Here is a 105,242-nt window from a genome sequence, read left to right on the forward strand (position 1 = left end):
AGAACGGAAGGAGCAGAATTCAGATTATAGTGGGTTGAAGAGTGAGTCGGAGGTGAGGCACTAAAGACAGCAGGTGTAGACAACTCTTTTAAGAACTCTAACTGCAGTGGGAGGAAAGAGATGGGGCAGTGGCTGGAAAGGGACGTGGGATCCAGGGAATACTTTTTTTTTTTTTGGCCGCACCATACGGCATGAGGGATCTTAGTTCCCCGACCAGGGATCGAACCAGTGCCCCCAGCAATGGAAGCACAGAGTCTTAACCGCCGGACTGCCAGGAAAATCCAGGGATTACTTTTTAACAATGGGAAAAATCCAAGTGCGTCAAGTGATGAAAACAAGCTAATAAAGAAGGGGTTGGAGATACTAAGAAGGGAGATAATAACTTGAAAGGATAACTCTGAGCAGACAGGAGATGAGACTGGCCTTGGACAGGAAGAGAGACACCTCCTTCAGTGTAACATGGAGGAAAGTATCAACAGAAAGAGTACATGTAGAACAGGTCCACCTCTAGTTTAGGGTAGACTGCTTTACCTACAGCTGTTCTAGTCACAGAGACAGATGTGGTCTTGTTAGTAGTTTTGGTGGTGGGAAGCTGATTTGTTCCCATCTGATGGCTAATTTCTCTGTAAAGTTGGAGGTAATTCATCTGTTAAATGTTGATGGGAAGTGAAGAATAAAAGTTTGAAATAACAGCTGCTGAAGAGTAGGAAAAGCAGCATGCTAAAGAAATACAGTGAGAGTGCCATGTGCAGGAAAAGCACCAAGTATATAAAGTACCTGGCACATAACAGGTGCTCCATAACCAATAAACAATATCTATCAACATTATTATTGTTAATATTGGCCAATATTACATAGTCACTGGCCAGAGAGAAGAGTCTACTCTGTAGACAAAGGATTACAAACCACATCAGTGCGAGTCTGTAGCCTTGTAGGACTTGTAGCCTTTATGAATACTAATAGATAATGCTGTAATTTCATATCTTACCATTTATCATGATATGTCTGCTATTAGTTCTTACATTTTTATGTATGTTGGTTTTTTTCTCACCATATAAAGTTTTTTGAGAGGAAGTACTGCATGTTACTAAGTCACTGTATCCCTCAAAGTTTTGTATTATTTGTAAAGTAATTTGTCATGGGTTTCCTCTGGTTACAATGGCAAGCAACTGTTTCCTTGCTTTAAAATGGTCAAATAAACTTGTACCTTCCTGTTTTATTTGTGCAGAGTAAAATTTTGGGGAGCTAAGAACTGTATGAATATGACCGTCCACAATAGGAACTCTCCGGTTTTCACAAACAAAGACCTACTACTTACAGATAAAATGTTAGCTGGCTAGCACCGCACAAGAGGCTAAGTTAGAGAAAATATTGTGATCTTTCTTACCATAGTTTCTTCTAAGACACTAAGGATGTGAGGTGTAAACTGAAATATACAGAGATGATGTTTGTTCACCTTAAAGAGTTCAAAATATTTTGGGCTTTTATTCCTACCCACACTTTTATCATGTAAGTCAATTGTAGCTGGAACGGGAATATGGCAATCCCGGTGAAGAGGAGGGCAATATTTCTGTAATAAAACATGGATGACTGGTGCCAGTTTGTACGATGGGTGGTAGCAGTAGTTATTTACTTGTCAAACTTTATAACAGAAATCAAAACTTCTTTGGGTGGCGGGTCCTCTCCCAACAACTAAAACACAGAAATATATCTTACAGCTGAAACCTAACTGGTATTAAAAGGAAACATTTTATTATATAACAGGAGTTGAAGTGTTTGAACATTTATATAAAAAAACCAAACGCCATTCTGGGCACAATGAGAAAGCTTTACAATCAAAACTACCGTTTACTTTTCAGAAATCTGACTGAAAACAAATGGTTAAATGTGCTGCAAACAAACAAGTCGTTCTGTCTATTGTGGCGGCTGAACAAAGTGTGAGCAATGGAACCACTGCCCTAATGGTGACTGAAGCAGATGAGGGAAGAAGGGAGCTCACGAGCAGGACATTCAAACGCAGGCCAGGAGTCCATCTATGGTCCACTTCCGGTCAGTCTGACAAGTCACTCTGATCCAGCACGATTATCCTGAACAAAAAAGGGAGTTTCGAGTTGGTGTGATGTTTCTTAAAGACACAAACAACAGCCTCTTTTTATTCAACTGAATTCAAAGTAATCAAGCGAGATTATGATAAGCTAGTGCATCGTGGAAATGCAAAGCATTTCAAGAGCAGCATCTTCTGTACTCCCTCCATCTAAAACCATTCTTGTGGGACCTCCCTGGTGGCGCAGTGGTTAAGAATCCGCCTGCCAATGCAGGGAACACGGGTTCGATCCCTGGTCCGGGAAGATCCCACATGCCGCGGAGCAATTAAGTCCATGCGCCACAACTACTGAGCCTGTGTGCCACAACTACTGAGCACACACGCCACAACTACTGAGCCCGCGTGCTGCAGCTACTGAAGCCCGCGTGCCTAGAGCCCGTGCTCCGCAACAAGAGAAGCCACTGCAATGAGAAGCCCGCTCACCGCAATGAAGAGTAGGCCCCGCTCGCTGCAACTAGAGAAAGCCCGCGTGCAGCAACAAAGACCCAAGGCAGCCAAAAAAAAAAAAAAAACCATTCTTGTGCTGTCTACCAATTATGTAATCAAAGTTGGCATTAATTTCCTCTCGTATTTTAATTAACTATAAACATTAGCATTTTTAAAACTGAGCAACTCTGAATTCAAGTCTTTGTCATTAATGTTTATTTAGATACTGGTACATGTTTAAAGTCTATTCATGTTGTCCATAAACAGTGGATTTTGACTTACAAACATCTGACATCTCATTACCTGGATGGTTTGGACCAACCCAGTCGCTTCCAAAAACAGGGTTTTAGTTCCTCTTGATAGGAGGAAGAAAAAACAACTTGATTACTTTCTGGGTCAAAGGGTGAGAGCATTCAGAAGTCACATTAGTACTCTCTCTAGTTTAGGGTGGACTGTTTTCTCTCCATCAATTGTTTTCTTCTACAGAGATAGAATCTTTCTAAAAACACAGATACTGGGCTTCCACTCCTAACATCCTGCAGCTCCCTGTCATAGCAATGGACACGAATGATGCTAATTTCACAAAGTCCCTGCATTATGTTCTCAGTGAATTCAATACTATCTGAATGCTCACACACTCTGGGCCTTGTGCCAGTCAGGGTCCTGGAGGAAACAGAATGCACCCCCAGGCCCTTTAATGAAGTGACTACTTACAGAGGTGTTGTCAGAATTAAGGGAGCAAACAAGGTATGGCAAAGCATCCAGCGACTAGCAGCAGTGGGAAGCCATTATCACCCCTAAGCCTGAAGGGACTGGGGTGGGGGTGGAGGACAGGTGGGGCAGAACAGTTACTGGAACCCAGTGAGAGCTAGAACTGGGAAGGATGGGCTGCGCTATAGAAGCTGTGCTTGTTGAGGGACATCACTTCCACACAGAGATGAAGTGCTGAGGTAGGCAGTCAGGCAAGTAATAGCCCAATTATCTGATCTTCTGCTGGGGTCTCCCATTGGCCAACAGGAAGCCGGCTGGCCAGGAAGCCCAGCAGATTCAGTTCACAAGGGTCAGCATCCTGGGGCACAAAGCAGGGCAGAAAAAGGAGAAGAATGAGAATGGACTGGGGAAGGGATAAAAGGGATACCAGATGATCTGAAAGAGTTAATGACGCTAACTTCCTGAGTAGGAGGAACTTAAATATAGGAGGGCATCATTTGTGAATGGCGCCTTAAAGCTCTATCAAAACAGTTTTGAAATTAAGGTTTGTACTTTTCACATTACTTGTAGACTCCACTTAAATTCCACAATTTATGATTTCTTATCTTTTGAAGACACATTAGAAGGAAAACACCTTTCCAGACAATATGAGCCTGGCTGAAGGCTTGCTTTAGAAATAGAATTGGCTGTAGTTACTGTTTTGTGATAAAGACATAATTGGGAATTAACAGAAAACCTGGGCTGAACTACAGGGGGAAAGTGTAGGAGGATTATGTATAGCATCTGGGAAACAGTTCTAAATAACTTTGATGCTCATGGAAGCCCAAGGACTCCAGGCTAGGCTACATTGTAAATGAACATCCATTCATACCTTCTTCAGAAGTCCCTAAAAAGCTCTCTGACTTCCTTCTCTCTGGCGTGATGCTTTCTTCCCCTTTTCTCTTCTTTTCACCAACTTCTTGATCTTTAGTATTTGTCTCCCTTCAATGACAATGATTTTGGTCATTAAACCATGTGCACAATGGCCAGGGGAACAGGACTGCGCTCCCAAGGAAATATAATAATAACTAGAGCTAACTGTGCCTTCCCTATGGAACAGTTCAAGTGCTGTAATGTATACTAACTCATTTAATTCTCATCACAACGATATAAGGTAGTTAAGTGATGAGAAAACTGAGGCACAGAGAAGTTAAATTACATGCCCAGTAAGTCCTAGAGCTGGGATGAACCCAGGAAGCCTGACTCGGACACTGCTCTCAACCACTAGGCTGTATTGTCCCAAAGGAAAAAAGCATTTCACTTATGTTGTAATTGGTGTCCTTTTTACAACCACATGTATTTTTATTACCTTATCTTCATTTCCTAAAACTCTCAATATCTAACTGCAGTATCTAATAACTGAAGACCACATTTGTCAAACCAGTAAGCAGAAACCAACTCCCGCACTCAACGATAAGCTCCCTAAGGGCAGAGACATGCTATCCCTCTGCATCCCTAGCCCCTAGCACAGTGCTCAGCTCACTGACAGTGCTCAACAGATGATGGATGACTCAGACTGACATGGTTTAGGGATTTTTTCTTCTGTTTTCATCTGGTGGATATTCAAAGTAAAATATGCAAAGTGAGAGAGAAAATAAAGCCAGCTAGGGTGAAAAGGATTTTTTTTCCTCCTAACCTCTCATCACTAATAGAATCACAGGCTCTAAAGTTGGAGGAGGTTATCTATTACCTCCGTCCAAATGCCCTGGACCAGAGAGTCGTGCCGCCTACGCTTGGGTGGGAGGAGCTGCTGTTAAAGTTAGTGTAGAGGCAGCTGCTTCTCTATCAGATTGCTGTGGCCATTAGAAAGCTTGTGCTTTACTGAATAAAAATCTCTTACTCTGCAGTTTCTAGTCAGTGGCTCTGTCCTTTGGGGCGGAAGAGAGTAAGCCGACTCTCTTCACTTTACAATATTTCAGGTATTTGGGGGCAGCTATCAAATTCTCTACTCCATTTGCTCTTCTCAGACTGAGCCTCCCCAGCTCCGTCAGCTGTTCTCACATGACAAGGTTTCCAGACTTCTAGCTGTTCTGTGGCCACCCTCTTCTATTTGTTGACGGTCCCCTTTTAAAATGTGACACCCCAAAAGGAGCCCCACATGAGTTCTAGAAGTCCTCTAGCTAGCCTGAGACATCACCTTGGCCTGGACTGCACATTTCTGTCTGTTCAGCGTCAGTGCTGCATTGACCTTTTCAGCAACTGCATCAAACTGAGGTCTCATGGAGTCGCTGTCCACGTCTTCTTCAAGGGGAATTTCTTGAATTCTTACCACATCTCAAAATGCATGCTAAATGCTGGGCATATAAAAAGAAGATGTACTTCCCGTCTTCAATGAAATTACAGTAGAGTAGGAGCTTCCGATCAAAAAATGCTCCATTAGGTCAGATCTCTCACATTCTATACTTTTGGATCTAAATGCTCACCTTTATCTTTCAGAGAAATCTAACACTTCCACCTGTCAAGACCATTTTGAAGCCACAGTCTATCTACCCATCACATTAGCATTTATCCTTAGATTTGTGTTATCTAAAAATTTGATAAGCATGCCTCTTCTGATTTAATTTGAATGACTGACGAAAATGTTGAAGGTGACAGGGCCTAGACACAGCAATCTTAGAGGCCTCTCTCTATACTGATATCAGTCTGCTAGTCAGTATCTTTTGAGCACTGTGGGTGGCTGGAGGAAGAGGGGGAGACAGAAGTCGGGGCTGGCTTATCTAGAGCAATGTAATGCTATCACCAAACATTCTTTCTCCAAGGAGTCCATGTACTTTCTAAAAAACTAAAATCTATTTATTTCAAAAAACTGAACTAAAGTCTAGTCCCCCTTCCCGAAAAAGAAAAAAATGATCCCCTGATGGAGAACAATAACCTTGCCGAGCACTTGGGGAGACCCTGTAGCTCCGTGCTGTCCTCAGGTGGCTGCAGCCATCTTTCCAGGTCCTCATCAAGCGTAGAGTGAGCTCTGTCCAAGGGCAAGTGAAGAGAATTGAGACAGCAATCATCCCCCTTCTCCCTTGACAAGGAGGCATAGCACTCTAGAGCGGGAAAGGACCTTCAAACTCCCGCTTTCACTGTACGCGTGAGAAAGTGAGAGCTCCGTGAGACTGTACCTGGAGTTGTAGTGGTCACTTAGATCCGATTTAAATGTGCACCAGAACCCTCCTTTAGCCTCTTGACAAAAAAGCCCAAAGTGTGATATGAGACTCTGTCTCAATTCTAGGTCATTACATCAACTTCCACCTGAGGCTAGAAATGCACACTCATTCCCACAAGTTTTTCAGATTAAGAACTGCCTCTGAGGCTACTGGATGCAGAGAATGTGTTTTCAGAAGGCCTGAAAAGTCCCAACCATCTGAAAAAATATCTCCCACTCTGGCTTGGTGCCAAGGACTGAGATGACTGAGCATCTGTGGGCATCTACCTGTGTCTAGCATAGCCAGCCCTTTTGAAAAAGGAAGAGACAATGATAATAGTAGCTAACTTTTGATAATGTGCAAAGCACTTTATATTTGTATAACCAAATGTAATTTGGCCTTCTTGAGCTACTCTTCTTTTGCCTTAAATAATGGCTAGATATTTACCGAAGGTGTTTTGGGGAGATGGAATGAATGGAGTTACATCATACATTATAGACAAAAGGTTTATAAAACTTTAAGAAGTTTACCTTCCTCCCCCTTTGCCTCTTTTTCTTTGTCTCGCCGCCCCCCCCCCCAAAAAAAAAACCTCTCCCCACTTCCTCTCAGGTCCCAGGGCTCTAGTCTCCTCACTTCCTGTCCAGGTCTCTCTCTTTTCCTTCCTTGTGGAGAATAGTTTAGTCCTTGAAGAGTGTGACAGAAACGGGATTCACTACCCAAAAGTTATTCATCACACTGTCCTCCCTTACCTTCCTCTCCTATAGCAGCTGAAAGCTAAAAACGCAATTTCCAGTCTCCCTGGCAACCAAGGGTGGCCATGCGTCACATTTGGCCAAGGAGATATAAGCTGGCATCTGCTGAGAAGGGCTTCTAGGAAAGCTTCTGCTTTCCAGATAAAAAGGCATAAGGTTGGCTCGACTATTCCTTTGCCCCACCCTCTTATTTCTGCCTGGAGTATGGAGAGCAGGCAGAAAACAAAGGCCAACATGCTATGTCTGGCAGAGCAGACAGATCAAAAGAGCCGAAGTCCCTGGTAGCATCACTGAGCTGCTACACCAGCTGTGGCCTGCCAACCTCCGGGCTTCATGTCGTGTGAGACAAACTCATTTAAACACGATGGTGGGGTTTTCTAACGTTTGCAGCTGAAAGTATTCGGCAGGGCTTCCCTAAGGATTTGCTGGTCCAGGATAAGGATGAGGCAAGTGGTGTAAGTGTAGATTCATAGCCTCTCTTTCTTTAAAACGTAAATGTTTTGTTCATCATGGATTTTTTTTGCATTAGTATTGATTTTTTAAAATATGGCATCAAAATAGTACTTTTCTTGACTTCTGAGTTTTTTGGTGCCCCCTTCAATTTTGTGCCCAAGGAGTGTGCTGCGCTCACCTCCCTCCAGTCCTGGCCCTGAATGACAGTTCAGACAAAGCAAGAAATGTTAGGAGGCAAAGGAGGTGATCTGAAGTGGTTTACCTTACAACACAGGTCAAAGGAGAGTTCCAAGTCAAGAACGGAATCGGGTTTCTTGAGGCAAACTTGTGTTTTCAGACTGAATTGTCTGGATGATTGCCTCCATCTTCTCTTATTTGGCTAGAAAGATCTAAAAATTCTCTTTAACTAAAATGTTTTGAAAGAAACTGAAACCGATGTTTGCCTCAAAAAATGAAGTAAAAACAAAAACAAAAAACAACAACTTTACGAGAAAAATACAAATAATCCTATTAAAAAATGGGCAAAGGACTAAGATATTTCTCCAAAGAAGATATACAAATGGCCTTCTGCATATGAAAAGATGCCCAACATCGCTAATCATTAGGGAAATGCAAATCAAAACCACAAGGAGATATCACCTCGCACCTATTAGGATGGCTACTATCAAAAAAACAGAGACACCCCCACCCTGGTGGTCCAGTGGTTAAAACTCTGAGCTTCCACTGCAGGGGGCGCGGGTTCGATCCCTGGTCGGGGAACTAAGATCCCGCATGCCGCTTGGCACAGCCAAAAAAAAAAAAAAAAAACCAGAAAATAACAAATATTGGCAAGGATCTGGAGAAAGTGGAACCCTTGTGTACTGTTCGTGGGAATGTAAAATGGTGCAGCTGCTGTGGAAAACAGGATGGCATTTCCTCAAAAAAATAAAAATAGATTTACCATATGATCCAGCAATACCACTTCTGGGTATACATCCAAAAGAAATGAAAGCAGGGTGTGTTGAAGAGCTATTTGCGCACTCACACTCAGAGCAGCATTACAGTAGTCAAAAGGTGGAAGCAACCTAGTGACCACTAACAGATGAATGGATAAACAAAATGTGATACACACACACACACACACACACACACACAATGGAATTCAGCCTTAAGAAGGAAGGAAATTCTGATGCATGCTACATGGATGAACCCTGAAGACATTATGCTGAGTGAAATAAGCCAGTGACAAAACAACAAACTCCGGAGGGAGACGCAAGAGGGAGAGGATATGGGGATATATGTATACGTATAGCTGATACACTTTGTTATACAGCAGAAACTAACACACCATTGTAAAGCAATTATACTCCAATAAAGATGTTAAAAAAAAAAAAAAGAATAGTGAAACTCAGAGAAACAGAGAATAGAACTGTGGTTGCTGGGGACTGAGGGGAGGGGGAAATGGGGAGTTGTTGTTTAATGGGTATAGAGTTTCAGTTTTGCAAGATGAAAAAGTTCTGGAGATCAGTTGCACAACAATGTGAATATACGTAGCACTACTGAACTGTACACTTAAAAATTTTGTGTTATGTGTATTTTATCACAATTAAGGACTTTTTAAGAAAAAAACAAAAAAAAACCTTTTAGGAATAGGGGCTATAAGGATAGTATGACAAAAGACCATTATTTCCTTATTTGTCAATAGCAGAAGAAAAACTAATATAAACTAACACTATAGTTTTTTCAAACACTTTAAAAAAAAAATCCAGCTTTTTCTGTTACCTCTCTGTATCCTCTTCTAGATGCTGAGTTTCTTTGGTCCAAAGCATACTGCTGTCTTCTTTATTACTGTTAGTTTCTTGTTCTTCTAAATGCCTTTGATCTAAAAACAGTTGAAAGACTTAACTTTAGAACAAAAAAAATTTTGAGAAAACCTGCCTTAAAATGGAGTGCACAACTTCCCTGGTGGTGCAGTGGTTAGGAATCTGCCTGTCAATGCAGGGGACACGGGTTCAGTCCCTGGTCCGGGAAGATCCCACATGCCGCAGAGCAACTAGGCCTGTGTGCCACAACTACTGAGCCTGTGGTCTAAAGCCCGCGGGCCACAACTACTGAGCCTACGCGCTGCAACTACCAAAGCCCGTGCGCCTAGAGCCTGTGCTCTGCAACAAGAGAAGCCACCGCAGTGAGAAGCCCGCACATCACAATGAAGAGTAGCCCCTCGCTCGCCGCTACTAGAGAAAGCCCGTGTGCAGCAACGGAGACCCAACGCAGCCAAAAAAAAAAAATGGAGTGCAAAAAATTAAGGCTAATCAGTGGACCCTGAAGTCTGCAGTGCACAAGTTCCCCTCTTCCCAGAAGAGCAGGGGGCCAGGTGGCAATCTGCAGGGCGCCTGTATCCACAGAAGCTGCTTCTGAGGTCTGGGGAGCTCTTTGCCAGGTGAAACGGCAGGAAGCCGTGCCTGTGCCAAGGCTCGAGAGAGACAGAGGAAAGAAATGGCACATAAAAGAGGAGGCAAGAGTCCCTGAAAACAAATTGTACAGATTTATTCTGGGGGGCCACCCTCTTCCCACTTGTTAGATGTTTCCAGATTGGAGCCAGGGAAGGAATGAATTTGGGTGGGGAAGGGTAGTGCCCTTTAATGTATGCCAGGCATTTTACATATGCTATCTCATTTCATCCTGCCAGCAGTCCTATGAAGGGAAGGAGACTAACATTTGTTAAGTATCTCACAACGTACCAGGCACTATGCATGAACATCATTAGGTAGGAGTTAACATTCTCATTTTACAGATGAGGATAACTGAAGCTGAGAGACATTAAACAGTTTGTCATACCAAAGTAAGCAGTGGAGTCAGAATTGAGGTGGAGTGTGCCTGACCTCAAGGTCTACACTCACCCAAATGTACCACTGTGCTTGCAAGGACAGTTAGAGCAAAATCTGATGAAAAAGAACTAGGGATTTGGCTTACCACTTGCAGCGATGCCCAGGTGACTTGCTGTGTTCTCATCCAACACTGTGGATGAGGCCTGCTGCCGCTTCAGGTGCTCTGTCACAACATAGAGCAGAAAGCAACTTATTTCTTCTTTTGCGTGTCACATTATCCTCTAGGGCAGTGGTTCTCAAAGAGTACTCCTCAGACCAGCAGCCTCAGTATAACCTGAGAACTTGTTAGGTATGCAAATTCTCAGGCCACATCTCAGACTTACTGAATCAGAAACTCTGGGGGTGGGGATGGTGTAGCAAGCCCTCCAGGTGGTTCTGATGCCTGATGAAGTTTGAGAACCACTGCCTTAGGCATCCAATCCCATATAACACTAAAAATAAAAGTAAAAATAATGATGATGATAGGTGACACTTGCAGAGCTCTAAGTGGCAGGTACTATTTCTAATTTGCATACATTAATTCAAGATTAATATTCACAATTAATCTTCACAATACCCTATGAGATTGATCACATTATTGTCATTCCTGTTTAACAGATGAGGAAATTAAGGTAAAGAAAGGTTAAGGAGGGACTTCCCTGGTGGTCCAGTGGGTAAGACTCCACGCTCCCAATGCAGGGGGGCCTGGGTTCAATCCTTGGTCAGTAGAACTAGATCCTGCACGCGTGCCGCAACAAAGATCCCGCGTGCCACAATGAAGACCCAGGGCAGCCAAGATAAATAAATATTTTTTTAAAAAAAGAAAGGCTAAGGAACTTGCCTAGAATCACACAGATACTAAGAGGTGTAACTGGAATTTGAATTCAGGCAGTCTAGCTCTAAGGCTTATGCGCTTAATCTCTATTTTATATACTCTCTCAAAAAGTTGGTAAATTCAGAGTAGTCCAAACCTCTCCCTATCTCTACTGACCTAAATTACACATTTTTTATTTGGTCTGTGGAGAGACAAAAGGCAAAGAATAAAATTTCCAGTTCCTAACAAATTGATCATTAGATTAAGACAAGCATCTACTAAACTCAGTACACTGCTTCACGTGTGTTAGGTGCTCAGTTTCCTCAAAGCGCTCCCCAGAGCCCATCAGAGAGCCAGCTGGGAGGCAGCACAGACGGGACCCCTGGGCTCACCGGCACGGGCCTGTTGCGTGCAGGCACAGGTCTTTCCCTTATAGCAGGTCAGGAAGCAAGCCCTCCCTGGCAGCCCCTGGGCATCAAGGGGCCCCATAAGGTCATTCAATATAATCTGAAATTTTAAAATCCACTTTTATCTTTGTTAGAGGTAGTCCCTTGTTGATCTTACAAGATTCTAAAGGACCCTCCCCTTTAGGCCCTGGACAGAAGCCTGGAGTTGTGGATGTGTGCCCTTCAAAAGAGTAGGTGTCAGCTCCAGGTCACTCCCCAAAGCTCTCCTGAGAGGAAACAACGAGAGTGATGATAAACAATAATCAGGTAGGCACACCCATTATTAGGAGAAACTACTCAGGTGCCCTCTGCCCTTTATCTTTCTGGAAAATTACTGACCCATCTCAAAGTACAAGACATCGCCTAGAAACCTGGCCCAGATAATTCCCGTAAGCGAAATGAGGAAGAGTTTCTGCAGAGCACACTGGGGTACAGCAGTGCCAAGAGGCCAGCTGCAGAAGTCTGGTGACAGCTGCTGAGACTGGGGGGGGGTCCACATTGTGACTGCAGAGAGAGGAGAGCAGGATCCAGAGGAAAAGTATCGCTAAGGTCAAACTGCCAAGGAGCCTACAAGTACTGTCCTAAGCCGTGACCAAAAAACAGACGGCACTGAGAATCTACCTGAGCGGGACACAAGGAGCTGACCTCTACTCTCACAAGCAGTAGTTCCATGAGTATGTGAAGGAGAGCAACTGGAGAGGAGGAATTTGCAGGGACTCCCTAGGGGGTTCCAGGGGAGGCAAGCTGGTGCGGGGGTGGGAGCCCTAAGAGCCAACAACCCTGTGACCTGCACAACCCTGTGGCACTGGGCGAGGGGTGTGGTGAGGCAAGAAGGGCCTATGACTACAGAAAAGAAAGAAACCAAGGGAGGCTTTGGCAGCTCTGACCGGCTCCACCCAAGTTCGTAAGGCCAACAGCCAGGGGCTAGGGGTTGGGTAGCCTAGACCATATCTGTCCATTGAGTCATTCAACTCCTTCTTCCTGATGAGACACAAAACCTCGGAGACCCTGAAAATCAAGAGATGCCCCTCAGGAAAGACCCCAGTGTTCCCATACCAAGAACTGTACCATCAGAGCTCTGATGAGATGTGCCCTCTCAGAGTGAGGGGCTGGTCAGCCAGGCTGTCAAGAAGAGAGCAGTCAGTCCTCCCTGGAGAAGCAAACCACCTGCCCCAAATGTTTCTATCACCATGCTCCATTTACTTTCAGCATCAGCTCAGCTGGGCAGGCCAGCTGATCAGCTGCAACTAAAATTGAGCAGGTATCCCTCAGTCTCTGCCTGAAATGGAAAATGCTGGTCTCATTAGGTCTTGTGCCACTGACTTCCCTGCCCTCAGGAAAGGGATTCATCCACAATGCCACTACCTTTAATATCTCCTGCTAATGGCAACACAGAAAGCATGGGGTGTTTTGGCCCAAGTTGCCAGACTTCAGTATGGCTGAAGTATGGCTAGTTTGGTTCAAAAAGGAGATAAGAATTCTTCTAATAAAACAAGTTCATCATAATAAACCACCTGAATGTTGTTATTTCCTCTTAGAATCATTACCGTAGACCCTTTAAGTAACAAAATGACAACAGACACAGACCAATTATCCTGGCCAGGCTTCAGTAGTAGTCTGAGGCCCATTTTATTGGAAAACTGGCTCTTCCAGAATTCTGTACTTTCCATCAAACCTTTATAGGGCCTTCGGTACTAGTGCGCTCACCTGAGACAAAGAACCGTATGTGGTCAGTGACCGTAAGAAGCAGGGCCATGGAGTATATTCTGTATCGAGCATGCCTTACCAATTTCGTCAAGCAGCTCCTGAGATGGTGGTGGTAGTTCATCAGTGTGATGTTGCGAGATGGCTTCTACTAGTTCTTCAAAAAGATAAAGGAGAAAGTGACTTACTGCCTTCCTAGACCTGAACTAGGTTTTCGAGGCTTCGACGTGGATTTGACTTAGGATTTCTCAATAATGAAACAAGCTAAGACGGGGAGAAAGCCTCTTATATTAACGGTCCTAATTGAGACTTCATATGTGAAAGGTTTTACTCTCCCTTTTATTCTAAACCCTTTCCTACATCACACCTCACCTCAGCACCACTTGATCTGTGCCCCTCCCCAAGGATATGTGAGGTAGGTGAGGTATAAATTCTTACTAAGAGGCTGGGGGTCCAATTTGGACCAAGACTGCTGGAGGGATATAGAAGCTCTAGACCCGTCAAAATGAAAAAAAGTGGGAGGCCTTTCTCTATAGATTATCAGGCCAGGGGATATGGGAGACCATACTTTGGGCCTTCACCTAAGGGCTCAATTATAACATTAACCAAAACCCCTCAGCATAGTTCACAATATCTCTATCCCCCTGAGGGAAATTCTAAGAGTTGTACCAAAGACACAAGACAATAAGATTAATGGAGCAAAGGCAATTACACCTCAAGAGCTGTTAAGGCTCTCATACCCTTTGAGCTGGAAATTGCCTTCTAAGACGCTATCCTAAGGAAAAGATCAGAGGTTCAGATAAAGATTTCTGTACAAAGAGCAAAAGTTGGAAGACAACATAAATCTTCAACATTGGGGCACATGGTTAAGCAACATATGTAGACTGGACTACTATGCAGCCATCACATGTATCTATGAATAATTTTTACTGACAAGTGGAAATCCTAAAATATACCATTAAAGAAAAAGAAGCAGGCCAGAGCTGATACACTATATGATCTCAACTATGCCAAAAAAAAGAATATATATATATATCTATAGATATATATATAGATATTTGGGGGTATATTTCTAAAAATATAAAAAAGATATGCATCAAAATACTACAAGAGGTTAAAAAATGATGGTAGAGGGACTTCCCTGGCAGTCCAGTGGTTAAGACTTCGCCTTCTAATGCAGGGGGTGCAGGTTCAATCCCTGGTTGGGGAGCTAAGATCCCACATGCCTCGTGGCCAAAAAACCAAAACATAAAACAGAAGCCATATTGTAACAAATTCAATAAAGACTTTAAAAATGGTCCACATCAAAAAAAACTTTAAAAAAAAATGATGGTAGAATGGTCGTGGTTTTCTCTTTTAAGCTCTTCTGTATTCTCTAAGTTTTCTATAATGAGTATGTTTTACTTCAGGGGAAGTCAGGGGAAATTAGCATTTTTGTTTGAATCTACTATAGCATCAAAGAAGAGATGAAGTCTCCCTTAAATTGGTTTACTGTTATGAACTTGTATTTTAATATTAAACACAGGGTACCTTTCTGCAGGCTCCTCCTCTGAGTGGCACGGGATGATGTGTCAGGTGCCTTAGCAATGCTGGAGGAACCAGCCCCAGTAAATGTAGGCAATCTTTTCTACAAGTTAAGACATAAACATGGTAACTGACACATGTATTAAGCTAAAAAGGCCCGTTAAGCTCAATCACTTCCAAGATTAATCTTGTGTATCACTGATGGAAGAAGTTACTTGTTTTGTTGACTGAGTCAAACATTCAAATGTTATCTCCTCTTGGAAGCCTTCCCACCCCTCTCTGCCTCCACAGCACTCAGTTTTTACCTCTGTGTTACATCCTGACAGTCTTTCTCAATAGGCAGTGAGCTCCTTCAGGGCGTGGACTTTCCTATTCACTTCTGGATGCCTAGAAAAGGGCCTGGCATAGCGCCTGGCACTTAGAACCTGCCCCATTAACAGTTTGTTGAACAAGAGCATAAAATTCTTTATTTCCCTACTTCAGAGTGAGACCTTTTGTGAGTCAAATGCCCAGAGAAGATGACAGTCGATTTTTCATTGAGGCCCAAACAAGTAATCAATCTGCCTACAGAAAGGTCAGTCAACAGGTTTTTAATGAGCAGAACCAAGTAAGGAACTTTTAGTGTTCTTGAAGAGACTACACATATGAAGTATGAGGGAGAGAGAGAAAGGAAACCAACAAACAAACAGCACGGGGAGGCGAAGGAAGCAAGGAGAAGGTACCATTAAGTGTTTTTGCTGCAGATTATTGGTTTAGGAATTCAGAGAAGGTAGAGATCAATCGAAACTCTCAGAGAACTAACCAGAGGCGGCGTCAAGAAGGAAGCAGAACTCGAGCCTCCTCTTAGTACGTAAGATATGGTTAGGTAGAAAGAACAATGCAGATGAACAATGCATCATAAGCTATCGCAGAGGATGGATCTTTCGAGAAATCGACAAACATTACCTCTGGGGGAAAAAAAAGGGCACAAAAACCCAGGATCCATTCTACAATACAGACTCAGAGAGGAGCCCCAGGGAAGCCTGGAGAGGATCCAGCTTATTTCTTGCTTTCTTTGTAAAACAGATATGGAGAAATCTTGGCCTTTTGGATCACTGACGCCTTTGGACTCACTCCAAGAGTGTGCAACGCAGAGTCGGTATACTTACGAGATTAGTCAGTCTTGAAGGAAGAGTTCCAGAGGAAGTAAGATGGGAATCTAGGCTCTTTGCTTTCTCTCGGACAGTTGTAAATTTATCAGACAAAGTTTGAATAGATTCTTGACTGTTCCAGAATGAGGTAGACCCTGTTTGAACCTGAAATGTGATACTTTCAAGACAGTCCTTATACTGACTAGCAGCTGAAGAAATTGACCCTGTTGTAGAAAAGAGGGCAGTTAGTGTCTGAATCCTTTACATTATTTAAAAACAACAAAAAGAAGCCCCCACAAAACTCTATACCTGGAACAAGGATTTTCCAAATTGTCAATAACTGAAATAATCACTGATCACTGATGATAGTCTCTAAACTTGGGAGAGACTAAAGGGAGATTATCTGAACCACAAATATACTGGAAAAAAGGGCACTAGAGAGAGGATATTTGATGCTGGCTGTAGGCAGTTGCAGGACCCAGAACTATGTATGTTTAAGCACAAGGTACTATTTTAAGTTACAAACTCTAGAGAATCCAATGTATCTGCACTAAATTCAACAGTGCTTCAAGTACAAAGTAGACTCTGCATTTGCATGTCTCTATTGCTAGAGTTTAAAAATCTCCTTATAGCTGGTTAATCACCACCACCACAGCTACCTGGCCTCCCATGGGATTATCCCCTTCAGCCCTGGCCCTAAAGAAACTCCTCTGTACTGTGAGAAAACACTGCGGGTCTGCCCCTGCAGCCTGGCTTCCCATAGCCAGCGAGGCAGGGGCTGTTAGTCCCTTTCCCAGAACATCGCCTGCTAGTGATTACCCGGGCTGAGCGGAGTGCTGACGCTAGTAGGCGCGTGGTTTATTTTGGGTGTTTTGCATGAGACTTCCTTAAAAGAACCATCTTGTTCATAGGAGATACTAGACAGGTCTTGAATGTCTGTCAATGATCTAAAGAATTAAAAGCACAGAGTAATTGGGAGATGTTTACAAAAATCAAACACTATATTCCTAAGAGGTACTTTTTAAAGATGCTCTTCACAAAAGTCTTTATTTGGCAAGTGGCCAAAATCAGAGACTATCTTAGAATATCCATAAGTTATCTATAAGATATTTAAGATATCTTAGAGAGAATATTAGAGAATATCTTAAAAAGAGATACTAACTTTAAACATATCTCAGTAGTCAAAAATAAATTACATACGTGAAAGTCTATTTATGTGGCAAACAGATTTAATCTACAAGTATAAACTTCTATTCTTCTTATCACTGTGTTTCCTTGATTAAGATGCTATTAATTTAGATCACTCATCACAACAGTTTTTAGGTGAAAGAAGAAACAGGCTCACATTAAATGTATACATAAAAATGGGAAGAACACAGACTCTTACAAACAAGGAAATACTATTCCCCTAAAACCAAGACTTTGCACAGAATACTTAGGCAACTTTTGGTGGCCATACATGTCTTTCTCTTTCATTTCCTTTGGTGACTCCTTTAATGTCTCCTCTTGTTCATCTTCAGTACTGTAAGAGAGAAAGTGAGAAAATTATATAAATCCCCTGTCAGCAGAGTGCAATAACGTGGTACAAGGCACCAGTTACTGGCCCAGTGCGAGAGGCAGCTGGAAGGGCACTAAGCTCAAGGTGGAAAGTGAGGGTTCTGATCCCGGCTCTGCTACTGACTAGCCACATGTTCTCAGGGATGTCTGGGCCTCTGTTTCCTCTTCAGAGGCTGAATAAATACTCTCTAAGGGTCAGCCCATCTGAAACCAGCCAACGATGCTACTGGCTGAGCAAGCTCCTGAGGAAATCAACGGAGCACGGGAACTTTGCTGTGGATGGATGATGGAGCAAAGGGCACAGCCATGGGGCCTTACCAACTGTGAAACAGCTTCTTGGCATGGAGTATCAGGGGAGGCCAAGGGAGGCTTGTGCCAAAAAATGGCCAGAAAAGAATTCTGAAGACAAACTTGACCTGCTTCTACTTTAACCAATATTTAAGATTCATTTTCAATATTCAAACACAAACTATAAGCCAGATCCCATGCTAAATCCTTCCAAATGTTTCCACGTTTTTAATCTTTGCACAATCCTGTGAGACCAATGGTATAAAGGAAAGAGCATGGATTTTGGATTGAGTTGTGACTATTAATTCTGTTCACTAAATATTTGTTTCTCCTGCTGAGCACAATGTAGGACAGTACTTTTTGGCCCTCCTAATTTACATAAATGGCCATATGACTTGTTTTAACCAGTGAAATGCAAGTGAAAGTGATGTGATTCACTTTGGGGCAGAAACTTTAAAAGCCCAGTGCACAATTCACCATGTTCCCTTTTCTCCTGCCTCAGTAAGAGAAGAAGCACAAAGATGGAGTCTCCCTCCGTGTGGATTTCTGACGGAAGGTAATACAGCACAGATCACTCCTGGTGATGGACGTGGAGCATGAGCACAAAACAAGTTTCTGTTGTTTTAAAGCCCCTAAAATCCGGGGGTCGTGTGTTACATAACATAATCTAGCCTATCCTAATGATACAGCTGCTTACTAACTGTACAACCTAAGGAAAAAACCCTCTGCTTCCTGTATTGGTGAAATCAGAGGGTTGTTATATGAATTAAATTTGACAAAACAGAGTACCTGGCATATTGTCACTGCTTAGGAAATACTAGCTATCATTATTATAGATAAGGAAATTGAGGTCCAGAAAAGAGAAAGTAAATTGAATGCTACTGTACCAGGCACTTCGCCTCTATTATTAGTTTTTTAATTAATCTTTTTATTTTGAAATAACTGTATATATATTCACATGCAGTTCTTTTTTTTTTTTTTTTTTTTTAATTTATGGCTGCGTTGGGTCTTTGTTGCTGCGCGCTGGCTTTCTCTAGTTGCAGCGAGCGGGGGCTACTCTTCCTTACGGTGCACGGACTTCTCATTGCAGTGGCTTCTCTTGCTGCGGAGCACGGGCTCTAGAGCGCAGGCTCAGTAGTTGTAGCGCACGGGCTTAGTTGCTGCGTGGCATGTGGGATCTTCCCAGACCAGGGCTCGAACCCATGTCGCCTGCACTGGCAGGCGGATTCTTAACCACCACACCACCAGGAAAGTCCACATGCAGTTTTAAGAAATACACTTTACCCAGTTTCCCTCAATGGTGACATCTTGCAAATCTATTCAGCAATATCATAACCAAGATATCGACATTGATACAGTCAAGATACAGGACATTTCCACCACAGGGACCCCTCACGTTGCCCTTTTATAGCCATGTCTATTTCCCCCCCACTCCCATCTCTTTCCTAACCCCTAGAAACCACTCATTTATTCTTTATTTCTACAATTTTATCATTTCAAGAATGTTATAAATGTGGAATCATATAGTAAATAACTTTGCAGGGGTTGCTTTTTCCACTCAGCACAATTCTCTGGAGACTTATCCCGGTTGTTGCATGTATCAATAGTTCATTCTTTTTTTACTGCTGAGGAGCATTCCATGGTATGGATGTACCACACTCTGTTAAACCATTCACTTGTTAGACAACATCTGGGTTTCCAGATTTTGGCTATTATGAATAAAGTTGCTATAAACGTTCGTGTATGTGTTGGGTTTTTTTAATATTTATTTATTATTAAATAAATAAATTTTTTTGGCTGCATCGGGTCTTAGTTGCGGCATGCAGGATCTTTCATTGCAGTGCAGGCTCTTCATTGCAGTGTGCGGGCTTCTCTCTAGTTGTGGCATGCGGTTTTTCTCTCTCTAGTTGTGGTGCGCGGGCTCCAGAGCGTATGGGCTCTGTAGTTTGCAGCACGCTGGCTCTCTCGTTGAGGTGCACAAGCTCAGTAGTTGTGGCACATGGGCTTAGTTGCCCCGCCGCATGTGGGATCTTAGTTCCCTGACCAGGGATGGAACCCGTGTTCCCTGCGTTGGAAGGCGGATTCTTTACCAATGGACCACCAGGGAAGTCCCATGTATGTGTTTTCGGGTAAACATAATTCTTCATTTCTCTGGGTAAATGCCCAGAAGTCATATTATTACTTTTAATCTCTATGTCAACATTCCCAGTAAGAATTCTTTTTTTTTTGAATTTAGAATCTTCCATTTATTCAATAGAATTGAAAATATATTATTTAAGAGAGGTGAAAAAATAAAACTCAATGTTGTCTACAGAAACTTTCCTCAACCAGACGGAATTTCTCTTTTTCATTTGTAAAAGTAAAAAAAAAACAAAGTAGCTTTTTCTTTCAAAAATAGTATGCGCCTATGGTAGAACATTCCAACAGCAAAGAAGGTTATAAGATAAAAAGCAAAACCTCTGGACTCTCTCTCCAGAGTTAACCACTGTATAGACTTCCAGAAATGTCGACACGCTACAAGGATTAGAGGTATCTCCCTTCCCTCTCATTTTTACACAGATGTTATTAAATTACATACATTGTTATGCATTTTTTTCAATTAACAATATGTCCAGTGATGATTCTTATCGCTATTTTACAAATGGGGAGCTAGAAGAGAGGGGTTGAGAAATCTGACCAAGTTAGAAAAGCAGAGTCAGGATCTGAATACAGATAACAACTCCTTTTCACGACCCCTCACAATTCTGCTGAACAAGTCCTAACAAAGCTAAGCTGCCCAAAGCTTACTGTTATAACGTGGTGGCTATTATATTTGAAGAAGAGCAACATATAAATATGGGGCATTACCATCAATTAACATTACTTCTATGAGTCTGAAACTGTGAATAAAATAATAGCATATACCTTCGTATAGGTTGGAATTGAGACCTGGTCAAAATTTCAGCATTCTTTCCAAGGTTTTTTCTCATTGGGAACTTTTCTTCACCTGAAAGAATAAAGTACATGCATTTTTTAGTGAATTTTTGCCAACCCAGATTATTATTTTCATTCTCTAGAATTTTCCTTGGTCTGGTCCAGAATAAGAAATAATCTGTATAAACAAAGTGCTTCCTAACTGGGTTTGGAGTGAGCACTGTAGAAGAGGTTTTTGCTCTGAAAGCTTATTTTCCTTGCTCAGAGGGGAGAACTATATTCTGACTCTCAGAATACAATCAAGCCATTTACTGGCCTTTCAGTTATAACTGCACAGTTATTTCTGGAGACAAATGTTGTTTTGTCTTTTCAGGAAGGCAAACTGACCTGGTTCCTGTCAACAGACACCAGGGGGCGTTGAAACCAAGAACTGTTTGTTCACTAAAGATTCCAAATAGAAAAGACCACGAGGGCTTCCCTGGTGGCGCAGTGGTTAAGAATCCACCTGCCAATGCAGGGGACACGGGTTCGAGCCCTGGTCCAGGAAGATCCCACATGCTGCAGAGCAACTAAGCCCATGCGCCACAACTACTGAGCCTGCGCTCTAGAGCCCGTGAGCCACAACTACTGAGCTCCCGTGCCACAACTACGGAAGCCTGCATGCCTAGAGCCCGTGCTCTGCAACAAGAGAAGCCACTGCAATGAGAAGCCCGTGCACCTCAAGGAAGAGTAGCCCCCGCTCGCCACAACTAGAGAAAAGCCTGCGTGCAGCAACAAAGACCCAATGCAGCCAAAAATAAATAAAATTAAATAAATAAATAAAAATTTTAAAAAAAAAAAGAAAAGAAAAGACCATTAGCTGGGCATTCCCAGAACATTAACTGTGTCTCTTGGCCACCAAACACCACTTAAAGAGTGGGGATGGGGTCTTGAGTACTAAGGAGCTAATTCAACTGTCTTCTGTTCTCGTTGGCCTCAAGCATCTGAAGTCACTCCTCCCCAACTCTCAGTAAGGTCTCTGGACACACGGGGCCAGTATCCATTTTCCTTCCCACCATTACATAGCTCTGGTTTATAGAGAAGAGGACAGACAGACCAGCCTGCCCCGTTGGCAAATGCTCATGATCCCCCTGCCATTCTTCAGGTCCAGGAGGTAGTCTGGTAGGCAATGGGAGGCCCACTATAAAAGTGCCACCTTCAGCAGAAGCCAAGCTACTCTGAAACCCCACCAGTGGAGAAGCATAGGGGTTCTTCTTCTTTCCACCCCTTTTCAAATGCCTAGAAAGCGTAAACACCTGGAAAGCATAAATGAATTCCTAATAAGCACAATTTAGACCTGGAGGGGAACTCAGAGATTTTAGAGTCTAACTTTCTCCTTTACTTTACATGGAGGGAAAGTGGGGCTCTCAGGTGGAGTGACATGCCCAAGGTAATGCAGAAAAAAAATCAGTGGCAGAACTGGGCTTGGAACCCAGCATGTATGCAACTTTTACCCCTGTTGTATTGCCTGGTATGGAGAGGATATATTGATATATCAGAGCCCTAGCGAAAAAGGGGGAGGAGAAGGGCTAAAAGGAGGAAACAGAGTAGAAATCAGAGGCTTCTACATGTACTTTAGATGTTTGTATCCAACTAGCCCTGGTTTTCTGACCTGCCTGCCCCATAACTTCTCTATCCTACTCAACTCTCTTCCAAACACTAGTGAAGTGGCCATGTACAGGTCAGGCTCACACAGAGAGTGATCATGGGCAGAGGCGCCACAGAAAGAGCTGGGTGGCCAGAGACCCAGGTTTGGGAACTTTAAATACATATTGTCCTGAGAATTTAACTGTTCATCTAAAAGCTTACAGCTTCTTAAAATGCTTGTGCCTGTGATGGGGACCTGAATCAGTTTAGAGATGGAAGCTGGAGTATGCAGCAGGAGGAAGGGAGTATGGTCAGAACCTAAACCCACCCAGCCCGGGTTCAGACTGTTGAGACACGACCCTGGACCGAGCTACATGGCTTGGTAGGTGGATAACCCTGGTTTTAAAAATGGATGTTGCATACCTTAAAAGAGCTAAAGTGCACAATTTTTAAAATGCCTGTATCAGAACCTGTAGTTCACTTGTATCTTGTCTTGTGTCACACCCCAGCTGCTGATCCAAGTTTAACTTTCCATGTAACGGGAAGCAGTTGCTAAGTTATATAGAACCCAAGGCCTCCCAAGGGAAGGATGTTACGTTGACTGTACTATTAGCTATTATTAACCCTTTGCTAAGATGCCAAGCAACCAGAGGAAAATGATGGTGAAACTCTGCCTTTTGGGGTAGAGAAGGACACAGAAACCTAGTTCTGGCTGTCACTGTGTCAATAACTAGCTGTGTGGCCTAGGTCAATCCCTTAGGTCAGCTCAGCAAAGATAACTGAACACCTGCTGTGTGCCACAAAAGAGCCTGAAATCTAGGGAAAGAGACTACAGGGGGAAAATAGAAGAAGAAGCAACTGCTATAACGTATGCTATAAGAATGCAAGGGGAGGTATAAATAACATGATGTATGGATGTCATGAGACTAGTGAGGGGCAGGGGAAATCACTGAGCCTAAGTTTTCTCATTTGTAAAATGGAAGGCCTGGAAGGTTATTTCTAAGGACCTTTCCAGCTCTAAACATGTGTGATCTGACAGAAAGTAAAGATGAGGGACTCTCAAAGGAATCTGCCCTGAGGGCTTATTACCAGAGGCTTGAGGTCGAGCACAAGCATGTTGTATTCCTTCAAAGTCTTCTTCAATGGGACTTGAGGTCTACAAAAGAATGAAAGGGCAAAGAAAGGAGGGTCACTGGAGGCAGACATATCATCAGAAGGTGGAGAGAGAATTTCTTGATGTTCTTAAACCTTGAAAATCTTCATAAGGTTCCTACATCTTCTATAGAAAAAGAACAAACCTTCATCACAGACATTAAGAACTTATTTGTACTATGTGTTCTTCCTCAACAACAAGCCTTCCCCCACCTCCCATTTTGAGGTGGAATCGGGTGACTTTTCCCTTCATCATCCCCTCCTCACCACAACCTTCCAACAAAGATGTTCTGATTCCTGGGAGCTTTATCAGAAAAGCCAAAGAGGGTAGGAAAAAAGGCCCAGACTGGAAAGCTACTCTATGGGGTGAGAAGTCAGAACACTGGTTCCTTTGAGGGGAGGCAGGGAGTGGGAGGAAACACAAGGCGGTCTTTTGGGGGATCAAGAATGGTCTATTTCTTGATTTGGGTGCTGGCTACATGAGTGTGTTCAGCATGTAAAAATTCATGAGCTGTACACTAAAGATGTGTGTAGTTTTCTCGGTTATACTTTTTATATACATCTACATGTTACATGTATATACATATGTATGTATATATACTTTATATATTTTTATTAAAGATTTTCTTAATATCCCAGTCCACCGTAAAACCAAGAATGTTTAAAGGATTGATAATGGAAAATTGCTCTAATTGAGTTTTCAGAAGTGCCAACAAGTGGAAACTACGCTTTTTGATGCATCACTGAATTCTTCTTGTCAGTCAAATGTTGTGATTGACATGTACAATCCTCTCTTTCCTCTACCGTACCTTCCATATTAGTAAAAGAACCTCAAAAAGTGGCAGGTTAGGGGACAGGTGAGGTGAAAATAACATAAGTAAATAAGAGAATCCAATAAGTTTCATTTTATAAATGAAAATACTCTGTACAAACAGGTTCTTGCAAAAGCTAGGCAGATCCCAGACAAAGCCCTGTGTACTGGACAGCCTCACATTCACTGCTGACACTGTGCCTCTATTCCTGGCTCTGTCTCACCACTAAAGCTGGCCAGGCCAGGGCTAATTGCCTACATCTGCGTTCACCAGTTCTTCTTCACACAGAGGAATAACAGCAGGCTGCCTTCTCTTCCCTTCAGGAAGGATGTGTGAATTGGGTAACATGAAGGAAAGTATTTTGAAAAAAGAAGTACAAAGTGCTGTACAAATGCAGGAACCACAATTTTGGGAGAAATTGCTTATGACCTTCATTATCAAAAATCTTATTTTTCACATGTTTTTTCAAAACACACAAAAACACTGATAAATTGACATTATATACTTTTACGTGTAAGCTATTTTTCTTAATAAAAATAATTTTAAAGGAATAAGGCAACGGAGAAAGCTGAAGATGTACTTTATCCTGAACTGTGAATTTTTACCTCTAGGGGCTTCCCTGGTGGTGCAGTGGTTGAGAATCTGCCTGCCAATGCAAGGGACACAGGTTCGAGCCCTGGTCCGGGAAGATCCCACGTGCCGTGGAGCAGCTAAGCCCGTGCACCACAACTAGTGAGCCTGCACTCAAGAGCCCACAAGCCACAACTACTGAGCCCACGTGCCACAACTACTGAAGCCTGTGCACCTAGAGCCCATGCTCCGCAACAAGAGAAGCCACCGCAATGAGAAGCCTGCGCATCGCAATGAAGGGTAGCCCCCGCTCACCTCAACTAGAGAAAGCCCAAGCACAGCAACGAAGACCCAATGCAGCCAAAAATAAAAAACAAAGAAATAAATAAATTTATTAAAAAAAATTTTTTTTACCTCTAGAGCCAAGTTTTCTTGAGCAGTTGAGGAGTAAAAATATTCATGGTCTGGAGTTAAAAATTCATCTGTTACGTCTTCAGAAAACTCTGGTGAACAAGTTGATTGCACGGACTGATCCTATTAATAAGGTAAGAAATCACTTTTAAGTTGGTGTTTATTGTAAACAAATCCCTTTATAGTTGGATGCAGTGTTAATGATGGGGTATCAAAAATTACTCTGTGGTCGGGGTGACACTCTCTGAGACCTTCCTGCCTACTTGCACCTCTGGCCCTCTTTCCCCACAGTGAGCTGTGAACCCCCTGGAGCAAATGTGACAAATGACAGTCCTGAATCTCAACATCCTTACCTGCACAGTGGAAGTGGGGGGAGGCTGGGTGACCTTTTTGCTCTAAAATTCACAGGAAGAAAAAAAGTCCCTAGACAACTCAAGCTGGGGACTGAATTTAAACACCCTGATCCTCAAGAGCCTAGATACAGTCCATGTGTTGGTGTTGTCCTCCAGGCTGAGGCTGCTCAGAACTGGGACTCCCTCAGGTATTCCCGTTTAAAGGCAAGCGAAGAAGCATGATTTTGGGGCTTCCCTGGTGGCGCAGTGGTTAAGAATCCGCCTGCCAATGCAGGGGACACAGGTTCGAGCCCTGGTCCAGGAAGATCCCACATGCCGCGGAGCAACTAAGCCCGTGCACCACAACTACTGAGCCTGCGCTCTAGAGCCCGTGAGCCACAACTACTGAGCTTGCGTGCCTGGAGCCCGTGCTCCGCAACAAGAGAAGCCACCGCAATGAGAAGCCCGCGCACCACAACGAAGAGTAGCCCCTGCTCTCTGCAACTAGAGAAAGCCCGTGTACAGCAACAAAGACCCAACACAGCCAAAAATAAATAAATAAAATAAATAAATTTATAAATAAAAAAAAGAAGCATAATTTTTAAAATAGCAATGCAATCTCAAAAATAAAAATAAAATAAAATAAAGTAAGTTATTTCTTCAGCATCTCCACTCTACCCCTTCCTTTTTTGCTCTTTCTCTACGTTCAGGCCCTGATCACCACATGGCCAGACAACTGGCTCCTTCCCTCACCTTCAGTCATCCCTTTGCAGAGGTTTTGTGGTTTATTTCCTTGGACATTGCTTTTGCCATACTTCCTCCTCTGTGCACTTAGCAGCTGCTTTCCTTAACCTCTCATGTCAAACTGAAATTTCTCAGACAAGCCTGGCCTCCCATACCTTCCCCACTTCCCTGACAGAGCTGCTTCTCCAGCCAAGCCAGTATGCTGAATGTGGCACATCCTTCCAGCCCTCACATGAGAGAAAGAATAAATTGTCCTGTGAGCGGTTTGTGTGCTATGATTAATACAATAGTATGTTCTTCGAGAAAGACCTCAAATGTTATCACACTTGGCTTTTTACATTGTTTCATTCTCAGCTGCTGTTTATATTCTTTAAATGATCCTGATCCCACGTCAATGGTGATTACAAAAATTTTGGTTCCTTGCTCTGGCTGGACTATAGCCCAACTGCATGCTTGAAAAATGCATTAAATCCCTGAAGCAAGGCTGTAACCCCAATGCAAATGCTAGGAAATGACTGTATCCCAGGGATCTTGCTGAGGCAGAGGTTTCAGGCATGAACACATTCCTTCCACTGAGTTGAAAGCTGAATTTGGGTCTTGGGTGACATTCCAGGTGAAGGTACTCTCATCGCAACCCTGGCCTTGCTTTTCCTACTTCAATCTGACCTGAGTCACGAGCTTTGGTAACTGACCGTGCTTTAAGAGTTGGTCTTGGGACTTCCCTAGTGGCGCAGTGGTTAAGGATCCGCCTGCCAATGCAGGGGACACAGGTTCGATCCCTGGTCCAGGAAGATCCCACATGCCGTGGAGCAACTAAGCCCGTGCGCCACAACTACTGAGACTGTGCTCTAGAGCCCGCAAGCCACAACTACTGAAGCCCACACGCCTAGAGCCCGTGCTCTGCAACAAGAGAAGCCACCGCACTGAGAAGCCCTCACACCGCAACGAAGAGTAGCCCCCGCTCTCGCCACAACTAGAGGAAGCCCACGCGCAGCAACAAAGACCCAGCGCAGCCAAAAATAAATAAATTAATAAATTAATTGATTAGAAAAAAAAAGAGTTGGTCTTGTCTAGCCAACTCGACAGAAAGCTCAAGGGTCAGAGCTGAATCTAACACTTGTCTGTGTTTTCCCCAAGCTCCAATATACACAATGCTTTGAGTTGAACTAACTCAAAAAGTATCAGGCAGGGAGGAAAGACTTCTTCGTTCATGTCAGAGACATGAGGGCACATGCTCCAACAAAAAAGAACTACTATAGATATTATTTCAATGTCATAATACATAACAACTCAGTTCTAGTAGGTCTTTGGGTTCAAGTTGGCTCTCCAGGCAGTATGACTTACGCTGTAAGACTTCTCAACAACCACAGGTGCATCAGACTTTGCTTGAAAGACTTCACTATGCTCTGGCTGCTCATATTTTCTGGGGGGCAGGTGCCTGATACCTAATAATTATAACACAATCATTGTCATTCGGTGATATTCAAATGGCATGGAAGGGGCAAAGGGTGGCATAAGAGAAGAGATGTATGCATATTCTGCCAAGAGTGGCCATGTTTCATATATCAAATCAAAGTGGAGACTGTTAGGCTAGCCTGGTCCCAGCACGTGGCCCTGGATCAGCCACCCTTTTGCCTACCCATTCAAGAGCGATGCTTGACAAGGAACAGATTTTAAATACCAAAAAAATCCAAACCAATAGATTTTCTACCTAAGGTAAATAATAATTTTAGATGTACCTTCCTTTGATTTGCAAACAACTGTGAAACGATATCCCATGCCCTGATTGCAAGCAAATTACCAGGTGGAAATACACAGTCTTCAGTTTTCACCTACAAATCTCTAAAAGTGATGACAGTAAATGTCATTTGTCTCTAAGTTCCTCAGGCATAGACTCTCTGAGAGCCAGTGGAATTTTTCTGGCTTAAAATGCAACGCAAAGAAGTGGGCAATAGGGAGTGGCCTTCCATCAACGCCCTCAGGTAAAAGGTTCAATTCTTTGTGAGGTTAGACCCAGATCCAGGGTCAGTGCATGGAGATTATTTTACTTCCTTTGGACAAAGGAATCTGCTCCAGTAATAGAAAAACTCACGAATCTCTGGACTTCTTTACCTGTCTGAAGGACAGTGGGATTAGAAGGGTATGCTGCTTTCCCCTGGAATTCAGGATTCCCAGACAGGTAGGAAAGGAGAGAAGACCAAAGGAAATATTCTAGGAGGTTTACTTATTTTTGAGAGCTGACAGCTTGATAGAGCTCACCTACCCTGACTCGTCCAACTGAACCTACCGGTGAAACTTCGAGGCCCTGGCTGTCTGCCATGCTGGTCACTGTTGTGGTCACTGCTGTCTGTTTTGTCACACTTGCCATTTCCTCCTGGCTCATCATTTTTCTTGGGATGCTCTACAGCTTGCCGCCAATCCACGTGCTCAGGGACCCTAATGGGGGGCTGCAGCAGGGGATCAGGCCTGTTTTCAGCCTCATTTTCTAAAGTCACACTACTCTGAGGATGCCAAGGAGGTACTGCCAGCTGCCCAGTAGCTGCTTTCTCTGCCATTTCTTTCACCTCCGCTGGATGTAAGAGAAAGCAGTATTTAAAAGATCACTGTGAATGCTGGAAACAAAAGCTTTAGATTCTTAAAGAGTTATGTCATATTTTATAGCTCATATTGTCACAATGATTGCTTTTTTGGAATTGCATCATCCTTAGCTTGCCCTGCTTGGCCTGAAGCAGAGGAGAGGAGAGAATTGATGATAGAGTAAGGGAAAGGCAGAATTTCAGTTAGTTACAGCCCTTTTTGCTGAATTAGAGTACAAAGTAACAGGAAACTTGTAGATGGACCTTCTTGTTGTGAAGGTTTTATAAGAAAATGACGACCCACCACCAGAGCCTCCCATCAAGCCTCTTAGATAGCCTCAACCACCAGAGGACAGACAGCGGAAGCAAGAAAAACTACAATCCTGCAGCCTGTGGACCAAAAACCACAGTTACAGGAAGATAGACAAGATGAAAAGGCAGAGGGCTATATACCAGATGAAGGAACAAGAAAAAAACCCAGAAAAACAACTAAATGAAGTGGAGATAGGCAACCTTCCAGAAAAAGAATTCAGAATAATGATAGTGAAGATGATCCAGGACCTCGGAATAAGAATGGAGGCAAAGATTGAGAAGATGCAAGAAATGATTAACAAAGACCTAGAAGAATTAAAGAACAAACAAACAGAGATGACCAATACAATAACTGAAATGAAAACTACACTAGAAGGAATCAATAGCAGAATAACTGAGGCAGAAGAACGGATAAGTGACCTGGAAGACAGAATGGTGGAATTCACTGCTGCGGAACAGACTAAAGAAAAAAGAATGAAAAGAAATGAAGACAGCCTAAGAGACCTCTGGGACAATATTAAACGCAACAACATTCGCATAATAGGGGTCCCAGAAGGAGAAGAGAGAGAGAAAGGACCAGAGAAAATATTTGAAGAGATTATAGTCGAAAATTTCCCTAACATGGGAAAGGAAATAGCCACCCAAGCCCAGGAAGCGCAGAGAGTCCCATACAGGATAAACCCAAGGAGAAACACGCCAAGACACATAGTAATCAAAGTGGCAAAAATTAAAGACAAAGAAAAATTATTGAAAGCAGCAAGGGAAAAACGACAAATAACATACAAGGGAACTCCCATAAGGTTAACAGCTGATTTCTCAGCAGAAACTCTACAAGCCAGAAGGGAGTGGCATGATATACTTAAAGTGATGAAAGGAAAGAACGTACAACCAAGATTACTCTACCCGGCAAGGATCTCATTTAGATTTGATGGAGAAATCAAAAGCTTTACAGACAAGCAAAAGCTAAGAGAATTCAGCACCACCAAACCCGCTCTACAACAAATGTTAAAGGAACTTCTCTAAGTGGGAAACACAAGAGAAGAAAAGGACCTACAAAAACAAACCCAAAACAATGAAGAAAATGGTCATAGGAACATACATAGCGATAATTACCTTAAACGTGAATGGATTAAATGCTCCAACCAAAAGACACAGGCTTGCTGAATGGATACAAAAACAAGACTCATATATATGCTGTCTACAAGAGACCCACTTTAGACCTAGGGACACATACAGACTGAAAGTGAGGGGATGGAAAAAGATATTCCATGCAAATGGAAATCAAAAGAAAGCTGGAGTAGCTATACTCGTATCAGATAAAATAGACTTTAAAATAAAGAATGTCACAAGAGACAAGGAAGGACACTACATAATGATCAAGGGATCAATCCAAGAAGAAGATATAACAATTATAAATATATATACACCCAACATAGGAGCACCTCAATACATAAGGCAACTGCTAACAGCCATAAAAGAGGAAATTGACAGTAACACAATAATAGTGGGGGACTTTAACACCTCACTTACACCAATGGACAGATCATCCAAAATGAAAATAAATAAGGAAACAGAAGCTTTAAATGACACAATAGACCAGATAGATTTAATTGATATTTATAGGACATTCCATCCAAAAACAGCAGATTACACGGTCTTCTCAAGTGCGCACGGAACATTCTCCAGGATAGATCACATCTTGGGTCACAAATCAAGCCTCAGTAAATTTAAGAAAATTGAAATCATATCAAGCATCTTTTCTGACCACAACACTATGAGATTAGAAATCAATTACAGGGAAAAAAACGTAAAAAAGACAAACACATGGAGGCTAAACAATACGTTACTAAATAAACAAGAGATCACTGAAGAAATCAAAGAGGAAATCAAAAATTACCTAGAGACAAATGACAATGAAAACACGACGACCCAAAACCTATGGGATGCAGCAAAAGCAGTTCTAAGAGGGAAGTTTATAGCTATACAAGCCTACCTAAAGAAACAAGAAAAATCTCAAGTAAACAATCTAAACTTACACCTAAAGAAACTAGAGAAAGAAGAACAAACAAAACCCAAAGTTAGCAGAAGGAAAGAAATCATAAAGATCAGAACAGAAATAAATGAAATAGAAACAAAGAAAACAATAGCAAAGATCAATAAAACTAAAAGCTGGTTCTTTGAGAAGATAAACAAAATTGATAAGCCATTAGCCAGACTCATCAAGAAAAAGAGGGAGAGGACTCAAATCAATAAAATCAGAAATGAAAAAGGAGAAGTTACAACAACAAAAAAAAAAAAAAAAAGAAAAGAAAATGACATCTGAAGCCCCTAGTCTGTAGAGACTAACAGAAGGAATTCTATTTGAGTTTGTCTAGCCTTTCTAGACCACACTGAGCTCATTCATTATTTTGGGAGTACATATGTATGTGTTCATGTGTGTTTTCACTACAATTTTCTATACTTTTGCAATGTCACTTAGCATTAGTATCAAAAAACATAGACGCTGTATCCTTTTAAGCTTACAAGATTAAACTGATACAAAAGGATAATGCCCATAGAATACGTGAAAGTGACACTGCAAGCTCTCTACCTTAATAATGTTATATATTAAACATCTATATCATGTATTTTTACTACATGTGTTACATAACATACATACATATATATATGTATACACATGTAGAATAGAAGTTATTTCCTATACAGTATAGAAATGAAAAAAGCACTTCTCTTCTGCGGTTTGTAATCAGAAAGGTCTTGCTTTTAAAATGGAATGATCTAAAAAGAAAAGAATATGGGAGAACAATGCAATACAGGCTGTGTACTTACAGATAACAACCAGGTTAGAAAGATACTTTAAATTTCATTTTGTTCAACAGAATCCATGACTTTATACTCACTTTTCCATTTTAAGTGTCTCTCTCCAGCATCTTCATTATTTCTTGACTTTGTGTTATAGATTTTAGAAGACACAGATTCCATACTGATCCTGAATTGCATAGATTTGGGGGAAGGGGGCGAGTGGACACAAACACATCAGTTTGCTCAAGTTCTTGGCACAACCCCAAGCCCATCAGCCCACCCAGAGGACTGTCCCCTATTCTCTGAGCCGTTCCTGAGATTTCACCGACTCCTACCCACCACCAGGGAGCACTAGACTTCCCAACGTTCAGCCCACAAGGCTTTACCTGGAAGAGCCCCAGCCAGGGCTGGATGACGTGAGTGGTCCCTGTGGGTGCCTTGGCACAGTGAGGAGTGCACTACTGAGCTGTGTCGTTCTGGTTCGGGCACTGGACTCTCTAGGCCTTCCCTGGCTAAGAAATAAAAGGAGTGGGTTAGAAGATCTCGAGGTAGAAGACCCACAACTAAAACACAGCTGCACCAGACAGAATCCTGGTCCTTGGGCTGTAGCAGAGCCCTGCCACAATGCCACAGAACATAGGTGAAGGTTCAGTAGCTGTTCCTGCCCTTTGATCAGAATCCTCTGGTAATATGCACACCTGCATATCAGTGATAGCACAATAGCTAGCATTTGTAAAGATGGTCTTGAGGCACCAGGGGCTCTGAAGAACATTCAGAGATCTTCAGCCTAGTTTCACTGAGTTCGAGACCATGTCCTGCCAATGGCTAGCTGTCTGACTCTGGCAAACTTCAATCTCTCTGGGCCAAGGTTTCCTCATCTGCAAAACAAGGGAGTTTCTTTTTCCTTTAAATATTCCATGAGTATATATATGTTATCACCTATTAAACTAACTCTTTGAAAATGTGTGATCTATGGCATATATGTGAATTCCCTTTTATCCAGAATACCCCACTCTCCCACTGGATCAGAGAGAAGAGAGGCTGTTGAATTGGAAAGGTCACATCTAATCAGTTTCTTTGAAGAGCAATTTGGCAATAGCTATCAAGAATCTTTAAAATGTTCAAACCCTCTGACCTAGTAACTCTGCTTCTGGGAATCTATCAAGGACATAACCCAAAATGCAAAAAAAAAAGATTTACTGACAAGTCACTGTAGCCCTATTCTTAACAGGAAAACAACAACAAAAAAAGAATAAAACAATCTAAAATTCAACAATGGGGTAAATTCAACAATTTCAAAGTAAGTTTACAGGATGTTTTTAATAACAAGGGATAACCATGTTCTAATATAAAGCAAAAACTGAGGATACAAAATTGCCTACACGTATACAATTACAATTTTTTTAAGCATACAAAAAGACTAGGTGGATTGGTAGCAAAGTGTTAAACTTTTCTTTGGTCAGTTTTTTGTTCTCCTGGGGGAAGAGGGTGGAGCTGGGCAGGGGAAGCCACAACTACAGCTGTTGCTTTGTCATCCAGTGGCTATACTGTCACTCCATCTGCCTCTGTCAGTGATGTGACTGCTAAACTCTCTGATGCCAGTTAGGTGGTTCTTCAGTTAATTTCCTTTGTAAAGGTAAAATACACTCGTCTAAAATGTCTGGGCATTTTCCTTGATTCTCTCTTAATGTACATATTTAACCAAAATGAATGGAACAGCAAATTTGTCATTAGTTTTAGTCACCACTGGGGGTAGGAACAAAATTTTTTTTCCAGGAGGACTAACTTCAGGCTGTGGATTAATGTTGCCATTTAACCACAGAAAAGGAAAACTAAATTGATATAATACTCTACCTTGAAAAACATTTATTGCTCCATTAATAATTCCTCCTATGCAGGGACTTCCCTGGTGGTCCAGTGGGTAAGACTCCGTGCTTCCAGTGCAGGGGGCCTGGGTTCGATCCCTGATCGGGAAATAGATCCTGCATGCATGCCACAACTAAGAGTCCACACGCCACAACCAAGAGTTCTCATGCCACAACTAAGAAGCCGGCATGCCACAACTAAGTGTCCACATGATGCAACTAAGAGTCCACATGCCGCAACTAAGACCCAGTGCAGCCAAAATAAATAAATAAATAAATAGGGCTTCCCTGGTGGCGCAGTGGTTGAGAATCTGCCTCCCAATGCAGGGGACACGGGTTCGAGCCTTGGTCTGGGAGGATCCCACATGCCGCGGAGCAAATGGGCCTGTGAGCCACGATTGCTGAGCCTGCGCGTCTGGAGCCTGTGCTCCGCAACAAGAGAGGCCGCGATAGCGAGAGGCCCGTGCACCGCGATGAAGAGTGGCCCCCGCTTGCCGCAATTAGAGAAAGCCCTCGCACAGAAACGAGGACCCAACACAGCCATAAATAAACAAATAAAATAAAAAATTTAAAAAATAAATAAATAAATAAATAAATTTAAAAATAACAATAATTCCTCTTATGCAAAATAAAATTTGTTTTACCTAAGTTCTTAAAAACCCAGCGTATGCATACGCTCTCCTTCTAGTGATTTGTGCTGAAACCAATTCATTTCGTTGATCTGGCTAAAAATCAGAGGCCGCAAGGTAACAATGATACCGTTCAACCCCCTCCTTCTGTCCCCCAGAGTCAGTGATGCTTATTTTGAACAACACTGGTTTTCACATAGTTTGATCTCTGTAGCACTGGTGCATGGAATAACTTGGCAATTCTTTTTATAAGAAAAACAATCTGGGGACTTCCCTGGCGGTCCAGTGGTTAAGAATCTGTGCTTCCAATGCAGGGGGTGCAGGTTCAGTACCTGGTTGGGGAACTAAGATACCACATGCTGCGCAGTATGACCAAAAAAAAAAAAACACCCCACAATCTGGGCAGTTTCAGAAAGGCAGGATGCTTTGCTTTTGACAACAGATGAGTTCTGTCTGGCTAACCTGCCAGCCACTTGATGTCCCCTGCAAGTCTCCATTATACCACTCTTCTCACTTACGCAACGGAGAGAACTTGCCAAGATCTGTTTCTGTGTTACTATGCCTCATCTCTCACAATCTCTTTGTCACTAGACATATGAAGATCATTAAGTGGCCTCAGGGTCACATGGGAGTCTAAAGACATGGTGACACAAAGAACAATACAATGTTAACCCACCTGCTGGTATTTTGGTTCCTGTTTCTTTCCAAACTGTCCTTGGCTCCGTGAGTAGGCTGAAACTGTTCACCTCTGCTCTGTTTTCCAGGACCACAAAGAGATGGCAGCTTAAAAATCAGTAGACATGTTTCAGTGCTTTGATGAAGGAATTCCTCTTCCCTTCACTCTCACATTCTATTTTTTTTTTTTTTTTGTCTGCATTGGGTCTTCGTTGCCATGTGTGGGGTTTCTCTAGTTGTGGCGAGCAGGGGCTACTCTTCGTTGCGGTGCACGGGCTTCTCATTACAGTGGCTTCTCTTGTTGTGAAGCATGGGCTCTAGGCACACGGGCTTCAGTAGTTGTGGCGCGCATGGGCTTAGTTGCTCCGCAGCATGTGGGATCTTCCCGGACCAGGGCTCGAACCCGTGTCCCCTGCATTGGCAGGCAGATTCTTAACCACTGCGCCACCAGGGAAGTCCCTTCACATTCTATTTTTAAAGCCATTCTCGCTAAGTGTGTAGAACTAACCAGACCCCTCAAGACAATTTCATTTTGCATGTTTCACATCTAGTAACACATCTCTTAGCTGGAGGCCTCTGCATAGAAATGTTGGTCCCCAGGACTCCAGGCTGAACAGGGCACAAGTGGAGAAGGAGCAGACAAAATAGACATCAAAAATCCCCAAACTTGGACTTCCCTGGTGGCTCAGTGGTTAAGAATCCGCCTGCCAATGCGAGGGACACGGGTTCGAGCCCTGGTCCAGGAGGATCCCACATGCTGCGGAGCAGCTAAGCCTGTGCACCACAACTGCCGAGCCCGCGCTCTGGAGCCCATGTGCCACAACCACTGAGCCCGAGTGCCACAACTACTGAAGCCCGCGCGCCTAGAGCCTGTGCTCCACAACAAGAGAAGACACTGCAATTAGAAGCCCGTGCACCGCAACGAAGGGTAGCCCCTGCTCGCCGCAACTAGAGAAAGCCCATGCACAGCAACAAAGACCCAACGCAGCCAAAAATAAAAATAAATACATACATACATAAATAAATATATTTATAAAAAAAAAAAATCCCAAAACTTTCCCCTATATTAAGGCAGCAGGTTTTGTGGCAGGAGCCCCAGGCCCTGGGCTCTAGTCTGATCTTTGCTCAGACTAACCTAAGAGAGCCTTATGTTTCAGTTTCCTCATCCATAAAACAGGGACAATAATATCTACCTAAATCCACCAGGGGGATGCTATGAAAATAAAACACAACAACAAAAAAAGGCCACAATACTTCGGAAATAGTAGAAGTAAAATAAATTAAAGCCTATGCCCTTTATCCAAAAGAAAGACTTTGGGATCTGCTTACTCCAATTTTAACAAACTTAGTTAATTATATTTCCTAACCTATTAAGGCAACAAATGTGAGATTTGGGGATGGCAGTAGGATGCCTAAAGGTGAGAAGATACGTAAAAATGATCATAATCTCTCTGGAATACAACCTCCACAGGCTTTTGTGTGGCGGCAGCATTGTATCATGGAACATCACAATAATAGATGTTCAGAAAAATGTCACGGTCACCAAGGAAAGGCCAGAATATATTTAGAATATATCCAAAATAGGTATTTAGAATAATGGGAAGTTTGTAATGTTTTCATTCAGTATGATTAAAAATTTGAGAATGGAGAAATTAAAAGAATGAATTTCAATTGTCTGAAAAATTCATTTAGGTGAAAATGCCTTATTCCTTGATCATGCTAGAAAACCAGGGTACACTTTTTAAAGAACAATTGAAATATGGTATAATTGTTTTCCACATGGTCTTATGTACTAGTAGATGGCTTCCAACAATGGCTGTCATCAATTCCTTCCCTCCCTGCCATTTGGGAGCTGGAATCTACTTCCCTCCCCTTGAATCTGTGCTGGCTTCATGACTTTGACCAACAGAAAAACAGCAGAAGTGACATTGTCCTAGTTTTTAAGAGGCCGGGCAGCTTCAGCTTTCACTTGGGAAGCCAGCTGCCATGCTGCAGAGCAGCTTGGGTTAATGAAAAGCCAAGTGCGGAGAGAGGCCATCTGGGGGAGCCTAAGGCACCAGACAGGTAAGTGAAGCCTTCTTGGACCTTCTTGCCCAGCCCAGCCTCCAGCTGAATGCAGTCGAGGGGGTGATCCCAGCCGGTGCCACATGGAATGGAAGAATCACTCAGTTAAGCCCTGTCATATTCCTGACCCACAGAATTATGAGAAATAATAAAACATTGTTATTTTAACTCACTAAGTTTGGGCTTTTGTTGTTGTTGTCGGACAGCAATAGGTAATCAAAACACAGTATACAATAAAAGTATTTCTAATGGTTTTCTAGCAAACTCTAACTTCCAATAGAAACAGAAAAATTAAGAATCTAAGTAAATTCTTTGTGTCTCCTCTTTACATAAAAACAAATGCCAAGGCTTTTCCAAATGTTCTAAGTGAGGACTGAAGCCTCACTGAAATTCAGCAAGGAACAGTGAAACAGCACTAGACTGGGAGTCAGAAACCTGCCCCTGACCAGCTGTGGGCCTTGGCAGTAGCGCAGCAAGGCATGGGGGTTAAGTAGGAGTCATCTGCCCTGTGCAGGCCTAAGCGGGTGCACTGCAGGTGGAGGATTTTAAAACAATAATAAAACTCACCAAAAGCCTGCTTTTTATTACCATGAGCCAGCAACTCTAAATAATTTTAGTAATAAGATCTTCCTTCCAGTGGTGCTGACCTCTCCTACTCCACCCCGCTCTCAGTCACACCAGTGGATCTTGGAAAGTTTAAGTCTCTGAGCTTGAGCTTCACACTCTGTAAAAGGATGGGCTCGATCCACCTCTAAAATTCTGATTCAAGAGGCAGCCAGCTCTGTATGTGTGAACTTGTTCAAATTCACTCGTTTAGTCCTTCCCTCAATGACCGTTTATCAAGTACCTTCTACGTGCTAGGCTCCCTTCTAGGTGTGGGGACACAGCATGAGTAAGAGCTGTCCTTAAGAAGCTCATGGAGGAACCACTCTTCAGCCCATGGTTTCTCACATCCTCTGAGGCATCTTCTTTGACTATCGAGTCCTTCTGTCCCTCACTGGTGTCTGAGATACTCATAGTAGAGCTTGTGGTTCATTCATCATAATATCCCAGGGTCTAATAAATAGCCTCTGGCTCTATAAATGTTTGTTGAATGAGTGAATGAATGAATTAATAAGCAATTTAGAATGGGGATTAATACCTGCCCAAGATACCATATTTGGTGAGCTGAACTCTATAAAAGTGTCAATACTTGATTATTTTAACCTATAAAACAACAATTTCATATGGTTCAAACTTCTCTGAATTTACGGAGAAGGACACGGGCCGTGTGCTGGGTTTGGAACAGGAGGTGAAGAGTTATCTATCTTGGAATTCCAACCTAGAGGCCTTACTTCCCAAAGCCAAGAGGACCCTGCTGTGAGTTGGCTGCGCTGACGTCAGTCCTTGCTGGCAGGTGAGGGGCGATGCTGACCCCGGCTCCAGGTCCTGCTTATGCTGCCCTGCCCCCCTTCTCGGCCTTACCTGTTGGCCCTTCTCCAACTGATCCCTAGTGCTTTCTTCAGTGACTCGGGGGAAAGGGGTGAAAGGTGTCCAGCCACAGCTGCTTCTTTTCTTGGACCTTTTGCCAAAATGTCCTCCTTGAAAGTCCCTCATTGTTCTTGGAGACTCTGCTAGGGTCGGGCAGTTGCCTTCAGTGTCCGGCTGCAGGTCCCCTGGCAGCTGCATGGCAGGAGGAACATAGCTTGAAGCTGGGGGGCCCAGGGCTGAAGGTAAGTCACAGACGTCTGCAAACTCTCTTGAAGAAGCCCACAGAGACCAGCGCTCCTCCTGCTCCTTCTGTGTCATCTCAAGCTTATCTAGCTTCTGCTGAATATTCCTCAGGAAACTGGCATTCTGGTGCATTAAGGTCTGTGAGATCTTCAGATTCAGCACACACTTACTGATGTACTCCTCGGTCATGGACCTGTTGCTCACGTCGCCCTTGGCTCCTCTGGCTGGCTCAGGCAGGCTGGGTGAGCTAAGTGACCCATCCTGCCGGTCCCAGTCCTCAAAGGAGAGCTCCGTGTCAGCTTCCGAAGAGCTGCTGTCCTCATGGCAAAAACAGCACGCCTCTCTCTCCATCTTTTCCAACTCTTCTTCCATGGACTTCAGTTCATCTACCTGGTTTTGTCTGGCCCCCTCAAGAGATGAACCAGTTCCTGGGGGCTCTTCCTCTTTGTCATCTCCCATGTCCAGGCAGCCTGAGTAGATTTCGTTGATTTCGAAGCTGCAGAGGCTTGCCTGACCTGGGCTGGGGCTCCTGGCCTCTTCCCCCACAGAGCAAGCAGGAGAAGCAGCGCCTTGGTTCTGTGTCTCCTGGGCCTCCAGACTTGGGTCTGGGACCAGAGGCTCTGGTGTTGCTTTCTCGGTGGGAGCAGAGTGACCCCTTGGTGAATGAAGCTGACCACCTGCTGAAAAGAGTAGCAACATGCAGCTGATTAAAGTGATTGCAGCAGCTCAGCAGCCTTGGCTTGTTGCTCAAGTGGCATGAGAACACAGAAAAAAGTTTTTTTCTTCCCACTCCCTTTCCAGTTAGGAAGACTACCAGATACACACACAGAGGGTGAGAGGGTATTTCGAACTATTCTGACGTGGGTTGAGATAGAAAATTTGGGGGACTTCCCTGGTGGCGAAGTGGTTAAGACTGGGTGCTCCCAATGCAGGGGGCCCAGGTTCAATCCCTGGTCAGGGAACTAAATCCCACATGCGTGCCGCAACTAAGGAGTCCACCTGCCACAACTAAGGAGCCCACCTGCTGCATCTAAGACCCAGTGCAACCAACTAAATAAATAAATAAATATATATATATATATATATATATATGTAAAAGAAAAAAAAAGAAAATTTGGGAAAGATCAAACCCGGGAGGAAATGTTCTAAGCTTAAGTTATAGTATGTTCAAAACATGCATAACTTCAGGACAAGCAAATTACAGGCCCCTGAGTCTTAGGACTAAATTCATACTTTACACAAAAGGTGTTTGAATATTCATGTCAGTTCAAGTTGTGCTCTTTGTGAACATCTGATAAAAGAAGCTGAGACACTGCCCAAGAAGCCACTGCACTGAGAGAGATAATACCTCAAAAAATAACTCCAGGACTGACTACCCGCCACCCCTGGTTGATGGTGTACAGCTCGCAGAGAATGGGTCAGAGGAGCCAAAGTAATAAGAGCTTGGACTGCCATTCTGGAGGCTTCCAGGCCTGTCCAAAGAGTCAGAGAATAGTCACTTGGCTAGAATCCAAAGGCCTATGTTCCAGCTGTGTAATAAACCTGGAATTGTGAGCAAGCCACAACCTCTCTGAACCTTAGTTTTCGCATCTGGAATATGAGGGCATCAAGCCAGATGATTGCAAGGTCCTTTCCAGCTCAGAGTTCTAAGGTTTCCAAGTATACTAAAAAGCAGTAAGGCTTTAGAGAAAAGGTTGGAAGGAAACATCAGAATGTTAACAAATTAAAATGTTAAGTAATCTTTTTTGTATTGTTTAGGATTTTCTATAATGAGCAGATAATAGTTTTAAATTTTAAAAATCACCATTTTTATTTGTGAAACAATTAAATACATTCCTAAATCATACTAGAAAGAAACAGATTGTTACTGCACAGTTCTGGATCCAATCAATGTGTATATGGAGCTCAAAAAGTTTAACTTAATAATTTTAAGGATCTTGATTTTTCCCTAAGGCATCCATCTTTCCCAGTATAAGTTATGGGTATAGTTTGGAGGAGTTGATTAGTTGCAGCTCTCAGAACACATTCATGTCAAAACCTGTGGGTTAAGGCCATACCTGTTTTCTTCAGCTCTTTTATTTGCAAGTCAGGGGTCTCTTTTGGATGTTCTGAAGTCACTCCTAAACAGACATTAACATCAGGATGGAGTTCATATCTCTGCACCCTGGAGCTCTCGGTTGGCTGAGTTCTCTGGGCTCCAATAAAATCCTGTAACAAGGGAAGTACTGGCAAGGACATATCTGCAATCATCTGAATGTCACTGGTGTTTTAGAAACATATCTAGGTGTCAAATAAACTCCCTGTTACTCCTGTTGGGTAGACTGACTGTAGTCCTAATAAACGAATTAACTGTTAATTACCAATATTTAAAAGTAATAACAGGGACTTCCCTGGTGGCACAGTGATTAAGAATCTGCCTGGGGCTTCCCTGGTGGCGCAGTGGTTGGGAGTCTGCCTGCCAATGCAGAGAATACGGGTTCGAGCCCTGGTCTGGGAGGATCCCACATGCCGTGGAGCGGCTAGGCCCGTGAGCCACAATTGCTGAGCCTGCGCGTCTGGAGCCTGTGCTCCGCAACAGGAGAGGCCGCGATAGTGAGAGGCCCGCGCACCGCGATGAAGAGTGGCCCCCACTTGCCGCAACTGGAGAGAGCCCTCGCACAGAAACAAAGACCCAACTCAGCCATAAAAATAAATAAATAAATAAACCCAAAGTTAAAATAAAAAAAAATTTAAAAAGAATCTGCCTGCCAATGCAGGGGACACGGGTTCAATCCCTGGTCTGGCAAGATCCCACATGCCACGGAGCAACTAAGCCCGTGCACCACAACTACTGAGCAGGCACTCTAGAGCCAGCGAGCCACAACTACGGAGCCTGTGTGCCACAACTACTGAAGCCCGTGCCCCTAGAGCCCGTGCTCCCCAACAAGAGAAGCCACCGCAATGAGAAGCCCGTGCACCGCAACAAAGAGTAGCCCCCACTCGCCACAACTAGAGAAAGCCCGCGTGCAGCAACAAAGACCCAATGCAGCCAAAAATACAAAAAAAATAATAAAATAAAAATTTTTTAAAAGTCAGTAGCTGTCATTCACTGAATCGCACTGTGTGCCAACAGGGCGTCCCTTTTACGTACTGACACTCCGCAGCCTCCCTCCGCAATTCCCTGCTGCCCTCACCAAGTTAGGCAGTTAGAATCTTCTTGGGAACACAGAAAGGGTGTAATGAAATGAGGATTTCCAAAATATCCTACAACTTGGTCTCTAGCTTCTTCTTGGTCTCTAACTCCCTATCCCCTGAGATAGGTAAGCAGAAATAAACTCCCAACAACTTCACAGCTTACCTTTAAGTCATTTTTCAGAATATACTGGATATCTTGAAGGTTCATAGTTCGGTCTTTCTGCTTGACCTGGATGCCTGACTTAACAATGTCATAGTAAGGTTTCGGAAGCCTGACATCAGCTTCTAAATAATTTCCCAAGACTATGGTTTCTTTAATAACTGAGCCATCTAAGTCATCCCAGGGTATGCTGTCTGTTAAGGAAAAAGCCATAGGAAGGAGAGACATTAAGAAATCAGATGAAATTGTCTAACCTTTGTCAAGTCACTCAACCTCTTTAAAATTAATTTCTCTCTGTAGAAAAACTACCAGAAGCCCAATAACAAAGGAGAAACCACTTGACCCAAATAACAGGGAAATCCCTGCCACAGAGACAGGAAAAAATAGTGTCAGACTCATGTAGGTATGGACTCTCTGCCGGCAGACCTGGGAACCACAAGGGAATGTTTCCTGGTGTCAAGTAGGCTTGCCCAATACATTCATGTCATGGAAGGTGTGGTTTTTGCCTCTGAGACTGTAAACACTGCTAAATGGGGGCTGATTCTCACTCCCTTAGTGAATGTGGTATGTATGCCTTCACCTTAGAGTCCTATATGTTTGGAAGGGTTTCTATGTCTTTTAAGTGACACTGCTTATACATACGCTGGATCCTGGGTGTGTTTGATTTCACAGTTTACTTCTCAGAGGCCAGTCCTTTCCCCTCGTTTATAAGTTCTTAACATAGAGAACAGACTTGCGGTTGCCAAGGGGGATGGGGGAAGGGAGTTTGGAGATGGTAGATGCAAACTATTACATTTAGAATGGATAGACAACAAGGTCCTAATGTATAGCACAGGGAACTATATTCAATATTGAACTATAGTCAATATGGTTTTTCAATATGAAAAACCATAATGGAAAAGAATACAAAAAAATAATGTATAGATGTGTATAACTGAGTCACTTTGCTGTACAGCAGAGATTGATACAACATTGTAAATCAACTAAACTTCAATTAAAAAAAAAGTTCTTAAGGGGCACCTCACAGAGACCCCTAAGCATTGACAGCAATATTCAGTTTAAAAACGCTCCTTGGATTAAATGCATTACCACTGACAGGCTGATAGGTGGGCTTTGCTGAGTCTCAAAGAACAGGTTAAAAGAGAAAGATTTCTGGGAGATCATCTTATACCTTCCATAAACACAAAGAGGTTTCCTTAAAGAAGTTTTTTTGGCCTGTGTCCTGCATTTTCATAAAACTAAGTAACTCTTGGGGGAAAAAAAAATCCAACCTAAGAATAGGGACTTTGGTCACCGTCAATGAGCTCTTTGATATACCTGTTAAAATCTCCTGTATGATCACAGAAAAGCTGTAGATGTCTGACTTCACTGTGGCTGCCTTCTGTATGATCACCTCCGGGGCGGCCCAATTGTACAGCTGGGTGGGGAGGGATACTCGAGTCAGGTCCTTGTGTACACCTCCATCCCGGCTATGGAAGGAAACATAAGGTAGGGCTCATGTCTTAAAGGATCACTGTGATCACCATGCCACACACGTATGAAACATTTGCCTCTGAAGACTGACGACCTCCTTGAGCTTCCAGAAACCAGCTAGACCCTGAGCTAACTCACACTGCCTGCTATTCCAACGCCTGCAGCTCCTTACCGTTCCTACCCGAGCAGGCCCTGCCCTGCCTCCCACCTTATCTGGCCGCTCTCTCCTGCTCACTCCTCTCAAGTCACAGGGGCCCTCCTTCAGTTTCTCCAGCATGCCAAACACATCACCACTTCAGGCTTTGCACCGGTGGCTTCTTCTGCATGGCATGCTCTGCCCACAGATCCTAGCATGACTGGCTGCTTCTTGTAATTAAAGTATTAGCTCATAACACATATATATGGAATCTCAAAAAAAAAAAAAAAAAGGTTCTGAAGAACCTAGGAGCAGGGCAGGAATAAAGACGCAGACGTAGAGAATGGACTTGACGACACGGGGAGGGGGAAGGGTAAGCTGGGACGAAGTGAGAGAGTGGCACTGACATATATACACTCCCAAATGTAAAACAGATAGCTAGTGGGAAGCAGCCGCATAGCACAGGGAGATCAGCTCGGTGCTTTGTGACCACCTAGAGGGGTGGGATAGGGAGGGTGGGAGGGAGACACAAGAGGGAGGGGATATGGGGATATATGTATACATATAACTGATTCACTTTGTTATACAGCAGAAACTAACACAACAATGTAAAGCAATTATACTCCAATAAAGATGTAAAAAAAAAAAAAAAGTATTAGCTCAAAAATCACCTCCTTGGAGAGGACTTACCTGACCACCTAATGTAAAGTAGTCCCAATTTATTCGCTTCAGAGCACTTATTATCTGAATTTCTTGTTCATTGATTTATTGTTTATAATCTGTCTCCCCTCCACCAAAGTCAGCTCCACGAGGGTAGGCCGCTTATTTGTCTCTTGTATCACCGTATCTCTAAACTTATACCAGGGCCTCAAAGCTTACTTTTGATTAAATGAACCTAAGACTCTTTCAAGAACCCCCTCAAGCCCCACCTGCTTTATCAAAGCCTTCTGGGACTCTTCCAACTCTTTGTGTGCTTCTTTTCTGAGCTCTGCCCTCTTGGGAATGAGCCCTCTCAGTTTAGCATTCAAAGGTTCACTGACTGGCTTGAATAACTCAACTTCGCAACCAGGCTCTTTGAGAACTAAGTCAGAGTATCCTAAATGTCTTCTGGGCCAACGAGAGTCCTCAGGGTGATCAGCGCTGACTTCTGCCCACAGCTGTCATAAGCATCAAATGAGATCACGCGTGTGGGAATACTCCATGAACCATAAAGCACTAAGCAAGTAAGGCATTAATATGAACATTATGGTAGGCATTTGGTAAAGACTTGGTGACTGCTGGTTGATAATTAAGAATTAAGTTTTTGGGAATTCCCTGGAGGTCCAGTGGTTAGGACTCGGCACTGTTACTGCTGGGGTCCGGGTTCAGTCTCCCGCGGGGAACTAAGATCCTGCAAGCCGTGCAGCGTGGCCAAAAAAAAAAAAAGAATTAAGTTCCTAAAAAGCAAGTAACCAGAAGTTCTTTTTGCTGGCACAGGAAAGCTTTTAGAGGATGGGATGGACTTCTCAGACTTTGAACAAACTTCCCTAAGTAATATTTCTTCCGGTAGAACTTTTGATAGATGGCAATGAGTTCAGGAAGCCATGAAGCTATAAAAGACTATATTTTTGTTTTGTTTTCTCTCTTTTTGTTTTTAAAAGATGGTACATTTAGACTCTTTAGTTGTATTGCTCAATAGGCAAGTGTGGCCTAGGTGTCATGTGAACAGCGTGGATACACATGCAAATATTATATTAGTATCACAGGAAAAGCAATGGCGTGTTTTATTGTCAGAGATATATTCTGAGGACCTAGCATACTTGGCTCTTCACCTTGTAGGCTGACTGTCCAAAGGAGACACTTACTGACCTTCTTGGGCCTCTCAGGCTGCCTAAGGCAAGGGACAAGTTATTTACAATCAGGATTTATATCCTTTCTCTTTTACTTCCATTCACCTTCCACTCTTCTGATCCCTCTTCCTTCTCTGTTAACGCTAGTGGGGTGTAGGAAGGGAGCTTCTTTTCTGGCTGTCATTCCATGGTAGTTATTTTTCTGGGCTTCAGCTTTGACATCATTAAAATTACATTTGGCTATGGCTCTGTGATACCACTTGCAAGGTCAATTCCAGCTCTAAAGATTCCATTAAGAAGGAGTTGAAGAATAGGAGAAACTGCTGTATCATTTTTACACCAAGAGATGGAGTGCTACCCTTAACAATGACATTCAACAACTGGACCGGCCTGAATAGAGTGCTACCAAAAATAAATGTAGAACTGAAAGCTGTTTTGTATTCTTGGGTAATCAACTCACATTATGAGCTGTCAAATGTTGCTGATGGACATTTCTGCCCAAAGTTCCATTCTGAGGTCAACAAGCCCAAAAGAATTCACACTTTCCTACCCATTTACTTCACAGCCCCTCACTTGACCAGTCTGTGGACCCCAGCTTCTCAGTGCATCTCACATCTTTCCCTTCTATTTTGGTTCCTTGGTCACCACCAGGCCCTGCCCTGTGGCCTCCTGGCTGGTCTTTCTACCTTCAACCTCCAATCCATCCTGCCCCTAGAGCCAGGAAACGTCCTCTACCACCTGATTCTAGCCACAACTGGGTAACCTCAGACCACCTCTTCACCTCTCTGGGCCCCAGTTTCCTCTTCTATAAGAGGACAGCGTTGGGCCTGGCCATCTGCAAAGCTCCATTTCACTCTAGGATTCACATTTCTACTGGAGAACTCAAGTCACAGAAACTGTTATACCTCCATTTCAACAACAGATGGCGCCGCATCACTGGCAAACAGCTTGGGTTCTGTCAGCCTTCTTGAAAAGCCTGTTATCAACAGCAAAAATGTCCAAATCCCTTAGCTTCCACTGCCCTTGAACACAAAGCCAAAGTGGTGAACCTTGTTCTGAATCATTTCAAGGTTTCCCTTCAGCTAGACTCATCCATTCACTTCAAATGCTTCCTGAGCACTTACTGTGTGGCAGGCCTGAGGTGGGTGCTAAAGATGAACAACTCACGGTCCCTGCCCTCTCGGAGCTCGCCCTCTGGGGGGCCAGACACACTCGGCTGCAGGGGAGTGAAATATGCTCAGTGAGGTGGGAACAGGGCTTCAGTATAGGCTTCACGGGGTGTGGTGGGAGAGTATGTCAGAAGTGAGTTTAAAAGGACAAAAGGGAGTGCCAGGTACTCCGGAGGCGAGGAGCAGAGCCGGGAAACGGCCTGGACTGAAAGTGTCTTCAGATGGCCAGGCAGAGTGGGAAGTGATGAGCATGGCACTGCAGGCAGAGCCCGACCCTGGAAGGCTTCTCACCCTGCAAAGTGCCAGGACTTAATCTTCTAGGCCATGGGAGCCACTGGGATTGAGAATGGACCAGATCTGAGACTGAGCCGCTCAACTGGCGATAGCTGTTTGGCCTCCACCGGTTCCCACATGGAAAACTGCTCCAGTCACACCCTAACCGCTCCCCTGCTTCTCTCTCGTCCCGTCACAGCCCCTTCTCCACATGGCAGGAGTGAGGGGGTCTGCTTAACCTGTAAATTTCAGCCATGACACCATTCTGCTCAAAAAAAACGTTCACAGCATCCCCATGTTCTTAGGGTTAAATTCAAACTCTTTGCCAAGGCCCATGAGGTCAAGCACAATCTGGTCCCTGCTCCCCTCTCCAGGCAGAGAGACCAAGGGCTCATGCGGTCAAGGAAGTGAGAGTCTTTCCACTTCATTCATTTAAAAAACATGCTGAGCTCCCACTGTGTGGAGGCTTATTCTAGGCATCTGAGATATGGCAGCGGATAAAACAGAAATCCCTGCCCTGGTAGAGGTTTTCGTGTAGTGAGAGAAGTATATTATGAGCATGTGAGCAGCAAAGACCTGCTGAGAGACTCAGAAACAAAGCCTCAATGATGGTGGTAGGTGAGGACCAGGGTAAGTGGAGGTAAGCAGATCTAAGCCATGGGTCTGCCCGTGGCTGAGGCCTCACAGCAGCACAGGAACAACCCTGGGCCTAGGGCTCAGAGCTGTGGGCGACAGCAAGGAAGCACAGGGGAGATCCTCTGCTCCCCAGAACCTAGGGGCAGGAGATGGGGGCCAGCCCTCAACTCTCAGGAGGACTCTGACTTCTGCCAAATGGGAAGTGAAGCCCATCCACCAACCCTTGAATAAGGGCGTTGTTTTTTGTCACTGCTTCCCTCACAGCACTGATCCCCACCCATCTGGACCAGGACCGTAACGCTCACCAGCACCCATCGCCTTCTCTCTCCTTCCAGGATGCACAGCTGTGGTGCATTTCCCAGCCTCCCTGCAAAGAGGTGACTGGGCTCTGGCCAATGTAAAGTGGGAAGCAATGATACACACACTTCAGGTAGTCCCTAAACCCCGCTGTGTGTCCCTCCAGGCTTGCTCTTGCTCGTTGACCAGCAATGCAGAGGATACAGTGGGGGGACTGAGGCCTGAGGGATGGTGGAGCCACAGTGGGGAGGAACGTGGAACATAGTGAATGCCACCACCACCCCCCCAACACACACACACACACACACACACACACACACACCAGAGTGCAATGTGAGTGAGAAATACTTCGGTTGTGTGAAGCCACAGAAAATTTTGAAAACTTATACATGCTGGCTAATGTGTGCTCATGCTTGTTAAACGTTTATTAAAATGAGAATGTCCTGAGCAGAAATAACTTCCCCAAAGTCCCTCTAACCTTGGCTGACAGGGCAAGGCATTGGGAAACCTCTTCCTCCATGGATAGCCAGTTCAGCCCACCAATGAGGAGTCAAGCCCAGATCAGATTCTCTCTCTACAGCAAAGCACCCCCAGGGAGATCCTGTTTGGACGTCATGATCGAGGTGCACACCCACCTTTCCATCATGTACTCCAGGTTGGTCAGCCTCGCTTCCCCTGTGGAGACGATGTGGATGGCGTAGGAGCTGAGGGAACGGTGGATAAAGCCCCGAGAATGCAGGTATCTCAGGGCGTCGGAGGTCTGGAGTAGCAGGTGCACGATCACCTCCATGCGCAGCACGGGGAACTGGGCCCGCTGCAAGCAAGAGATCAACCGCCAGAACAAAGGTGACTGCGGCCCCCGACACTGTAGAATGCTTTGTAGTTTCCAAAGTCTTTTCAGTTGATCTTCACGACAGCCACCTAGTGTGCCCATTTTACAGCTGGGGAACCTAAAGCTCAGTGAAGTTAAGTGACCGGCCTAAGGTCCCACTGACCCAGGGCCCCTGGCTCCAAACCTGGGTTCCTTTCCCTCAGTCAAGCTGCTTGATAACGCAAAAAATGAGGAGAAAAGTCCTCAAAGCCTGGTACACACAGAGTGGGCCTGCCACCACCAGCAATGCACCTGCCCTGCTCCCCATCCCCAGCCAAGCCTGTGCTGCGGTAGAACCTAGACACGTAAAGAACAATCCATCCCCTACCACAGTCAGATGACCTAGAAAGTTCATCCTAGGAGGACAGAAATTCACTCACACCAAAGTACCCAATCATAACAGGTCTCTCCCCAGAGAAGTGGCATTTTAAGTTAACGCCCTCACCCAAGGAGAGGAAAGGGAACTAGGACACTAACAGGAGGTGCTCAGGCAGGAGGAATGGCGAGCCATTTCAGGGAAGAGCCCTTCCTGGAGGGTCTCTTCTCACTCCAGCCCAGGATCTTTAGAACAAAGTCATGGAGAAAGAAAAACAAATCTTTCAGGACCTCTCTGAAGCCACATCTCAGCCCAAAGCATGTTTCCCAGGGAGTCTGTGGGTCAGGGAATATGTACCCCCCTCCACCAGGAAGTCTGAAAAGGGAGAGGGGACCGATAAAGACTTGCATATAAAGGTCCTGCAGGGCACCAGTGAAAATACCGGGAAATAAGACCAGAGGCTGTTTGATTATGGTTAGCTAAAAGTGTGGCTATGTGTTTTCTGGGTCTACTGAGCTCTTAGATGTCTGATAAAAAAGCAAGACAAACAATAATAAAATCACACTAGTTCCAACATGCTGATCAGCCTTAAATGCTGTGTTATATAGATCCCACAGAGTAAAGAATTAAGAGGTTTCTCAACTCTACTGCTGGGGGAGAAGGAAGAGGGAGGAAGGGAAGGGAGGGCTGGGGCGGGGGGTTGGGGGGAGCAAGGGAAGAACCCAGGGAAGCGGCCATTTACCCGTTCATGGAGGACAGCGAACAGCGTGCCGACGGCGACGCGCTCGTACACGAGGCGGGTCTTCTGCAGGCCCTGGGACAGGCACACAGCCATCAGCTGTAGCAGGTGAGGGTGCCGCAGCTTGCTGCAGAGGGAAGGAGGCTTCCGATGAGGCAGAGGGAAGAGGGCATGATGGAAGATGGGCGCTTTCGTTTCTTCTTGGCACCCTGAACGCACTCCAAACAAATACTATTTGCACAGAATGTTCTTCCAAGAAAGTGGGATGGGGTGGGAGTGGGGTCTCTGTTGGTGGAACCCTTGACCTTTCACTGATCAGAACCTGAGGGCTTTGGGTCATCAACGACAATGTCACTAAGAGCTACTAAGCAAGGCACTTTACATACATCAACTTGATCCTAACAACCAGTTGCAAGAAAGGTATCATTACAGTTACACTCATTTTAGAGATGAGGAAACCAAGGTCAGGGAGATCTCAGGCCCAAGGTCATAGACCCTCACATCAAAATCCACGCTGTGGGGACTTCCCTGGTGGTCTAGTGCTTAAGAATCCACCTTCTAATGCAGGGGATGTGGGTTTGATCCCTGGTCAGGGGACTAAGATCCCACGTGCCACAGAGCAACTGAGCCCACGTGCTGCAACTACTGAGCAAAGGAAGATCCTGCATGCCACAACAAGACCTGACACAGCAATAAATAAATAAATATTTTTTTTAAAAAAAATCCATGCTGCGTCCATGAGCCCTTCCAGCCTCCTTGAGTCCCTTTAGGATGACTTCCCCAAAAGGAAGGATCTGGCTTTACAGGAGTTGAGTGATTTCCTCAGGAGAGAACTCGATGAGCCAGGGCCTATTCCAAGGCCTCAGCAGCCCTGGTATGAAACCGAGGATGGATTTCCTGCCCCTTTGAAAGATTAACCCCTGAGCCACAGGAAACCTAAGGTACTGAGACCCATCAGCGTGTCCTCAAAGGAGAGACATGGTTCCTTAGACACGTGGGTCTCCAGCAGAGCCATGCTCTATGAAGACAGGCTTGCGCGTGCTGACCTGATGGGCACAGGGCCCAAAATAAGGTGGGCCTCGGGGACTGCAGAAGAGCCAGCCAGGCCTGAAGGCTGCATTCAGAGACCTGTGTTACGGGGAGTTGATCAGCTGACAGAATTGAGCCCCTACCACCACCATTCCCACACTCAGGCTATTCATGAGTTCTTCTTTTTCTTTCTTGGCAGCCCTGGGAAGTCAAATCAACCTACAACGAGGAAATGCTGAGGCTGAGGGGGCTGGTCTCCACCCTCAGGCACAGCCCTGCACAGCCCTGAACTTGGGTCTGAAATGCTCTTGGGTTTTCGTCTCACCTGCTGTGCTCTTGCTCAGCAATTAACAAGTCAGCCAGCCGCAGCCTGCGGCAGTGCAAGTGGGTGGGAAGATGCAGCTCCTTCACTGTGACCCTGTTCCCGTTCCACAGCAGGCTACAAGGGCAGGAGAGAGTGGGAGCAGAAGGGAATGAGCAGCCACTGCTTCAGTGAGGAGCTCTGTAGCCAGAGATCAGAGAAGTAGTGTTTATACAGACTCTGTAAAGCCCCCACCCCAGCACTGCTGGGTCCTCCCTCCTACCACCCCCGGGGCCTAAAGCACTTCAGGGACTTAGTGCAGGTGGCAGGAAGTCACTGAAGGATTTAAGGGAGGGAGTGACTTGATCAGGTTTGTATTTTAGAAAGACAAGGGTACCAGCAGCATGGGGAATGGGAGGGCAGGGGTGGTCTGGAGAATGAGAGACCAGTTAGGAGGCTAGTCTGGGGGAGGGACAGTGATGACGTGGGCAAAGGCCACAGCAGTGGACAGAAGAAGAGGGGATATGACAACAAATATGTGGCACGGGCAGGAAAACAAGAAGCATACCTGCAGGGGATACAGAGCCTTGCAGGGCTGTAGAGGCCTTTTTAGAAGGGTGTGACTTCTAAGCAGGGAAGAGGCAGCCAGGTTCAAGGAGGACAAGAGACCTTGGCCAGGACTACTCCTGTGACCCTGCAGTAGGCAGGTCTCTGGGGACTGAGAACATCCCAGGGACTTCCATCACAGCCAAATCCTATTACTGCTGCCTCTGCTGCATTTGGCTGGTGAGAGCCATGCAGGGCTTCAGTACCCTTTGACCTGAGGCCAGACAGCCACCCCTATGCTGCCTCTAATTCTCTAGAGAGTAGAAAGGTTGAAACACTGTCATGAGTAATCTTTCAGAGCGGTTGTTCTCAACAAGGGGCCATTTGGCCTTGTCTGTAGATGTTTTGGTTGTCACAATCACAAATGTAGGGGGTTGCGGGGAGGCAAACAGAGCTGCTACTGGCATCTAGTGAGTAGAAAACAGGGACACTCCTAAACATCCTACAGTGCACAGGACAGCCCCCAACAGTAAAGGATAACGAAAATGTCAATCGTGTCCTGGCTGAGAAATCCTGATCTAGACATCTGCTTTTCAGTGTGTCCTTGTGTTTGGGCAGAAACTCTCCACACACAAGGAAGTCACACAAAGTCCATTCTTCCTGTGGGACTAAATCTTAACCTCCACTGGCCAGCTTCCACTTACTTGGTCATGACCATGTAGGGGCCACTGAAGAAAGAGAAGGTGGGCTCATCGTCAGCTTGAATCACTTCCTTTTCTCCAATTACTGGAAGCGATCCTAGATAAGCCAGCTGCATGCCCCCTGTGAGATAAAACTGAAAGCAAAGCACAGCTTCAAATGGTGGGGAAAAAGAGAAAGAAGTAAAATACCTCCAGAATTTTACCAGCCAGCTAAAAATAAAGATAGCTGCTATTTATCAATTTGCTGAATACCCCTATGCACTGGACATAATTCTTTTTATTATCTTTAATCTTCCAAGAAGCACTGCAATGTTGTAATACTCTTTCCCTTTTGCTATCGAGGAACTGGAGGCTCATGGGAAGAGGTCAGATACCTGCCTGAAGCACCAGGCCTCAGGTGCCTCCTGAGGCACCCACAGAACATGCCTGGGGCCTTCGCTGGGAATTAAAGGATCATTGTCTAAAACTCCCCAAATCTAGCCCAAAGGCATTCAAGAGAACTCTCCAAGGTTTCCATCATTTTTTAGTAAGGACAGGACTAAGAGGTACTTGTCCTGCAAGAGCAGTAAAGAATTAAAAAAACACTTTGGAGAGGGAGTATTTTAACTTTCCATAGGAAGGAAGAGTTGGACAAAGTTGTGGGCCCTGGGACCAGAGCCAGGGCCGGGTGATTCCCCAGTTAGTCCTGCAAACATTGGGTGTTGGTAGCAACGTCTTACCTTTCCAAAGCCAAAGCTGTAGATATTTTGGGCAGAAATGACTCCAGCTTTAAGCAGTCGGTTAGGAGAGCCATTAGGGCTTCTAGAAATATTTAAAAGAGGAGAAGAAAAGTAAGGATTAACTACCCATATCTAGAGGAACAACGCTGAACCAAGCTGTCAGAATGTGTAGCTGGTTTTGTCTTTAGTACTTGACAGTGGAACTGCAGATGATGTAATAGTCAGCCTCTGAGAGGGCCGCTGTGATTCCCATTTCCTGGTATTCGTGCCCTTGTGTAGCCACACACAGGTCAGAGAGGGCTGACCTGTTAACCTAACGGGATACTGCAGAAATGACGGAGTGGTGTGAGTTCCAAGGCTAGACCCCCCAGGACTTCTGCCCTGATCTCTCGCAGCATTTGCTCTACAGGAGGCCAGTTGCCATGTTGTGAGGACACTCCAGCAGCCTAATGGGGAGGCCCAACACCCAGCAACGGTTTGCTAGCCATGCAAGTGAACCACCTTGGAACTGGATCCTCCAGTCCCAGATGACTGCAGCCCAAGCTGCATCTTGACCACATCTTCATGAGAAAGCCAGAGCCACCCAACTAAGCCATTCCCATTGGAATGGCTGAGTTGGGTGTAGCCATTCCTGACCTACAGAAATGATGTGAGATACAAATATTTATTGTTGTTTGAAGCCACTAAGTTTGGGATTAGTACAACAGATAACAAATAGAGATGGTCAAAGTTGGAAAGAATCATAAAGCATACCTTGTCCAACTTTCTCATTTTACAGATGGGAAAAATGGAGCCAGAAAGGGGAAACCTGCTGGCCTGAGGTCACAAAACAGCAGCAGGGACTAGGCTTTGGCCCTGTTAGAAGGAACTTGGTCTGCCAAGATCCTAACGCTGGCAGAAGAGGAGGTGTGAGAGATGGAAGACCTGAACCAAGCAGGGGCTCCAAGGCCAGATGAGGGATTTGGGAGTTTAACCAGATAGCCATGAGGAAGACCCTAAAAGGGTTTTTAGCAGTGAGTGGCACAATTCGATTTTCATTTTTAAAAGGTCATTCTGGATGCTGAGTAAAGAACCAAGATGGACAAGAGTGGCAGCAAGAAGAGCAGTTAGGAGTAACTGGTCCTCGAGGGAATCGTTAACTCATCTTGCATGAGAAGCATCCAGGTCATGAGAGGAAAACCAGGACTCAGTGTGCACAGAATGGGATGGGGGAGCCTGTGAAGAGTGTGACAAGTCTATTCACCCTGATCACAGAAAAAGATGCTGTCAGAGAAAATCAAAATGGAAAGAATTTTCCACATACAAATCCTAAGTCAATAAAGCCCAGGGAACTTAAAATAACTCTCCTGAGCATGAAGAGAAGCCTGGATGGAGCTCACCTCCTGCAGCTGTGATGGGGACAAGGGGAGGCTGCCCACCCAGGTGGCAGCAAGTCTTACACCAGCTTAAAACAGCCCAAGGAACCTTAAATTAAGCATTTGTGTCTTTTGCAACCTTAGGATATAAAGGATGCATGTTCCAATAAAGGAACATGTTTTCCACGGTTCAGAGATGACAAAAAAAAAAGCTAGCCAGCCGCTCTGCTGAGAAAGCGTCTGCTGGGCAGCCCAGGCCTGAAAAGTTCCTTCCTTCCCTGCTAACCATGGGGTGGTTCCCACTGGAGCCCAGAACTCATTTCCCCCAGACGTTCCTGGAAGCAGGGGGACAACTGATGGTTTTCAGTGGCAATATCCTCTCCCTCCAAGCTCACCCCTTTGGGTGGGCCAATTGCTGGAAGGGACCAATGTGGAGGGGACCGAGGTGGTCCATGCTGCAGGGCTCCCACAAGGAAGGCGGGGATGATGCAGAACATCCCAGTCTGCTTGAGGCAGCACTCACCCCTGCATGAGGCCCCCAAACCGGGGCAGGCCACAGATGAGCCGCTGAGGGGAGTCAATCTTCTTCAGGAGGTCATAGGAGAAGCCCTGGATGATGGCCTGCATGTGCGCGGCACAGCGCTGCATGAACTCCACCATCTGCAATACACGGCAGAGACAGTCAATGCCCACACGGCTAATGGCCACCCTGGCCTTCAGTGGGATTGGAATGGTCTGAGGGGAGTGGTCTGAGGAGACAGGAGCCCCCCACAGGGAAATCTCTGGAAAGGGAAGGGCCCAAGTGATTTCCTAAAGATATGGAATGAGATGATTCCATTTTCAGGGAGCTCATTTGGCAATAATTACCTCCAAATCCTTCATTCAACAGATGCGGAAACTGAGGCAGGAGGAGTATTTTAACTTTTGTCCAAGGCCCAATAGCTAATGAGCAGGAGAACCAGAGAGAAGGGACTCTGCCCATCTCCCCCTTCCCTCCATGTGCCCTTTACATTTGTTAGATTATTTAGCCCTCGTTAAAACACATTATGCCTGCCAGCGTGTGGCTACAGACAAGTTACTTAATGTCAATGCACTTCAGTTTCCCCATCTGTAAAATGGGGACAATAATAGTACCTACCTGAGAGGGTTGTTGTAAAGATTAAATGAGCATTTAATTTAACTCAGAACGTCTGATGCACGGTAAGTGCCAGCTAAGGGTCAGACGAACCTACAGTTGTTCTCCCTCTCCACTGAACGGATGACCAGAAAAGTTCATTAGACTTGCCCAAGGTTTACAGTTGGTTAACTGGCTTCATCCCAGACCTGTGTGTCCAATGTCAATGGCAAGGCCACTACAAGTCCTGTGCTGTCCCCAGGACCAGCCTCTGCCCCTGGGCGCCTGACTCCCAGCCCTGTGCTCTGCCTTGGGTGTGCCTGCAGGGCAGGCCCACACTTACTGCGGTGCCGCGTTCCTTCCCTGCTGCCAGAGCCCAGGTCTCAGGGTTCCGACCCTTCTCATCGTGGAGTCGAAGATCACCCCCTGCATCCAGCAGTTTGCTGAGGATCCACTGATTGCCTGAAAATGCTGCTGCATGGATAGGAGTGCTCCCATCAAAGCAGCGGCTGGAGGTAGGGGAGGGGTACAGTGAGTGTCCATGGCAACACTCTTCCCCTTCCATGGGTAACACAGGGCTCCTTTTCTACAAAGGCAACCTTTGGTGATGAGAACTGTAACAACACCATTTGTGAGGCCTAACAACACCTATCTGGGGCCTCAAAGAGGCTTTATATACATTCCCCTTTTCCATGTTTACCTCCACCCTTCAAGGCAGTATTATTTCTCAATTTATAGATGAGGAAACGAAAGGGCAAAGCCAAGATTCACACCCAGGTATGGGTCTGGTTCGAAATCCAGTGTTCTTTCCCCACACTCCCCTGATACTGGCTGCCCTGAAACAATTTCTTCACGTCTGTAGTGCCCGGTGGTCAGGCTGGTGAAGCACAGCCTAACCAGAGACCATCTCATGTGACAATGTCTCTACTTCCCAAGTCCTACGGTAGAGGCCCACAAACCTTGGCATCAGCAATCTGGTCAAGGATCTACAACTCAGAAAAATTTAACCAAAACCAATAAACTATCTGAGACATGAAGGGACAGCCTTCGTGAGATGTAAAGATGTGATACGTACCTGTGGTTTCCTAACCTGGTTGCATGTCAGAATCACCTGCAGAGCTTGCTTGCTCTTTTTGGTTTTTTTTTTTTTGGCCGCACCCAGCAGCATGCGGGATCTTAGTTCCTTGACCAGGGATCAAAGCCCCGCACCCCCTGCAGTTGGGAGTGCGGAGTCTTAACCACTGGACTACCAGGGAAGTCCCAGAGCTTGCTCTCTTTAATTTAAAAAGAAACACAAATGGGAGGAGGAAGCAGAAAGGTAAGGAGAAGAAGAAATAACATGAAAAAGGAGGAGGAGGAGGAAAAGGAGGAGATAATAAAGATAAGAAGAAAGTCTCCCAACTCCAGACCCACAGTTCTCTTGCTGAGAGGCAACTACTGTTACAAGTTTTTGTATCCTTCCAGAAATTTTCTATGCATATACAAGTAGGAATAGGAATATGCTACATTAGGAACTCCCTGGCAGTCCAGTGGTTAGGACTCAGCACTTTCACTGCTGAGGGCCTGAGTTCAATCCCTGGTCGGGGAACTAAGATCACACAAGCCGCATGGTGTGGCCAAAAGAAAAAGAACGTGCTATATTAACTGTTATGCATTTACATTTTTTCATTTTAACAGTATATCTTGGAGGGAATTCCCTGGTGGCGCAGTGGTTAAGAATCTGCCTCCCAATGCAGGGGACATGGGTTCAAGCCCTGGTCCAGAAGATCCCACATGCTATGGAGCAACTAGGCCCATGCGCCACAACTACTGAGCCTGCGCTCTAGAGCCCGCGAGCCACAACTACTGAGCCCACGTGCCACAACTACTTAAGTCCGCGCACCTACAGCCCATGCTCCGCAACAAAGAGAAGCCAATGCAATGAGAAGCCTGCACACTGCAACAAAGAACAGCCCCTGCTCGCCGCAACTAGAGAAAGCCCACGTGCAGCAATGAAGACCCAATGCGGACATAAATAAATAAATATTTTTTAAAAAAGTATATCTTGGAGAAATTTCCATATGAGAACCCACCTCAATTCTTTTTTAACAGCTGCATGGTATTCCAATGTACAGATGTACCATAATTTACTTAATAAGTCATTGGGATATTTGTCAAAAATACAGATTCTCAGACTACACAACAGACTGAATCATAACCTGCAAGCGTGGAGCCCAGGAATGTGTACTTTTTACAAGTTCCCCAGCTGATGCCAATGAGGCTGGCCTGTACCCAGGCATCTGGGAACCACTAGGATATCTCATTGTGAGCTCTCCCTTATTGCTGGGTCTGATAAGTAGTCCAGCACACTGCACTATGGGAAATGTAATATCCTCCTTGCTTTAAAAATAAATTTGTATAATGTTTTACAGCCTTCTAATCATTCTTCCCATAAATAGTAAGAGAGCTGGGTAGGGAGAGAGAAGATATTATCTGTCATTTCTTGTGAATGCTAAGGAAGAAAGAAATAATGTTTTTTATACCCAATTAACCCTTACAAGGGAATCCAGGTCCAAGTAATATCAAAATGTGTATTGTTTTATTAATTTATCCTAGAGGTTGAAAACTGGAGGCCCACAGATTGATTTGGCAACCCAGAGGCATGTTTTATTTGGTCCACATAGTGTTTTAAAAAATAACTTAAAGTAATGGACAATATTTAACACTTTGGGGATTTCACAATAAAAACTGGGATTTCCAGCCTCTTGGAAATTTGGAAGATTTGGCCTCCATGGCTTCCTTTTCTGCCCAGCTGCAACAGATGCTCCTTAGACAGAGCCTGTACCCACTGACCCCACTTAGTCCTTCAGGCATCTGACTCTGTGACCTCAATAAGCCCAAGCCATCACAGCAGTTCCATTAAGCACTTAGGAATACAACTTGCCCCCAGAAATTTCCCTTCCCTTGATGGAAAATATTTTTAAAGCACATGAAAGCATTCCTACCACAAAATAAGAAGCTACAGGGTCTGCCTTCTTCCTCTTGATATTGTCCTTTCCCACCTCCCCCTGGCATCATGGGGATTTCTTAAAAGGGAACTTCTGAGTTCTTCAGATGCTGGGCTCCTGGTCTCAAACCCTATCATTACCACAATGCACCATTATGGACCAGCCATTTAAACTTTCTGTGTATCAGCCCCCTAATCTGGAATATTAAGGGTTTGAATGATTTGTTCTTTAAAGAACCTAGCTCTAAACTTCCACAAAACAGATGCAAATGCAGATGACTAGAAAATGCTGCATTTTTGCTGAGGAACTGCAGCACCAATATGGCCTCTCTACAAAGCTGTTATCTGCAAACATCAAGTGAGATAGCCCTTTATTTCTGAGTTTTGACATTAAACACTGATACAGTAGAGAAATATGCAAATATCTGCAAATATGCGAGTCCAGAAAAATTCTGGAAGGAAACAAAGCAAAATGTTCACTGTGTTATGTCTGGGTTTCGGAATTCTCACTCTGAATGGTTTTTTTCTTTATACTTCTCCAAGCTTCCAAGGTTTTTCCCACTAAGCAAACAATTTTATAACAACAACAACAAGCTTTCAACATCAATACTTAAAAAAAAAAAATTAAGCGGCCTCCTTATGTAAGATGGGAAAGCTATTTTATGACTTATGATTGTGCATATTCTGGCATTCCTGTGACAATCAGCTGGAATCACAGAAACGCTCGAAATCTGTTTCTGGTTCTGTCCAATGGGAACTGTAAAAATACCTGCTGTTCCCTGTTGAGGAGGTGGTTGTAAAGCTCTAGTGAGCTAGTGCCTGGGAAGGCCCTGGAAAAAGCAAAAATCCTACACAAAGAGAAGAAATGTTCACTTGCTGTTGATTCGTTACACTGTGTTGCTGTTCCATATTAAAATTTGGACTCAGATTCTTTTAAACCACAACTACAAAAGTCATCCTGACAAAGTGGTGCCAAATATATTAATTGGTGAAGAACTTGGTTGTGGGATACGTTAAAGTACTTAAGCAAATCATACAAACTATAATGCGCGGTGGGAATACATAAACAGTACTTGTTAATGACTAAATGAGTAGAAAGGTTCACTTATTTCATAGGGCCTAATAAAACTGCTCAGAAAACTCTCTATTTACAGTTAAAAGCATGTTTCTGGGAATCTCCTGGTGGTCCAATGGTTAGGCCTCTGTGCTTCCACTGCTGGGGTCCCAAGTTCTATCCCCTGGTTGGGGAACTAAGACACTGCAAGTCACGCAACCAAAACGGTGAAATAAACAAAAGCATGCTTCAACGTTAGGTATACAAATGTATTTCATTGATATAAATTAGTGCAGGTTCTTTTAATATCTTATCAAATTAGTTTCCAAATACCTCAACTTATTTTAAGAGCATATTTTCTAGATAGTGATGTTATTATTACTTACTGGTTTGGATCCGATCCATAATCCACCAGGACATTAACTAATTTCGTAAGGCCTAACAATGCCGCAATGAAAAGCGCTGTCTGGCCCAGAGAGTTAACTGCATCGACATACACTCCTGCAAAACAAACACCAAGGTCAACACAAATACAAAAAAAAATTAAAATTTGTTTTTACAGTACTTTCAGTGTATTAATAATGCAACTTTTTTTTTTTTTAAGAAAAGGAATGAAAACCTTCAGAAGTCAAAATAACAGAAAAGGTCACAAATCAAAAATAAACCACAGGGCTTCCCTGGTGGCGCAGTGGTTGAGAGTCTGCCTGCCAATGCAGGGGGACACGGGTTCGCGCCCTGGTCTGGGAGGATCCCACATGCCGCGGAGCGGGCCCGTGAGCCACAATTACTGAGCCTGCGCGTCTGGAGCCTGTGCTCCGCCACGGGAGAGGCCGCGATAGTGAGAGGCCCGCGCACCGCGATGAAGAATGGCCCCCACTTGCCGCGACTGGAGGGAGCCCTCGCACAGAGACGAAGACCCAACACAGCCATAAATAAATAAATAAAATATTAAAAAAAAAAAAAAAAAAGAGCAACAGAAGAAACCATAGGGTAAATATTGGTAAACTGGAATATATAAAAGTGAAAATTACTTGAGGTTCAAAAATATAAAAAACAAAAAAACCCCACAATCTTTACCTTCAAGTGCTGTATACAGAAAAATGTTGCTAAAAAACATTTCACCTCACGCTGCTACGCGAAAAGGAAAAGCGAATTAAAACTGTTCTGCGTTTCATAATTTCCCAGCAGATAATAACTTAACTACATCATACGCTGAATGAAACGCAACATGAAAGACTCAACATCACTACACCACCCAACTGCTAAAAAAAAAAAAAATTCAAAACTAAGCACAACAGTAAACCTCACTACATGCACTACACAATTAGAAAAAAAAAAAAGCACAAAGAACAAAAGGACCTAACCCTCAATTACACCCATCTCAAAAACCCCAAAATCAAAAAAAAAAAAAAAAAACCTACTCCTCCTCTATGTGACAAGTAATATTTGCACATACCTTCACACCTCCCAGAAATTCAACCAAAAAAAAAAAAAAAAAAAAAAAAAAAGCACAAGTTTACTCCTCATAATTGTTCAAACCGAAACCACTCAGACTGCATTCATCTCCCTCTCACTCTCCAAAATGAAGAGAAGAACGATCATCAACGGCTAAAGGAAACTGCAAAAGCAACACCAAAAGCCAACTTCACGCTCAGGAGAGAACACTGCATCTCCTCCTCGTGGGTTCGGGTGCTCTACACGTTCAGAGAAACTTCTCTAGTAACAAACTATAGAAATGATCCCTGAAAGTATAGTCTTAACACAATCGTTTCTGTTTTTCCGAGGTGTAGGAAATGCACACATAATTTACTGATGGTTACTTTTTCTTACAGCACTATTCTTCTTGAAACGTACACTGGAATATGTTGTCTGAAGAATCTTTCCAATACCGAAGCCCAACAAAGCGTTTTGAACCCTTCTGCGTTTCAGAAGACATTTCAAGTTGTCAATTTAATTAACATACAGTTTTTAAACAGCCAATCACACGCCAGTTATTTCCAACCCCGCCCCGTTTCGCGCGGCAGTTCCGCAGCATCAGGATTACGTAAAACGCTGACGACTACAACGTGCGCCGCAGCTTGAGGACTCGCCTCCTTTTAGACTGGCGTAGGAAGAGAGGAGATGTCTCACGAGAAAAACTTACAAGACAAAGTGGATGCTGAAAGCAAAGACCGAAGCCAAAAACTATGACGTTTGCAAAGCACACCATTTATGCTGTGATCAAAATAACAAACATATAAATATTGTTTGGGATTTTTTTCCAAACCAAGGAATAGTTATGTAGATAAAAATTGTCTTTAAATAAGCAGGATAATACATCATTACCCTGCTTAAAGCTTTAGTAGCTTCCCAACTCTTGGGCTAAAGACAGAACTTCTCTAAATAGTTTACAGGGACTTCCCTGGGGTCCAGTGGTTAAGACTCCGCTTCCACCGCAGGGGGAGCCAGTTTCATCCCTGGTCAGGGAACTAGGATCCCGCATGACACAAGGCCAAGGCCAGAAAAGAAATAGTTTACAAGGTCCAGCACAGCCTGGCTCACACGCACCTCTCCAGCCTTATTTTGCACCAAATTCCCTCCCCCTCACTTCAGCCATAATGAACCACGTACTGTCTTCCACATACTCATCGTGTTCCTTTGCACAAGCTGTTCTCTCTGCCAGGAACGTTCGAAACGGTGGATATTTCACCTAACTCTGGAATATTCAATAAACCAATACAACATGGTGCCTGGCTTGAAATAGTGGGAAGAAAGTTAAACTTCCCATAAAGCTTGAAAAAAACTGAAAAATGAGAAAACATTCAGTGGAGAAGAGGTGGGAAAACGGACACTCCTAAAGGCAGTTGGCAGTGTGAACTGTTAACAATGCTTTTGGAAAGCAATGCAGCAGTATCTATTAAAAATCTGAACCAGAAATCCTGCTTTGAATATTAAAAACCCATTATGTAAAGATTCATTACAAAGTATTTTATCAAAGCATTGTTTCTGGTGATACAAAACTGCAAAAAAAGAAAGAAATCTTAATATCCACCATTAGGGGCACAGCTGAATAAATTATGGTACATACAGATAATAAAATATTAAGCAATTAATTTAAATGAATTAGATCTGTATCAATTAGAATAGAGATAGACAAGATGCACTATTGAAAGCAAAAAACTAATAAGCAGGCAGGCAACTTTAGGGAGTTCAATCAATGAGTGGTATTAGCTAAAATGATGGATTTAAAGTATCTAACAGAGTTTAGCAAGTAACAACTACTCTATAAATATTAAAAATTAAAATCCCAACATTCTTGTAACCACTAATAGGATTTAAGCTTAAAAAATAATCTATTTTGTGCAAGTAATACAGGTGCTTTCAGGAATGCAAAATTCAGTGGCACCCCATGTCCTGCTATGTATAGTACTGTAATCACAAGTGGGGTCCGGCTGCTCGCCGCTCAAAAGCCAATAAAGATGCAAGCTTGGTGGACAGGAAACTTTGCTTTATTTTGATGCAGGCAACGGGGTGGGGGTTGGGGGGGTGGACTCCTGTCCAAAGGCCGATTCCCCCCACCCCAACCAGTGGACAAGAGCTTTTATAGAGCGAGGGAGAGGACTACATGCAGAACCAGCACGGTCAGCTCTGAGAGTCATCTTGAAATTGGTCATGCAGTGGTCTAACCAGCGCCATTGTGATTGTTTTGGGTACAGTTAATCTTCAGTTCCAGGGTTGGTTTGTTTCCATTTCTTTGCGGCAAATTCTCAGAATTGTGGCAGCTTATGTCATGACTACAGCCTGGTCATCATGTAGTTAACTTCTTCCACCTGGTTGGGGTTTCAGTATCTATATAAGACAGTGCACGGGATGTGGCTCAGAATATTATCTATAACCCTCGAGAAGGAACTAAAGGTCCTTCACTTTGATTACTGACTAAACTATTATTGTTTTGTCCTGTTTGACTGCTTTTCTTTGCTTCTGTATTTTATCACTTATCTCATTAAACTTATTCTTTGGGGCTTCCCTGGTGGTGCAGTGGTTGAGAATCTGCCTGCCAGTGCAGAGGACACTGGTTCGAGCCCTGGTCTGGGAGGATCCCACATGCCGCGGAGCAACTAGGCCCATGAGCCACAATTACTGAGCCTGCGTGTCTGGAGCCTGTGCTCTGCAACAAGAGAGGCCACGATAATAAGAAGCCTGCACACCGCGATGAAGAGCGGCCCCCACTTGCCGCAACTAGAGAAAGCCCTTGCACAGAAACGAAGACCCAACACAGCCATAAATAAATAAAAACCCAAAGTTTAAAAAAAAAACTTATTCTTTGGCTAAAGTTTTTCCACAGACAAAAGGCAGGCTGAGGACATCGGGGGCAAGGTCTATAGCGTCCTGCTCCGTTTCAGTAGAAGCTCTTTAACCTGGGATTTATGGCATCCTATAGTCTGGTTCCAAGCTGCCTTTGTCTTTACTTCCTAAAACATCTCGTACATACCCTATCCTTCAGACACAACACACACACACACACACACACTAAACTACTTGCCATTTGTAGGCTCCTTTGTTCTTTTGCTCCTGTATAAATTCCCTCTGCTCCATATTTGTTGAATAAACAACCAAATAAATAATTATACAGATAAACTTACAGTATCAAATTATCATCTATTTTCTTTAAGCATTAAAACCAAAACAAAACAACAACAACAACAAACAGCACAGAGGCCTCTGAATATCTGCCGATATTGCACAGGTTGATTTCTCATGATTTTGTTGTCTTTTCATGTTTCTTGAAATAAATATGTGAATTTCAAAAAAAAATGAGAAAAGCAAGTTGCAGAATGTGTTTAGTATGATACCACTTTCATAAAGGCAGGTTAGCAACTTTAGAATATATGTATATCTTTGATTCCACTGGTTAAAATAACCTCTTTTATTTCTTCATTTACTTTTTAGTTTTGGCTGCGTTGGGTCTTCGTTGCTGCTCGCGGGCTTTCTCTAGTTGCGGTGAGCGGGGGCTACTCTTCGTTGCGGTGCGTGGGCTTCTCATTGCAGTGGCTTCTCTTGTTGCAGAGCACGGGCTCTAGGTGTGTGGGCTTCAGTAGGTGTGGTACATGGGTTCAGCAGTTGTGGTTCGCGGGCTCTAGAGCACAGGCTCAGTAGTTGTGGCGCACGGGCTTAGTTGCTCTGCGGCATGTGGGATCTTTCTGGACCAGGGCTCAAACCCGTGTCCCCTGCATTGGCAGGTGGATTCTTAACCACTGTGTCACCAGGGAAGCCCCTGTTTATCTTTCCTTCTTTTTTTGGCCGCGCTGCACGGCTTGCAGGATGTTAGTTTCCCCACCAGGGATCAAAACCAGGCCCTCGGCAGTGAAAGCATGGAGTCCTAACCACTGGACAACCAGGGAATTCCCTGAATATATGCTGTTTAATAAGGTCAGTTTTCAAAGGCATTACCACCTCCAACAGGAAATTAAGCCTGCTTTTACTTAAAGGGAACTATATCACATAATATTCAGTAGAATTAAGAGATTTTGTTGATTTTTCTAGCCCACGGTTCAATGACAAGCGTTATATATTAAGAGACCCAGCATAAAACCAGAGTAGATTCCTAAAGTAGATGTCAGGAAAAATATCTGACTTATTAGCCTGGAAAAATTTAAAAGGGAATCTCAAAAATCAAAAGAAAAATGTTTAGATGAAGAAAATGAAAAACAAATCAGCGTACTAGACTGACAAGGCGAATTTTATTTTATTTATTTATTTATTTTTTAAATGTAATACTGTTTATTTAACTTCAAAAACATTTCAGCATTCTAAACATACAAAAAAAAATAACAGAACATTGCAGATCGTGTTTAGTACAGAAGGTTCTTGAACTTTCATCAATGCAGTGGCTCTTGGCTTTGCTGACAATGAAGAGTTCTATGGTTTGTTTAAAAAACAAACAGTTTAAAACTACCGCACTTCAACTAAAAAGGATCCAAAACACTTCTCATGCCAGCTGACCCCCCCCCCTTTTCCACAGCTAAGAATGGCAGCGGGATGCTATGTCTCTATATACAGAAACAAGACAACCTGAAGCTAAATGGATGCCCACTGCAGTGTCCACAGTTCCAGCCCCACAGTGCACGCCCTGAGCTACGGCCCCTCCGGAAGGCATCGCTCCTACAGCCTCCACGCCAAGCAAAGGGCGTCAAGAGTGTGTCTCGGTTGCTTTGTTCTTTTTACAAACTATAGATATGTACAGTTGAGAACTCAGGATTCCTAGTCAACGACCATAGAGTTAACACACCACCTCACAAATTAAAAAAAAAAAAGAAAATGCGAGAAACATCTTTAAATGCCTTGTCACACCAACAGCAAAGTGCACAGAGTGAGGAGAACACGAGAGCCTTTTCATTTTAAAAATGTTTGGAAATATGTACAACTTTGATACAGTTTCCGGGTGCTCCAGATACCCATGGCCGCTTCATGTAAACCACTGACAATTGCTAGAGCACTCTGAGACTACGATATGATCATGATCCAACTGGGTAATTCAACCTAATGAGGGCAACAGACACGTCTCGGGCGAGAGGTGTGTCAATCACGGCGCTCCCTACTCTAAGGTATTCACAAGGAGACAGATCAACAGTTTTTTTTATTCATCCTCCTCCTCCTCCTCCTCCTCTTCTTCGTTCTCGTCTTCTTCATCTTCCTCTTCCACCTTTTTCCAGGCAACTTTAGCAGGACCCTTGGCGCCATCAAACTTCCCTTTAGACTTATAGTCTGCGACATCCTTCTCGTATTTCTCCTTCAGCTTTGCTGCCTTGTTGATGTATGGCTGCTTCTCGCTGTCACTTAGGTTATTCCACATCTCGCCCAGCTTCTTCGCCACGTCTCCAATAGAGATGCCAGGGTTTGTAGATTTGATCTTTGGGCGGAATTCAGAACAGAACAGGAAAAATCCAGACGGTGGCCTCTTGGGGGCATTCGGGTCCTTCTTCTTCTTGCCTCCCTTAGCTGGTCCGTAATCCTTCATTTCCCGATCATAGCGCACTTTATCTGCCTTTGCCATTTCATCAAATTTAGACTTCTCTTTCCCAGACATTGTCTTCCACCTCTCAGAGCATTTCTTGGAAAATTCTGCAAAATTGACAGGGACCTCAGGGTTTTTCTTCTTATGTTCCTCTCTGCACGTCTGCACAAAGAAGGCATAAGCAGACATCTTGCGCTTTGGTTTCTTGGGATCACCTTTAGTCATCTTGACTGTATTGTTCGCTAGTCTCAGGCGAATTTTAAATTGCATTTAGCTAAACAAGCATCATAAAAGAAAAAATCATAGCACTGAGGGGGAAAAGAACAAACCATCTTAAAACAATTAAGGATATATCACAATTACGTTTAAAGCTACTTTAAATCCATTTCCCTTGTAAACCTTCCTCTCCTACTGCTCACTACAAGATCTGTTTGTCAACCAACTCAGTATCAAGGACCAGACATGTATCTATTTCCCTGCAGTATATTCCAGGCCTAATTTACCCAGTAAAACTGTCAACAGCACAAAAACCCTTCATTCAAAAAGGCAGATGGAGGATACTAACTACATTAACACCCATTGAAGGGGGGGGGGAAAGACTCAATTGCCATAGACTGACAAAATCACCTTCAAGAATAACATGAAGAAGGCTTCCTGCTGGTGCAGTGGTTAAGAATGGGCCTGCCAATGCATGGGACACAGGTTCGAGCCCTGGCCTGGGATGATCCCACATGCCAGAGAGCAGCTAAGCCTGTGCGTCACAACTACTGAGCCTGCGCTCTAGAGCCCCTGAGCCAAAACTACTGAGCCCACGTGCTGCAACTACTGAAACCCGCGCACCCAGAGCCCATGCTCCACAACAAGAGAAGCCACTGCAATGAGAAGCCCGCGCACCTCAATGAAGAGTAGGCCCCGCCTGCCACAACCAGAGAAAACCTGCACAGAGCAAATAAGACCCAACGCAGCCAAAGATAAATTCAGAAAAAAAAAAAAAAATTATGAAAAAGTATGAAAAACTGTAGTTTTGTGGTGTTCTGGTGCTTTGGGGGAGCCGGAGGGATTCCCAAAATGTGGTAATTCTGTACATTTTTACTGAAATTTTTTTAAACTTTAGACTGTTATCACCTTTATTTTTAAACATCAGCAGGTCTGTTTACAGTATATTTTCATCTTTTGTCTTTTTTGGCCCCGCTGCGCAGCTTTCGGAATCTTAGTTCCCTGACCAGGAACCAACCGGAGCCCTGGCGGTGAAAACACTGAGTCCTAACCACCAGGGAATTCCCGTAGACTATATTTGTGAAAAAATAACTTGCCACCTGCATACGAAAGGTTATACACCCTAACCCCTACCAACAAAGACCATCACTTCAAGATAGGCTATCCTTTTCTTTGAAAAAAAAAAAAAAAAAAGCTACCATTTCTATAGTACTTTAATATGTTCCAGGCCATGTACTAACCCCCTAACTTGGATCACGCCATTTTAATCTTGGAAATAACCCTAAGAGATGGAGGAAACGGAAACTTATAATGTGTACCCTTGAACTCTAGAATATTCATCATCAAAAACTTTTAAAAAGCAAATACACTCAAAAAAATACCCTTGATCAACAAATGATTGGAGAAAAGAAATAGGAGATAAACACAATGGACTTCACTGACAGGGAACAAAACCACCTCCGAAGATTACAATTAAGGGATGAGGGTAATCCCGTTGGAAAGGAACTCCCTCCTACAAGTCAAAAATACAACGAAGATCCTTTCGGATTCTGAAGAACAAAAAACAGTAACCAAAGAACCGAAAAACAGCAAAGACAGCAGGAAAACTTGAACACTGGCTGAAACCACACAGCAAACCACCACAAGCTCGAACTACCTACAGACTATTGCAAGACACAAAACTGAAACAAACTAGAAAAAGAAAACTGAAAAATACCACCCCCACTGCTCTTTCACGAGACACAAGGACAAACGAAACCACTCAGACGGCGTTCTCTCCCTCTTTCTCTCCCTAAGGGAGAGAAGAACGATCATCAACGGCTAGAGACAGCTGCAAAGGCAACGCCAAGAGCCAGCTTCACGCTCAGGAGAGAACACTGCGTCTCCTCCTCGTGGTTTCGGGTGCTCTACACGTCCAGAGAAACTTCTCTAGTAACAAACTATAGAAATGATCCCTGAAAGTATAGTCTTGACCTTCACTCGCAAGTCACTGCTGGGTCTGTGATAGCCGCACACTTTACACTGAGGGCGAGATCGTTTCCCCGTTTCTACTTCTACTGGAAAAAAGAGAAAGAGCCCTTCCAATACAATCTTTCAAATGCTACCACTTACCAACTCATTTTAACATTTTTAACTGGAAATGTAATTTAACAATTTTTAAAACAGCCACACTTAATTAACATAATACTGAATGACAGCCAATGACAACCTGCGTCTTTAAAGCCCAGGAGGCGTTCCCTCCACAGATCTGGTAAAACCACCTCTCCCCTGAAAAGCTAAAGAGGAAAGGGTGGGTCGTTGCCTTTGCTAGTGAGAACCTAGCTGATCCGATTGAGCAATATATATCTTAGCAGTTTCATTCAAGGCTGTCCTACAAGTTTGACTTTCAAACTCTGGTAAGAGGTCACCGTGACTGAGGCAGGGACAGGGAGACTGGGTGGCTGAGAACCAGCGCTGGAAGGCAGAACCTTTTGGTTTTTCACCCCATGACTGTACTACCTGTTCACGCTTTCTGAATTTTTAAAAGACAGCTGGTTGCTGCATCTGACATCATTTCTTCCCTCCACAGATACCCGAGTGCCAGCTACGACAATACTAGCTACCATTGATCGTGAGCTTGACAGGCACCGGTCATCGTTCTAAGTGCTTTAACTATGAGATCAATACAAGTATATGCCAGTTTTATGGACAGGGGAACTGAGGCACAGAAAGGCTAGGTAACTTGCCTGAGGCCTGTTAAACAGCGGAGCCGGTAGGTGTCACCTTAACCATCAGCCCAGTTTTCCATGTTGTAAAATAAAGACACTCTGGGCACTGGGCCAACAGAGGCCGCTACTCACAAAAAGCTTACATTCTAGTGAGGGAGAGAGCTGACAACAAACACCCAAGAGGATCAGAGAATGAGGCATGCAGAGGATTTTAAGTGTCGAAACAGAGAGGGACTTGGGGGCTACTTTAGATTTGGGTGCTCAGGGAAGGCCTCTCTTTGGAGGCTGCATTTAAGCAGAGAAAACAACGAATGGAATGCAAAGACCCAAGGAAAGCAACGAGGTTGTGTGTTTTAGCAATTGAAGACAGCTGGAGAACACAGGGTAGGAGGGAGGGGGGAGGTGCAGGCAGGCAGGCAGGTATCTGCGGATTTTCTAGGCAAGGCCAAGGCCTGGGGAGCCTGGATTTTAAGTGTGAAGGGAAGCCGCTGGGAGGTCTGAAGCTGTGGAGACCACTTCCGAGGCCACTGCCACGGTGTCTGTAGGAGACGGCACGGTGGCTCGCATCTGGGCTCAGCAAGGAAGAAGGAGAAACGTGGGCTGTTCCGGAAGTTGAGTTGACAGGACGGGACTCACTGGGGGACTTGCTGCAGGAGGTGGGGTGGGGTGTCAGGGAAAGAGGTTTCAAAGTTTGACATGCTGGTCTGTGCCTGGAACAACTCAATGGATGGTGCTGCTACAAGGAAGACTGGGAAGAGACAGAGATTTCTCTTCTAAAGGAGGGGCTGCCTCACAATGGCGGAAGGGAGTGCTCAACTACCGTACTTGCTTTAACTGATTTAACCTTTACAGCCACCCCACGTGTTGATGCTATTAGTACTACACCTACCTCCTTTACAGAGGGACAGACTGGGGTCAAGGAACTTCCCATGAACCCACAGCTAATAAATAACAGACCAAGGAGTCAATTCCAGAGCATATACCGCTTCTCTCACAGCTCCCGACCTTTAAAGAGGACCAAGGACTAATTTAGGCTCACACTGAAAGCTTGGCCACTGCGCATCCAGAAGGAGAAAATCATGGAGGAACTACATGGTGCATGGCTACAGTGGAAGAAAGAGAAATGAACTGCGATCTGGGGATGTGCTTCCAAGACCAGGAGCTGCAACAGCAGGGAAGTGGAGCAGGCACACTCTCAGGAGGTGCCTTTTCCTTACCTGCTGCCTAGGGTGATCAGTTAACTCCTTCTTTATTCTCAACTCTCCTACTCCTCCTCACCAGCCTCCCTCAGCAATGATCTTCCCTCATACTTGGCAAACAATTGGAAGCCCATCAGTTGAAAAGCCCCCAGTGTGGTCACATTCCATGGAGGAACCCACCTACCTCTGAACTCCCCATCTTCTCTGGCTGACTCAAAGGCTTCCTGCCTGGGGGAAGCTGCTCCCTCCCATACCTCACTTTCTCCTGTTCCACTCAGTCTTTCCAACTGCATTCAGACTTGCTCTCCCATCCTAATTAAACCCTAAATGCATCCCCCATCTTCCCCGCTTCCCCCAGCTGAATGCACACCCACCCCTATGCTCTCCATCACAGCCTGAGTTCTCCTGGGAGCTCTTTCCACCAACTGGCAAGCCTTCACATCCCTCCAGTGGTCAGTCCACCCCTACCTAGCCAGTTTCTGTTTCTGTTTCCCACACAGGACCAGTGGATACTTTTCCATCTGCACCTTAATTTCTCATCTGCTCTCCACACACTTCACTGTGTCCCGCTGGGCTTCCATCAAGCACCCTCACGCGGTTTGCCGCCTACCTCTCTGGCTGCTCCTTCTTGGTCTGCTGTGCGAGTTCTAACTCCTTTGCCATGCATCCGCTAAAGGTCAGAAATCTCGCCTAAACGTGCCCTAAACTGAACTCTACCATCACTGCCCACCCCGTTGCACTACCTGATTCAGTTCCTCCTCCATTTCCCCCGTTAACACACGGAACCACCGGCCACCCATTTGTTCAGGTCCCAAGACCCGGCAATTTTCCTTGGCAGCTCCTCTCGCCTATACCATCAGTGAACCTGATGAAATCAAATTTTATATTTCAAGGCAGGACTAGAAAAATTTAAACATAAAATTCTCTTTGTGTGTGTGTGTGTGTTTGGGCCTCCTCCCTCCTTCCCCAAGTGCAGTGTGCATCTGCATTATACATTAATCAGAGCACCTCAAAGAGGGGAGTGCCCGCTCAACCCTAAAGATCCACTTTTTTTCTTTCTTCTCACACTAGCAATGGGACTTCTTAAAAGAATAGAGTTCTTTCTCGACTCCATAGGGGGTCATGGCGCCTTGCTGCTTACTCCGTACAAGCTCACCTGGACTACCTGTTCCTTGGTGAACTTTATGTAAAATATCAGTATGTCATTTTGAGGTACTACAATTCTTTGTCTGGAAAATGTATATGACTGTGTCTTCGACTTCTAACAGCTTTCTGAAAATCTGCTTCTCGTGTTATAATCCTCAGATTGGCTCAAATAAAACTCCCTTTTTTTCCCCTTCTTGATAGTTAATTGAATTTTCGTCAACAAATCAACCCCCCCAAGTCCTGTCAACTTTACCACTTAAATATCTTTCAGATCTGGTGTTTCTCTATCAGCGCTACCATCTTCTCCCAGGTAGATGAATGCAGTAGGTGCCCAACTGGTCCTCACACTTGCCACCTCACCCCTCCCCATAAGTATCATCGCCACACAGCTTGCAGAGTGACCTTAAAGTGCACAGCTGATGTAGGCACTCTCCTTCAATAGCTGCCCACTACCCTTAGCTCTCTGTCCACCGTGCTTTGGCCAAACTCCGCCTTCTTTCATTCCTCCTCTGTGCTAAAGTCCTATAAACCCTAGTCCTCACATGTCGTATTTCCTTAGCTTGGACTGAGATACAGAGAAAGAAATCACCATAGAGGCCAAGAAGGGATGTCTGCCTAGCTGTGTTGGGAGAGAGTGACTCGACTGACAGAAAGGAGAGTAGAGAAAGGGGAGGTAATTTTGTTTCAGTACCCTGGGGCTGCACCTGATGTGTGAAAAAAGCTCATGACCTGTAAATCCAATCAGAAAACAACAACGCCAAACTGCATCTGACAGATTCTTCCTCATTTCATTGAAAACAATCACAGCTTACACAATAGTTAGGTCAGGATAAAGACCACATCTACTACACAGGTTAAAAAGCGTTGTGCACCTGGAACACGTGAAAAAAAAATACAGAAAACGGCCCCCTAGCGGAAAACAGTCACCTACATTCTGCGACAGTAACATAAGAAGAAACCACTCGGATGGCGTCCTCTCCCTGTACTTACTTCTCCAGAGGAAAAGAACAGTCATCAAAGGCAAAAGGCAGTTACAGAAGCCAAGAGCTGGCTTCACACTCAGAGGAGAACCTGCCTCCTCGTGGACTTCGAGGACTCTACACGGAACCTCGTCCAGTAACAACCTATAGAAATAACTCCTAAAACATAATAATGGCTTTAACCCCACAACTCTGCTGGGTCCGTGGCAGCCACATACTTTTTACGGATGGCGACATTTTTCCACTTTCCTCTCGTTTCAGAAATATATTAAATGATTTTCTTTTCTTTCTTGCTTGCTTTCTTTTCTTCCTTTCTTCCTCTCTCTCTCTCCTTCCTCCCTCCCTCCCTTCCTTTCTTTTATTTTTGGTCGCACTGTGCGGCTTACGGAATCTTAGTTCTCTGACCAGGTACTGAACCCGGGCCCTTAGCAGTGAAAGTGCCGAGTCCTAACCACTGGACCGCCAGGGAACTCCCAGGAATATCATATAAATGATTTTCAAACTGTTGTTACTGAGCCAAACTTGGGTCTACTTGCCCACACACAGTAAACCCAATTTACTGACACTTGGCTGTGGTGAAAGACAGTGCAGCAGTTTACTGCAGGGCGCCAAGCAAGGAGTTCGGGCCTTTTAAGCACTGGCTACCTCGACTCCTTTCTTGGTTCCCCACAATAAACGCTGCACTTTCCTTCACCACAAGCCGGTGACAGTAGACTGCCTTTACTGCAGGCGGGCAAGAGGACCCAAGTTTGGTTCGGTAACAATTTTGGACTCGAGACCTTGGCGTTGCCGGCAAGAAGGCCCCATAGGGTCCTGCTCAGTTACACTGTCGTTTCGTATACAATTTTTTAAAATTCTGAACACTCTGAAGAGGTTTTGTTTGTTTGTTTGTTTTGTTTTTTCCTTTAAGGAACTAAGACTTAGGGATTTCCCTGGAGGTCCAGTGGTTAAGACTCCACGCTTCCATTGCAAGGGGAGTGGGTTTGATCCTTGGTCCAGGAACTAAGATCCCGCATGCTGCACAGCTTGGCCAAAAAAAAAAAAAAAAAGGGAAAAGAGATACTAAGACTTACAGTTCTTAATTGACCTATTACAGACAGACAGACAGACAATCAGAACCTATTGCCTTTCTGTTTCTAAAAACACTAACAACACTGCCGGGACGAATTTAAGACAAAGGTGTGCTCAGGTGCCTCAGATTAGTTTTCTAATCTTAAATACTACAGGCAGCGTCTGTGGGTGAGATTATTTTATTTAAAACTTTTAACCTTCTAGGATCCTAAATTTCAATTTGACCCTTTCGAGACCTTCTGCTGATTACTGACGTGAGTGTGGACGTGAGGGGTGCATATTGGACTCACCTGGGTAAGTATTTCTTTCAAAATAATGTACCCGGCCCAATCTTAAGTGTGGAACGAAGAGGTGTATTTTGAAGCACTTCTCTTCATTAAAAAAAAAAAAAATTACGGGGCTTCCCTGGTGGCACAGTGGTTAAGAATCCGCCTGCCAATGCAGGCGGACCCGGGTTCAAGTCCCGGACCGGGACGATCCCACATGCCGGAGAGCAACTAAGCCCGTGCGCCACAACTACTGAGACTGCGCTCTAGGGCCCGCGAGCCACAACTACTGAAGCCTGTGCGCCTAGAGCCTGTGCTCCGCAACAAGAGAAGCCACCGCAGTGAGAAGCCTGCGCACCGCAACGAAGAGTAGCCCCCGCTCGCCACAACCAGAGGAAGCCCTTGCTCAGCAAGAAGACCCAACGCAGCCAAAGATAAATTTAAAAAGAAAAAAGTTTTTTTTTCAATAAAGTTACAAAAACTGTAGTTTTGTGGTATTCTGGTGTTTTGGGGGAGCCAGAGGGATTCCCCAAATGTGGTAATGTTGTACACTTTACTGAAATTTTTTTAAACTTTAGATTGTTATCACCTTTATTTTTAAACATCAGCAGGTCTGTTTAGAGTATATTTTCATCTTTTGTCTTTTTTGGCCCCAGTGCGCAGCTTTCGGGATCTTAGTTCCCTGACCAGGGACTGAACCAGAGCCCTGGCGGTGAAAATACTGAGTCCTAACCACCAGGGAATTCACGTAGACTATATTTGTGAAAAAAATCACTTGCCACCTGCATACGAAAGGTTATGCACCCTAACCCCTACTAACAAAGACCATCACTTCAAGGTGGGCTATCCTTTTCTTTGAAAAAAAAAAAAAAAGCTATCATTTCTACAGTACTTTAATATGTTTCAGGCCATGTACTAACCCCCTAACTTGGATCACGCCATTTTAATCTTGGAAATAACCCTAAGAGATGGAGGAAACGGAAACTTATAATGTGTACCCTTGAACTCTAGAATATTCATCATCAAAAACTTTTAAAAAGCAAATACACTCAAAAAAATACCCTTGATCAACAAATGATTGGAGAAAAGAAATAGGAGATAAACACAACGGACTTCACTGACAGGGAACAAAACCACCTCTGAAGATTACAATTAAGGGATAAGGGTATCCTATCCCGTTGGAAAGGAACTCCCCCTCCTACAAGTCAAAAATACAACAAAGATCCTTTCGGATTCTGAAGAACAAAAAACAGTAACCAAAGAACCAAAAAACAGCAAAGACAGCAGGAAAACTTGAACACTGGCTGAAACCACACAGCAAACCACCACAAGCTCGAACTACCTACAGACTATTGCAAGACACAAAACTGAAACAAACTAGAAAAAGAAAACTGAAAAATACCACCCCCACTGCTCTTTCACGAGACACAAGGACAAACGAAACCACTCAGACGGCGTTCTCTCCCTCTTTCTCTCCCTAAGGGAGAGAAGAACGATCATCAACGGCTAGAGACAGCTGCAAAGGCAACGCCAAGAGCCAGCTTCACGCTCAGGAGAGAACACTGCGTCTCCTCCTCGTGGTTTCGGGTGCTCTACACGTCCAGAGAAACTTCTCTAGTAACAAACTATAGAAATGATCCCTGAAAGTATAGTCTTGACCTTCACTCGCAAGTCACTGCTGGGTCTGTGATAGCCGCACACTTTACACTGAGGGCGAGATCGTTTCCCCGTTTCTACTTCTACTGGAAAAAAGAGAAAGAGCCCTTCCAATACAATCTTTCAAATGCTACCACTTACCAACTCATTTTAACATTTTTAACTGGAAATGTAATTTAACAATTTTTAAAACAGCCACACTTAATTAACATAATACTGAATGACAGCCAATGACAACCTGCGTCTTTAAAGCCCAGGAGGCGTTCCCTCCACAGATCTGGTAAAACCACCTCTCCCCTGAAAAGCTAAAGAGGAAAGGGTGGGTCGTTGCCTTTGCTAGTGAGAACCTAGCTGATCCGATTGAGCAATATATATCTTAGCAGTTTCATTCAAGGCTGTCCTACAAGTTTGACTTTCAAACTCTGGTAAGAGGTCACCGTGACTGAGGCAGGGACAGGGAGACTGGGTGGCTGAGAACCAGCGCTGGAAGGCAGAACCTTTTGGTTTTTCACCCCATGACTGTACTACCTGTTCACGCTTTCTGAATTTTTAAAAGACAGCTGGTTGCTGCATCTGACATCATTTCTTCCCTCCACAGATACCCGAGTGCCAGCTACGACAATACTAGCTACCATTGATCGTGAGCTTGACAGGCACCGGTCATCGTTCTAAGTGCTTTAACTATGAGATCAATACAAGTATATGCCAGTTTTATGGACAGGGGAACTGAGGCACAGAAAGGCTAGGTAACTTGCCTGAGGCCTGTTAAACAGCGGAGCCGGTAGGTGTCACCTTAACCATCAGCCCAGTTTTCCATGTTGTAAAATAAAGACACTCTGGGCACTGGGCCAACAGAGGCCGCTACTCACAAAAAGCTTACATTCTAGTGAGGGAGAGAGCTGACAACAAACACCCAAGAGGATCAGAGGATGAGGCATGCAGAGGATTTTAAGTGTCGAAACAGAGAGGGACTTGGGGGCTACTTTAGATTTGGGTGCTCAGGGAAGGCCTCTCTTTGGAGGCTGCATTTAAGCAGAGAAAACAACGAATGGAATGCAAAGACCCAAGGAAAGCAACGAGGTTGTGTGTTTTAGCAATTGAAGACAGCTGGAGAACACAGGGTAGGAGGGAGGGGGGAGGTGCAGGCAGGCAGGCAGGTATCTGCGGATTTTCTAGGCAAGGCCAAGGCCTGGGGAGCCTGGATTTTAAGTGTGAAGGGAAGCCGCTGGGAGGTCTGAAGCTGTGGAGACCACTTCCGAGGCCACTGCCACGGTGTCTGTAGGAGACGGCACGGTGGCTCGCATCTGGGCTCAGCAAGGAAGAAGGAGAAACGTGGGCTGTTCCGGAAGTTGAGTTGACAGGACGGGACTCACTGGGGGACTTGCTGCAGGAGGTGGGGTGGGGTGTCAGGGAAAGAGGTTTCAAAGTTTGACATGCTGGTCTGTGCCTGGAACAACTCAATGGATGGTGCTGCTACAAGGAAGACTGGGAAGAGACAGAGATTTCTCTTCTAAAGGAGGCGTTGCCTCACAATGGCGGAAGGGAGTGCTCAACTACCGTACTTGATTTAATGATATTACTAAAGCTTGAACTTTGAAACCACGCAGTGAGTAAGAAAAAAGAAAACCACAAGAGCTAACTTCGTAAGAAACGACCGACAGACCTAAACAGCTATAAGCATACCATGGAAGACAGAAACTGAAGAAAAAAAAAGCACCCTGATTGTTCTTTAGGGAAACACAATTACAAACAAAACCACTCAATGAGCGTTCTCTTCTTAAGAACAAGAAAAACGATCATCAACATGTAGTAGTAGCTGTAAAAACAACACCAAGGGCAGCCTTCACACTCAGAAAAAAACGCTACATCTCCACAGTTTCGGGTGTTCTAACACGCCCTCCAAATTTTGTCTAACAACAAACCACAAAAATTACTGTTGTACCTACAGCCTTATTCTTGTCTTCGACGTCACTGCTGGGTACGTGGCAGCCGCCCACCTTTTACCGATGGCGACAGTTTTGTCAAGTCCCTCGCCCCCTGGGAAACATTTTTTACCTTATATCCCATAACTACTCTGTGAAAGGGCAAAGTTCAAAACACCATTTTCACCCGTAAATCTTCCAGAAACACTTCAAAGCAGCAACAGGCCTCATTAACATACGGCTTCCTGGCAGGCAATCACATGCTGCGCGCATCTGACTCCTACCCCAGGCTGCTATTACCCCGCCCCCTGCCCCCTGCGCCCCCAGGGTCCAGGACGGGTCGCGTCGCCCCTCTGTAGGCTAAGCAAACACGCTCCCCGCCACCGGTCCCTCTGGACTGCCTCTTGCCTGCTGGAGAAATCCGCTGACTTGGAAAGACCAGGTTTCCTTTGCCTTGAAAAAGAGGTGGGGGAAGAAGGACAAAAGAGAGGGACACAGAACTAGTGTAATCCTGCATAATAACGAAGGTACCCATGGTGGTTTATGAGTGCCTTCTCCATGATAGGCATTTTAACCCATTGTCTCACTTCATCCTCTAAACAAGTGAAGGAAAAGGGTGTGATTATTTCCCCATTCTCATACATGCTGGCTAGAGCATCCGTCACACAGCTCCTCAAGGGAACCACAGGTAGGTACTAGGTACATCTGGCACTGGATCAAGTCTGGGTTCTTTCTGGAAAGCCAAGGTGTCTCCATCAGGAGTTCTAGTCTCCAATTGAATTCATTTCTCTAAGAAAGCACTAAAGGGAATTGCCTGGTGGTCCAGTGGTTAGGACTCCCCGCTTTCACGGCAGCAGGCTGGGGTTCGATCCCTGATGGGGAACTAAGATCCCACATACCCACGCAGTGGCAAAAAAAAAAAAAAAAAAAAGCACTAAATACACCATCCCTCAAAGTTCAGTCTTGAATGACTGATCTTCCTGGCTTCCAAATCTCAGAGGAAGCCGACCCATTTACTTGTGGCAAAAGTTGGTTCCAGCTTCTCCTCAAAGAACACACCTGATATATGATGGTGGGTAACTGTTTTCATCATTTAACTTCCTGTTGTAAAGATGCTTCTGCCCCCACGTCTTCCAGCATACCAGAAAGCACAGTACTGCATGGACATACACGTGATTTCCTGAATCAACCACATTTTTATTGCATCATAGTGACATGACTAACGTGACTATCAGGTCCATCTCATCTAACCACTTCTAATAGAATCTCCTTAGAGACAGCCAAATGCTCTGAATTAAATCCCTTCAGAGAAACTGACAGTGTTGGGGCAATCCGGCCAGGTCTGGGACACATCTCCTTGGGGTCAGAGCAGGTTCCTTATGTCTTAAAAGAGTTATAAGGTGCCTTCTAGTCACTTTCACCCAAGGGCCCCTTGTCTTTGGTCTGGGCCCTTCTGTAACTAAGACTTTTCCACTCTCTGTTTCTCCAACCTTTCTGTGGATCCCTCACCATCCATGCCATCCCTTGGCCTCCTATGAGCAGATTCTCAGCTCTCGTCACCTCCTCCAGATGCCTTCCCTCACCTTCCCAGCTAACAGTGACCACTATGTGCTTTGTGTCCCTAATTATCTTTGTAAGTGCCCCTACATAGCTCACTGTGTTATAAATGCATTTATTTTCCCCTACTCAACTGTGAGGTCTTTAAAAGCAGGAACCAGGTCATATTTATCTTTGCATCTGCAGCCCCTTGCCAGCCATAGTAGATGCCCAACAAATACAGACTAACTGAATGCATGATGAATCATTGTATGTATTTTTCTTTCCCTCAACCTGGTTACTGACATAACTGCTGGGAACCACCTGGTTTTCCCCTCCTTTTTTCTCTACTCCTGCCCCAACAAGGGCTGCCTGTCTGTAAGAGAGTGAGATTCCTGCCAGCAGCGTTTTCAGTCCTCTTCACTTGATCATCCTTGGTTTCAAAACATGGATATGCAGACAGATCTCTTCTGGGCTGCAGGCTCATATACCCAGCTTCTATTTGATATTCCACTTAGCTGAATCACAGGTGTCTAACTCAGCTGGTCCAGACTGACTTCCAATAGCTTCTTTCCCAAACCTATTCCTCTTTCTGGCAATGACACCACATTCAACCCAGTTGCTCAAACCAAAAACAAGTCATCCTACTCTTTTCTCCCTCTTCTCACATACCTCATAACCTTCCACAGCCAGAGCAACCATTTAGAAATAGAACTCTACTCTCAGGTACCTGGCACAAGAGCTCCTAAAACCCTTGGAATTTCCTTAGTGTTAGGAGTGATAAGTGTCTTTGGTATGCTGATGAGATGACTCTTGGCTGAGGGGTTCTGAGATAGTTTCAGGATGGGCTGGTCACCAGAAAGACCAAGACCAATTCATGATTAGAGGGTTGGGACTTTCAGCTCTGCCACAACCCTCCACTTCAAACCTTGTCCCACCTCCAGCAGGAGAGAGGGGCTGAAGATTGAGATCAGTCACCAATGGCCAAATCAATCATGCCTAAATAATGAAACCTCCATAAAAACCCTAACTGATTAGGTTTGGAGAACTTCCAGGTTGGTAAACCGACTGAAGTGCTGGAAGGGTGGTGTACCCAAAGAGGGCATGGAAGCTTGTGGTGGCCCCCAAGCTGTAAGCTTATTCAGCTTTCTGCTTTGCGGAGAACTGCTTGTCTCTTTCTTGGTATGCACTCCTGACGCTGTGGTATTGAGCGTAAAAAAGGAAAATGGCTTGCGGCCAGTTTCGTTCCAGGTGCCTGCTCTGGATCTAAGAGCCCCTGGTTGTTCCCCAGAAGAAGGACGTGCTGCCCTGAGGGGGAAGTCTGTATCTCCAAAGAATGGCCCATAAGGCATGCTGACGCATAGATAATGGCGCATAGATAATGGCGCATAGATAGTGGCGACAGAATTATGTGGAAATACAAGGTTTGCTGATTTGTTGTCTGGTATTCGTTCCATACTAAACCTATATATACATTCATGCTCTTTGAATAAACTAGCCTTGCAACCATCAGTTGTCTTGGCCCTTCTGACCCCATACTGGTGCTTTTCAGTTCCTTACCCCTCACCGCCAGGAACTTCTAGCTTTCTGCAGCCGGTCTGCGGCAGAAGCTCCAAGCACTCACACACACACACCATGCCTTGCCCTAAATCTCTTTCATCTGGCTGTTCCTGAACTGTGTTCTTTGTAATAAACCATATCAATAATTACCTAAAATGTTAATGGACTAAACTCTCTAGTTAAAAGGCAGAGAGTATCAGAATGGATTTTAAAGCACAAATCCCAACTCTGTGCTCTCTACAGAAGACATATTTAACTCTTAAGATATTCCATAAGTAGTAAGCATAAGGAGTCTGAAGTGGCTGTATATCAGAAAAAGTAGACTTCAAGACAACGAGTATTACCAGAGATAAGAAGGGACATCTCATAATGATAACAGGGTCAATTCACCAGGATGCTGTAACAATCCTAAATACGGAGGCACCTATTACCAAAATCCTTCCAACAGCCCACGAGGCCTGGTGTGGCTTCAGATTACCTTGCCAGTTTCACCCCCCTACCACTCTCTCCCACCACTTTGCCTTTTCCTCCAACTCAAGTGATCCACACACTTTTCTTTTCTATCCTCAGGGCCTTTGCATCCCTTTAAATCCTCCCTTGCCTCCAACTTTTACCTTTTACTTCTTTCACGTCAACTTTTCTTCTTTAGGGCCCAAGCCTAAATATCACTTTCTCTAAGAATTTTCCCTTGATTACCTCCCAGATGAGGCTGAGATGTACCTTGTGTGCTTCCTTCGCCTCCTGCCCTTCTCAGGACTTCAATTACCGACTCATGTCTGTTTCTTCTGCTGGATTATACTCTGGAAGGCAGGGCTGTACATCTTTCCTTGGCTGCTCTAACCCCGAGGCTCAATTAATATACGTGTAATAAAAAAATGAATAAAGTCTGGTCTGAGGTTCTGGAACTCATCCTTTGGGTTTTAGAGCTCATATAATCTGTAGTATCTGGTCTTCTGAATGGGATGAACTAAGCAGGATACAATCAGGAAACAACTTTTCTTCTACTACCCTCAAGTACACTCTGTCAGTTAGTTCTTGCTGCCCCTCTCCTGAAAGGCACCTCAGGCAGATCCCGTACTCTTTCAGTCACTCTGAGGCAGTCAAAGCACAGCCTCATTTCAGGTAATAAATTGCCCAGTCCTTTTTTTTTTTTTTAATTAATTTTTTTTTTTTAAGTTTTATTTATTTTATTTATTTATTTATTTTTGACTGCGTTGGGTCTTTGTTGCTGCGTGCAGGCTTTCTCTAGTTGCAGCGAGCGGGGGCTACTCTTTGTTGCAGTGCACAGGCTTCTCACTGAGGTGGCTTCTCTTGTTGCGGAGCACAGGCTCTAGGCATGCAGGCTTCAGTAGCTGTGGCACGCAGGCTCAGTAGTTGTGGCTCACGGGCTCTAGAGCACAGGCTCAGTAGTTGTGGCACATGGGCTCAGTTGCTCCGTGGCATGTGGGATCTTCCCGGACCAGGGCTCGAACCCATGTCCCCTGCTTTGGCAGGCGGATTCTTTTTTTTTTTTTTTTTTTTTAAATTTTATTTATTTATTTATTTACTTTTGGCTCTGTTGGGTCTTTGTTTCTGTGCGAGGGCTTTCTCTAGTTGCGGCAAGTGGGGGCCACTCTTCATCGCGGTGCGCGGGCCTCTCACTATCGTGGCCTCTCTTGTTGCGGAGCACAGGCTCCAGACGCGCAGGCTCAGTACTTGTGGCGCACGGGTCTAGTTGCTCCGCGGCATGTGGGATCTTCCCAAACCAGGGCTTGAACCTATGTCCCCTGCATTGGCAGGCAGATTCTCAACCACTGCGCCACCAGGGAAGCCCGGCAGGCAGATTCTTAACCACTGCACCACTAGGGAATTCCCTGCCCAGTCCTTTTGAAATCAAAACCTCTTCCTTGCTCTTCCACTCCTCTGATCTCAGGGCTGTTTCTGACAACTCCAGAGCTGAAGGAGGGAGAGAACCAATGAGATGACAAGGGGCAAAGGCCTTTGTACTTAGCTGATGCTCTTCGTTGCCTGTGGCTTTGTCCTAATGCCTGCTCTTTTGTGGGAGGGGTTAGTGGGTCCTTCAGGTATCTCCACTCCACTGCACACCACCCTAATGCAGGCCATTGCCCTCTCCTGCTGACTTCTTCTTCTTTTTTTTTTTAATTTTTATTGGAGTATAGTTGATTTACAATGTTGTGTTAGTTTCTGCTGTACAGCAAAGTGAATCAGTTATACATATACATATATCCACTCTTTTTTAGAGTCTTTTCCCATATAGGTCATTATAGAGTACTGAGTAGAGTTCCCTACGCTACACAGTAGATCCTTATTAGTTATCTATTTTATATATAGTAGTGTGTATATGTCAATCCCAATCTCCAAATTTATTCCTCCCATCCCCTTTACCCACTGATAACCAAAAGTTTGTTTTCTACGTCTGTGACTCTCTTTATTTTGTAAGTTCATTTGTTATCATTTTTTTAGATTCCACATATAAGCGATATATGGTATTTGTCTTTCTCTGTCTGACTTACTTCACTTAGTATGATAATCTCTGGGTCCATCCATGTTGATGCAAATGGCATTAATTCATTCTTTGTTACGGCTGAGTAATATTCCACCAGTTATAAGTACTACGTCTTCTTTATCCATTCATCTGTTGATGGACATTTAGGTTGCTTCCATGTCTTGGCTATTGTAAATAGTGCTGCTATGAACACTGGGGTGCATGTATCTTTTTGAATTAGAGTTTTCTCCAGATATATGCCTAAGAGTGGTATATGGTAGTTCTATTTTTAGTTTTTTAAGAAACCTCCATACTGTTCTCCATAATGGTTGTACCAATTTACATTCTCACCAACAGTGTAGAAGGGTTCCCTCCCTTTTCTCCACAGCCTCTCCAGCATTTATTGTTTGTAGACTTTTTGATGACAGCCATTCTGACCAATGTGAGATGATACCTCAATGTAGTTCTGGTTTGCATTTCTGCTGACTTCTTGCTACATCTCCAGCCTCTCTGTGGGGATTCTTCCTTCCTTCATAGGTGAGGTCCATTTAGATGGCTCAGCTACTCTGCATAGAGTCTACCTACCCCACAACTGATGAAAGTATGGCTACTCCAAAAGCTGATCTCTTATGCTCATCCAGCCATCAAGAACTGCTCCAGGTAGGAGGCAGATGGCAGTCCTCCTGACCCCTAAATTCCAGGTAACATGCCAGGTTCTATTCATGCTAACTTGGTGGCAACTGGGGTGGGCTGGCATGTTTCTGTTGTTCAGCAGGCTGGGCCATAGGCTCCCAACTCTCCTGCTTGAAGGCATCACAATTATCTCCATGAGGTTCACCTGAATGGCCTCTTACTAGGCTTGAGGCTGGGAAAGAGGGAAAAGCCACAGCATTCTATTCCTGTGAATGCCTTTGAAACAATCTTTCCACTGACAATCCCGCCGCTGCCCCATCACCTTCTCTTAGATAGGCCTGACGTGGGTGATGGAGTTGAAGGTCCAAGATCATTTTGGCCATCTCCTAAGAAGCCTTGCTTTAGACTGTGGGGGCATTTATCACCCCTTGTTCTTCACTCTGAGGATTTAGACGAAATTTCCAGGCACAGATGAAGTCCTGCTTCATACCCAGTTATACCTGTCAACCTCATCCCCTGCTCTAGTTCAATGTCAAAAATTTGAAGATGCGTTAAGTCAGAGAAAGACAAGTATTGTATGATATCACTTATATGTGGAAGCTAAAAATAAAACAAACTAGTGAATCTGACAGACTCACAGATAGAGAGAACAAACTAGTGCTTACCAGTGGGGAGAAGGAAGTGGGAAGGGGCAGAATAGGGGTAGGGGATTAAGAGGTACAAACTACAACATATAAAATAAGTAAGCTACAAGGGTATATCGTACAACACAGGGAATATAGCCAATAGCTTACAATAACTATAAGTGGAGTATAACTTTTAAAATTTGTGAATCACTATGTTGTACGCCTGAAACTTATATAATATTGTACATTAACCGTACCTCAAAAAAAAAAGAGTTTAAAAAAAAAGAATTTGAAGATGCAGAACGTTCAGGAGATGTCTAGGAGATAAAAAAATGTCCTAGAACTCTGCTTCTGATACTGGAGGATGTGGATAGACAGACACTAGAAGTCATAGCATACCTATCTTGAACATCAATTTTTATATTAAGACATGGATGTGTTATGAAGTAAAGTGCAAAATCTTTGAGGGGGTAGAAAACAGAAACTTTCAAATAAATTGAGTTCACCATCAGCCACTTCATCTATAGATTCTAGGGGTGGTACATGGAAACCCTTGAGACCTTTTTTTTTTTTGGCCCACACTGCGCAGGATGTGGGATCTTATTTCCCTGACCAGGGATAGAACCTGTGCCCCTGCATTGGAAGCGCCGAGTCTTAACCACTGGACTGCCAGGGAAGACCCCAGAAGCACTTGAAAAGTTTTTGAGAGAAGTATTTTTGGGGTAGTTGGGTCCTACAAAAACTGGTGTTACGGGACTTCCCTGGTGGTCCAGTGGGTAAGACTCCACGCTCCCAATGCAGGGGGCCCGGGTTCAATCCCTGGTCAGGGAACTAGATCCTGCATGCATGCCACAACTAAGAGCCCGCATGCTGCAACTAAGACCCAGTGCAGGCAAAATAAATAAATAAATAATTATTAAAAACAAAACAAAACTGGTGTTACCTTTCTGGAAGTCCTCAGGAATACTGTTGAGGCAAATAGAGAAACACTGTAGAAAAATTAGGTCACCCTGACTGTTCCACAAACCAGCTGAGAGAAGCCTTATAAGCCTTCCCTTTAATACTAAGAAGGAAGACGGGGAATCTAACAGGTCTTCTGGTTATTCTAGAAAAAGCAGGTCTGGATCTCTAGATCAGGGGCAAATACCAGCAGAGGTTTTGTTTGTGTATGTTTTTTTGTGTTTGTTTGTTTGTGCTTTTGAAGACTGCCTGAGCTATGTTTCTTATTTCTGTCTGCTCTACAGGCTGAGGTGCCTATAGCCTACAGCAAAAAACAAAAACAAAAACAAAACACCCTGAAAACAAAAGTACCAAGTGCCTCTAAGGAGCAAGGAAGAAGAGAGCTGTGAAAACTGGCCTTCTCTCCACCACAGGCCTCAGAAGACTCAGTGGGCAGAGTAGATTTGAAGGAGAAAAGGGAATCAGGCAGAATCTAAGGTGGGTGGCTGGGGCCTGAGGAGAAACCCTTAGGAGCCTAACGGTTGGAAGACTTTATAGTTCCTTAGCACATAACAAAACAAAACAGCCTCCAGCAATTTAAGACCTCTACTGAACAATCTGACTGCACTGATACAGAACATCTCATTTCTAAATTTAACTTCCAATTTCCCCAAGAACTCACAGTTTTATGATGTACCTGGTTTTCCTTCTGATGTTATTCAGTAATGTGAATCAAGTCACATCTGCCATTTCAATACGGTGCCTACCTTTCTTAAGAATCTTCTTCACTTTCACATAGTTCCCCTGTTTGACATACTCATGAAGCTGTGCTTCCAAGGAGTCATTTCTTAACGAACCAAGTTGAACAGGACAGGGGACTGGAAGATGAACGGCCCGAGACATCCTGTTTCAAAAGAAAGCAACATGCTCTAACTGAATCAGAAATGCAAGGAAAGAACGTTGATTCTTTCACATTTCTTTCACTTCTTGTCCATTTTCATTGATAATGAACAGCATTAGGGGACAATTACTGAAATGCTACAAGATTAGGGACTTCCCTGGCGGGCCAGTGGTTAAGACTCTGCGCTTCCACTGCCGGGGGCCCGGGTTTGATCCCTGGTTACGGAACTACGATCCCACATGCCGCGTGGCATGCCCAAAAAATGTAAAAATAAATTCTACAAAATTAAAGTTTATTCTCAATGTTACTGTTGAAATTGAACTCAACATACTTACCATCAATTCCTTGAAGTGAAAAAGTGAGGACTACCAAAAAGTAAAATTAGGAATACATGTGGGGCTTCCCTGGTGGCGCAGTGGTTGAGAATCTGCCTGCCTTGCCGTGGACACGGTTTCGAGCCCTGGTCTGGGAGGATCCCACATGCCGCGGAGCAACTAGGCCCGTGAGCCACAACTACTGAGCCTGCGCGTCTGGAGCCTGTGCTCCGCAACAAGAGAGGCCGCGACAGTGAGAGGCCCGCGCACCGCAATGAAGAGTGGCCCCCACTTGCCACAACTAGAGAAAGCCCTCGCACAGAAACGAAGACCCAACACAGCCAAAAATAAATAAATTAATTAATTAATTAAAAAAAAAAAAAAGAAATACATGTATTTGTTGAGTAATTAAGAAAATTTGGAGAGTATTAACTTTGTGGAATTTTTTTGTTTTGTTTTTTGTGGCTTGCAGGATCTTAGTTCCCCGACCAGGGATTGAACCCACACCCTCGGCAGTGAAAGCACGGAGTCCTAACCACTGGACCGCTAGGGAATTCCCAGGAGGGTATTAACTTTGAAAGGCTAGTATACAAAAATGCAGTCATTTATGTAGGAAAGTAGATAGTATGTGTGTTGGGTTCCCAGTTCAGACTCTGAAGTTCTCGTCCTGGCTCTGTCACCTCCCTAACTGTGTGACCTTGGAGAAATTATATAACTGATGGGCCTCAATTTCCTCATCTATAAATGGGGGTAATAATAACCAGAGAGCTGCTGAGACGTTAAATAAAATTTTAGAACTCTGTAAAGTGCTTAGAACTCTGCCTGGCACCAAGGAGCTCTCAGTAGTTGTTAGCTGCTACTGTGCACACAAGAACCATGCAAAGAAATTTAAACTTCCCACGTGTAGTATCCACACCTGACCAGTGATTGTGGTATACCTACCATGTGTCTCACAGGTGACAGGTTCTGTGTAAGTCACCTAAAATAGGATCACTGTCATCACAATGCTTGGTCTAGCAGGGCAGACAAGTGGCACCAGGCTGGTATTCCACGGACAGTGGATAAGAGAAGGAAGCCCCATTTGCATGAATCAACAAGCATGCATATCAGGGGCATAATTGAGCGATCCATGGAGAGACATAGAGGGCGGGATATGAGGTGAAGTGAAACAAACACCAGAAAGATTGACACATTCTGTGGGTCTTCCCCAGCCAAGAGGCTTTTAGGTTACTGAGAAGTAACCCCCTCTTAATTTATCTGCTGATAAAATGTGGAAATGCTAATACCTTGAGTGTTTTAACATTATTTTCTTTGTACTTGTTACTAGCCATGTCAGTGCCTTATAGCATCCTAGTAATCACAACATTGTTAAGCAAAGAACAGTGACTCAGAAAATATTGTTTGGTTTAAATATGAGCTGAAGCTTTTATAACTTTCCTTCCCCACCTCCATTCCCCACCCCACCCCCCTTTCTGCCTCCCTACTATATCCAGGCATTAAAAACGAGTAGCATATTTCTATTTGATTTACATAGATAAAGTCTTTAAAGAGGTGATTAAGTTAAAATGAGGCTGTTAGAATGAGGCCATAATCAAATACAACTGGTGTCCTTATAAGAAGAAGAAGGAGACACCAGGGGCACTTGCACAGAGGAACAACCATGTGAATAGGCAGCAAGAGAGTGGCCATCTGCAAACCAAGAAGAGAAGCTTCAGAAGAACCCGACCCTATCGGCACCTTGATCTTGGACTTCTAGCCTCCAGAACCTTCAGAAAATAAATTTCTGTAATAGCTAGATATGGCATATGAATATGCATATAGTTTTATTTTAGTTTAGTAAAGGCATGGGATGTTTTAATAATTATAAAGAAAAAAGTTTAATATTTTAAATAAATATTAAAAAAAATAAAAAGTGCTTATCACCCATTGAAATAATCTATTAAAAAAAAGTGGAAAATATTCTTGAAAGAGGAGTCTACAGTTACTATCTCCAATTCATTCATCCATTCAGCTGGAATGGTCTGCTAGTGTGTTATTCTCCCCCATACCCCTGACAGTGGGCTCCTGGCCAAAGCCCCCAATATCTTCTTCTTTTTTAAAAAAAATTTATTTATTTATTTGGCTGCGTCGGGTCTTAGCTGTGGTGTGAGGGTTCTTCGTTGTACCGTGCGGGCTTAGTTGCCCCACGGCATGTGGGCTCTTAGTTCCCCGACCAGGGATCAAACCCACGTCCCCTGCATTGGAAGGAGGACTCTTAACCACTGGACGACCAGGGAAGTCCCCCACTATCTTCTTACACCTGGACAAATCCAATGTGCATTTTCAGGCTCTGTCACACTGGAATGTTCGCCTGTATGTAACACTGCCTTTATTCCTTCTTTATTTTATTGTGGTAAAAATATACATAGCATTTACCACTTTAAACAAATTTTAAGTGTTCAGTAGCATGAGTATATTCACACTGTCGTACTACAATCACTACCATCCATCTCCAGAATTTTTTTCATCTTTCCAAACTGGAACTCCATACCCCATTAGATACTAACTCTGCATTTTCTCCTCCTCCCAGGCCCTGGCAACCACCATTTTACTTTCTGTGTCTATGAATTTGACTACACTTGGTGCTTCACGTAAGTGGAAACACTTATTTGTCCTTTTGTGACTCATGTATTTCACTATGTCCTCAAGATTCATCCATGTTGTAGCATATTTCAGAATATCCTTCCTTTTTTAAGGCTGAATAATTTCCCACTATGTATATACACCCCATTTTGTTTATCCATTAACCTACTGATGGACACAGGCTGATTCCACCTTTGGCTACTGTGAATAATGCTGCTATGAATATGAGTGTTCCAATATCTCTTTAAACCCCTGTTTTCAATTATTTAGAGTATATACCCAGAAGTAGGATTGTTGGATTAATTTTTTGAGAAATGGCCATACTGTTGAGAAATGGAATACTGCCTGCCATATCAGTAAACAAAGGATGTCACAGACGTCAGTGATTGCAGCCACCGCGGACGGTGAGCTAGTGAGCCCTGAGGGAACTCAGGAAGGAAGAGAATACCTGCCATCTAGTAGCCATCAGACTGCAGTCACTCCATAGGGTGAGCCCTGACTCAGGATATGAAAACACAGGATACTGGCCCCAGATAGCTGAGGTGCATATCAAAGGAAGGATTTCGGTGAGCCCATCCTCCCATTCATAGAAGAGCACTAAATTCCTTACCTTGCGATATCTGCTTTTCTTTAATTAACAACAATCTCTTACGTTCAGACTATCTACTCTCTGTTGCAAAACTCCTATATATCCTGGCTGGCCCCCTCACTTCCTCGGAGCAGTTCTCTCAGGGTTACTTGAGATGCTGCCTCCCAGGCTTGAAGTCCTAAAAATTCCCGCCGAATAAAACATAAACTCAACTTTCGGGTAGGTTGTGAATAAATTTTTAGTCGATACTGTTTGCTAGAGTGGCTGGACCATTTACATTATCACCAGCAATGAAAAAAGTGTCCCAATTTTTCCAGATCTTCACCAATACTTCTGGTTTTATTTTTTAGTACTGGTCATTTTAATGTTTTTCAACCTTTTTAAATTTTTTATTTAATTGCATTTACACCAATACATGATGACTACATTTTGACATAAAATGTTCAAAATAATACAAGTAAATTTAAAACCCCAAGCCCATACGTTTTCTTCTTTTTTTTCCCTAAAGCTGCAGAAAATGCACATTCCTCAGAATTAGGGCTTCCACTGTGTTAATCATTTACATGCTAACAACCACTCAGAATTAGGGCTTCCACTGTGTTAATCATTTACATGCTAACAACCACTCCCTGAGTACTTTTTACTCTTACTGCCTTTCTTTTCCAGTCATCCTACTGCATAAAAATGCCATCTGCGGAGTATTAGGGTTTAGAACACGTCTGAACATTACTAAAACACTTTTTTTTTTTTAAAACAAGACAGCTCTTGCAATTACTTAGTCGGGTAACTCACACTGAACTCCACCTACAAACACATTTCACTACTGTAAACTTGGTTGTTTTCTCCTCCATGTAACGCCAGCATTCTACAAGAACGATAAATACTAAACTAACAAATATTATCGTGTATTGTCTCAAAAATGAAATAATCTCTCGTTCCACGACATACAACTCCTCAGCTCTCACATTTTGCGAGCTAAATTTCCCCATATTCTAAACTAATGATCCAAAAAGTTCCATGCATTACTTACAAATCTTCTAACAACAACAAAACCACAAAAACTAGTCCCAAATTGCACCCTAGCACAACAGAAACATTAAACGCAGTACTCTGTATTATAAAGAATAACTAACCGGAAACCCTGAAAATTCTATTTTTGAACTAAACTCACCAGGGGAAAGCGCGAACGCAGTCCCCCACTACCACAAATTATGCAGTCGAGTTTCCCACATTTGGGGAAATCGCAGGGGTCAGCACATCCGGAGTGCAATGGATAAGCCTCGCCCTGGGAAAACCACCTTCGTGATCATGGTATCTCCCCTGCCAGGTAAGTATGAATTACTTAACCCGCCTGGCACCTCACCCTGAGATACGAAACACTTCACAATTACGGTCACTCTCTTCACGCACGCTCTAGCCCCTCACTTATGAATAAAAACTACTGCAAACTATAAAAACCTAACAAAAACATTTCGTATACCGGAACATTTGCAAAATAATAACAAATGTATGTACAATGTGAACAAAACCAGCAGACACTGCGCTCATTTACATACTCCAGGCACTTCTAGTGACATCATCCTTCTGCGCCGGACAAACCTATCCCCGGGTTTTGTTGATGTGGTAGGCTAAACAGTGCAAGACCCTCCGCGATGGCCGCATGCTAGTCGCCGCAACGTGTGAATGTTACTTTTTTCTGGGTCATAACAGATTTTACGGATGTGATTAAAGCTTCGAAATTATGTGGGGCAACGGCATACCGAATTACCCAAACACCGCCTAGGTAAAACAGAAACTCATATTTAGAAACATGCCAACAAACAAAAAGTTCTAATCGGTGGACTTCCAAAAACAGAGCAAAAGAAAACCACAGATTTCCCCCCGGAAAACAAGAGAGCACCGCATAAAATTCCAACACCTAGAGTAATAAAAGAACTTCGGCTTTTTTAAGTCCCTAAAAGTAAGAGTAACTCACTGGATATGCAGTGACGGACGCTGTCAACCAAGTGAAAAAGACGTACACAATGAAAAATACCTTCGAACAAAAAAAATTAAAACCGGCAAAACTGACACACAACCACGATCAAAAAACGAAGAACATTTGAGTCCCCGTAATAACAAACCTAATATAAATAACAACTACAAAAAAAGTGGAGAAAAGAACTCACTAACCACACAACAAAAAACAAAACCACACCTTTCTTTAAACTTTTCATGTCAGGGGAGAGCGCGAACGCAGTCCCCCACTACCACAAATTATGCAGTCGAGTTTCCCACATTTGGGGAAATCGCAGGGGTCAGCACATCCGGAGTGCAATGGATAAGCCTCGCCCTGGGAAAACCACCTTCGTGATCATGGTATCTCCCCTGCCAGGTAAGTATGGATTGCAGGTCATCCCTGGCACCTCACCCTCGAACTCAGCACACAATATACTTATGGTCAGTTATATTCCAAGTTCTTTAGGCCTTTGGTTGGAAACTACAGGATTATTCATATGACACTGACCAGGATTCATCCTTTGAACGTTCAGCGTAAATTCTGCCCCGTGAAGAATGAAATAGAACCAGCAGGCGACGCGCCCTTCATCTACATATCCCCGCCTCTTGTCACTCGACGTCACTGCTTTTGGAGAAGAGGTCAGTTCGCTCTAGCTATGCCTCGTGCCGACCCCAAAGACGATCATCGACAAGTGTAGCTGAAAAGATTGTTCAACTCCTTGTCTTGGCAGGCATACGCAAAAATTACGGCGTAGATTTGTTACGCGTCCTAGTACTGCGCCGCAGGGGCGGGCAGGGCAGTTGCGGGCGGCGGTGGCGCGCGACCCTCAGAGGAAGAGGGCCGCACTGTCGGTTCTGCGAGCCTGACTCGCTGCTCCACTATGGGACTGGGTCATACCCTCAAGTCTCTCTCAACCTCCATTTCCCAAAAGTGTAAAGTGGGAATACTACTGCCTGCCTACTTCACAAGATTTCTGTGGGAGCTGAACAGGAGAACGCGGGTCAAACGCAGCCTCGAGCCCCTCACCCGACCCAGGCCATTCCACTCCTGGACAGGTGTCCGTGCGGTTGGGGGCGCAAATCCGACCTCAGCAAGATTCAAGCCTCTGCATGCTCGGCGCAAAGGAAAGCAGCACCTGGCCTGGATTTGGTAACAAACCGAGCGCTCCTCTGTTCTTTTTGGACAGCGAAAATACATGACACACTGTTTTCCTTTCTGCCCTTGCTGGCTAGGCTCTCTGGGCAAAATAACTCTGCAGCAACTAGGGAGTCAAGGACTTGGTGGTGTGCGGAAGCCAAACTTTTACCTCTCCTCCGTTAGGGCCTCCCCTCTGTTAGGGTCTCCGGCCCAGCCTGAAAATTACACTGGCATAGATGGTCTACCAGGATAAAAGCATACACATTTATTTAACAGAAGTGTACAGGCGCCCTCATAAGGAAATGAAGGCCCAAAGAAGTGGAAACCTAAATGTTTTTCTATTAAGTTGAACAAAGAGCGACAATTGTGGAAAAGAAACTAACATATATGAGGAGGCTAAAGGAAGATAATTTAAAAAAAAATTTTTTTAATCAGTCATCAATTTTTATACACATCACGTTATACATGTCAATCCCAATCGCCCAATTCAGCACACCACCATCCCCACCCCACCGCAGTTTTCCCCCCTTGGTGTCCATACATTTGTTCTCTACATCTGAGTCTCAACTTCTGCCCTGCAATCCGGTTCATCTGTACCATTTTTCTAGGTTCCACATACATGCGTTAATATACGATATTTGTTTTTCTCTTTCTGACTTACTTCACTCTGTATGACATTCTCTAGATCCATCCACGTCTCAACAAATGACTCAATTTCGTTCCTTTTCATGGCTGAGTAATATTCCATTGTATATATGTACCACATCTTCTTTATCCATTCGTCTGTTGATGGGCATTTAGGTTGCTTCCATGACCTGACTATTGTAAATAGTGCTGCAATGAACATTTGGGTGCATGTGTCTTTTTGAATTACGGTTTTCTCTGGGTATATGCCCAGTAGTGGGATTGCTGGGTCATATGGTAATTCTATTTTCAGTTTTTTAAGGAACCTCCATATTGTTCTCCATAGTGGCTGTATCAATTTACATTCTCACCAACAGTGCAAGAGGGTTCCCTTTTCTCCACACCCTCTCCAGCATTTGTTGTTTGTCGATTTTCTGATGATGCCCATTCTAACTGGTGTGAGGTGATACCTCATTGTTGTTTTGATTTGCATTTCTCTAATAATTAGTGATGTTGAGCATCTTTTCATGTGCTTTGTGGCCGTCTGCATGTCTTCTTTGGAGAAATGTCTATTTAGGTCTTCCGCCTATTTTTGGATTGGGGTGTTTGTTTCTTTAATATTGAGCTGAATGAGCTGTTTATATATTTTGGAGATTAATCCTTTGTCCGATGATTCGTTTGCAAATATTTTCTCCCATTCTGAGGGTTGTCTTTTCGTCTTGTTTATGGTTTCCTTTGCTGTGCAAAAGCTTTGAAGTTTCATTAGGTCCCATTTGTTTATTTTTGTTTTTATTTCCATTACTCTAGGAGGTGGATCAAAAAAGATCTTGCTGTGATTTATGTCAAAGAGTGTTCTTCCTATGTTTTCCTCTAAGAGTTTTATAGTGTCCAGTCTTACATTTAGGTCTCGAATCCATTTTGAGTTTATTTTTGTGTATGGTGTTAGGGAGTATTCTAATTTCATTCTTTTACATGTAGCTGTCCAGTTTTCCCAGCACCACTTATTGAAGAGGCTATCTTTTCTCCATTGTATATCTTTGCCTCCTCTGTCATAGATTAGTTGACCATAGGTGCGTGGGTTTATCTCTGGGCTTTCTATCTTGTTCCATTGATCTATGTTTCTGTTTTTGTGCTAGTACCATATTGTCTTGATTACTGTAGCTTTGTAGTATAGTCTGAAGTCAGGGAGTCTGATTCCTCCAGCTCTGTTTTTTTCCCTCAAGACTGCTTTGGCTATTTGGGGTCTTTTGTGTCTCCATACAAATTTTAAGATGATTTGTTCTAGTTCCATAAAAAATGCCATTGGTAATTTGATAGGGATTGCATTGAATCTGTAGATTGCTTTGGGTAGTATACTCATTTTCACAATGTTGATTCTTCCAATCCAAGAACATGGTATATCGCTCCATCTGTTGGTATCATCTTTAATTTCTTTCATCAGCGTATTATAGTTTCCTGCATACAGGTCTTTTGTCTCCCTAAGTAGGTTTATTCCTAGGTATTTTATTCTTTTTGTTGCAATGGTAAATGGGAGTGTTTCCATAATTTCTCTTTCAGATTTTTCATCATTAGTGTATAGGAATGCAAGAGATTTCTGTGCATTAATTTTGTATCCTGCAACTTTACCAAATTCATTAATTAGCTCTAGCGGTTTTCTGGTGGCAGTTTTAGGATTCTCTATGTATAGTATCATGTCATCTGCAAACAGTGACAGTTTTACTTCTTCTTTTCCAATTTGTATTCCTTTTATTTCTTTTTCTTCTCTGATTGCCGTGGCTAGGACTTCCAGAACTATGTTGAATAACAGTGGTGAGAGTGGACATCCTTGTCTCGTTCCTGATCTTAGAGGAAATGCTTTCAGTTTTTCACCATTGAGAATGATGTTTGCTGTGGGTTTGTCATATATGGACTTTATTATGTTGAGGTAGGTTCCCTCTATGCCCACTTTCTGGAGAGTTTTTATCATAAATGGGTGTTCAATTTTGTCAAAAGCTTTTTCTGCATCTATTGAGATGATCACATGGTTTTTATCCTTCAGTTTGTTAATATGGTGTATCACATTGATTGACTTGCGTATATTGAAGAATCCTTGCATCCCTGGGATAAATCCCACTTGATCGTGGTACATGATCCTTTTAATGTGTTGTTGGATTCTGTTTGCTAGTATTTTGTTGAGGATTTTTGCATCTATACTCATCAGTGATATTGGTCTGTAATTTTCTTTTTTTGTAGTGTCTTTGTCTGGTTTTGGTATCAGGGTGATGGTGGCCTCATAGAATGAGTTTGGGAGTGTTCCTTCCTCTGCAATTTTTTGGAAGAGTTTGAGAAGGATAGGTGTTAGCTCCTCTCTAAATGTTTGATAGAATTCACCTGTGAAGCCATCTGGTCCTGGACTTTTGTTTGTTGGAAGATTTTTAATCACAGTTTCAATTTCATTACTTGTGATTGGTCTGTTCATATTTTCTGTTTCTTCCTGGTTCAGTCTTGGAAGGTTATACCTTTCTAAGAATTTGTTCATTTCTTCCAGGTTGTCCATTTTATTGGCATAGAGTTGCTTGTAGTAGTCTCTTAGGATGCTTTGTATTTCTGCAGTGTCTGTTGTAACATCTCCTTTTTCATTTCTGATTTTATTGATTTGAGTCCTCTCCCTCTTTTTCTTGATGAGTCTGGCTAATGGCTTATCGATTTTGTTTATCTTCTCAAAGAACCAGCTTTTAGTTTATTGACCTTTGCTATTGTTTTGTTTCTATTTCATTTATTTCCGCTCTGATCTTTATGATTTCTTTCCTTCTGCTAACTTTGGGTTTTGTTTGTTCTTCTTTCTCTGGTTTCTTTAGGCGTAAGGTTAGATTGTTTACTTGAGATTTTTCTGGTTTCTTTAGGTAGGCTTGTATAGCTATAAACTTCCCTCTTAGAACTGCTTTTGCTGCATCCCATAGGTTTTGGATCATCGTGTTTTCATTGTCATTTGTCTCTGGGTATTTTTTGAGTTCCTCTTTGATTTCTTCAGTGATCTCTTGGTTGCTTAGTAACGTATTGTTTAGCCTCCACGTGTTTGTGTTTTTTACGTTTTTTTCCCTGTAATTGATTTCTAATCTCATAGTGTTGTGGTCAGAAAAGATGCTTGATATGATTTCAATTTTCTTAAATTTACTGAGGCTTGATTTGTGACCCAAGATGTGATCTATCCTGGAGAATGTTCCGTGCGCACTTGAGAAGAAAGTGTAATCTGCTGTTTTTGGATGGAATGTCCTATAAATATCAATTAAATCTATCTGGTCTATTGTGTCATTTAAAGTTTCTGTTTCCTTATTTATTTTCATTTTGGATGATCTGTCCATTGGTGTAAGTGAGGTGTTAAAGTCCCCCACTATTATTGTGTTACCGTCAATTTCCTCTTTTATGGCTGTTAGCAGTTGCCTTATGTATTGAGGTGCTCCTATGTTGGGTGCATATATATTTATAATTGTTATATCTTCTTCTTGAACTGATCCCTTGATCATTATGTAGTGTCCTTCCTTGTCTCTTGTAATGTTCTTTATTTTAAAGTCTATTTTATCTGATATGAGTATAGCTACTCCAGCTTTCTTTTGATTTCCATTTGCATGGAATATCTTTTTCCATCCCCTCATTTTCAGTCTGTATGTGTCCCTAGGTCTGAAGTGGGTCTCTTGTAGACAGCATATATATGGGTCTTGTTTTTGTATCCATTTCAGCAAGCCTGTGTCTTTTGGTTGGAGCATTTAATCCATTCACATTTAAGGTAATTATCGATCTGTATGTTCCTATGACCGTTTTCTTAATTGTTTTGGGTTTGTTTTTGTAGGTCCTTTTCTTCTCTTGTGTTTCCCACTTAGAGAAGTTCCTTTAGCATTTGTTGTAGAGCTGGTTTGGTGGTGCTGAATTCTCTTAGCTTTTGCTTGTCTGTAAAGCTTTTGATTTCTCCATCAAATCTAAATGAGATCCTTGCCAGGTAGAGTAATCTTGGTTGTAGGTCTTCCCTTTCATCACTTTAAGCATATCATGCCACTCCCTTCTGGCTTGTAGAGTTTCTGCTGAGAAATCAGCTGTTAACCTTATGGGAGTTCCCTTGTATGTTATTTGTCGTTTTTCCCTTGCTGCTTTCATTAATTTTTCTTTGTCTTTAATTTTTGCCGGTTTTTGATTACTATGTGTCTCGGCGTGTTTCTCCCAGGGTTTATCCTGTATGGGACTCTCTGCGCTTCCTGGACTTGGGTGGCTATTTCCTTTCCCATGTTAGGGAAGTTTTCGACTATAATCTCTTCAAATATTTTCTCTGGTCCTTTCTCTCTCTCTTCTCCTTCTGGGATCCCTATAATGCAAATGTTGTTGCGTTTAATATTGTCCCAGAGGTCTCTTAGGCTGTCTTCATTTCTTTTCATTCTTTTTTCTTTAGTCTGTTCCGCAGCAGTGAATTCCACCACTCTGTCTTCCAGGTCACTTATCCGTTCTTCTGCCTCAGTTATTCTGCTACTGATTCCTTCTAGTGTAGTTTTCATTTCAGTTATTGTATTGGTCATCTCTGTTTGTTTGTTCTTTAATTCTTCTAGGTCTTTGTTAATCATTTCTTGCATCTTCTCAATCTTTGCCTCCATTCTTATTCCGAGGTCCTAGATCATCTTCACTATCATTATTCTGAATTCTTTTTCTGGAAGGTTGCCTATCTCCACGTCATTTAGTTGTTTTTCTGGGGTTTTTTTCTTGTTCCTTCATCTGGTATATAGCCCTCTGCCTTTTCATCTTGTCTATCTTTCTGTAAATGTGGTTTTTGTTCCACAGGCTGCAGGATTGTAGTTTTTCTTGCTTCTGCTGTCTGCCCTCTGGTGGTTGAGGCTATCTAAGAGGCTTGATGGGAGGCTCTGGTGGTGGGTAGAGCTGACTGTTGCTGTGGCGGTCAGAGCTCCGTAAAACTTTAATCCACTTGACTGTTGATGGGTGGGGCTGGTTTCCCTCCTTGTTGGTTGTTTTGCCTGAGGCAACCCAACACTGGAGCCTACCTGGGCTCTTTGGCGGGGCTAATGGCAGACTCTGGGAGGGCTCACGCCAAGGAGTACTTCCCAGAACTTCTGCTGCCAGTGTCCTTGTCCCCACGGTGAAACGGAGCCAGCCCCCACCTCTGCAGGAGACCCTCCAACACTAGCAGGTAGGTCTGGTTCTGTCTCCCCCGGGGTCACTGCTCCTTCCCCCGGGTCCCGATGCGCACACTATTCCGTGTGCGCCCTCCAAGAGTGGGGTCTCTGTTTCCCCCAGTCCTGTCGAAGTCCTGCAATCAATTCCCACTAGGCTTCAAAGTCTGATTCTCTAGGAATTCCTCCTCCCGTTGCCGGACCTCCAGGTTGGGAAGCCTGACGTGGGGCTCAGAACCTTCACTCCAGTGGGTGGACTTCCGTGGTATAAGTGTTCGCCAGTCTGTGAGTCACCCACCCAGCAGTTATGGGATTTGATTTTACTCTGATTGTGCCCCTCCTACCGTCTCACTGTGGCTTCTCCTCTGTCCTTGGACGTGGGGTATCCTCCTTGGTGAGGTCCAGTGTCTTCCTGTCAATGACTGTCCAGCAGCCAGTTGTGATTCTGGTGTTCTCGCAAGAGAGAGTGAGAGCACGTCCTTCTACTCCGCCATCTTGGTTAATCTCTCCTCAGGACTTGAAGATAATTATTTTAACAAGACCTGTTTGTACAGAAATCTCAGCTTTGTCCCCCTTCTCTGGCAATGTTTCTTTCCCCTGGGTTAGGGAAAACATCTTTCAGTTGGGAGTTTTACCTCCTGCTTTTAGGAAGACAAAGGGAGGTCAGACCACTCTTCTTACATACTTGCTGTTTTTCAGTGCTTTCAGCTCAAAATAATCCTTATGCCAAAGTGACACATTTTGGGATGGCATATTTTTGCAACCCTTTGGTAGTTATTTTCCTCTTAGTCCATATGATTTTTTAAGTGCTTTGTTTTGCATTTTTGGATGGTATTTTAAATTGTTACAATAGCGATAAAATTTTCCTTGCAGGTAATTAGGAAAAAACAGAAAAGTGTTTTTTAAATATTAAAATTAACCACATTCCCACTACGAAATTACCACTGTTAACACTTCGATATTATATATGGTAACTCCAATTCTCTATGCATATATATTTTTAACACAATTATGCTTCACACGATGTTTTGTAACATTTTACATTCATTTTGTTATATGTTGTCATAGATAATTTATATCAATGTTCTATCGCTTCTAGTTTATTGCCATTATATAAATATAAAACAATGAACAGCCTTGTAGATATATCTTTGTGAATAATTAATGATGATTTCTTAGGGTAATTTCTAGTAGTTTTCTGTTATTTTAATATTTTAGTCATCTTAAGAAATGCCTTAAATTATTTGAGGGAGGAGAGGTGACATATGATATTTTTAAACTCTAAAAACTACTTTTCCCTGCTTCCTTTCATCTTTCAAAGTCCAGATCTCTTTCTAATTTCAGGGTTCATAGTTAATTATAAAAAGAACTTCAAGTTTGTTAAGAAGGAGAGGAAAGCCTAAATTGCAGTAACACTGCGTGCAAAAAAGGCAGCATATGAAATAGAACATATACTACGATTAAAACTGGTTCTAAAATGGCAAAATTTAAGGCACTTAAAGGAAATACATCAAAATGCAAAGTAACATAATCATATCAGTGTCAATATAGAAGAATGGACTAATGTATTTTCCCCTACATATTCTGTAACATGACTATAATATTACTTACAATGAAAAAAATATTTAACCCTAATTATATACATCTACTGCCCAAAATATGTTCATACATTTTGACCCAGAAATGTCATTTAACTATAGAAAGTAATTCTAGAGAAAGACTATGCCCTATGCATAGGGTGTTCATTAGAGAATTACAAAAAAATCAAAATCACCCAAAAACCCTAGAATCAAAGCAATAGGGAAATGGAGTATTAAGCAAACAATAGTAATATAATAACGATTAACAATGTGAAAGACATTTTTATTATTTAAGGTTAAGAGGGAAAAAGGATATGAAATGGTATGTATACCATGACTGCAATTTTGTAAAAATGTATATCCTTAAGGAAAATTACTGGAAGGAAATGCACTGAAATGATATCAGTATTACTGGTTGTGAGATACAGGTTACAGACTTTCAATGATATTGTTAGACTGTTTTGTTTTTTTTTTTCATAAAGAGAAGACCAAGTCCTGGTGGAACCATTACAAGAAATATCTGGCACAGTACTTAGTTTTGAACACAGGCTTTAGCACCAGATAGACTTAGATTCAAACTGTGATTTTACCATATTTTAGGTATCTGTGCTTGATTTTGCCCTCTAGGAACAAGGATAATTATTAGTAATAATTATGGTGAATATATATCCCTATGTGTATGTATATATACATATACACATACACATACATACATACATATATTCATACACAGAATAAAACAACTCAGTGACCAACTAACTCAAAGGCCCCAAATAAGCCGAGGTGGAGAGGCACAGACCCTCCCTCAGCACAGTAGGTATTTGGAGAGTTCCCACCTACCTGGGGAGTGGTGGCACCAGCACACTTACCAACCTCTCTCAGATCATGGCTGCCCCTGCCAACTAAGATTTCTGTCCCAACAGACATGCCCCTCAGTCTGTGAGTCTCACCTTATCTCTGAATTTCCACCCATCTCTTAGCTTTGTCGGAGTCAAGGAAAGGTTGATGTTCAGAAATATCATGAGCGTGGCGGTAATTTTTAAAAGCTGACTTTTGTTATATAAGTTCACAGAGCAGGTTCAACTGTCAAGAAGTCCATGGTGCCAACACACTGAATCTAAATGTCTACTACCAGGAAAGTTTGAGCAACTCTACACTCTACGCAGACACCCTGCATTTCAGGGAGCTGAACCCATTCACTTCTGATGCACACTGGCCCCGGTTTTGCATTTCCATCCACAGGGCTCTCCAATATAAACCACAGTCACTCTACTTAGACATTGGCTAGATACTCTCATCCACAAAGTGTGATCCAGCCCATCTCCGTTATACGATATAATTTCATTCTAATTTCATTCCAGGCAGTTGGCTTGCTGTTTCCATGGTATCCATGAATGCCACAGCACTGAGTCCTCTAGGACTATCTGTGATCCCCACAGATATGATTTCACAGATATTCTAAAGCTCTTTTTGCTATGCTGAGGGAACTATTTCTTTCTTTTTTAAATTTTTATTGGAGTACAGTTGATTTACAATGTTGTGTTAGTTTCAGGTGTACAGCAAAGTGAATCAGTTATACATATACATATATCCACTCTTTTTTAGATTCTTTTCCCATATAGGCCATTACTGAGTATTGAGTAGAGTTCCCTGTGCTATACAGTAGGCCCGTCTGGGAACTATATTTCTGATAACCACATTGCCTACTCCAATATTTTCAACATTCACAAATTATCCTTGAGTTTCTGTGAGTGCTACTAATGATGGAAAAAACAAAAACAAAAACCTGTTCTCAAGTTGCTACTTGTGTAAGTAGTAACTTACAGCCACTTAAACTTAAGGTGCCAGCAACTAGCCTAGGCACTGGCGATACTAAGAGTAATAATGCAGAGAGAGATTCTGCCTGTAATAAATAAGATCACAACCTGTAGGGGAAACAGACCTGCCAGAATTATAGGAAAAGAGTAATGAGCACTAATAAAAGGGTTAAGGACCACATTATGACTCTGAAGGATCCTACACACTTTTGCCTTTGTGGGCCCTTCCTCCGTGAAAAATATATAAAAAGATGACATTATTATATACAACATTTTCTTCCACCTAAAAATTCATCTTTTTTTCTTTTGATTTTATTAATTAATTTATTTTACTTATTTTGGTTGTGTTGGGTCTTCATTTCTGTGCAAGGGCGTTCTCTAGTTGTGGCAAGTGGGGACCACTCTTCATCGCGGTGCGCGGGCCTCTCACTATCGCGGCCTCTCTTGTTGCGGAGCACAGGCTCCAGACGCGCAGGCTCAGCAATTGTGGCTCACGGGCCCAGCCACTCCGCGGCATGTGGGATCTTCCCAGACCGGGACACGAACCCGTGTCCTCCGCATTGGCAGGCAGACTCCCAACCACTGCGCCACCAGGGAAGCCCTCTTTTGATTTTAAAAGAAGTGCTTTATGCAGCACTGTGCCTACAGTACCTAGTAATGTTTAAGTCCTTTCTGGGTTCAGTGGTGGTTTGGGTGGATCCCAGGCAGCTTCCCAGAGAGAGAGCTGAATGTCGAAGTATGCATTTTCAAGATTGATGAGGGGGACTTCCCTAGTGGCACACTGGTTAAGAATCCGCCTGCCAGTGCAGGGGACACGGGTTCGAGCCCTGGTCCGGGAAGATCCCACACACCACTAGGCCTGTGTGCCACAACTACTGAAGCCCTTGCGCCTAGAGCCTGTGCTCTGCAACGAAGAGTATCCCCCGCTTGCCGCAACTAGAGAAAGCCCGTGCACAGCAATGAAGACCCAATGCAGCCAAAAATAAATAAATAAATTAATTAATTAAATTAAATAACTATAATAAAAACCAAGGGGAGGAAATCACCAATGAAATAATTCAAGACAATTTCCCAACATGGAAGACTTTCTGGTCGAAAGGGTCCTCATCAAGTGCCCCATACAATGAATAGCTATAAGATATACACATCATTAAGAAATTACAAAAAATGAAAATAAAGAGATAATTCTTCAACTTTTCTGAAAATGAAAAGATCAGTCACGTATGTCATGTAAACAGTATAAGGAATTAGAAAATCTTCTCAATAGCTTCTAGAAGCTATAAGTCAAAAAAGTGATGTCTTTGAAATCATGAAGAAAAATTTAACTACAACCTAGAATTTGATACCCATTTAAACTATTACACCTATGCAGCAATCTAGATAGATCTCCAGAAGAAAAAAAAAAACCCGCATTTAAACTAGTAAGACTACCTGATATGATTTACCCTATGGAAAACCAGAGGCTATTGGAAAGTGTGGGAAGAATTAGGAATAGGTAAAAGAAAAGTAACCAAATGGAAAAAGGTAAAATTAAACAGAGGGGGAGAATTCCCTGGTGGTCCAGTGGTTAGGATTCCACGCTTCCACTGCAGGGGGCACAGGTTCAATCCCTGGTGGGGGTACTAAGATCCTGCATGCTGCACTGTGTGGCCAAAAAAAAAAAAAAAACCAGAAGGGGAAAAAAACTAACCAGAAGAAAAATAAAATTAAAGGAAACAATGACATTCAATGACAATGCTCTGCTGTGAATAATGTTTGCCTAAGAATAATATCAACACTGAATACCGATTTAACCAAGTGATTTAACCAAATTGTTTTTAAACTACATTAGGAAAAATAGAGAAGAAATGGTGGTGCAAGAGAGCTAAATCTTCATTTACATTACCAAAAAGCAATGTCAAAAATGGATGCATTGGGAATTCCCTGGTGGCGCAGTGGTTGAGAATCTGCCTGCTAATGCAGGGGACACGGGTTCGAGCCCTGGTCTGGGAAGATCCCACATGCCGCGTAGCAACTGGGTCCGTGAGCCACAGCTACTGAGCCTGCGCCTCTGGAGCCTGTGCTCGGCAACAAGAGAGGCCGCGATAGTGAGAGGCCCGTGCACCGTGATGAAGAGTGGCCCCCACTTGCTGCAACTAGAGAAAGCCCTCGCACAGAAACGAAGATCCAACACAGCCATAAATAAATAAATAAATAAATTTTTTTAAAAAAATGGATGCATTAAAGGATAATATTTTATTAATTAATTAATTTATTTATTTTATTTATTTTTAATTATCAGGTGAGTACTTAAACTTAGAAGCCAATTGAGGGATCATATTTTTATATATCAGGCCCCTGGAGACACTGTAAACCCCATCAGATTGCTGAGGGTCAGGAAGTGACTAAGTACAGAGGGACAAGGATTTGTTCTAAAAGAGAAGCAGCAGGAACTGCTTCTACAAGACAGGTTATTATGAGTGTGAAGGTCACTAGAAATCCTCAGAATAGCTAGAGCTGGATACTAGGAAGAACCAAACATACCATACCCTGAAACTGAAACCTAAGGAATCAGCAGCACATACAGCAAT

General features: G+C 43.6%; 2 protein-coding genes, 5 non-coding genes and 2 pseudogenes across 12 annotated transcripts; all 9 read right to left on the reverse strand.

Annotated features, from left to right (window-relative positions):
• Window positions 1–1,775: 1,775 nt before the first annotated feature.
• TEX14 (testis expressed 14, intercellular bridge forming factor) lies at window positions 1,776–92,932 on the reverse strand. Of its 6 annotated transcripts, none has more exons than XM_059906525.1 (33): window positions 92,875–92,932; window positions 86,710–86,846; window positions 60,392–60,506; window positions 56,309–56,474; window positions 55,375–55,511; window positions 53,497–53,578; window positions 52,781–52,911; window positions 51,555–51,668; window positions 50,204–50,327; window positions 48,910–49,088; window positions 43,779–43,930; window positions 42,465–42,655; window positions 41,185–41,335; window positions 38,879–39,804; window positions 35,352–35,458; window positions 32,568–32,693; window positions 32,280–32,368; window positions 28,779–29,060; window positions 27,836–27,936; window positions 25,419–25,538; window positions 23,560–23,626; window positions 20,836–20,917; window positions 17,546–17,608; window positions 16,906–17,033; window positions 16,105–16,310; window positions 14,963–15,059; window positions 13,515–13,583; window positions 10,575–10,652; window positions 9,384–9,483; window positions 6,153–6,245; window positions 4,113–4,222; window positions 2,834–2,885; window positions 1,776–2,087 (listed from the first exon to the last, which is right to left on the reverse strand). In XM_059906525.1, exons 2-33 carry the CDS (start codon window positions 86,843–86,845, stop codon window positions 2,051–2,053), a joined length of 4,611 nt encoding a protein of 1,536 aa, XP_059762508.1. In that variant the 5' UTR covers window position 86,846; window positions 92,875–92,932; the 3' UTR covers window positions 1,776–2,050. The 6 variants fall into 6 exon arrangements, with proteins under 6 accessions (XP_059762508.1, XP_059762504.1, XP_059762505.1 ...); XM_059906521.1 differs by having other exon boundaries at window positions 13,515–13,589; XM_059906522.1 differs by having other exon boundaries at window positions 38,879–39,807.
• On the reverse strand, window positions 61,549–61,763 carry LOC132356294 (small nucleolar RNA U3). The gene has a single exon (XR_009499816.1). It is a non-coding gene; the product is annotated as a small nucleolar RNA U3 (small nucleolar RNA).
• On the reverse strand, window positions 66,110–67,242 carry LOC132354977 (high mobility group protein B3-like). The gene has a single exon (XM_059907133.1). It carries the CDS (start codon window positions 67,222–67,224, stop codon window positions 66,622–66,624), a length of 603 nt encoding a protein of 200 aa, XP_059763116.1. The 5' UTR covers window positions 67,225–67,242; the 3' UTR covers window positions 66,110–66,621.
• LOC132356292 (small nucleolar RNA U3) lies at window positions 68,973–69,186 on the reverse strand. Its single transcript, XR_009499814.1, has one exon. It is a non-coding gene; the product is annotated as a small nucleolar RNA U3 (small nucleolar RNA).
• On the reverse strand, window positions 73,226–73,423 carry LOC132356295 (small nucleolar RNA U3; annotated as a pseudogene).
• On the reverse strand, window positions 76,028–76,241 carry LOC132356293 (small nucleolar RNA U3). The gene has a single exon (XR_009499815.1). It is a non-coding gene; the product is annotated as a small nucleolar RNA U3 (small nucleolar RNA).
• LOC132356296 (small nucleolar RNA U3) lies at window positions 77,996–78,193 on the reverse strand (annotated as a pseudogene).
• LOC132356313 (U1 spliceosomal RNA) lies at window positions 91,540–91,703 on the reverse strand. The gene has a single exon (XR_009499830.1). It is a non-coding gene; the product is annotated as a U1 spliceosomal RNA (small nuclear RNA).
• Window positions 92,587–92,750, reverse strand: LOC132356325 (U1 spliceosomal RNA). Its single transcript, XR_009499841.1, has one exon. It is a non-coding gene; the product is annotated as a U1 spliceosomal RNA (small nuclear RNA).
• Window positions 92,933–105,242: the final 12,310 nt, after the last annotated feature.

The sequence above is a fragment of the Balaenoptera ricei genome, chromosome 20 (genome assembly GCF_028023285.1).
Source record: "Balaenoptera ricei isolate mBalRic1 chromosome 20, mBalRic1.hap2, whole genome shotgun sequence".
NCBI lineage: Eukaryota > Metazoa > Chordata > Mammalia > Artiodactyla > Balaenopteridae > Balaenoptera > Balaenoptera ricei.

What these genes read in the sequence shown, in the direction of transcription:
- LOC132354977 (XM_059907133.1), bottom strand. Translation starts at nt 67,224, where the DNA reads ATGACTAAAGGTGATCCCAAGAAACCAAAGCGCAAGATGTCTGCTTAT.
- TEX14 (XM_059906520.1), bottom strand. Translation starts at nt 86,845, where the DNA reads ATGTCTCGGGCCGTTCATCTTCCAGTCCCCTGTCCTGTTCAACTTGGT. An exon ending in AGGAACCAAAATACCAGCAG is followed by an intron (nt 32,694 to 35,351) that starts GTGGGTTAACAT and finishes TTTATTTCTTAG; the next exon opens with CCAGGGAAGGCCTAGAGAGT. An exon ending in TTGTTGAGAAGTCTTACAGC is followed by an intron (nt 25,539 to 27,835) that starts GTAAGTCATACT and finishes CCTTATTAATAG; the next exon opens with GATCAGTCCGTGCAATCAAC.